This window comes from Corythoichthys intestinalis, chromosome 15 (assembly GCF_030265065.1).
Source record: "Corythoichthys intestinalis isolate RoL2023-P3 chromosome 15, ASM3026506v1, whole genome shotgun sequence".
In the NCBI taxonomy this organism is placed as follows: domain Eukaryota; kingdom Metazoa; phylum Chordata; class Actinopteri; order Syngnathiformes; family Syngnathidae; genus Corythoichthys; species Corythoichthys intestinalis.
In genome coordinates this window covers 17,926,270-18,070,448 of record NC_080409.1, presented here as the reverse complement: position 1 = coordinate 18,070,448, position 144,179 = coordinate 17,926,270, and the positions used below count along the sequence as shown (strand labels likewise).

The window sequence follows — 144,179 nt, the reverse complement described above, 5'->3', positions numbered from 1 at the left end:
TTCTACATCCGACAAAATGCTCAAAATACGACGATTTTTGACAGCGTTTTGCCAGAAGTCGGACGCATGGCTGATTTCTCGTGAGAGAAATCAACACTGGATCCAAAAAGGGTTAGTGCAGGTGGAGAAAAAAAGAAGAGGTGATACTTACCATTGAAATGAAGATGTAAATGATAACAAATTATAAGTATGCTGTGTACATCCGTGAACTGGGTCGACAATAGGGCCCTAAAATGTCGATCTCGGCCGGCGGTCCTCCTCCGTTCGCCAGTCTTTATAAGAAAGAAAGAAATCGCCAGCTATCGTCAGTGTTGGAGCAGTTTTTGTGTTGAGGGACGTAATGTGGCAGTGCCGCCAATATGGGCCATGACGTCACCACTATGCGCGTATAAATCAATGACTTACTCAGCACAGGTGTGGAACGCTGGTGGATATAGTTTTCAACCGCATGCAAACGCACATGTATGTTATAGATGACCGCAGATTGCGAGTATATTGTTTTGTTTGTTTGAAAGTTTGAAGACACAAAGTTTGCATATTTGTTTGTTTTTTGACCACACAACATGTCTTTGGACTGAATGACCACGATTAGCTTGACTATACTCATTGACAATTTGACACCTTGGATTACCATCGGCCACGCCATTTTGTCTGATACTGCCGCCTGACATCGACACATGGTGAGTGTGCGTTGAAACATTCCTAAACCAGCGTATATTGAAAATTGTCAGAACAGTCAGGTTCCTAATCATTTATTCCATCAACTTGTGCAACACTGACACCAATATCAAAACAGAAAGTAAAACAGAACCGCGCTCTCTTGCTCACAGTCACGTCAGCCCCACTGTGCATTCAGGTACAGACAAAAAAGTCCGCCACATTAGAACCCGATTCTTTACATTGTTACAGGTATTATTATTATTATTATTAATTAAAATTAAATTATATTAAAATTATTATTATTATTTTTTTTATTCATAATTTATTTGTTTTGCTCTTTGTGATTGGTATTTGCAATAGTAACAGCAGTATTTATTAAGGATTTAGTATAGGTTTTTGGGCTGTGGAACAAATTCATGGATATATAATGTATTCTTATGGGAAAATCCTGCTCGACATACGGCCATTTTGACTTACAAACAAGGTCCTGGAACAAATTAACTTTGTATGTAGAGGTACCACTGCATTTCAGTTAAAATCTAAGAAAAACACACTGACAGCTCTCAACTATCCAGTTTGTCTATATGTGCATTAAATATTTTGAACATTTATGAATTCATGACTGTGTAATACAAATTACATCTGACAAATTAGGGGGCCTTTATGCGTTAACCAGTAGTTGTCCTAGCTGACCTGTGTTGCCCTGTATGTGTCTGTCATTAACAATCTTTGGGCTGTTTGTACCTGGAATTACAACCCCTTTACACTGTACTTGTGATGTACAATGGTAATAAAGAGCATTTCAGTTCCGTAAAATAACAAAATTGCAGATTGTTGTCAACGTTCAAATATTGCAAGGTTTTTTTGGTTTTTGTTTTACACTAGCCACGTTTACATGGAGCCAAATATTCCAATTACAATCGGTTTAGATGTTCAAACCGAATAAATGTGTTCCATATAAACACCTCATTCGGAATGAACAGGCCCAACTTTCATTCCGTTTCACAGGGGTGGAATATTCCTTTTCCCAAACCGATTAGAAGTAAAATTATATCATGTAAACAGGGAAGCGGAATGGTGTCTGGTTGCGTTCTTTCTGCACATGCTCCGTACTGACGTGGTGACGTCACTTGGTGACGTAAGTAACGTCACTTGCAACATGGTTTCCAAGCACAGTGCACCTAATTGGAGTCCGGCGGAAAGTTTGTATTTAATTCAAACTTTAAAAGAATTGAATATAATTGCTCGCTTAGACGGGCGTAAAACGAGGAACAGTGAACTATTTAAAAAAGTTCATGAGAGGTTACACGAAGCTGGAATAGACCGGAGCGTTGACCAGATTAGTAACCGGTGGAAAACGCTGAAAACCGGCTACTACAAGGCAAAAGAGCAAAACAGCAGAAGCGGATACGACCCCACAAACACAACAAGTGGGTAAAAGTTAAAACAGCAGCACTCTGACGACCGATCTCCATGTTTTGCAACGTGACGCTTTGTTTTGATTAATCTGCGCATGTCAGACGGCAGTTGTCAAACGTCCTTTCGGAATAAAGGCAGACACATGTAAACGCTGGATCGGAATAGATGAAGTGACATGTAAACAGCTGATCTGAAATTTCCATTCGGAATGATTTGAATCGGTATGAATAAAAGTCAGCATGTAAACGTGGCTATTAAAAGCCTATTAGAATAAAATGAATAATTGTTGAGCATATTTTTACTAGCCTCTGATTTCAAAACCAGGTATCATCCAATATGTTGGTCATAAACAAGCAGCAACTCTCTATCTTCCCCACGGTTCCAGATACAGAATCCAAGGCTGAGTTCGGTCCTCATATGTTATGAAATGGCGAGCCATTAAATATGGTTCCAAACACAGACATGGAAGTTTGTAGTATTTATTATTACAAAACGAGAAGTAAGGGAGCACACCAGTACACGTGGGAAAAAATACAAAACAAAAAATGGCAAGACCAGAGTCGGCAAGAGAACCAAGGGGAAGGCAACAATGGCCAGAAAAGGCTAAAACAAATAGCAAAATCCCACAAAAATACCAGCACAACAACCTGATAACCAAGAAAAGGCAAGAGATCTCGACATGACGCACACAGCGGTAAGCAAGCAAGTAATAGTCCGAAACTTAGGAACTGAGCGTTCCTAATGCGGCACAGGTGTGTTGCACGACCGGCTCATCTGGCTCAATCAGGTGCTAAATGAAGAAAAAGGAACTGTGAACGCACACAAACATGACATCATACAGCCAAAAAAAAAAAAAAAAAAAAATCAATCAAACAAAAATGTTAATGCTCTGATGCCCAAGCTTGGGTATTTTTTTGGGGTATTATTATTATTTTTATTAGTAGGTATTTTAGTTAATTTTCATTTTGATTGAAGATTGTATCTAGACTAAGGGTTAGATTTTCTCTCATTCCGCTCAGATTTCTTCACTCAAGACACTCCTTGAGTCATCATTTTGACACTACACAATACATTGTAAGTATGTATGTGTGCTCGTGCAGGTTAAATAAATCACTTTTAGAAGCTGTTGGTATTTTTACAGATCCAACAGCACTGGGGGTCTCCTTCCAGTTTCCAGATGTCAAGGGGATGGAAAGAGGTGGAATGTCAGGATACCTTGCCTGGTCCCTGACGATCAAGTCATACAACAATGCAGTTGTATGTCTTCTGCACCAAATGCAGACAGCTGTGTAGAGGCTATAATGTTGGACTCTCAGTGGGTCACCCCTCTAAATTCTGACTACAATATTTATTTTCCACATCCGTCAGCATAAATAGACAGTGAGGCCAACCAGTTGAGCCTTTCTGGATGACCTCTGGCATTCAGGGAGCCCTATTTGAGAGACCTTCAAAAGAACCTTATCCTACTTCTACATTGTTGAATGAACTTTTCAGGTGGGTCAAGTATTCCCTCCCCCTCAAAGCTCAATTACTACCTGCATCTGCACCTATTTAGACTCACAAATTGACACTTTATAGAGTAAAAGACAAATATTGCATCTCATATGATCATGATTTTGTCCAGTACAATTGTGAAAAAAACAGCAACTGTATATGGTTGAAACTAATGTAGTGTATAAAAATGCACATTTGTTGTCACTGACTGATATAAAATTAGATGAAACTCCTGGTTTTGGTCAATAGGATTTTAGAAATTGCAGTAAGAAATTAAAGCGTTTATGTGTTTTATTTTTATAAAGCGCATCTAAAGGTCTGGTTTCATTTGTAAGTATGCCGTGGTTAGTCCTTCAGCAGCAATAAAATAGCATGCAAGACGTGCCTTGGAACAGGATAATTTAAGGGGTCAGATCTAAAGTTCAAAGGGCATAAGTTCAAACAAGGGGTGAAGGCAATTAAGGGGGTGAAAGTGTCGAGTGTCAAAGGAAATTCTAAAATAAAGCAGCAGCTAAATGGCACTTTGTTGAACTGATTCGGACTCAAAGGGCAACCTCCGGTGTGGGAAAATGAGTGTTTTACCCCTATCGGCGATTGCCACTGAAACCTGGCTTCAAAACAGAGCAATTTACATTGACAATGCAAAAATGTGCGATTTCACCATCAAAACAAATCTAACCATAACCTGGAACAAACATTTCATTTGATCCATATGGCAACATAATTGCTTCATGATCATTGTACGTTGGGTGAATTATTATGCACCAAAATTTTTGTAATCTATGGTCACGCGCATTTTCGGACTCATTTTTGTCTATTCGGAACTTTTCTTGACGCCATATGCATGGCTCAGTCCTAATGTTGAATCAGTGTAGTAAATTTTAACCTATGCAAATACGTCTGCTATTCATCTGGCATACTAACAGTTCTTCTGAGTGTTGTAGCTGCTGTTTGATTACCTCTGGCTATCCTATAAATCCAACTATGGAGGTGTAGAATGTTAGAGTTCAGGTACCTTGATTACCACGTATGGGCTTTCTGGCTTGAATGGAAAACATGATGCCTGGCATTGTCCTGAAAAATGAGAAATTCGGGACAAATAGAGGCCGGTTAATTGGGTGAAACCATCATGAGTTTGTCCGGTGTTGTTTTCGTTAACGATGACGCTAACGAAAATTTTTCGTTGACGAACAATTTCTTTCATGACAATGACGTTATGATGACAAGCTAAAATTGTGTCTTGGGTGACTAAAATGTAATGAGACGAATGCCAGTTTTCGTCTGACAAGAACGATATTAAACTTCGCCATTGTTTCCGTCATAAGTTCACAATGTGTAACATTCTAGTTATCACGCATCGCAGCAGTGTTTGGTTGTGTCACTCATGTTACATGCTGCGTCGTCTGTCAATGTTCGTTCAAAATTGTTGGAAATGTTTTACTTATTCATTCATGGACTAAAACGTTTAAGTTTATGGATGAAAACATTATGAGTAATGTCTAGTAATAAAACTAGACATTTTGATATGACTAATGAGACTAATAAGTACCGTATTTTTCGGACTATAAATCGCAGTTTTTTTCATAGTTTTATTGGGGGTGCGACTTATACTCAGGAGCAACTTATGTGTGACATTATTAACACATTATGATATAATTTCACGTTATTTTGGTGTTTTGGAGTGACACTGAAGGTTTGGTAAACTTGTTAGCATGTTCTTTATGCTATAGTTATCTGAATAACTTAATAGCTATGGCCACGTTCGCATTCTGCCTTTGTCAATGTGTGCTCAATTGTATTATTGAGTTTTTTATATTGAAATGCATGCTTTTAGTTTGTGGCGCTTTCACGCCCACGTGGGGGCGCACTTGCACTTATTTATGTGAAGAAGAGCGCTCACACGCCAGAAGAAGACCGGCAGCTACGTAGCTCTGACTGCGTGGGCGAGTTAGCGAGAGAGAAACACGGCTGCGAACCTACGTTCATTATTTATGCTTGTAAAATATCTTTACAGAGGCAACGCCTGTGTGTATCATCTTTTCTATTGTTGTTTTGTGTTTTCCACCGGCGATTGGACACTTAGAGCCAGTTGTGTGGTTGTTTGAACGATGCGCTAATGCTAGTGAACGCATGCTAACCGTTTGTGTCATGTCACTGCTGTAAAAGCACCTAATTATCATTTATTTACGTCGATGCGAACCAGTTTGGTATCGAGGACGAAATTGATTCAGCAAATTATACGAACGTCCAGCATCGTCATTTGGGAGTTTATCCCGCTGAATAGCCAGGACCGAGCCGTAGCGTCTTGGTGAGGACAGTATATTCGCAATTCGTTGTTAATGTACAGTACACTGTACACTTATTCAGCATGTTGTTCTCTATTGTATTTTTATATTAAATTGCCTCTCAAGATGACATGTCTGTTCTATGTGTTGGATTTTATCAAGTAAATTTCCCCCAAAAATGTGACTTGTACTCCGGTGCGACTTGTATATGTTTTTTTTCTCTACGTTGGGCATTTTATGGCTGGTGCGACTTATACTCATGTGCGACTTGTAGTCCAAAAAATACGGTATTTATGTCCAGACGACTAACACGAAAATGAAAAGGGCTGCCAAATAGAACACTGGGTTTGTCCAGGTTTTTTTTACTACTTTTTTTACTACACTTAAGTCAGAATGGACATGTAAAATTGACATAAGCACGTGTGTAGTCTTAGAAATTAAAGTTGTTACTGTTCCATGATTTGAAAATGTCACACAGACAAACACACGCACACAGCTTGAGTCCAACTGCTTTCTTTGTTTGCCAGTTTGTTGTTTCGCGACATGAAAACATCGGTTCTTGCCACTGGTGACGACGGGCTGACAGGCAGATGTGCAAAGGAGTAGTGGGACTTCTTAACTTCTCCGAAGTGACGTTCGCAAACAGTGCACGCACCATTTGTGCAGCACATGCATCACATACTATTTAAGTCACGTTGGTTGAATTAAGCCAGTTGCTACCAAAGGAAGTGAAGGGGAAGGGGAGATATCATAGCCCACCAACGTGAATAAAGTGGAACCATGTTTTCCATTTTCTAGTTATCCCATCCCACATTTGCTGACAGCAGTACATGTTGTCTGCCAATATGGAACATTGATGCAGCGATCGCGTGACAGGTTGGAGGTCTGGTATAATGTTCCTCATGGTGCCTTTGTTTTCTTTCCTCTGTTGTGGTCAACATTAACTGTGTTAGCTTATCTTAAGGTGGAACGTGGTAATTCACGTGTGACAATTGTGGTAAGATGTAAATATTATATATTCTTTTTCAAATTATATTTTGAAAGGAGCCAGGCAGTGATTCATGTGTCCATCAGAGATCATATAACTTTCCACAAAAGAGTTGCTACTTAAAGATGTGGTGAAAAAAGTTGTGGCACTTTCATAGCTAATTAAAGTGTAACTTGCTTCCATTGAATGCAACAGAAGAGTATACAAAATCAGACATACTTGTATGATGGCAATATTCTGACAGTAATAGTCCACCACTTTTTCATGTGTTGTGCAGTGCAAAAGTCAGACTTTTTTGGGTTCAAAATCTTGTGCTGTTTGCAACTCCAAATGAGATGTTAACACGGACTGAAAATGAACACATTGATTTATCCAGAACCCTTCAAAAGTAATGGAACAGCATAGTGAAATAATTTCTTTTTGTTGTGTAGTGAAGACATTTGGGTTTCAGATCAAAAGATAAGAGACAAAAGTTCAGAGGTCCAGCAACGGGCTAACCACCGTATTTTCAGACTATAAGGCGCACCTGACTAAAAGCCGCCACCCACCCAATTTGAGACGAAAACGGCATTTGTTCATAGATTAGCCGCACTGGAGTATACTGTAAGCCACAGCTGTCCTCACTGTATTATGGGATATTTACACCAAAAGACATTAACCGGTAACACTTTACTTGACAGCGGCATCATAAGACTGCAATAAGACCAAATGAATCACCATAAAGCTTCTTGAAGCAATGAAGCTTTGCAGCCAATTGGTTCCAAGCTTCATTGCTTCATAAGCTTCATTTGGCAATCACTGCCCCCTTAGAGGAGACAGTCAACCTCTGCTGCCACCTGCTGTCAACACTGTTGTCGTGCAACATGCCTCCTAGAATGCATTGCAGCGCTACAGATGTAAATAACAATAAAAATTCATGTTCTTTGCAAATTTTTTCTTCTGTTACTGTTCCAGTTGTTTCATTATTTGCTAGTTATGGTATTTGGTAACACTTTATTTGACATTGGAGCCATATGACTGTCATAAGACCATCATAATTATGAAATGACACTGCCATTAGTTTTAATGAAGGCTTATGACGGATGTCATTTCATCTCATCCGTCAAATTACCTTTCTTTTGAATGGATGTAAAAGATCCTAGCTGGACTTAAATGGAGTTAGTGACATAATTTGTCGGATGACACTTATTATAACCCTCTTATGGCAGGCTTATGATGTTGCTGTCCAATAAAGTGTTAAATATAAACCCAAATAAATTAACAAATAAGCCTAACTGGACTATAAGTCGCAGGATTCAAAATGAGAGAAAAAAGTAGCGGTTTATAGTCTGAAAATTATGGTAGTTTTTATTTATCTAACTCATGATGGTAGCTGTATATTGAATTCTGAAGTGTACAAAACCATTTTGTCTGGCAATGTACAAAACAAACATTTAAACTAATCTAGACATATAATGACCCAAAAGACGGCAAAAGAAATAAAGGACTTCATCGGTAGGGACAGTGGAAGGTCACCACTTTTACCCAAAAAAAGCATGCATTTCACCTAAAAAAAAGAAGCGGAAACCCTCAGAAACAAACAACAAAGAGGCTGCAGTTCAGGCCTGGCAAGGCATTTTCAAATCAAGATTACAATAGTCTGGTGAAGTCTATTTGCCTGGCACACCGGGAGAACAGTCTGGGAGCCAGCTCCTCATTGACCTCTTGAGCCCGAACGAGCGTATCCGTGCAATCAGATTCGATTACTTGACGTGTTCTTAACAAGCAACGTCACTCTTGCGCGTTGGAAGTCGTATCCACAACAACACAGATTGCGAACAGGAGAGTGGAGAATATGTTCCAATTCACGGTAAATTCAGTTTTAAATGACCAAAAACACATCGACACAAGTCATTGACAACAGTCTGTCTCGCGTTAGCCATGTTGAATAAACTTCCCGTTCTCCTCGTATGTTTACTTTCTCGCGCTAGAGTTTCTTGTCGTTTTACCAACGTCACGTCCGCCGTCGCTGATTGGTCTACTCCGATGTCCGTTTGCTGTGGCTTGCTCCGCAATTTGATCCGCGGAACGGTCGCCAGACTCCAGAGTCTGGAGTTCCAGGCAAGAAGTCTATGGGTTGCAGTTATTAGAAAAAAGGGTTTATGCCACCAAATATTCAATGTTATTCTTTTTGAATTTTCTTGCAAGAGTACAGAAACTGCCTTCTTAACTACAAATTAAGTGTAAGGAATATGACTTTGAAAAAATACAAACTTCAAGAGACTCTTAGCATCAGAAAACAGAAATAGACAGTTTATATACAGAGAATGGCCACAAGCAATCACATATGAAAATCCTTTGTAGACATTTGAAACTGTCCTTGTTTGTAGTCATTTGTAAGTATGTATTATGTTTTTGCACATCATGGATTGAAAGAAGTGCAAATAATTCAAATTTGAAACAATTGAAATCATTTAAAAACAATTGTTCATTGCAGCATTAGTAAATTAACATAAATGACTCAAACAGCCATTTCTACTTAAAAACCATAACAGACGAAATGCAAAAACATGGTGGAACCTTAAAACTCTCTCCCCCACCCGGACATTTTTATTTTATTCATGTAGCAAATTCATGTGACTATATTCCATCCTACTGTGACCTGACTGTCTTATTGTTACACCAGACACCAGTATGGTCAAGTAACTTCAGAAATACCGGTAAATACTCCTCAAATAAAGCAGATTTGTCAAAATATATTTAAAATACAAAAATAGAGGAAACATTTAAAAGCAGTTCATTTGTTTCTTCTATCTTCAAATCAACTGGCTTACACCCATTTTTACACATGTCTATCAAGGATCTAAAAGACTTCCGTAGAGGAAACACCATTTCCTCAATTACTGCTCCTCCTCTTCACTCTTTGATTCACTTTGACGACAATTGAGATCCTTAGGCGGTCTGACATCAGCTACTCGAAGTGAGCCAGATTTGAATTTTGAGGGGAATTATTATATTGTGCTTATTGTACTTAACAAGCTGATGAATGTGTTCTCTTTAGTTTTTAACTCATGAAATTAGCTTTTTTTCATATTCCGATTAAAAAAAGTGCCAATAAAGCAATAATTAGATGACCGATAATTTTCCCCAATGTCATGCCCTGAAATATAGTCAAATGTCCAGAGATGGAGTGTCACTCGGCAGCAACAAAATACTGTATATTTGTTTCATTTTATCTGATAAGTCTGTAAGTATATGGGCCTAGTAACCACCTAGGTTAATTATCACTTAACTCATCGATTCGACACACGATCTTTTCGACATCCGACGTAAAATTTGACTTGCCATTGATTTTCCTTGTCAGAGAAATCAACACCATTCCCAAGAAGGTTAGTGCAGGTGGTGAAAGAAAAAGGAGACACTTACCCAGAGGGTTATCTCAGCGACGAGACCCAAAGGCGCAATGAAGGTGGGGGCCGGCTCTCGGCAGCCGGCCGCGGTGGAGAGCCAGCCCGAAAGCTGCCGGGGAAGAAGCTGGGTGGCTTCTAACCATTGGAGAGCCAGCCCGAAAGCCGTCAGGGAAGAAGCCCCAGCCCGTCCCGATAACAGCCAACCTGGGATGATGAAACCCTGTCCCCGTGAACAGCAGCGCTTTCAGGCAATTTATTTCAGAACTTACAACACGCCCACTGTCCACTCCAGTTGACAGCAATGGCGAAACATTAAAAGAAAAAGTAAAAATTTAACCGCGCTTTCATCTCTGTGCGGTGCGTCCAGGTGCAGCACACAAAACACGTCCACATTAGAACCCGATTCATTACATTATTACAGGAATCATTATTTTCATTATTTTATTATTCCAGTTTTTATTAATAATTTATTTGTTTTGTTATGTGTAAATACCTAGTAGTACTTATTAAGAATTTAGTGTAGATTTTTAGGTTGTAGAACAACCCCCTCTTTTTCAAGACTCAAGTTTAAAAAAAGACTTTTTGAACACCAAATTAATTTTTATACTGAAAATAACTACAGTACATCTGAAACAAATGATTATAACAATATATTTGAGAGAAAAAACATGTTATTTTGCCTCATTTAAATCTTAATAACTGAACATTTAAATATGAAACCTAAAGTGCAATCACATTCGTAAATGAATGGCTTCTGGCTTTTGAAATGTAAATAAACCAATCTATTGTGATAAAACAACAAAATTGCAATAACTGCATAAACCATCAAAGTGAAGTCTAACAGTAACTTTAGTCTTGAAACAAATCTGAATAAGGAAAAACATTGCAATAAACTAAAGCAAACTGGTTAAACTTGAGAGTAGCTGAGATCTATGATGACAGAACATCGCTTCAATGATATCTGGTGCCATCTAGTGTCGTGAATGGGTATAACGTCTAGACCGCGAATATAAGACGACCCCCACTTTTTCATTCTTAATTCAATGCAAAAAACACTGTCTTATATTCGGGCCAATATGGTAATTATAATGTATTCTTATGGGAAAATCCTGCTTGACATACGACCATTCAGACTTAGACAAATTAACTTCGTATATAGAGGTGTGACTTCAATGACAGCCAATGAGTTAATACCAAGACCAAATTGTGACAAGCAACATTACTGGCCTTAACAAGCCAGAGATGGCAGAAATCTGCCATCTTTTGGTGCAAAGTAGTAACTACATGAGGCACCATATTTACAGCTCTGGCTTGTTAAAGACTTAATATCAGCAACATATACACTAAAATCTTTCCTTTCGGAATTATTCTACTATCCTTCCTCTCAGCCACTAATTAAATGGTCGGTTTGCGTGCTTTTCACATCTGCTGTCCTCTTGCAGGAGGAAATCATTTATCTTTACCACTCAAACTATCATTTAAAAAGTGAAGAGATTTATTATTAGCTTTCTTGTCGGGCATCTGTGTTTACTCGTTGCCAGGTCCGCATAGATAAAAGGCACTTTGTAGCCTAACAAGGATGAATCAGGTTGGCGTTGACATGTTTGACTCCAGCGGCTGCAAACATGAAGCCGATTTGAAACAACTTTCAGGATAATTGATTACAACATCACAATTGAAAATGTGTTTAATCTGCTTGTTTAAATAGAATTCTCCCAGCTGGCTTTTACCTGTCTAAGTGTCCACATGTAACCAATTAGATCTAGGTCTCTCTACTAACCTTAGGAGACAAAGACCTGTAATGTTTTTTGTTTTGTTGTACTAACAGCATTCGGCTTTATTTGCAGTAAAACAAGACAGCTGCTAGAAAACAGAATTATCCCAGGGGTGCAATGACTGAAAAATAGACATGAGACAATGTGATCAAAAACAATGGGTGCTTATGGGGCCCTTTCACCACACAACTGAATTTATCATCATTTATTAGGAACTCTGGAGTTATATTTAGGGATAAGAACAAAACAAATGTGATTTCACCATTTAAGCAAATGCAGTTCAAAGTAATAGCAGCAGCTGGAGTGCCATTAAACTGAAGTAATTAGTGGAGTGGGCTAACAGGCTGCAATTGATGATACTGTTGATGTGTCACACCATTCCAAAGAAGAAATGAAGAAGCTAGAAGTATTTGGACCGGGCCAGAGATTTAATGATGGTCTGTGTGATTGAAGTGACTTTTACCATGTTTTATTTACCATATTTAACGAAGAAACAAAATGTGTGACAACAGTACGCAATTGAAATAGAAACGGTATTCCATTGAAGACATCTTCACATTCATTCATTCTTGGAAGCAAATAGTGCTGTCAATGTCTGCTCTTTGTAAAAGTCCAGTTCCTTAAGGGTGTATTCACACCAGGCAAGGCCATAGTTTTCTTTCTTTGGTCCACACCGAAATTCACTGGGTCCGGACTTTTTCGATTCAGTTCCTTTCCACATTGCAATTCGAGCAAACCTACTCATTTGTAAAAATTGCTCAATCATAGGACAAAACGGTCTGGGCTGGGGTAACACGGTGAAAAAAGGAAGCAAACAATCAACAAACAAACGTGCTCATAATGATTTGTTTCATCCAATTATAAGCATTTGCTGGAACTTTGGAGCATCAGGGGCCTTTGATTCATTTTACAAGGACAGCAGCCACTCCGTTCCTCATTGCTCCAGGTTAAACACCAACTCATATTAGCTGATCTACTGCTAACCACAGACTGTGATGCTAACAAAAAAAACATTTTCTTGCTACGGAAGTCTGTTGCTTGCAAAAAAGGTATCTGATTTAAGCTATGGTTCGGACCACGTTGTGGTTGCTTTCACACCTACAGCGAACCGCACCACAGTCTGCTTGGAATCAAACAGAGATCGCCTCTCCGGTGAGGTCTTGGACCGGCTGTTTGGTCCGCACCAGAGCTTACTGGTTTGTATTCACATCAGCTCAAAAGTTGTGCACCACAAACTTTTTTGGTTTGGGCCGTACCAAACAGGGCAGGTGTGAATACACCCTAAATGTACCAAAACTACCAAATGATTATCCTAAACAATTGTAAAACAAGTTAAATTGTCAACTTTGCTCTTATTTTTGTTCTGAATGTAAATATACTGGACTGTCTCAGGAAATTAGAATACACAATATTCTAATTTTTTGAGACAGTCCTGTGTATATATACAGGACTGTCTCAGGAAATTAGAATACACAATATTCTAATTTCCTCTCTATTGTGACAGTCCAGTATGTGCAGGCACTGCAAGGACTGATCTGTTTGAGTGACATTGAAAGACTTGTCACCTACAGTGGAGCAGATAAGTATTTAGTCAACCACTAATTGTGAAAGTACTCCCACTTGAAAATATTAGAGAGGCCTGTAATTGTCAACATGGGTAAACCTCAACCATGAGAGACAGAATGTGGAAAAAAACAGAAAATCACATTGTTTGATTTTAAAGAATTCATTTGCAAATCATGGTAGAAAATACGTATTTGGTCAATACCAAAAGTTCATCTCAATACTTTGTTATATACCCTTTGTTGGCAATATTGAGGGCCAAACGTTTTCTGTAACTCTTCACAAGCTTTTCACACACTGTTGCTGGGATTTTGGCCCATTCCTCCGTGCAGATCTCCTCTAGAGCAGTGATGTTTTGGGGCTGTCGTTGGGCAACACAGACTTTAAACTCCCACCACAGATTTACTATGGGGTTGAGATCTGGAGACTGGCTAGGCTACTCCAGGACCTTGAAATGCTTCTTATGAAGCCACTCCTTTGTTGCCCTGGCTGTGTGTTTGGGATCATTGTCATGCTGAAAGACCCAGCCATGCCTCATCTTCAATGCCCTTGCTGATGGAAGGAGATTTTCACTCAAAATTTCTCGATACATGGCCCCATTCATTCTTTCCTTTACACAGATCAGACCACAGTGGGTATGGTGTTCTTCGGATGCAATTCAGTATTCTTTCTCCTAAAACACGAGAACCTGTGTTTCTATCAAAAAGTTCTATTTTGGTTTCATCTGACCATAACACATTCTCCCAGTCCTCTTCTGGATCATCCAAATGCTCTTTAGTGAACCGCAGACTGGCCTGGACGTGTACTGGCTTCAGCAGGGGGACACGTCTGGCAGTGCAGGATTTGAGTCCCTGGCGGCGCATTGTGTTACTGATAGTAGCCTTTGTTATTGTGGTCCAGCTTTCTGTAGGTCATTCACTAGGTCCCCCCGTGTGGTTCTGGGATTTTTGCTCACCGTTCTTGTTATCAATTTGACTCCACTGGGTGAGATTTTGCCTGGAGCCCCAGATCGAAAGAGATTATCAGTGGCCTTGTATGTCTTCCATTTTCTAATAATTGCTCCCACAGTTGATTTCTTTACAGCAAGCGTTTTACCTTTTGCAGATTCAGTCTTCCCAGCCTGGTGCAGGTCTACAATTTTGTCTCTGGTGTCCTTCGACAGCTCTTTGGTCTTGGCCGTAGTGGAGTTTGGAGTGTGACTGACTGAGATTGTGGACAGGTGTCTTTTATACCGATATTGAGTTAAAACAGGTGTCATTAATACAGGTAATGAGTGGAGCCTTGTTAGACCTCGTTAGACCTCTTTGACAGCCAGAAATCTTGCTTGTTTGTAGGTGACCAAATGCTTATTTTACACTCTAATTTGGAAATAAATTCTTTAAAAATCAAACAATGTGATTTTCTGTTTTTTTTCCCACACTCTTTCTCTCTTGGTTGAGGTTTACCCATGTTGACAATTACAGGCCTCTCTAATATTTTCAAGTGGGAGAACTTGCACAATTAGTGGTTGACTAAATACTTATTTGCCCCACTGTACATCCCCAATAGAAAGGACTGGTAGTAAATAGATGTAAACCATTCTAAATCAATATTTTAAAAAATCCACTCAGACAGTTGAGGAGTTCACTCACTGCTTTCACTCGATTGACATTCGACAAACATTTCCCAATCATCCAAGCATTTACCTGACTAATAGCAACTATTACGTTTTGCCTTGGTAATATCTCACATCCACTAATTTAACTATGTCCCTAACCTTTTCGTTATATCATGCTGTCTCCAGGAAACGGTAGCTCAATCAATCCTGCTCAGTAAAGAGGAACAATTTTCTTGACAGGCCAAACCTCGTGGGCTAGACCCGGGGTGTTTAAGAAACAGGATCACCTTTCAATCACTCAAATTCAAGCTTACTAAATAATCAAATAACAACTTCCACCATGTCAATCTAAAGTTTCACTTATTTGTTGAGATTTCATATATGCAATGCTTGCAAAAAGTGATTGTATATTTACAGCACTAGTAAAGTAACCAACATGTCAGTGTTAGTCAGTTAACACACTAACTTAATAACTGTACTTAATGTTAATTTTAGTTGTATTAGATGCTGTAAATCAGGGGTCCCCAACCTTTTTTTTTTTATGGACCGGTGTTCTATCAAATTTTGCACCCTTATAAAATTTTGCTCCCAAAGCTTTTGAGGCGGTGAAAAAAGCCTTCTTTTATATTCAGTTGGACTGTCGATGTTATCCAACGGTGCTAAAAAAACGATTTACCTCATAAACATACATGTGCAACACGAAAATGGCGTAAATTAATGCTTAATGACACGGCGAAGTCGTTAAGTGAGAGAGCTGCGGCCAGTTGTTGTGTGCAGCTAACATGGCAAACGTAAGTTAATATTCCTTTCTTTAAAGAAAGTCTGTAGTGTGTACTTTGGCTTCGCTGTATTCGCGGTCATTTTTAACGTTCCGCGCGTGCCAAATTTGTCAGAACACTGGCAATGTGCGTCAGAAAAATACAGCAAATATAAAATAACATTTGTTTTTAGCCCTGTCGTGTTAAGTGCAGGGAAAATACAACTCAGCCGCTGAATCAGCGGGAGGCCTGAGCTTGTTTCGTTAAGAAGAGATGGTCCCGAGATGGAAGAGTGCGAAAAGCTTGCTTCACAAAGATACGATGTTGGAAATTGTAGCACAGTTTTCAGTGCTCTCCTAGCGATGTCAGGATATTCCGAAATGACTTTAATCCAGAACCTCGGTAAAGTTGTTGTCTCAAATGTATGTTTAAGGTCGCCGTCATTTGCGATCTCTACAAGCTGATATTCCTGTTGTACAGACATGCTCGAATCACTCGGTTTATTCACATACGGGTCACGAATCCACTCATTCGCAGTTCGTGGGTCCTTAGTGATTGGGAAGTAGCATAGATTTTGTTTTCTTCGAGGTTGTAGGCTCATCTTCTGGCTCGTCAGGTTCCCTTTTCCCCGTAAAAAATCTGTCCAAAGACGTCTGTTTTTCAGTCATTCTAGTGTGGGGGCTAATTATGTGATGCGCCAGCCCTACGTCATACGTTATTATCGAGGCCAAGCGCACATAGATATACAAAACAAGATGTACAGCTAACAGCCCAATCAATGCATTTCTATGGCGACCTCCTATCCTGTAGTTGTATATCTAGAGTAGACAGGGATATTGGTGTGTTAAGCGGCACAGGCCAAAGTCAATCGGCCAGAATGCAGTCGTTAATAAATTATTTATTATTTCTGCGCGGCCCGGAACCAATTGCGCCACGGACCGGTCGTTGGGGACCCCTGCTGTAAATGTAGTTGTAAAAGGTGTGTACTTGTAAAAGAAGTGTTATCAGTATGACTATGTTGAGCTGCACGAATATTAAAATAACTATGCCTGCATAATATGCAATGCATTATGGTATCTTTAGTTTTACTCTATATAAAAATTCCACAGGTAAGAGTAGACATGTGCCGATTACCGGTTTCAAAGTATACCATGGCATAGACATAATCATTATTGACGGGTCAGCTCGGCCATGCACTGCGCAACTCCTTCAAGCAGGGAGCCGCCCACATCATGAGAAACTATTCACGCAGAATCATATTTTGAGACGATTCGACTATATACAACGATTTGGCAAAGCGCAGATGACAAGAAATTAGTGTTTTAATCCGCCATCCAGCCACGCCTACCATTATAGGGCTCTAGCGTCCCCAACAGGTGGATGATGTCAGCGGGAAAATGGTTTCATCTGATTTAGTATGCAGCCCATTGAGGGGGAATTATTCATAACTAGGAAAATGCGACGAAAAGGGCCGCAAAATGTCATTGTTTTAGTCTCTCTAATATTTTTAAATGATATTCTTTTTATGAAAGTATTTTTCCCAATTGCTAAATAAATGGTATGGTCATGACAAATAACAATCTTGTGCTAAATGGAATATGAAATTATAAAAATGCATTTATTCAGTATGACATGGCAAAATTACTCCATAATGGTGAAAACTGTCGACTTCACCTTGACTGTCGCACCTCCCGAACGCTATATTATGCCGTCGTAGTTAGTCGGGCTTTTGACATTACATTTTCCGAAGCCGGGGGGCGCGGAAAACAAACCAAGAGGCGTGACAGCTATCCGACATGCTAACCTGAACCAAGTGACGTCTCAGTCTTATTTTTGCTTTCAAAGCGGAAAATGACACAAAACTAGCCCTGATCATGTTACACTGCCGCAGGATTGTTGACTGTGTTCGCCAATCAGCAACCCGCCCGGCGGACAGTAAGTTACAGCTCTTTTCCCTGCTGCTACGGACAGGAGAGCTCGCCGGGGAAGCAGCTGGAGAGTATCGCCGGACAAATCGGCCAACGTCGGAGGAACGCGTAGCTGCCACATGGTCACCACAAATATAATGAAAAATAATGCTTTGCTACACGGCGACGACATGAACAAAGAGCGGCGTGCAGTTGTCGTGCAGCTAACATGACAGACAGAGTGTGTCTTGGGAGATTTTTTCTACCTGCCCATCCATGATGAAACGTAAGTAATTAGTCCTTTATTTAAAGAGCGTTTGTAGTGTTTACTTTGCAATTGCTGTACTCGCAGCCATTTTTAACACAAAGTTGCAATTTCTGGTGGGGTTGAAAATTTGATAAACACAAGGCACACGAAGAGGGCAATAAACCGAGTATAGTGCTCTCCCGGCGGGGGGATGTGCGACAAGCCGCCAGTGTCGTCGGCCGAGTCGACAAGCAGTATGTCAGCCACAAAATGCAAGCCACATATGTATTAAAATGATCCCAGTATTTAACATAATACAAAACACAATGTTTACTCATTTCCTTGTGAGTCCAATGGTCCCAAAGTAGTAGGGCTTGTTTTGGCCAATATCCACCGGTGAATGGGAACCTTTTGCAACCCCAAAAAGGCTCACACGCCTCTCTCTGGTGCAGCAAAATTTTTCTGCAGCCGTTTGGCTGGCATGATGCGAAATATAATCAGCTGAATCCTTAGTCCTTCTCATACAACAGTACGGCTGGACAGTGAAGATGACTCCTTCTACCGTACACGTCTCAGCGTCCTCTTTCTCAACTCGAGACTGAAGCCGGAAGTCACTCATTTTCATGGCGCAGGATTAAAAAAACGAAATAAATATAGCGATTGCTTCCACACACATCCAAGCGGTCTATTTCATTCAGGAGCATAAAATACCGCGGAAAATATTAAAAAAACATGCTTTTTGCTGTCATAGGCACTTAAAGGATAGTAAACACTGTAATGAACGTTTCCCACCAGCTACGAGACTTAGCTCCAGCGTGTTTAGTGTATCTAGCTGTGGTAAAACATGTTTTTTGTCTTTAGCAACTGTCTGTGTTGAGAAAGAGTGTGTGTGTGTGTGCAATGTAAACATGATACGAGTCATACACACGTGCTTTTTATGGAAAATAATTCAACTATTTTTGCTGTAATATTAATAATGTTGGGCTGTGGCTGTGGGTTTACGCTAACCTAAAGAACAGCATTTATTTTAATTTTATTTAGAGTATTTAAATTATTATTATTTTTGAATCTTTATTAATTTTTTTATTTTAACTTAATATTATACTGATGTTCCAATTTGCTATTATGTTTTGAAAAGTAAAAATCCTGTTCAATGGAAAAAAGTTGTTTATTTTTTAACCCAGATATCTCAAAGTAACACATTTTAGAGCTGTAATTGCAATACCGTCATACCGTGAAACCGTGATATTTTTGCTTAAGGTTATCATACCGTCAGAATTTCAGACCGGCACATGCCTAGTTAAGAACACACATTTGGCCATTGGGCTGCAACAATAACAACAAAATTGTATTGTATTTTGTAACTGAGGGACTGCATGCCACATGACATCTGGTCTTTTGCCCTCCATCATCATCTGCAATGGTTCCTGACTAAAACAGCACACCATAAATGGTGCAAATATTCTCTTCAAGAAAAAAAAATCCTTCTGCTCTACCACAACAGAGAGCTTTTGGAAGGCCACAGATGCCTTTTTAGTGTACAGATTTGCAAGCATTGATGTCTCCCATATAGAAGTGAGTAAATATACATTTAGAGCGATTGGGCTTTTCCTTCGGCTTTCATTACAGAGTTTGAGAAATAGCTGGTTAAACAGATTGCATAAATACTAGTTTTTGGTATACTCTTATTCAAAGATGATTGACGATTTACTGATAGATAATTACTGGCAAGGCAAAATAAAACTTTCACATCCGTCTTCTGGTAAAAACGTGTGATTGTTTAATTATACTGTAATTTAGTTTTTTGTTTTAGTTTTTTCCAGAGCTTAATTAAACCAGATTGCCTCCTTTTTAGCTTCTAAAGAACACATTTAAAACACATGGAAACATTGTGAAGAAAATCCGGTAGTGTTCAATCATTAAGCAACTCATCTGCTGCCATTCAAGTTCAAACGCATGTGTTCTGTATCTTGATGGCATGTTGGTTAGGCCTTTGGCATGCTCCTCCTAAAACGAACTACTAATTAAGAGCTTTTAGAGCTTTTAAAACCGATCGACCCTCTATTTGAGGGGTTTATCCAGGCTTTAAGAACAATGCGCAAAGGTATGTGGGGAATTCTGTGTAAAACGATTGCATCCTAAAACTAATGGTTAGAGTCGTTTTTTGTTTGTTTGTTTGTTTTTGGTTTGGGGTAATTTTGCTTTTAAAAGTTTTCCCTGATAATTATCATTTAAAGAATCATGTGTTCATGTTCATGCTAAAAGCAAGGGTATATGTAAGCCAGGCTAAAGTGTGTTTGTATGGGAGCCAGAGAGCACCCAACGCAACAGATGTGAGCTTCATGTGGCCTGGGGTTTGCATCTATAAAATTGAAGATGTTTTGCTCTTTAACCCCCAGAGATATAAGGTTTGGGGATTTAAAGCACATACTGTATTGTAAACCAGTCACTTGTTGTAAACGTTTTGCCTTCAAGGTGATCAAAAATGTTTTAGTCAAGTCAGTCCGGTGAAAAAGTCAACTTTGAATGTCACTTCAAAAGTTGTCAGTTATTTACTGGGAAAAGTCCTCAACCAACCATTTATCTATATATATTAACATATTTAATGATTTTTGTTTGGTTCTTTCAAGTTAGTGCCGTTGTGTGTCTTGTCATTGTGATTGACCATGGATTTCACCTGTCCTTGCCTGTTGCATGATTATAAATGTTAGCGTCCATGCTATGTGTGTTCCCATGCCCCCGTCCTGCTTTTTAGTTAATTAAGTAAATTAGTTTGTTAGTCTGGCTTTTGGATTACTTTTGTATTTTTGGAACAACTGCCTTTTGTTGTTACTTTATTTTGGTCACTTTAATGAAACATTTTTGAACCGACGCTTATCTACTTTGCCTCCCGTTTCTGTGCATTTGGGTCCTTCCTTCGTTCTCGCCTGCCAGTTTCCCCCGTTCCCTGATGCAATAAATCCTTACTTCAAGCTTAAGACGAAGAAATTTGATATTATTTATTCACTTAAATACAAGTGTCATAGGCACTTGTTCATATACTCATCATACGTAATTAAGACATTCTCATGACACAGACATAAGAATTATTCAAATGAAGTGTAAACAAATGTCCAATATAATACTTACCCATATAAAAAGAAAATGAAAACAATACAGTATATAACCCATATAAAGTGAAAGGTACTGTATTCATTTACAATAACATTAATCTTACATTGGTTTGAACCAAAAGGCAAAAGAACCCAAAATCTTTTCCATTTTCTTTTTTAGTTTCAGTCCTATTTATTGCTTTATTTGGTCTTTTTTTTTTTTTTTTTTTTTTTAAAGCAACTAAAAAATTGCGGCAGTACAATAATGGTAATAATCATTAACAATACCCCCCGATACCCAAACAAAACGTGGATACAGTTCGAGATCCGTCAAATTGAGCTCATTTGACTTATGTTGAGTCTAGGATAACAACATGCATGACAAAGTTCTTACTTCCAGGTTTTAGATGCTAAAACACTGTGTCTAATCCCAAACCAAAAAGCTGATTACCTTGACCTGCTTTCATTAAGTTATAAAGGAACTAGGGCTGTCAAAATTATCGCGTTAACGCGCGGTAATTAATTTTTTAAATTAATCACGTTAAAATATTTGACGCAATTAACGCACATGTCCCGCTCAGACAGTATTCTGCCTTTTGGTAAGTTTTTCAGCAAGGCTTTATGTGCTGTAACAGCGAACTCTTGTGGTCGCTTTGAGACATGGTTTATTTTTTTCTTGCCAGTTTAATATGGCTGCACGACGTCTTGGGCTGACACCTACGTTGTAATGTTGTGCTTATATGATCCTTGGACAAGATTTGTCCGTAAGTATGGTTGTTTTAAAGAATGTACATATTATGTTAGTAAGCGAAATGTTCTATTTTTTGTATGAGACGCTTTTTGTTTATGTTTAGTGACCCTGTATAGCGTGCTAAGCTAATGTTGTTGCTAATGCAATGCTTGTGTACTTTTTTTTTTTTTTGTAGTTTTATGACGGTCTAAAGAGGACAATGGTTTGAGGCTATTTTATTAATAAATCAGATGAAAAAGGAAGAAGTCTGATTATTAAGGCGTCGTTCACTAGCTGTCTAGCTTTGGAAAAAGTAGACGCTTTGGAGTGAGGGCAGCATAGACAGATTTAAATGACAGTAGAGTGAAATGCCCACTACAGTCCTTATGTACCGTATGTTGAATGTACAGTGGGGAGAACAAGTATTTGATACACTGCCAATGGGTTTTCCCATTGGCAGTGTATCAAATACTTGTCCCCCCCCCCCCATTGGCAGTGTATCAAATACTTGTTCTCCCCACTGTATATATCCATCTTGTGTCTTATCTTTCCATTCCAAAAATTTATTTTACAGAATACATATATATAATTTACAGAAAAATATGGCATATTTTATAGATGGTTTGAATTGCGATTAATTACGATTAATTACATTTTAAGCTGTAATTAACTCGATTAAAAATTTTAATCGTTTGACAGCCCTAAAAGGAACATATAAAACCCAGACATTTTTATTTAAATAAAAATCATTTTGCAATCATGGTTGTTAAATTAACACCTACAATTAACATTCACATCTTGCATGTCTATATGTAAACCCACAAACATTTATGTTTAAGAGATGTGGTTCAGTTAGACTAAGTACTTTTTTTTTTGTTGAGCCCAGTAAACTCAAGTGTTCTACTTCCTTTTATGAGTCTCGATGACATAATGACCTCAACGGTGGGAAGACCAAAATCACACTCAAATGTTTACAAGCCCAGCATTTCCAGGAATTCTATGCCAATGTACGGAATAACTGACTACACTGTTGAAGTATTTAAAATAGTTTTCTGACTTTTTTTTTTTTTAATCTGTGGCTTGAATCTGATAAGAAGCATCTGCTTCTTTTTGTCAGTGGTACAGATAGACAGTGACACCTACTGGTTTTCTGATAACCCCAAGCATCAACCCTACTCAAGAATGTGAATGTTGATTAGGTAAAACTCACATCTCTACTGTTTTAATTTCTGTTCAAGTCTGCAACCTTTAAATTGAGGAGGAGCACTCCTTTGAGTACAAAGAACAACTAATAAACACGTTTACTTAAACATCTCTCAAAATATTTTTTGTTGCACATACTGTATATCCATTCACACCTTGATTGGCAACCCCCCTCCTCCCCTCCGCTTATGAATATATTCTGAGCATCTTCTATTCCCTCTGGAGGAATATGTCCTATCTTGATTTCTGTGCGCTTATCGTATATGGCCGTCATGTTGAGGGAATATTCAGCCTACAACTTTCAAGAAGTCAATTTGACCCATGACCTTTTGAAAGGTTTACAAAAGCAAACAATAACAAATAAAAAGCCCAGTAAATTATGCATGACTCGCTGTGGAACACTGACATGCCTCTTTGGACAAAGCCAGATGGAGGTACTATTGTTTCGTCTGGATCCAATACACATATTTCGACTGTTTATGGGTTATTATTAGCTGAATGAATGTCTTAAGAAAGAGGCGTTTCACGATACCTCTACAATATCCGTCTGTTTTCTATTTCAAACCACATTAAACCTATCTGCCCTGCATTTTGCTGGCAACCAGTATAGACCCTACCCACCGACGTCACAAAATCACGTGATCGCTGTATTGTTCCACCCCATTGTCCGTCATTTTGTGTCTGTATTATCAATGGTCTCAATTGATCGAGCAATTTATAATGCATTTCATTGAAGACCCGGTGCTTTCGGATGCCGTAAACTCACTGGATGCGTTGCATAAAAGGCGTTATGTGGAAAAGCTTCAGTTTATCCATTCGCCAGATCCATATTTGATGCCTAAATCGATGTTTTTCGACCCGCTGTCTTCGCCGTCTTTGCCTGACATCTGTTAGCTACCCTGATATTTACAACTATCTTGTCCACACAAAATCAGCCTATTCTCACGAAAGTTTGAAAAACTTTAAGAGCTTGGAGGCTTATAAATACTTCGTTGCTGGTTGGGTGAAACAGGTCTTCGTCCACGAAAATTCGGCAGGAATCTATCTTGTGCTTGAAAAGGTGAGTTACGAAATTTTCAATTCAAAATCTTTTGTTCTTGCTAACATCCACTGTCGTCTAATGTATTTCATGTCATTTGTCAATGGAGCTAGGGCTTTTAATGTTTATATGGTTTAGCGATAGCACTCTCACTACATACATACGTGTATGTTGTCGGCGATTAGCCTAGCAATGATCTTAATTGTGGTTGTCAGCCCAAAACCCTCTAAAAATATATTAAATGCATCTTACCAGATATAAAATGACTACTACGTAATCTGTGGTAATCGTTTGGAGCACAGTTTTCAGCCCATCTCGCTCTCCTCACCGGGTCTCTCGGAATCCGGTAGAACTTCAAGTCTCTCCGTCTATCTTCTCTGTTATTGCAACTGACCGCCACACACGCCTTCACCATTTTGATTATTAATGTTAATGAGCAGAAAAACATGCCGTAAATAGGAGGAATGTACGTAGCCGTAACAGGTAAACACGATGTGTTGACGGACAATTGGGCGGCACCAGTCAGGAGGGCGGAGTTGTGATGTCACGTGGGTAGGGTCTATAGACCCTACTCACGTGACGTCACAGCCACGCCCCCACGCCATGTTGTCCGTCTACTCGTCATGTTAATGCGCTTCGTAAATTCCTCCTATTATGGCGTGTTTTTCTGCTCGTTAACATTAATAATCAAAATGGTGAAGTCGTGTGTGGCGGTTTGTTGCAAAAACAGAGAGACTTGAAGTTTTACCGTATTCCGAGAGACCCGGAGAGGAGAGCGAGATGGACTGCTGCAATTCGACGAGAAAACTGGGCTCCAAATGACTACCACAGATTATGTAGTAGTCATTTTATATCTGGTAAGATGCATTTAATATATATTTAGAGGGTTTTGGGCTGACAACCACAATTAAGATCATTGCTAGGCTAATCGCCGACAACATACACTCAGACGTTGTGAATGAACTACCTGAAAATACAATTAATTTACAATTTCACCATTGAGGTCAAAAGCCAAAAAAGTGGAGTAGTGCTTTCGCACTTCATATTTATTACATATTATATATGTATGTAGTGAGAGTGCTATCGCTAAACCATATAAACTTTAAAAGCCCTAGCTCCATTGACAAATGACATGAAATACATTAGACTTGACAGTGGATGTTAGCAAGAACAAAAGATTTTGAATTGAAAATTTCGTAACTCACCTTCCCGAGCACAAGATAGATTTCTGCCGAATTTTCGTGGACGAGGACCAGTTTCACCCAACCAGCAACGAAGTATTTATAAGCCTCCAAGCTCTTAGTTTTTCAAACTTTCGTGAGAATAGGCTGATTTTGTGTGAACAAGATAGTTGTAAATATCAGGGTAGCAGATGCCAGGCAAAGACGGCGAAGACAGCGGATCGAAAAAGATTGATTTAGGCATCAAATATGGATCTGGTGAATGGATAAACTGAAGCTTTTCCACATAACGCCTTTTATGCAACGCATCCAATGAGTTTACAGCGTCAGATAACACTGGGGCTTCCATGAATTGCTCTATAACTTGCACGACTAATTGAAAACAATGAGAATAGGTCTAAAAAATATGGACAATATGGCGGCCGACGTAGGTGAGTAGGGTCTATAGGTCGTAGCCCACCTCCACCCCATAGATAGCTGGGAAAGACTCCAGCATCCCTGCGGACTTCATGATAGGCAGTACAGAAGAAGAATGAATGAAAGAATTAATTAATTAATTGATTAATTAAGCCTATGTGTAAAAGCCTTAGGTAGTCTTTAAAAGAAAACAAAAACAAAAAAACACTTGCTCTCCTTGCACTCAACATCTGCACGTCTCAGTAAAAATACCTCTGAGCAATTCCTCTGTCTGGCTTGACCAAACGTTTTGGTGAGTTTATTGACATCCTGCCTGGGGAGAGAAGAAAGGCCTCAGCGGCCTCAGTCTCTGGAGGCAAATACTGACTGCCTCCGGTCACCGCTTAGTGGTAATCCCCCGCAGCTGAAGCATGGTGTGCGTACATTCTCACTAAATGACGCTGATAGTGACGACATCGTACACTGACCTCAGTGGAAGATTCTCACCGGGCAAATTCATCAAATTATGGTGGATAAAAAGAAGGATGGACTTGCTGACTGGAGAAAATGACCTGGAATATTAGCTACTACAATCATTGATAAACAATTCAATGAGAGTAAAAATCATCACATTTAACAATAAAGTCCAAATACAAACACATACACACATAATGGAGGTCAGCCTCATACCATAAATACTGATTTGCTATTTGTGCTGACAGAACCAAATTACTTTTAAATGGAATTATATCGCTATTACTCGTACATTTCCAGAAAAAACATATCATTGTCCAAAGAAAGGAAAAATCCATTTTTATCAAAAGATCCATTGAGTGTTTGTTGAGTGGTAAATTGAGTGCACTTAAATTGCAACTTATCTGCACTAAATGGTGGTCAGAGTGGTTCACATTCACTTATTTGAGGCTATCTATTGAAGCAAAGAGTAATAATTCTGAAGAAAAAAAATATAAAAGAATAATACATGCATATTTTTGTAAGCATTTCACAGTATGAATAGACTTTTAATTGAGATTTCTTTGAAAATTCCTCAAACCATATTCCCTGGTTACTTTGTAACCATAGACAACGTTTGAATGTACCATGGAAAGCTGTCCAAGATGATGGTCCAAAACTAGAGATGTCCTGATCGGATCACAGATGATCGGAATTGGGTGAAAGGGATCGGGTTTTTAATTAAAAACATATATTTATGTTCTTTTGTTTCATGCTTGTACAGCCTCTCACCCTCCCCCTGCTGCTTTTCTTTTTTAACAGTGCATCTGGTGTTTGGTACTTAAAATTAACAATGATTGACAGGTTTCTAGCTTTGATCTGGCGAGGGAAGGCTCCGTCGCTCTATGATCAAAGGCACAGATGCGTTAATCATCGTTTAGTCAATCTTAGTTGTTGAGAGGCTGTTCTCGGCAGCGTGAGTGAATTTGAGTGGACTCATTCAATTTAGGATTTAATAAAGACAAACATTTTTCTCTTTTATTCTTGTTTTAAGGTTCCAGCTATGTGTTTGTTTCCATGGTAACCGCTCACAGGTACTTCCTGTTCTGGGCTAGTCACACGCGCGTTTTGGGACTGAAAGGCGTGTGCTAGGCCACCAGCGCGGGTGCACATTCGAGCCGAGTGCTTCCACCTGTTGAGATGTGCGAGCGAATGTTGATCTGTGTACGTCCATGAATGAACGTGAGTATTTTTCCTTCTTTTTGGAGGGTTCCAGTTATAGGTTGGACCAACTACATGTGCGGCCGTTTTGTAGCTTTGCCGTTGCAATGACATTTTTCTTATTCTTATGTTGAGGAGGCAAAGGGAGAAAAACTGACAAAAAGTAACTGATATATTACTTCTAATAAACCTTAACCTTAATCAGTAAAGTACATAGATTACTTTTTGAGGCGTAATCAGTAATTAAATTACTTTTTCATGTAATCTGTGACAACACTGTTAATAAGTGATCAATTACAAATATGTTATGCACTTCCCTACTTTGTGGTGAGAGGGGTTTCAGTCACAACAGTCCAAATAAAAATTCAGCAGATGTGAAGGTCAGCATCACATTGACCTATTCATGTCAGAAGTAGGTCACTTCAAGATATAGGCAAACGTGCGACAGTTCATATTGGAAGTGACCCGCTGGAGATTTAGGCTACCAATAACTTTACAGGAGCTATTTCATGAGGCTCATGAGGATGATTTAATGTAGGCAGAGCAAAGCAAAATGAGGTCATGCTTTTAAATAATGATTACAGGCAACACTATTTCCTGCTGGATGCTGATTATTTCTACAACTGCATACATGTGTTTCACACTAATGTTCTTTTCACCAAGCTTCCTTCGGAAGGACTCCGTTTCATTGCCAGACAGAAGACCTAGACGGTTTGAAGTGAGAAGACAAAGCTTTCCGAAAACCCTGAACGGCCTGATTTCAGGATGTGTGTTTGGGCATATTTGAGCACTCACAGCATGCATACTTTCTCCCTAAGTGTCGATAAAACAGCCTAGCAGCCATGCAGATGAACTACCACAATAAACGTAAGAGAGGCCAGGAAGTGCTGAGTCGACAGTCTGATGTATTGTTTTTAGTGGAGAAATATGATGAGTGAAGAGATTTGTCGTGCAAGACCATGATTTCAGGGCCTGCTTTTAATGAGTGGAAAATGAAGGCTTGGGAGCTGAATTTGCATGGAGGACTTGGAAAGTAATCATGAATCGCAGTAGGCAGTGGAAAAGAGAGGTGCGGCATGCTCTGTAGCTGGCAGTAACTCAAAAGATGCCAGAATTATTTCTCTCGACACAAGGTTTTGACACGTGCATAAAGGAGATGCATGATTTCACTTGCATGGTTGAATTCAAAACTTTCATTTGTGCTTTGGTTGCAAACTTGCATCAGCCCCTTTGCTGTCTGAACCTTCCATTTCAAAGGTGTCGTTAAGTGTGTGTTGTTTGAGTATGATGTCACTCTTTAAGCAGGCTCATTATGTCAGAAGCAAAAATTGTTAATTGGGGAGACCGCGTTGAGTGATGTCATAACTTCTTTTCCTGCTACTGACAAAAAAGACCCCAAAAACCTATGGGCTGTTAATATCATTATCACATTAACGTTGGTTGACCACATTTGGCGATAAGCAGGAGCTGTAACCAACAGCAAATTAGATCCAATACCAAGCTGAGTCTCTTCTCAAAGCAGGACTTTCTCATTCACAGTACTTACGGGCACTGAGTGCCCCCAAATCACTTGTAATTGAATGACATCCATATCTGATTAAAATTTTTTTTTTTTTTTACTAAGAATGATTCCAGTGAGGTCAAGCTAAAATTGATAAGGTGCATGGAAGAGAACTAACTGGGTGTGACTTAACAGGGCGATGGCAGATTTTTTTTAAAGCAAACAGTTAAAAAAAAAAAAAAAAAAAAAAAAGATAGAATCCATTGCGTCAGTTCTTGCGCAGTCCATTTATCCAGAAGAACATTATTTTGTGACTGACTAGATGAAGGGCTTAGCTCACATTATCTGCTCAGGTTCATCCCAAATATGATTGATGGGTCATGTTCTTTCACACCCCATTATTCATGCAAGCAAGCCTACAGTATATGGACTTTGTACAGTTCACTAGGGTACACTCACGCTGCAACAGAAAATGGCTTTCCTCAAACGATCATACAATGTACAAACTTGGAAGCACAAATTTAACTAGGCCTGCAAGCAGGACTGAACGGGCCCTCGCAATCTAGCGCAACTCGGACGTCACGCAACTCGGACTGTGTGCAGGTCAGGGTGGTGGCAGATCCTCCTCTCTAATCATCTCATTAGAACCTAACATGCTCGAAAGTCGCCTATTTACATTCCCACACCCAAGAGATAAAAACCCCTATTGGAGAGAGTACTACAAAAAAGGAGCCACTACTGAGCTGTGCAGCCAAGCCCTTATTCAAAACCAAAATTAATCTTCTAACTTGGCCATTTCGACCAAGTGTGCCAACTATTGTGGCTCTATAAGCTCCCTGAGTCTCTGAAAAAAAATATTTCCTTTAAATGGCGAACAAAGGGTCGTCACGGCAACAGACAGAGACACGTGGACATGGGCCGTAAAAAAGTATTTTAATAGGTCTTGAAACTACAATGACCAACATGAAAAGAACTGGACATGTTTTGGAAAAACGAGTGACTTTCTATCGCCACTAGTTGGCGCTGTAGGGTTGATGCAAATGACCGCTACAAGGCCCTTCAGGGTATGACTCTCAACAAGCACGGGAAGTTTGGCGCAGATATCTTGTATATCTGCCGAGTTATGACTGTTCAAAGTTTTTGGAGAGAAAAATTGTTGACAGTCATTTTCACTTTCCTGTTTGGACCCCTCCGCTTCAACGAAACTTCAATATTTTTCATCAGGCACCTGAAGACAGGTCTTAAGGTTTCCCTTATGCAAGTTTGAGGTAGATTGATTTTTTCCCTTTAGAGGAGGAGTGTGTCCCGTAAAAAAGGGCATTTCCTGTTCCCACTAGGAGGCGCCAGGCACAAATGGTAAATTTTCAATCCAGTCCTGCTCAGGCTGGTATACCTCACACACATGCCAGATTTAAAATAGATTGAACGTTGTATGAGGGAGTTATCAGTCATTTTCCGAATTCGGTGTTTTGGCGAAAAAATGGAAGAATTTGGCGCCCCGCCCAGGTCAGGCCCGTGAATGAAAACACACCATTTTTATAACTTAAGATTTCATATGCCTCATGAACAGTCTCACCAATTTTGAGAATGATCAAACTAATTCCCTAGGTGCCAAGGTGTAAAATGTGCACACTGTAAATCGATAAAAAGTTCACATTCAATCCAAAATACCTGATTTCCTGTAGGATTTGGAATGTGTGTGCAAGAGACTTTTTGGAGCAGTTTTGCACAAAGTTTTGACTCTCCAAATTTCATCACTCTATGTTAGAAAAACCTAAATGGAGAGGCCTTTTTGAAAATTTCAAGGGGGCGCCACTGAGCCATTTTGTTAAATTGTTTCGTAACGTTGCAAGATTATCGAACGTTATCCAAAGCCGCATGTATGTGCAAATTTTGGTGAGTTTTTATGCATATTCAAGCCTCCAAATGTAAACTCTTACTGTGAACCCATGAAAATTTCACATTCGATCCAAAATACCCGATTTCCTGTTGGATTTGGAATATGGGTGCAAGAGACTTTTTGGAGCAGTTTTGCATAAGGTATCTACTCCCCAAATTTCCTTGCTCTATGTTGAAAAAACCCAATAGGAAAGGCCTTTTTTAAAACTTCTTTCTGTCGCCACTAGTTGGCACTGTAGAGTTGATGCAAATGACCCCTACAAGAACCTTCAGGGTATGACTCTCAACAAACACGGAAAGTTTGGCGCACATATGTTGCATATCTGCCGAGTTATGACTGTTCAAAATTTTTGGCGAGACAAATTGTTGACGGTCATTTTCACTTCCAGTTTGGACCTCTCCGCTTCAACGAAACCTCAATATTTTTCATCAGGGACCTGAACACATGTCTTGAGGCTCCCCTGAAACAGGTTTGAGGTCAATAGATTTTTTTCCCTTGGAGGAGGAGCCTGTCTCGTAAAGAAGGCCATTTCCTGTTCCCACTAGGGGGCGCCAAGCCTAATGGGTAATATTTCAATGCAGTCGTGTTCAGGCTGGGATATCTCATATACTTGCTAGAAATGAAAAAGATTGAACGTTGTATCACGGATTTTTTAATCATTTTCTGAATTTGGTGTTTTGCCCAAAAATGGCCGACTTTGGGACCACGCCCAGGTCAGACCCTTGGATAAAAACTCACCATTTTGAAAACTTAAGATCTCATATGTCTCCTGAATAGTCTGACCAATTTTGAAGACGATCCAACTATTTTCTTCAGCGACAAGGTCTCAAATGTAAATCGATAAAATTTCACATTTGATCCAAAATTTCCGGCTTCCTGTTGGGTTTGGAATATGGGTGCAAGAGACTTTTTGGAGCAGTTTTGCACAATGTATCGACTCACCAAATTTCATTGTTCTACGTTGAAAAAACCTAATAGGAAAGGCCTTTTTGAAAATTTCAAGGGGGCGCCACTGAGCCATTTTGTTAAATTTTTTTGTAGATTATCAAAATTTACGCAAAGTTGCATGTATGTGCAAATTTTGGTGAGTTTTCGTGCATGTTCAGGCCTTCAAATGTAAACTCCAACTGTGAACCGATAAAAATTTCACATTTGATCCAAAATATCCGATTTCCTGTTGGATTTGGAATATGGGTGCAAGAGGCTTTTTTGAACAGTTAGGCATAAGGTATCTACTCCCCAAATTTCATTGCTCTACGTTGAAAACCTGAGAGGAGAGGCCTTTTTGAAAATTTTAAGGGTCAAGGGGGCGCCACTGAGCCATTTTTTGACATTTTTTCAAAACGACACAAGATTATCGAATTTTACGCAAAGCCGCACGTATGTGCAAATTTTGGTGACTTTTCGTGCATGTTCAGGCCTCCAAATTGGCCATTTTCATTTGCCCTGAAAAAAGAATAATAATAATAATAATAATAATAATAATAATAATAATAATAATAATCCTTTGCAAAACAATAGGGCCTTCGCACGCTCAGTGCTCGGGCCCTAATAACTGTATACCTATAAAGATGTGTTTAAAATTATTCAAATCCAAAATGCATTATAGTGTAAAAAGTAGTATGTTGTTTATTTTATCTTTATCTTATTCATATTCAGATTAAATTAAACTTGTAAAATCAACAATTGCCTTTGTATATATTACACTTCAGTCTTTATTTGATCTGTTTTTTAATGAGATTAAAAAATGAAAGTCAGATTGGTTACAGATATACATACAGTATATATAGATTTGGCTGGCATTGAGTCTTGGGTCAGCTGTCTTGTGGTAACCTGTCAATAAATCTGAATGTTGAAACCACGGGTTTGACCAGATCATAAATTAACATATTAAAAATATAAATCAATTATGAATCTAAATGAATAATATTTGAACGTAGGTTGGAAATGGAATAACGCATGAAACTGACATGCTCCTTATTTTTCCTTAACCACTTACTTATGGTGGCAGTGCAGTGTATTACCGCATTAGGTGCAAAAGTAAAATGCTTCAGCATTATTTATTAGTCCACCCACCCATGTTTCCATCCAGCAGATTTTTTTTTAGGCCACATCGCATCCTGTTTTTGTTCTGTTGCTTAGTTGTTTCTGTTTCGTTTGGCTTCTCCAATATGGCCCCAAATCACGGGTGTTGTACTAGAGGAAAAAGTGGACCTGACAACCCAGACCCCTCCCCCCACACCACCCCCACCTTTTTTTTTTTTTTTTATGTTTTCAGATGTTTTTCCATTTCAAATGAATTTGGAAAGCTAATTAATTGGTGTCATCTTTTCTTCAAATATATTGATAACCTAAACTTGAATAAATTATGTAACAGTCCTGCAACATATTAGAAATTATGGGGAAGTTGGGAATCATTAAGGTGCAAAACAGTTTAGTCCGCTGTCAGCGACCACCAGAGGTGGGTAGTATGTGTTACATTTACTCCGTTACATTTACTTGAGCAACTTTTTGAGAAAAATATACTTCTAAGAGTAGTTTTACTAAGCCATACATTTTACTTTTAATTGAGCAGATTTGTGAAAAACCAACGCTACTCTTACGCCTGGCTGCACTATTCGTCACATTTTTTCTCTTTATTCTAAATATTAGACTTTAATTCTTTTTTTTTTTTTTTTTTTGTCAGAGACGCCAACAGTGGCTCAACTAGTTTCACCAATGAGACGTCGCAACAGTAATCAGATGACTCCATTATACCAATCTTGCTTGCAATCAAGCTCTATGATCACGCCAGCCTGTTCAATCATGTCGCATCTTTAAGCACCGTAGAAGATTAAGTATTTGACATTGCTGTCAACATGACTCAAAAGCGCCGATTTTAATCTATCTCTCAGTTTTTATTTGGCACAGATTGACCACGGAAAACCGGAGATATTATCCTTTTAGATCCATAATAGGGAATATGTTTTCTCTGCTAGAGGGCACTCATGCTCTTTGGATAAATGATACTTATTTTCTGTAGATTTTTTTTCAATCGCCGGAATTCGATGTTTTGTTTTGGGTTTTTTTTGTGTGTGTTTCTTTGGCTTAATGTGATTATGTAATATATTATAGTACTGTATAATAATAACAGTGTATATAGGTAACTTCATGCTGAGAAAAAAAAAGCACTGTTTAAAAAAAATCTAACATCTTAAGCAGTTACTCACTGTGTTACTCATTACTTGAGTATTCCTTTCACCAAATACTTTATTACTTGTACTTGAGTATATTTTTTTGAATAAAAACTTTTACTTTTATTTGAGCAGTATTATTTTGAAGTAATGCTACGCTTGAGTAAAAGTTTTGGCTACTTTACCCACCTCTGGCGACCACTGACAAGCACTAGCATGGATTGACATTGACTGACATTGGGAGATTTTAGTGCTATGTCCCAGCCCAAAACCACACAACTATATATATTTTTTCTCATTCAACTCAGTGGATTGCGATCACTGGGAATAATACTGACGTTTTACAGTCTATAAAAATGTTAAAATTTCCTGTTAAAGTCAATAATATGATCAAAATATGGTACTTAAATATATGGCCCGATTTAATCCATCATAACTTTAGATTCCAATTATTTAATTACATCCATTATTATGCAAACACAGACTATAAAATGTTTAAATACTTCCAAATTTTTGGAGGCAGGTCTGCACCACAATAAAGAACGAAGAGAATCCCTTGTATTCAACCAAGAAATTAAGCTATACATGCCGAGGTCTACAGCAGGTATCGCAATTAAGTGACAAATAAATCTCCTACATGCTGACAAGGATAGCAGAGATTTAGGACAAAAGGAAATCCGGTGCATGTGCATCTGTTTGGTAGCTCAACTCAGAGGATGTGTGAGTGTGTGCCTTTTGTATCTATCAGCCAAGAACTTCCAATATTCTCATGGGACGACTCAAGATGGATTTAGCACAGTCACGTTAGATCGATATTATTTTTATAGTGTGATAAAAGCACATCAGTAGTTTGTGCTGCACATTTATTTTTATTTGAGGGGGGTGTTTGAACAGTTATATAACACAAAACTTGCCCCTCGGCTTATAGCAGTAGATCATGTCATAGGGGCATTAATATCCCCTGTTCTTGTTGTGAGACCTTCCTCAGTCCTCTGGGTCTGCTGCTCTGCTGCCTTTAATAGTGCTTGAGAGCTCAGTGGTTCAGCCAACCGACAGACTCATATGTTTTCCACAATAAAAATTATGTATGTATGCCCCTCATGAGCCGTGAATACCCTTTCTTCTATTGTGCAAAGTATATAGAGGGATCATATTGAGTCAAGCTGCCCCCTGCAAGTCTGTAAAAGCAAATACAGTAGAGGAAGATTAAAATCTTTTAATATCTTACACATATAGATTTGGAAGAATAAAAAAAAAAAACACATTCCATCTGCAGAGTGCATTTGATTAATGAAATACATTAGTTTGGAACTAGCAGGGATTAAATATTTCACAATACACAGATACAATTTCAAATGAGTAACGGTTTTAAATTGTTCAAACTGATTATCATTATTATTAGTTCATTTTTAGCAAATAATCTGCCGATGTGAATTTGATATGTGCAACACAATCCAAAAAAGCAAGAACAGTGGCAAAGAAAGAGTGGGAACGTGGAGGAATGCTCAAAAAACACCTGTTTGGAATGGTCTACAGGTAACCAAGGGGATTGTAAACAGGTGGGTGTTTTCCCAAAAGTCTCAGTTATCCACAAGAAAGTAAGGTTTCTTGGCGTGGGGGGAAAAACATAACAAAAAGTAAAAGCACTTAAAGGACGTTTATGAATCAACAAGAATTTCACCCGTCTACAATACCAATACAAGAACAGCGGTACTTCTACATATGAAGTTAATTCGTTCCAGGACCTTGTTTGTAAGTCGAAATGGTCGTATGCCGAGCAGGATTTTCCCATAAAAATACATTATAACTCCATTAATTTGTTCCACAGCCCAAAAACCTACACTAAATCCTTAAGAAATACTGCTGGTACTATTACTAATAGCAATTACACATAGCAAAAGAAATAACTTATAGAGTGCCTTGCAAAAGTATTCGGCCCCCTTGAATCTTGCAACCTTTAGCCACATTTCAGGCTTCAAACATAAAGATATGAAATTTAATTTTTTTTGTCAAGAATCAACAACAAGTGGGACACAATCGTGAAGTGGAACAACATTTATTGGATAATTTCAACTTTTTTAACAAATAAAAAACTGAAAAGTGGGGCGTGCAATATTATTCGGCCCCTTTACTTTCAGTGCAGCAAACTCACTCCAGAAGTTCAGTGAGGATCTCTGAATGATCCAATGTTGTCCTAAATGACCGATGATGATAAATAGAATCCACCTGTGTGTAATCAAGTCTCCGTATAAATCCACCTGCTCTGTGATAGTCTCAGGGTTCTGTTCAAAGTGCAGAGAGCATTATGAAAACCAAGGAACACACCAGGCAGGTCCGAGATACTGTTGTGGAGAAGTTTAAAGCCGGATTTGGATACAAAAAGATTTCACAGGCTTTAAACATCTCAAGGAGCACTGTGCAAGCCATCATATTGAAATGGAAGGAGCAACAGACCACTGCAAATCTACCAAGACCCGGCCGTCCTTCCAAACTTTCTTCTCAAACAAGGAGAAAACTGATCAGAGATGCAGCCAAGAGGCCCATGATCACTCTGGATGAACTGCAGAGATCTACAGCTGAGGTGGGAGAGTCTGTCCATAGGACAACAATCAGTCGTACACTGCACAAATCTGGCCTTTATGGAAGAGTGGCAAGAAGAAAGCCATTTCTCAAAGATATCCATAAAAAGTCTCGTTTAAAGTTTGCCACAAGCCACCTGGGAGACACATCAAACATGTGGAAGAAGGTGCTCTGGTCAGATGAAACCAAAATTGACCTTTTTGGCCACAATGCAAAACGATAAGTTTGGCGTAAAAGCAGCACAGCTCATCACCCTGAACACACCATCCCCACTGTCAAACATGGTGGTGGCAGCATCATGGTTTGGGCCTGCTTTTCTTCAGCAGGGACAGGGAAGATGGTTAAAATTGACGGGAAGATGGATGCAGCCAAATACAGGAACATTCTGGAAGAAAACCTGTTGGTATCTGCACAAGACCTGAGACTGGGACGAAGATTTATCTTCCAACAGGACAATGATCCAAAACATAAAGCCAAATCTACAATGGAATGGTTCAAAAATAAATGTATCCAGGTGTTAAAATGGCCAAGTCAAAGTCCAGACCTGAATCCAATCGAGAATCTGTGGAAAGAGCTGAAGACTGCTGTTCACAAACACTCTCCATCCAACCTCACTGAGCTCGAGCTGTTTTGCAAGGAAGAATGGGCAAGAATGTCAGTCTCTCGATGTGCAAAACTGATAAAAACATACCCCAAGCGACTTGCAGCTGTAATTGGAGCAAAAGGTGGCGCTACAAAGTATTAACGCAAGGGGGCCGAATAATATTGCACGCCCCACTTTTCAGTTTTTTATTTGTTAAAAAAGTTGAAATTATCCAATAAATTTTGTTCCACTTCACGATTGTGTCCCACTTGTTGTTGATTCTTGACAAAAAATTAAAATTTTATATCTTTATGTTTGAAGCCTGAAATGTGGCGAAAGGTTGCAAGGTTCAAGGGGGCCGAATACTTTTGCAAGGCACTGTATATGCAAAATGATTAATAATAATAACGATAATAATAGTACCTGTAATAATGTAAGAAATCTCTATACTCTTTTTTTCAAATACTTCAAGTTCAAATATTTTCAAAAACAAAGCTGCTACCGACCTTAAACCAAAACAGGCACCTACCTTAGCCATATATGAGTCTCCATGAGCAGTGGTATCAAAAAATTCAAAGTTGTTCCCTTATAAAATCCTGATTAATTATTTTTATATGAGTATAATAAAACTTAAAATGGCTATAAAATTCTCAGATTTTACACTAGATACACAGAAATCACCAAATGCAGAGATAATCACCTATATGTTCAGGATCAATAGCAATATTTAACATATAATATAAGTTTTTGCCCAAAATAGCAATTTATATTTATTTACAACAGCTAATAAATCACTCAATTTTCTTATCAGAAACTTAATACTTGAGGAAAACATGCAGAATCAATTATAAGTAATTTATGAATAGATTATTAATAAATTCTATATGCAATTACAACTTATTATAGAATAGTATAGCCCTTTATTGTCATTATACAGTTGTATAGTTAGTTATATAGTTGTAGTGAATGAGGCTAGTGACCGCCTCACGTAAACAGAGCTTTTCTGGTGAAAATTCCTGTGAATAAATGCTTAAAACCCCCAAATTCTTCATATACAGTGGGGAGAACAAGTATTTGATACACTGCCAATGGGTTTTCCCATTGGCAGTGTATCAAATACTTGTTCTCCCCACTGTATATGGACTTCAAACAGTCTCGATTCAGTGATTGAAAGCAAAGAAACCGTGCAGTTAGCATTTATTTTACGTAAAGATGTCGAAGTACAATGCTACTCTGTTAGTGAATGAGGCTAGCGGCCGCCTGACGTAAACAGAGCTTTTCTGGTGAAAATTCTTGTGAATTAATGTTTAAATCCCCAAGTTCTTCATAGGTATTGACGTAAAACAGTCTCGATTCTTGGTTAAAAGCAAAGAAATCATGCAGTTAGCGTTTATTTTACGTAAATATGGCGAACTATGATGCCAGTGCAGTAGCGGCTGATTTCTCCCATAGATTTTTTTCACAGCGTTTAAAAATGCATGCTCGGTACGAAAAATATAATTACCTGGAATCCTCAAACAAATCACTCCTGAGAAAATCCTTTCTGTTTGTATGCGGTACAGCTTTTGTACTTCTTCAAAAATCCAAGCTTAAATCCAGCTTGGACATGAGCATGTACTGGGTTCAGCTCAGCCCCTATAGTAAGGCGTGACGCAAAAAGAATGACGAAGTGTCAGGTCAATAGAGTTTTGAAGTCTATGGTGCAACATTCTGTGATTGTAACAGGGTGTGTTAGTAGTACTCATGGTAAGAGTAACTTGCACATCTTTTAAAACACCCTTAATGCAGATGAGCTCATACAGGTTTTGAGTACATATAATGGAATCTGCTTATTTCATCAAGACAATGATTATAACAGCGTTCACAATTTGAGTTACAGACTCCCAGCAATACAGACCTTTCTACAATTGAAAATGTTTGGCGCATTACAAAGCGCAGAATATGACCACAGAACTCTATAGCAACTAAAGTTGTGCAGTACATCAAGGAAGAAAGGGAAATAACTATGTACAAAGTTTCAAAATTAGTGTTTTCATTTCCCAAATGCTCATTGTCATGATAATACTGATATGAACATTTTGGCCACAATAATAAAGTTTTTCATGTGTAGCCACGAGTATTGAGGATGGCACAAATATCTTGTTCTTGTCGTTAGTTCAAAGCATTCCCGTTTACCGCTTGAGGATGGGCAAGCTGGCAGTTTGACAAGACACAAATTATTAATGAAGCGCACCATTGCCGCCCCCAACACTGCTTCCTCTTTAACATCCTCCATGACCGTCTCAAAGGCATGTGATTCTTGAGGTCGGAAGCTAAGGGGCCAAATGGTTTTAAATCAAAAAACCGCAAATCACAGTCAGTCAAACCATCACTTGTATACACGTGCAGCCACACATGCATAACACTGTACACCCTAACCAGAGCCTTGCGGCTTAGTGTATGGATCAAGATAGGGGACGAGAGAGTACAAGAAATATTTCAAGGGGGTGAGGTGATCTAATTAAGCTATTACAAGCTTTGGGGCCCTTACTTTCCATTACTTCATCTGGTGTTCACCACGAAGGCCTCTCTGCGAAAGAGGCTGAGACGGGAAGATTTTGGTTTCTGATAATGATACAGAAAAAGGCCACTGTCTTCCCCCATGCCAAAAGCATTGAAGAAAAGGCAAAAAAAAAACTAATTTTAAGATACTCCCATTTGCTTGGTAGTCTCTCATAGTCTCTCAGGCGAGTCCTGGGTCGTCCTCGGGGCCTCCCGCCGGTGGGACATGCCCGGAACACCTCTTCGGGGAGGCGTCCAGGAGGCATCCGAAAAAGATGCCCGAGCCACCTCAGCTGGCTCCTCTCAAGGCGAAAGTATAGTGGCTCAACGCCGAATTCCTCCCGGATGACCGAGCTTCTCACCCTATCTCTAAGGGAGAGCCCAGACACCCTGCGGAGGAAACTCATTTCGACCCATTGTATCAGGGATCTTGTTCTTTCGGTCACGACCCACAGCTCGTGACCATAGGAGAGGGTAGGATCGTAAATTGACTGGTAAATCGAGAGCTTTGCCTTTCTTCACCACTACAGACCGGTGCAGCGTCTGCAGTGATGCGGACACTGCACCGAACCGCCTGTCGATCTTCCGCTCCCTACCCTCACTCGTGAACAAAACCCCAAGATAATTGAACTCCTCCACTTGAGGCAGGATCTCATCCCCGACCCGGAGAGGGCACTCCACCCTTTTCCGACTGAGGACCATGGTTTCGGATTTGGAGGTGCTGATCTTCATTCAAACCGCTTCACACTCAGCTCCGAACCGCTCCAGTGAGAGTTGGAGGTCACGGCTTGATGAAGCCAACAGCACCACATCATCTGGAAAAAGCAGACATTCAATGCTGAGGTCACCAAACCGGGCTCCCTCAACGCTTCGGCTGTGCCTAGAAATTCTGTCCATAAAAATTATGAACAGAATTGGTGACAAAGGGCAGCCTTGGCGGAGTTCAACCCTCACTGGGAACGAATTCGACTCAAACTCTGACACCGGTCGTACAGGGACCGAACAGGCTGAACCAATCCACATAAACGTTAGTATAAGTTAATACAGATTTGTTTTGTATTGCTCATTATGAATGCCATGTCCCCATCAAAAAGTGTTCATGCATGTTATGCCATATCGTCCCTACCAATGTTGAGACCAAACCTACACCGTTGATCACATGACTCAATTATAGCAATCAGATTCAAGCTTGCTGTTCTATGATCACGCCGGCCTTTTCAATTATGTGGTGTCTTTTAAAAACACCGGAAAAAAATAAGTATTTGACATAGAGCGCCGCTATCAACATGACTCGAAGGCATGGATTTTAACCTCTCTCCCAGGATTAATTTGGCACCGATTGACCACGGAAAACCGGAAATATAATTTTACTTTCATAATAGCATAATTCCACTGGAAGGCACTCTTGCTCTTTGAGTAAAAGATGCTTTATTTCTGTAGATTTTTTTTTCTAGCTGGAATTCAATGATTTTTGTTTTTATTTCTTTAACTTAATGTGGTTAAGTAATAGGTAATAGTGCAGTATCATAATAACAGTTCATATAAATGATTTTGTGCTGAGAAAAAAAATACTATTCTTCAAAAACAAAAAAAATCAAACATTGTAAGCAGATACTCACAATGTTACTCATTATTGGAGTATTCTTTCACCAAATACGTTTTTACTTGAGTACAATTTTTTGGATGACTACTTTTACTTTTACTTGAGTAATACTATTTTGAAGTAGCACTACTCTTACTGGTGTAAAAAATGTTAGTTTCTCTACCCACCTCTGCTTGGCATTTAGTTGTGAGGGGCCAGCCTTGCTGCGGCTCCGAGCCACTGAAGGCAAGCTTGCCTGTCTCTGCGCAATCACCAATAGGCAGACTACCTAATTGGCACCGAATTGAAACCTATTACTATGAAGCATGTTTGAAGTGTTCAAGATCAATGTGTCAATGCACGAGTAGCTCATCACAGCTCATTCATGTCAGGCCAGGCAGCCGGTTCCACATTAAAGATGTCTGGTGAAATCGTGGAGAGCCAAAGGCGCTCATCAAAAGAGGCAATGACTCGTAAGCCATACGTTTGCGACCCCTGCCCTAGGTCAACTCGGTAAGATTCCAACACCTCCAAGAGCCAAGATGAGTTCTGTAGAAATGGAATGAACAAATGGTATTTTCCCCAGAAGCAAAAATCCATCCAACTGCATTATGTAAGCCTGGACAGCACCACTACCTCTTTCAGCTAATTCTGTACCTGATCACCACAGTGCAGGCTGCAGCTTGCATGGCATTCAGCTGAACTCCACTTCATTTCATGCCAGACAGTTTAAAAAGGAAGATCATGTCTGCCAATTTTCAATTCTGCTTGATGTTTTTGACATATGGAGGTTCGCTCCCCTAGTGTGGCAGCAAAGGCTGTAAAATCTATTTAGGTCAGAGCTATAACGTTTCAACCGTTGTTCCTTGTCTCAGCAGTTTAAGGGGTTCAGTGTCTTGGCTCCATTTCTGTCTGATTTAAAAAAAAAATTTTTTTTTTACCTATTGTATGGTACATGGCTTAGCTGACAAAAGGAGGACACCTCTAAAAATGCATTTAGGAAAATGAAAACAGCTGAAGGAGTTGGTTCTTTTTAAATTCACAGACTTCCATGTTTTTTATACAATACACATTTAATGCAAGTGTTAAATATGTGAGAGTGGCACACCGTGGTGGAAAATGTTTAAAACTTGTTTTGGCATAAGAATAGCAGAAGTAAATCACAAATCTGACATGACCATATGCTGCCTTTATGTTATTGTATTTCAACAAATAATCTAAATCTAAAAAGTTGCAGTTTACAATGACTTTCGATTACTACAATTTGCTCAAAGTATTCCTTCTATCATTTGATCATTGTGCTCAAACAGTGGCCTGTAATAATTACTAAACAGACATTTTTTTTCCAAGGCATAAGATATTTGACTCATGCGGTGAATCAAAAGTGTCTGCTGGGAACTACGAGACTGGACACATTTCCAGGTACACGGACAGTTACACAATCACACTACTGGAGAATATCCACAGCAGCAGCGGACCAAGTTTCCTCATGTGGACTTCAGATGTCTGAAGCTCACATTCAGGAAAAGAACATTCCATCATAATTCAGCGGGCTGTCATACAGGGAGCGAGAACAACCTGGCGAGCACGAGAGAACGTGTCTCGTAATCACCACAAAGTTACGATGCTATTATTACGTAGGTTAGGAGATGCAGGGCAGCTATGGTATTTTGTTTTTGTCAACGGTTGGGCCGCATTACAGGGTGACATGACACTGACAAATTCCAACACACCGATGCGTTGACGTCAAAACACAGGAAAGTAAATCTGGTGTTGCTCACAATTGAAACCCAATGTGTTGTAAACTTTTAGCAGCCTACTTCATATTTAAATATATGAAGTATATGCACATCATGTGGGGGTTCTCCAAAACAACAAGGACCATGGGGTTTTGATGATCAACCGCAAGAAAACAGATGCAGTGAAGTGTTAAAGTAACAGTGTTGTTAATAACGGTGTTACAATATAATGGCGTTACTAACGGCATTATTTTTTTCAGTAGTGAGTAATCTAATTAATTACTTTTCTCATCTTGGCAACGCCATTACCGTTACTGGGGATGGAAAGGCGTGGGTTACTATGCGTTACTATATTGGTTGAATGACGCGAGAAAAGTCTGAGGGAGACGCATCCCACCCATACATCAAGTATCAAAAACTACACGAACAATGCAAAAATAGATTTTTTATTTTTTTTTTTGCTCGATATTATTTTCTGTGCTAAGAATCTATTATTGCTTGCTTGACGGGAGAAAAGTCTGAGGGAGACGGACTCATGGAGACGACAGAGCAGCAGCAGGAGCGGGGAGGAGGCAAAAAAGTTGTCATGCTGAGCAAACGCGATGCTAGGTGGCTCTCATAATACCTGACTGTAGCTGATAGCCTACAAACTACGACCACATGATATGGTAGATATGTTAGACATGGTAGATATCATATATATAGACCTAGATGCGAAATGACAGACACGGCTGCGTTAGCAACATGCACAGTATAGGAACTAGATGCGTGAGTAAACAGCCGCCATCTTAAAGCAGTAGACTTCTTAGGAAGTGTTACGGATGGAGAGTAATTTATCCTTTTGTTCAGGTATGTATGTTTTCCCTTTCACTTTATACTGGTTTATGTTGGTTTTCACCTGTATTTTTCCTTTGCAGTAGTTTCCACCTGTGTGATCACAGAAGGCCTCCACAGCTGGAACCACTTCCTCATTAGTTAATCATCCAATCATCTGTTTGTCCTGCCACTATATAAGTTGAATTGTTTGCTTGGTTCAGGAGAGGCGGTGGCAGCTCTCAATTTGGTTGTCTTGGTTTGTTGAAGCCTGTTATATTTTGACTGTGATTTTGTTTGTGCAGTTTGCTTTCTGCAACTTGTTTATTAATGATCTCTTTTGTCTTTTTTCCTTTAGGCTGCCGCAAATCACAGAGGTAGGGACTTTAGTTAGACACCTGCAGTTATACATCGTGTCTCCCACCTCACGTAGGTACTAACTCTCTGTATTGGTCCATTAGATAGAGCGGCAACACCACCCGTGTATTTTGTGGTACACTAGGTGCCTGGCACAGTAGTGATTTAGTTTGGGGGTTGTTTTGGGTTTTAGATTTAGTTGGGGTTTTTTGGTGTTTTTATTTGGTGTTTGCTGCATCGTGCAGGGGGTTGGGTAAATGTGTGCTCTGTGTCCATTGCCTTTTTTTCTGTTAAATAAACTTTTTATTTGCAATTTTGATTTGTCACTGCCTCCTCCTTGCACACCTGCCGTCTTATGTTACGCTCGCGGCCCCTGACCACCAGGTGTACTCGTAATAGGAAGGCTCTGTTGTAGAGAACCTTCCTAGCGAACCTCTGCAACTTTTTATCCAAAATACTCCTAAATCGGCAAAATCTTGACTTGAATCTATCTTTAAATGATGAAACTGTTTTAAAACATACTAATAAAAGTAGACAGAAGGGAACTAATGCAATAATGGGAGCAATTTTAACAACTTTTAACGGTTGATTTAGGGTAAAGAATTGGGCTAGGGCCAATTGTCCCCAAAACCTTTTAAACTTCACATAGTGTGACCTACGTTTTTTTTGTTGTTGTTGTTTTTTTTTTTTTTTGAGAAAAAAAGAATATTAAAATTATCAAGTTACTTTGCCAACTAACTAATTACTCTTACATTCAGGTGGCTGAGTTACTAAAACAATTACTTTTTGGGAGAAGTAATTTGTAACTGTAATTACTTTTATAAAGTAAGATTAACAACACTGGTGACAGTACTCTTGCTTGACTGCAACTCTCAGAGTCAACTTTTTTGCGATACTTTTCTCTTATAGAACTAAAAGTCTGGCCCATGGTGCTAGCCCAGTCATATTAGACCACTTGTAAATGGTTCATGACTGTCCTCACAAAATATGGTAAATCTTTTTCCCTTTACGATTAAAAACAAAATGAAACTGCCACAATACTGTGACAAAAATGGACCCACACATCAAGTATGAAAAACTACACGAACAATGCATCAGATTTTTTTTTTTTTTTTTTTTTTGCTCAATATTATTTTCTGTACTAAGATACTATTATTGCTTGCTCAAAATCTTTAACTGCTTGCTCAATATGTTTTTCTGGGCTCAAAATCCATTACTGCTCACTCAGAATAGTTGCAGCAATATAACGCCATAGACGACCGGCTTTCACGTGCTTATTAAATCGATTTTGTAATCTTTGAACTAAGGTATCAACCTAATGGAAGAGTACAAAGTCAATGCATGACAACCTGTATTCTTTACACAAAAAAATTGACATCATATTTTAAGAGATGTGTATAGATTGAAAAGTAATTTCAACAAATAATAAACACAAATTTATAACAGAAAACTAATTTAATGTAGATTATTTTTTTTAGGTTGCATACATCCGGATCCACAGCATGCTGCTGCTTCTGCTGCGGACAGCTGCTGGTGCCTGCTGATGGTTACTGCTAGCTGTGGGCACTAAGCCCATTTTTAAATACCAAAAAATAAACATAAAAAGCCTTTTATGTCATTTTTTGACGGCTGACCATTGCCATCGATTTTTTTCTGCCACTCTTGGTCCTTGGGGAAACCATGCTGCACAACCAACCACCACAGGCCACTGATCTATAAAATGTTAGGTATGAACAATAAACCATGACACCAGTTTCACCAATTGTTAAATAAAAAATATGATTTTCTTTATCAAAGGTTAATAAGTTGTGATGGTTATACATAAACCATGTTGAAGAAAATAATGACATTTTGTTCCTGTCTTGTAATCATTAGGGCCCGAGCACTAAGCGTGCGAAGGCCGTATTGTTTTGCAAAGGATTATTTTTTTATTTATTTATTTATTTTTTTTTCAGGACAAATGAAAACGGCCAATTTGGAGGCCTGAACATGCACGAAAAGTCACCAAAATTTGCACATACGTGCGGAAAATTGTAAATTTCGATAATTTTGCAACGTTGCAAAAAAATGTAACAAAATGGCTCAGTGGCGCCCCCTTGAAATTTTAAAATTGGCCTATGACATTAGGGTCTGTCAGCGTAGAGCGATGAAATTTGGGGAGTCTATACCTTGTCCAAAACCGCTTCAAAAAAGCATTCACACCCATATTCCAAACCCAACAGGAAATTGGTTATTTTGGATCGAATATGAAATTTTTATCGATTTACAGGGTGCACATTTGAGACCTTTTCGCCGAGGGAGTTAGTTGGATCATCTTCAAAATTGGGGAGACTGTTCAGGAGACATATGAGATCTTAAGTTTCTAAAATGGTGCGTTTTCATTCACGGGTCTGACCTGGGCGTGGTGCCAAAGTCGGCCATTTTTTCGACAAAACACCGTATTCAGTAAATGACTAATAATTCCTTGACACAACTTTCAATCTTTTTCATATCTGCCATGTATGTGCGGTATCCCACCCTTAATACGAGTGCATTGAAATATTACCCATTAGGCCTAGCGCCCCCTAGTGAGAACAGGAAATGCCTTTTTTTACGAGACAGGTGCCCCCTCCAAGGGAAAAAAATCTGTTGACCTCAAACCTGCATCAGGGGAGCCTTAAGACCTGTGTTCAGGTGTCTGATGAAAAATATTGAGGTTTCGTTGAAGCGGAGGGGTCCAAACAGGAAAGTGAAAATGACCGTCAACAATTTGCCTCGCAAAAAACTTTGAACAGTCATAACTCAGCAGATATACAACATATCTGCGCCAAACTTCCTGTGCTTGTTGAGAGTCATACCCTGAAGGGTCTTGTAAGGGTCATTTGCATCAACTCTACAGTGCCAACTAGTGGCGACAGAAAGGAGTTTTAAAAAAGGCCTTTCCTATTGGGTTTTTTCAACGTAGAGCAATGAAATTTGGGCAATCCATACCTTATGCAAAACTGCTCCAAAAAGTCTCTTGCACCCATTTTCCAAATCCAGCAGAAAATCGGGTATTTTGGATCGAATATGAAATTTTTAGCCATTTGTAGTACAGTTTACATTTGGAGGCCTGAACAGGCACGAAAACTCACCAAATTTTGCACATACATGCGGCTTTGCGGGGATTTTGATAATCTTGCGACGTTACAAAAAAATGGAACAAAATGGCTCAGTGGCGCCCCCTTGAATTTTTCAAAAAGGCGTTTCCTATTAGGTTTTTTTAACATAGAGCAATGAAATTTGGGCAGTCAATACCTTGTGCAAAACTGCTCCAAAAAGTCTCTTGAACCCATATTCCAAAACCAACAGGAAATCGGGTATTTTGGATCGAATGTGAAAATTTTATCAATTGACAGGGTGCACATTTGAGACCTTGTCACAGAAGGAGTTGGTTGGATCATCTTCAAAATTGGTGAGACTATTCAGGAGACATAGGAGATCTAAAATTTTCAAAATGGTGCGTTTTCATTCATGGGTTTGACCTGGGCGTGGTGCCAAAGTCGGCCATTTTATCGGCAAAATGACAAATTCAGTAAATGACTAATAGCTCCTTGACACAACTTTCAATCTTTTTCATATCTGGCATGTATGTACGGGATCCCACCCTTAACACGAGTGCATTGAACTATTACCCATTAGGCCTAGCGCCCCCTAGTGGGAACAGGAAATGCCTTTTTTTACGAAACAGGCTCCTCCTCCAAGGAAAACAAATCTATTCATCTGAAACCTTCATCGGGGGAGCCATAAGACATGTGTTCAGGTGCCTGATGAAAAATACTGAGGTTTGGTTGAAGCAGAAGGGTCCAACAGGAGAAGTGAACATGACTGAAGCCATTTCGTCTCATCACAAGTTTTGAACAGTCATAACTTGGAAGATCTAGAACATATCATATCTCATATCTCGTGCTTGTTGAGTCATACTCTAAAGGGTACTGTAGGGGTCATTTGCATCAACCCTACAGCGCCAACTAGTGGCAATAGAAAGTCACTCGTTTTTCCAATACATGTCCAGTTCTTTTCAGGTTGGTCATTGTAGTTTCAAGACCTTTTGAAATACCTATTTACGGACCATGTCCACATGTCTCTGTCTGTTGCCGTGACTACCCTTTGTTCGCCATTAAAAGTAAAGAGGCGGCATTCGAGCATGTTAGGTTCTAATGAGATGATTAGAGAGGAGGATCTGCCACCACCCTGACCTGCACACTGTCCAAGTTGCGTGACGTCCGACTTGCGCTAGATTGCGAGGGCCCGTTCAGTCCTGCTTGCAGGCCTAGTTTTATTTGTGTTGCTTGGGTCCAAACTAAATGAAAAATGTATCTAAGAGGTACAGGTTTGGTTTTGCTAAAATTAGAGGCTATATTGAAAATTTTGTTAAGTTATGCAGGAAATATTTGTTAAATGTCTTTTCTTTGTGTTTCAGGTCAAACTAAGTCTATACAATAAGAAGGAAAATGTACACACACATATATATAAGCACTAGAAAGTACAACAGTAAGGAAAACTTTTTGGGAAACAAGTGTTATATTTTATGAGTCAATGCGATGAAACAAACTAGGAACTACCACTTAGAACTTGGGAACAAAATATGTTAGATTACATGGTGTTATCTTTAATATATTACCACAGGTAGGGGAATCAAAGAAATCTAGACAATTTCTGGAAAAACAGTATTCTACTTGTGAAAAAGGAAAACCTAAATCATCTTGCATTTCAATGTAACAGTCGATTTCCCGTGCTAATGTTGACACAAACATGAAACTTTCACTCCACAACATGGGAAAGTTCCTTTCTGCATAACATTTTACGTAGTTTTCAGTTGTCACCTTAACACTCCAAATGTAAAACTAGCATTTACATTTATGTCATAATGCAATGACATAATCAAACAAGTACTTAGATACGTGACTTTATCCATTTTCACATACAGTGGGGACAACAAGTATTTGATACACTGCCGATTTTGCTGGTTTTCCCACTTGCAAGCCATGTAGAGGTCTGTAATTTATATCATAAGTTCTCTTCAACTGTGAGGGACGGAATCTAATACAAAAAAACCGAAAATCACGTTGAATGATTTTTAAATAATAAATTTGCATTTAATTGCATGAAATAAGTATTTGATACATCACAAAAATCAAACTTAATATTTGGTACAGAAACCTTTGTTTGCTATTACAGATACCAAACGTTTCCTGTAGTCCTTGACAAGGTTTGCACACACTGCAGCAGGGATTTTGGCCCACTCCTCCATGCAGATCTTCTGTGAGGTACGGAATCTAATACAAAAATCCAGAAAATCACATTGTATAATTTTTAAATAATACATTTGTATTTAACTGCATGAAATAAGTATTTGATACATTACCAACTAGTAAATATTTCGGCTCTTAGTTCTTTTTAAGAACCCCTCCTGTTCTCCACTCATTACTGGAAGTAACTGCACCTGTTTGAACTTGTTACCTGTATAAAAGACACCTGTTCACATGCTCAAACAAACAAACTCCAACCTCTCCACAATGGCCAAGACCAAAGAGCTGTGTAAGGACATCAGGGATAAAATAACAGACCTGCACAAGGCTGGGATGGGCTACAGGAAAATAAGCAAGCAGTTTGGTGAGAAGGTAACAACTGTTGGAGCAATTATTAGAAAATGGAAGAAGTTCAAGTTGACAGTCAATCTGCCTCGTTCTGGGGCTCCATGCAAGATCTCACCTCGTGGGGCATCACTGACCATGAGGAAGGTGAGGGATCAGCCCAGAACTACACGGCAGGACCTGGTCAATGACCTGAAGAGAGCTGGAACCACAGTCTTGAAGAAAACCATCGGAAACACATTACGCCGTCATGGATTAAAATCCTACAGTGCACGCAAGGTCCCACTGCTGAAGCCAGTGCATGTCCAGACACGTCTGAAGTTTGCAACTGACCATCTGGATTATCCAGAGGAGCAATGGGAGAAGGTCATGTGGTCGGATGAGACCAAAATTGAACTTTTTGGTCTAAACTCGGCTCGTCGTGTTTGGATGAAAAAGAAGGATGAGTACAACCCCAAGAACACCATCCCAACCATGAAACATGGAGGAGGAAACATCATTTTTTGGGGCTGCTTCTCAAGGGTACAGGACGACTGCACCGTATTGAGGGGAGGATGGATGGGGCTATGTAATGCCAGATCTTGGCTGACAACCTCCTTCCTTCAGTGAGAGCCCTGAAGATGGGTCGTGGCTGGGTCTTCCAGCATGACAACGACCCAAAGCACACAGCCAAGGCAACTAAAGAGTGGCTCCGTAAGAAGTATCTTAAGGTCCTGGAGTGGCCTAGCCAGTCACCAGATCTAAACCCGAAAGAAAATCTATGGAGGGAGCTTAAAGTCCGTGTTGCCCGACAACAGCCCCGAAACCTGAAGGCTCTGGAGAAGATCTGCATGGAGGAGTGGGCCAAAATCCCTGCTGCAGTGTGTGCAAACCTTGTCAAGGACTACAGGAAACGTTTGGTATCTGTAATAGCAAACAAAGGTTTCTGTACCAAATATTAAGTTCGATTTTAGTGATGTATCAAATACTTATTTCATGCAATTAAATGCAAATTTATTATTTAAAAATCATACACCGTGATTTTCTGTTTTTTTTTTGTATTAGATTCCATCCCTCACAGCTGAAGAGAACTTATGTTACAAATTATACACCTCTACATGCTTTGCAAGTGGGAAAACCAGCAAAATCGGCAGTGTATCAAATACTTGTTCTCCCCACTGTAAATGTCGCAATCACCGCTGTCAGTTCCATTGAAAACCATTACAGCGCTGCTCGCGCTTGGAACTACTTGCGCCCTACATGAACCACATGACTACCCGCGGCGAGATCAGAGAGTGTCGCAACTCTCTTTCTCCATGGGTCTGGGTTAGGTTAGGTATATGGAATGATTCAAATGTGTGTGGCTGTTGTTATATTCTGGTTATACCCCCATTATAAAATTTAATGCAGCGTTTCAGTAGTGTTTGGAACAGATTAGAGCATTTACATAGCATTTACTTCACTTTTACATAATGAAGCAGACTTCCTGAGAAAAAGAACTCTGGTCCATTTTAAACGGACCAAACAGTGCTAGTGTGAAAGCACTCTTACTTAGATGAAGAATGCTGTGATTTTCAACAATTCATTAGGCCAATAAGAAGAACTGAAATCTTAAAATTGCCATGTTGCTTTAGAATATATATGCCTTGTGTAATGGCAAAATGTTAATTGTTATCCCAGTAAGCTTAAATGTAAAGGCTGTCGATGTGACTGTCAGGATTGTTGAATGTTATGCATATTTTTACTGTATAGTTGCTGGAACCTAATAGTAGTGTTAATATCCGATAATTGTTAAATATGGAGGGGTATTGAGAAAACAGGGCAACAAGTCTTGTTTCACTCACCTGTGTGTCTTCATAGGTTTGGTTTTCACGTCAGTATTTGCCCAAGTCTCTGTTAAACTGTTAGTTTGCTGTTTCTTTGAGTTACTTAGCCATGTTAGACTGCTGTGTGTTTTCCTGTTTTTCCGGCGTGTATATCTCTTTTGACAAGAAAGCCAATACTTTTTTTTTTTTTAGATTATGTGCCTAATTTTCCCTACTATGCCACAACACCGAATTTTAGGGCTCCCCCAACTGTCAAATCCCACTTTTACCCATTAATACATCATAAGGCACAACTGTTGATATAAACTCAGGACATGCCATATACAGTAGCAATATATGAGCTCAAAGAGGTTTGGTTTTGATTATATCGGGCAAAGCTTGGTTCTCTGACAGCAATTTGTGTTGTCCTTACAGACATTCTGTTAGACATATCTGTCAGCTCAAGGATTTACAGTTTAGCTCAAAGGTAGACTGGGTGTGTTTCCTACAGGTGGTGGTGTGTCAGCAACCTCCAAATGGGGTGGAGTACTTGTTCATTCAAAGTGCGTGTACTCACAAATCACGTTGTGCTGCCAGGTTTCACAAACATAGCCTTCTTTACAAAGCAGCAACAGGGTTTCAAAGCACATAATGGTTCCAAATCAGACATGAACTTTTGTGACCCAAGTGACATGAATTCCAAACGACCTCTGAGGAACAGCACTGTAAAAAGCAGAGGATACTAGATTATATTATAGAAGTTAAAGGTTAGTGGCTACATTACCATAGTTTAGCTCTGGTTTGTTTTTTGTTTTTTTTCTATCATGAAAACATTTTTTGACATAAAGGCATTTAGCACATGAAGAAGGACTCAAAAGAAGAACAAAAAAATTGTTATTGTTCCTCCAGATATCTCTTGTTATACCATTGTGACTAGTAGCTAAAGGGAAGAATGCCTCTGAGTTTTATACAATTTGCACTCCTGTCAAGCTCCTTAACCTATGACAGAAAATATTTATACAAGGTCAAGTCCACTGAAGACACAGGACAGATGGGACAGCAGATGCCAGATGAAGAAGAGTGCGCCTGTGCAATATTATATCACTATTTTTAACTGAAGATGCAATAAAATTCCCTTCAAAGGGCATGAAAGACACTGGATTTTAGATGTGCCCTTTTAAGTTTTAATCATGGTCTTAATTTTGCAATGTCAGCATTACAAAAGCAGATGGTAATGAAAACAAAGTCCATTGGAGAGTGTAAAAAAGACTACTATGCAATAGTAAACCAGAGGCCAAAATTTTCCTGAGATAAGAGCCAAAACACTCGATGTCCCGTTGGCAAAGGCATGTTTTTATTTCCCTTGGCTTACACCCACGCATCAAAAGCTATGACATGATGAGTAATGCAGACGTTCAAATACGCCATGAAAGAAAATAACCCATGATGACATTTTTAAAAGGGTATTTGTGTTTCCTATCACTATATTTGAAGATGTTCAATGGAAAAACAGCACTTAAATTCTTATATATCAGCAGAATCATATATCATATTGTAGTTGTAATTTAAATCATTTTCCTTCGTCCATCTATACCTTCTGTATACTGTAGATTGATTACTTCTTCATCACAAAAAAAAAAAAAAAACTTAAAAGAACAGACAATGCTCAGTAGAAATGACCTTCACTCACAAATTTCGTAGACCTCTGACAATAAAGAAAATAATGGGTGCATCTTCGCCAGAGGTAATAAGGTTTTGTTTTGTTTTTGTTTTTTTTTTAACTCCGTGGCTGCCTTTGACGCCGTTAGACGTCCAATCCATTTGAAGTGGATCGGTTGGAAGCAATTGAGCGAATGTAGGGCTAACTATTATAGGCCAATATCAAATCTGACATTCCTGGGGAAAATTATCGAGAGGGTTGTTTTTGAACAGATCAGTTTTTATGATGCAAAACATTCTTTTTAACTTATTTCAGTCTGGATTTCAGCCTCAACACAGTACCGAGACCGTGCTTATCAAAGTCCTAAACGATGTTCGTCGAAATAATGATGCAGGCAAATCATCTGTTCAGCTACTGTTGGATCTCAGTGCTCCATCCGACACTGTTGATCACAACATATTACTCATCAGATTGGAACAGAGGGTAGGGCTCACTGACACTGTTCTTCAGTGGTTCACATCTTATTTACATGAGAGGGATTTCTTTGTGTCAATCGGAAACCATCAGTCAGAACGATCCAAATTCACGTGTGGGGTCCCTCAAGGGTCCATTCAGGGACCACTTTTATTTAACATCTATATACTTCCCCTAGCTCAGATCATGGAACAGTATGACATCTCCTATCACACCTATGCAGATGACACACAACCCTACATTTCTGTCTCCACGCATGATTAAAGTCCCTTGGTCTCAAATCAATTATTGGATGTGCCAGAATTTTCTCCAGCTAAATGTGGAGAAGAGAGAAGTGATCATTTTTGGGCCAAAAAACGAAAGGTCAAAGATAAACACGCACCTGGGCACAATGTCACTTAGACCTACAAATCAAGTCAAAAATCTTGCCGTAATTATTGACGCAGACCTAAAATTTGATAGCCATCTAAAGTCTGTCACTAAATCTGCCTACAACCAACTAAAAAATATAGCCAGAATTAAGGGGCTTCTCACTAAACAAGACATGGAAAAATGTATGCATGCATTCATTTTCAGTAGATTGGACTATTGCATTGGTATATTTACAGGTCTTGATAAAAAATTTTAAAAAATCAGTCAGGAAGCTGCAGATAGTACAGAATGCTGAGTCCTTACAAATACAAGGAAACAGGACCACATTACATCGGCTTTGAAATCCTTATACTGGCTTCCAGTGAGTTAAAGGATAGACTATAAAATATTACTGCTCGTCTACAAAACACTTAATGGCCTTGGACCAAAATACATGCTTGATTTGTTGGATCCCTATGAAGCATCTAGACCCCTAAGGTCGTTTGGAACCGGTCTCCTGTATGTTCCAAGAACAAGAACCAAGCAGGGTGAGGCAGCATTTAGTTATTATGCTCCTCACCTCTGGAACAAGTTACCTAAAGGTCTGAGGTGTGTGTGCTCAAACTGTTAGCTCCTTTAAAGAGCTTGTGACACAAAAAAGCATGTTTATTTCATAATAAACGTGGTATTTTATGCTCCTGAATGAAATGGACCACTTGGATCTGTTAAGAAGCGATCGATATATTTATTCAATTTTTTGAATCCCGCGCTACGAAAATGACAGACTTCCGGCTTCGGTCTTGCATTGAGGAAGAGTGCTCTATGATGTGTACGGGAGAAGGAGTCCTTTTCACCATACAGTCGTACTGTTGTATGAGAAGGACTAAGGATTTAGCTGATTTTGCAGATTAATTCGTTTATTTTTCGCATCACGCCAGCCAAACGGCTGCAGAAAAATCTTGCTGTACGAGGGAGAGGCTTCAAAAGGTTCTCATTCACCGGTGGATATCGGCCAAAACAAGCCCTACTACTGTGGGACCATGGGACTTACGAGGAAGTGAGTAAACATTGTGTTTTGTATTATGTCAAATAGTAGGATCATTTTAATATGTAGGTGGCTTGCATTTTGCTTGTCCGCTCGGCCGACGACCGCGGCTTGTCTTACATCCCCCCGCCGGGAGAGCACTATATTCGGCTTATTGCCCTCTTCATGTGCCCGGTGTTCTGTCAAATTTTCCAACCGATCAGAAATTGAAACTTTGTGTTAAAAATAGCCGCGAATACAGCGATTACAAAGTAAACTCTACAAACTTGCTTTAAATAAAGGACTACTTACGTTTGATCATGGATGGGCATGTAAAAAGCTCTTCTCATACACATATTGTCATGTTAGCTGCATAAAAACTGCAGCCGCACTCCTATGAGTCTCTCACAGTTTACAACTTCGCCGTGTAGTAAAGCATTATTTTGCCATATTCGTGTTAACCATTTGGCAGCTACATGCTCCTCCGACGTCGGCCGGTTCGTCCGGCGGTCATTGTCCAGCTGCTTCCCCGCAAACGAGCCCTCTGCCCTCAGCAGGGGAATTACGATCTGTAATTTATTCACCGCCGGGTGGGTTGCCGATCGGCAAAGACAATCGACAACCCAGTCGTCATGCGAAATGATCCGGGCTAGTTATGTGTGATTTTCCGCTTCGAAGACTTTGAAACATCACTCGGTTCGGGTTAGCATGTCGGCTAGCTGTCACGCCTCTTGGTTTGTTTACATTCTCTGAAGCCGGGGAAGGGAAATGACATAAGTCCAACTTAAGTGGCATTAAATATCGTTCGGGAGGTGCGACAGTAAAGGTGAAGTAGACAGTTTTGACCATTATGGAGTAATTTTGCCATGTCGTCTTGAATAAATGAATTTTTATTATTTCATATTCCATTAAGCTAAAGACTGTTATTTGTCATGACCATGGCATTTATTTAGCTATTGGGGAAAAATACTTGGATAAAAAGAATATCCTGTAAAAATGTTGGAGTAGAAAGACTAAAACAATGACATTTTGCGGCTCGACGTCGCGTTTTCCTCGTTCTGAATAATTCCCCCTCAATGGGCTGAATATTAAAACCGATAAGCTCATTCTCCCGCTGACATCGTCCACCTATTGGGGACGCTAGAGCCCTATAAAGGTAGGCATGGCTAACCGGCAGATTAAGAGACTAAATTCTCGTCATCAGCGCTTTGCGAAATTGTTGTATTTTGTCGAATTGTCTCAAAATATGATTCTAATTCACATAATAATGCTATTTAAGCCTTTTTTTTCTCCTGTCGTACGCACTTTAAATCAGGGCTAAAAACGTTTTTGTATAACACAGCATATCCATAACTATCTATATATTTAAAATTTCAAGCTAATTGCTTTTTTTTCATTTTATGTATAATTCTATTTCCTGTTCCAATTGTCTTTGTAACATTCTTTTGATTTAATGTGATTTTTATTCATCATTTTATCTCTGCTCGTGGGTCTTCATGTGATTGCCTTGTGTTAAATTGTGCTATAAAAATAAATTTGCCTTGCTTAACAGCAGTTGGAAACTAGATCTGGGAAAAGTACAACATCGGCACATTATTTCTTAGTACTCCCCGATACAGATCACGTCGTTTTAGTGCCATATCGGTACACTAAACACGAATTTGTGGTTTAAGTAAACTATGTGACTGCACATAATTCTGTGCAGAACGTGTAGTTATTATGCTTTAAACTCCATCTCAACTGTGACTCAGCCATTAATTGTTCACTATCCTCTAGCCATACGTCAGTGGAAAAACAGAGCAGGCGAATTTATTTGTCTTTCTCCTTCATTCATCAAACCTGTGATCCCTGCTACTGCATAACCTCTCATGTCACATGCATTTAGGCAAGGAAACATGGATCTTTGCGTTTCCGCTGTTGAGAGCAATCATAGCGACTGCTAACACAACTCCAGACATCTGAAACAGTGTTTGAGCCCTAATCAGTATTGCAGGAACTTTCACTCTTTGTGCGGTTGAGACACATAATAATCCCCACGTCAGTCAGACGCTGGCTTGTTCAAACACAAGTGTTTCACAAGTCTCTCCTTGCAGTCTTTTGTACACACAAGTAATCTTACTGCGATTTTCGCTTTCCTTTTTTCCCTCTGGCTGGTTTGTTCTTATGTCCACATACAGTACAAACACCCTCACACATACAGGAGCACAGGCTCAAACCCACTTCCACCTGTTTCTGATTAGTGTAATTGGCCTGTGAGGTTGAGGGAAATGTATGACAGCTGAATCTGGGGCGAAAAACCTGACCTTTGCGAAAAATGAGTGGAAAATGAGGCAAGGGCCCGGTTTGCTCCCGCTGTGCATGTGCAAAACACCAGTTTAGTCTAGCCTGACTCCATATGAAGTCATTCACTCTCTCACACACTGACATATTTAGCAAGTATGGCTCACCTAAGCCATTTTGAGGAGTTTGAGGCAGGCAGGTCAAAGGGATAGCAGAGCCAGTGAGTCAACGAGCCATCCGGAGCCAGACAGAACCAGTCAATCACACTCCGAGAGCCTGTGTTGTTGGAGTCATCTCCCCACTGAATGTGCTTACAACATAATGAAAACAGCTTCATTTCTGCTGGGGTGAACATCAATAGCTTGGAAAGACAAATACACAAGGAAACTGTGGAAGTAGTGGTGAAATGTGTGAAGAGGAGAGCTGAGAGTATGAAGGCCTCATCCACAGCCATATTTTACTGCGGAATGTGGACACTTTGATGCGCTCATAGCATGCTTTATAGGAGGATTCCAAACTGTCTTTCGGCTGTAGTCTTTCTGGGCTTAGCCACAGAAATGCTTCATTAAAGGCAGGAAGCCATCACAGTTAGCGTTAGTGAGACTTGTGCAATGAAAGTTAATGACAGTAAACTCCTAATGTCTTTTTTTCCCCCGCAACACTCTTACTTGTTAATGGCCAACAAGTTTGGGGGAGCTATTAGTGCAGAAATTATGTCACTTTTGGGGATCTACAAAAAATAGGATTATGTGCCAAAACAAATACAGTATTCGGATTTTGACTGGTTATTCCACTCTTCTGCATGGCATTGAAGTCACTGTTCATAAAATCATTGGGTGGTCTACTTGTAAGGCCTTATGGAGAACACCATTAATTGATCACTTGCTCTTCTATTCATATCTACAGGGGCGAAACTCAAGGGCGATAGGGGTTGCCCGGTTTGTGGGCGTAAATTGGAGGGTTGGGCGAGGGTAGGGTCAAACAGAAAGGTAAGATGATGCGTGGAGCTGTAATGTCGCGTTTTAAGTGTTCAAACTTAGCTGGTTGTCTGGAGGGGCCCGCAAAAAAATTCCACTTGCACACACACAAATGCACGCACCCACACACACAGACCGGACAATCGTCTAGAGGGGCTCACGAATAATTTTCTACTAGCACCCTCCCATCGGATGATCCACTCTGGGGGCGGTCGTTCATGCTCGTCGCAATTTGGCCCAGTTCACATTTGTTCCGCCACTGCATATCTTGCTGCCAATCAAGTGACCCCAAGTTTATAAGTAGTAAATTTAATATTCTTGTATCTATTTACTCATCCGATTTTATTGTGGAAGATGTGTCTTAATGGGAATTTGTGAATGTGCTTGTGAGCCCTTTCGAGGTAGAATTTCTGTCACTATTGGGGATAGACAATAAAGTATTGTATTCTAATTCCATTCTAATATTTCGTGATTAAGTACTAAATTTCAATACAACACAAGCCTTAACGTTATGTTAGATGTATGTAAGATTGTAGGTTCAATCCATCCTTTATTTCTCGTCTGCAACTTGTTCAAAATGCTGCTGCTCGATTTTTAACCGGTACACCCAGACATGAACATATTATCCCCATGCTATCATCGCTCCACTGGCTTCCAGTGCATTTTAGAATTGATTTAAAACTTTAAATGTTTGTTTTTAATCCTATTAATGGCCAGGTTCCTTATTTATCGGAGATTTTAACCCTCGTTTACTCTGGCAGGGCTCTTCATTCTACTGGCCAGTTTCTTATGCATGTTCCAAGGTCGAGACTTAAACAGCGGGGTGACCGATCCTTTGCAGTTGCTGCCCCCAGGTTGTGAAATAACCTGCCCCCTGAAATCCACACCATTACAAATCTAGGCCTTTTTTAAATCACCAACTTTTTTAGACTAGCTTTTTCTCCAAACTAGGGTAGCCTGCTTTTATTTCTAAAGGGTTTCATGTTTTCGGATTTTATATTTTTTATTGTTTTATATGCTGTTTGGACTTTTATCGCGGTGCGTTGTTTTTGTTTTTTCTTAATGTCATTGTATCGTACTTTCCTGCCTTTTATTTAACATGACCTGCAGTGGGGAGAACAAGTATTTGATAGACTGCCGATTTTGCTGGTTTTCCCACTTGCAAAGCATGTAGAGGTCTGTAATTTGTATCATAAATTCTCTTCAACTGTGAGGGATGGAATCTAATACAAAAAAACAGAAAATCACGTTGTATGATTTTTAAATAATACATTTGCATTTAATTGCATGAAATAACTATTTGATACATCACAAAAATCTAACTTAATATTTGGTACAGAAACCTTTGTTTGCTATTACAGATACCAAACGTTTCCTGTAGTCCTTGACAAGGTTTGCACACACTCCAGCAGGGATTTTGGCCCACTCCTCCATGCAGATCTTCTCCAGAGCCTTCAGGTTTCGGGGCTGCTGCCGGGCAACACGGACTTTCAGCTCCCTCCATCGATTTTCTTTCGGGTTCAGATCTGGTGACTGGCTAGGCCACTCCAGGACCTTAAGATACTTCTTACGGAGCCACTCTTTAGTTGCCTTGGCTGTGTGCTTTAGGTCGTTGTCATGCTGGAAGATCCAGCCACGACCCATCTTCAGGGCTCTCACTGAAGGAAGGAGGTTGTCAGCCAAGATCTGGCGATACATAGCCCCATCCATCCTCCCCTCAATACGGTGCAGTCGTCCTGTACCCTTGGCAGAGAAGCAGCCCCAAGAAATGATGTTTCCTCCTCCATGTTTCACGGTTGGGATGGTGTTCTTGGGGTTGTACTCATCCTTCTTTTTCATCCAAACACGACGAGCCGAGTTTAGACCAAAAAGTTCAATTTTGGTCTCATCCGACCACACGACCTTCTCCCATTGCTCCTCTGGATCATCCAGATGGTCAGTGGCAAACTTCAGACGTGCCTGGACATGCACTGGCTTCAGCAGCGGGACCTTGCGTGCGCTGTAGGATTTTAATCCATGACGGCCTAATGTGTTTCCGATGGTTTTCTTCGAGACTGTGGTTCCAGCTTTCTTCAGGTCATTGACCAGGTCCTGCCGTGTAGTTCTGGGCTGATCCCTCACCTTCCTCATGATCAGTGATGCCCCACGAGGTGAGATCTTGCATGGAGCCCCAGAATGAGGCAGATTGACCATCAATTTGAACTTCTTCCATTTTCTAATAATCGCTCCAACAGTTGTTACCTTCTCACCCAGCTGCTTGCTTTTTTTCCTGTAGCCCATCCCAGCCTTGTGCAGGTCTATTATTTTATCACTGATGTCCTTACACAGTTCTTTGGTCTTGGCCATTGTGGAGAGGTTGGAGTTTGTTTGTTTGAGCATGTGAACAGGTGTCTTTTATACAGGTAACAAGTTCAAACAGGTACAGCTACTTCCGGTAATGAGTGGAGAACAGGAGGGGTTCTTAAAAAAGAACTAAGAGCCGAAATATTTACTAGTTAGTAATGTATCAAATACTTATTTTATGCAGTTAAATACAAATTTATAATTTAAAAATTATACAATATGATTTTTTGGATTTTTGTATTAGATTCCGTCCCTCACAGTTGAAGAGAACTTATGATACAAATTACAGACCTCTACATGGCTTGCAAGTGGGAAAACCAGCAAAATCAACAGTATATCAAATACTTGTTCTCCCCACTGTATGTCTGTCATTGTCGTAAAGCACTTTGAGGACCTTTCGGGTTTTTGTGAAGGGCTATAGAAATCAATTTGATTAATTGATTGACAATAAAATATTTATAAACCTGGAAATGTTTCCATCACAATGATAACTCTGCAATAAAAGCATATGGGATAAAGTCTAATCCCATTCTTGTGGTTTCTGATATAAAATCCCAACGCCTCCAAAAGATGTTTAAACATTTCCATGAATCAAGAGTTTTCGTCATACAATTCCCTCTCTTCCCTCTATCATCAGTATGGAAGAATAGTGAGCCTGAACAGGATTTATACAAATCAAGGTTTCACAGTTTTTTTTTCAAATTTTTAGTGTGCACACTCCATGCTCAAATCATGTTGTGATCTAGTCCAGAGCTAAGAAAGGGATGGTTTAAATCATTTTTATTGGAAGACGAATACTGTAGATTCTCTTTCTATTCACATGCACCTGTTTGAGTTTATTTCTAGCCACAACATTTGTGCGGAACACTCTGGGAGCCAAAAAAGCTTTTGTACAAGAGGTGGACTCTTGTTTACAACATTTGTCTTTGAACTATTTTTTCCATCTGATCTGTTACAAAATCCAGGGTTATTTGGTCCATGTACAATCAAAGCAATCTGCCCTTTGTTACTGGTTCTGTTAATTGTCTTTTATGGACAAAATATCCAGGCGCAGCCAAGGCATAAATGTTGTCCAGCTTGGATCACATCTTTGGGGGGGGGGGCGCTATTTATTACTGTAAACGGTAGATTTTGAATTTGGTCACGGTGTGACATCACACCGCACCTTTTTCTGCAAGTACCTGCCCTCTTCATTATTTCTTTTTGCCCACAAATATCGGGAGCACTGATAATTAAGAAAATTTCATCTGGAGATTGTGCCGCATTACCATACAATTTAAAAATAATGTTGTAAATCAATCTATACACGTGCATTTGCTGTGGTTAAATGCAATGCTTTTGTCAAATGACAAGTTGCTGTCTTTAAAAATAATAAAACATTCTACTTGTTTGATTTAAAAAAGACAAAGAAAAAAAGAAAGAAAAAAAAGAATCAGCAGGTCCTTAAAGTGCCTACGACAGGATAAAAAAAAAAACTTAAATAGCATTATTAAATAAATAATGCCATGATAATAATAAAACATTCTACTTGTTTGATCTAAAAAAGACAAATAAAAAAAGAAAGAAAAAGAATCAGCAGGTCCTTAAAAGTGCCTACGACAGGATAAACAGGATAAAAAAAATCTTAAATAGCATTATTATGTGAATTAAAATCATATTTTCAGAAGATTCGACTATATACAACAATTTGGCAAAGCGCAGATGACGAGAAATTAGTCTTTTAATCTGCCGTTTAGCAACGCCTACTATTATAGGGCTCTGGTGTCCCCAAAAGGATGCAGGTTCATGGTTTCAACTGATTTTGAATTCAGCCCATTGAGGGGGAATTATTCAGACCAGGAAAATGCGAGGAAGAGAGCCGCAAAAAGTCATTGTTTCAGTCTCTCACCTCCAATATTTTTACAGGTTATTGTTTTTGTCAAAGTATTTTTCCCCAATTCCAAAATAGATGGTATGGTCATGACAAATACCAGTCCTGTGCTAAATGGAATATGAAATATCAAAAATGCTTTTATTCAGTATGACATGGCAAAATTACTCCATAATGTTCAAAACTGTCCACTTCTTCTTGCACCTCCCAAACTACCGTATTGACCCGAATATAAGACGGCCCTGATTATAAGACGACCCCCTCTTTTTCAAGACTCAAGTTTGGAAAAAATACTTTTTGAACACCAAATTAATTTTCATACTGGAAGTAATTACAGTACATCTGAAACAAATAATTATAACAATATATTTGAGAGAAAAAGCATGTTATTTTGCCTCATTAAAATATGAATATCTAAACATTTAAATATGTAAATTAAGTACAATCACATTCGTAAATGAATGGCTTCTGGTTTTTGAAATGTAAATAAACCAATCTATTGTGATAAAACAAAATTTCAATAACTGCATTAACCATCAAAGTGAGGTCTAATTACCTGTAGTCTTGAAACAAATCTGAATAAGGAAAAACATTGCGATAAAATAATGCAAACTGGTTAAACTTGAGAGTAGCAGAGATCTGTCATGACAGAACATTACTCCTCAAGTTCAGCATTCGCTTCAAAGATATCTGGCGCCATCTAGCGTCGTGAATGGGTATAATGTCTATACCGCGAATATAAGACGACCCCCACTTTTTCAGTCTTATTTCAATGCAAAAAAACACTGTCTTATATCCGGGCCAATACGGTATATTTTATACCGGAGTTAGTCCGGCTTTTTTCATTTCCCTGCCCCGGCTTCGGAGAGCGTAAACAAACCAGGAGGCGTGACAGCTACCTGACATGCTAACCTGAACTGAATGATGTTTCAAAGTCTTATTCTCGGCTTTCGAAGCAAAAAATTACACAAAACTAGCTTGAACCATGGCACACGGTGGCGGGGTTGTTGATTGTCTTCCCTGATCAGCAACCTGCCCGGCGGCGAGCAAGTAACAGATCAGCTGGAGAGTACTGCCAGACAAACCTGCCGACGTCGGAGGAGCACGTAACTGCAACATGGTCAGCACAAATATGGTGTAAAATGATGCTTTACTACATGGTGAAGAAGTAAACAGTGAGAGAGTGGCGTGCAGTTGTTGTGCAACTAACATGGCAGGATGTGTCTGAGGAGAACTTTTCTACATGTCTGTCCATGATCAAACGTAAGTAAATAGTCCTTTTTTTTAAAAGAAAGTTTATAGTGTTTACTTTGTAATCCCTGTATTCGTGGCCATTTTTTACACAAAGTTGCAATTTCTGATGAGGTTGAAAATTTGACAGAACACTGGGCACACAAAGAGGGCAATAAGCAGAGTATGCGATAAGCCGCCGGTCATCAGCCAAGTGGCATTCTCAGTGGACAATCAGCCACAAAATGCAAGCCACCTCCATATTAAAACGTGTGCCATGATCCCAGTATTTCGCAAAATACAATGTTTATTCACTTCCTCGTTAGTCCAGTGGTCCCACAGCGGTAGGGCTTCTTTGGCCAATATCCACGGTCAATGGGAACCTTTTGAAACCCAAAAACACTCACACGTCCCTCCCTGGTGTAACAACAATTTTCTGCAGCACATTTGGCTGGTGTGAAGCGAAAAATAAATAAATTAATCCGTAAAATCAGCTCAATCCACAACCCATTTGCATACTATAAAGCAATGCTGTATTGTGAAATGCTGACCCGGGTGACGTCACATTTGCATGCCTCCTCAAAACAGGAAATTATTCATTTTCATGGCGCGGGATTCAAAAAATTGAAGAAATAAAACGATCGCTTCCACTCACATCCAAGCAGTCCATTTCATTCAGGAGCATAAAATACCGCTTGAAATATGAAATTAACAAGCTTTCTGGTGTCATAGCACTATCTAGGTAACTTTTCAACCTTTAACAGATATTTTCATAACATTTGTGATAATATGTCCCATACCAACCAGTTGAATGACACCTCTTTTATATCTTGGGGAGTCAGTATCGCCTTCACTGGCACTAATTAACTTTGAGGAGGTTGGCTGGAACCCTGCCACACAAAAAATAACTACAAATGTGCTGACTGCTTTACAGCATACGTCACTTCCCCCTTTCCCATTTCTGCAAAGATGGCAAAGCAACAAAAGAGACAAAAAGTTTTGTCTAGGGAGGAAAAAAAGGCAGGCTACCAAGATATACAGAATATACAATGAAGAAAACAAGTATTTCAACACCCAGCTATTTTGCAGGTTCTCCTGCTTTGAAATCATGTAGAAGTCTCAAATGTTCATTGTAGGTGCATGTCCACTGTGAGAGAAATAATCTAAAGAGAAAAATCCAGAAATCACAATGCATGATTTTTTTTAAACAATTTATTTGTGCGATACAGCTGCAAATAAGTACTTGAACGCCTGTATAACAGCTAGAATTCTGACCCTGAAAGACCTGTTACTTTGCCTATTAAAAGTCCACCTCCACTCCATGTATTATCCTGAATCAGATGCACTTGTTTGAGGTTGATAGCAGCATAAAAACACCTGTCCACCCCTTATAATCAGTAAGACTCAAACTTGTAACATGATCAAGGCCAAAGAGCTGTCCAAGACACCAGAGACAAAACTGTTCACCCCCACAAGTCTGGAAAGGGCTACGGAGCAATTGCCAAGCAGCTTGGTGAAAAAAGGTCAACTGTTCAAAAATGGAAGAAGCAATAAATGACGGTCAATCTCGGTCGGAGAGGAGCCCTATGTAAGATATCACATTGTGGGGTCTTAGTGATTCTAAGAAAGGTGAGGAATCAGCCCAGAACTACACAACAGGATTTGGTCAATGACCGGAAAAGAGCTGGGACCACCGTTTCCAAGGTTACTGTTGGTAAAAAAACTAAGATGTCATGGTTTGAAATCATACGTGGCACGGAACGTTCCCCTGCTTAAACCAGCACATGTCAAGGCCTGTCTTAAGTTTGCCTATGACCATTTGGATGATGCAGGGGAGTCATGGGAGCAAGTTTTGTGGTCAGATGCGAGTAAAATAGAACTTTTGGTCATAAGTCCACTAACCGTGTTGGGAGGAGGAAGAATGATAAGTACTATCCCAAGAACACCATCCCTACTGTGAAGCATGAGGGTGGTAGCATCATGCTTTTGGGGGTGGGGGGGTTCTGCGCATGGGACAGGACGAGTGCACTGTATTAAAGAGAGGATGACTGGGGCCCTGAATTGTGAGATTCTGGGGAACAACCTCCTTCCTTCAGTCACAGCATTGAAGATAGGCAAATATTTGTTGATCCAGTGAACAGTAGTCAAGCAAGCACATTAAGCTAACAGTACAACACAACGAAAATCCTCTACTCAAATGTGATAACATGCCTCAACATGGATTAAATGATACCAGACGTTGGGATCCTCCCCATAACTTTGAGTGAGCAAGCAAACTTGTCAAATTAATTAATAACAGTCATTTTATGATCTAGTATTTTTCCCCACAGATCCCTAAAAGAGTACATGTCCAGAATGAATAGACACTATGTTTGAAAGAATTTCTTTACTTAAACATCTGCTATGTATACCTGTATATCTGCTTCCTAAGATAGAGAATTGATTCCACTGACTGATTCCAGCAAGGAATCGGCAGGATTATGTCTCAGCTGGAGACTACTCATGCACTAGAGCAGACAGAAATACTGACACACCAGAATGACTCACAGGGGCCTGTGATCCACCTGTGCTCCCTCCCTTGATTAGCACAAAGTGTGGCCTGCCCTCAAGGAAGATGATAGAAGATCGTTAAGTCGTTTTTGTTCCTTTGGAGTTTCCTCTTTTGGCAATGGATTTGTCTGCCTATGGGCAGGACAGACAAGGCAGGCCTGAGCGGGGTCAAAAGGGGGTTGTGAAAATACACTCTCACATTGGGTGGGATACAAGCTCAAACAGATTTTCCTATGACTTGCCCCTGGTGAGTCGGATTTTGCCAAACAAATGCATCATCCTGCTCCCCGCGGCAAACTTGGGGAGCCGTTTGGGTCGTGTCGCCAGGGAGTTTTGAGCCTTTGTCATTTGATTCGTCTTTGTTCTTGTCATTGGGTTTTCATATGATATGCTTGTTTGTTGAAGGTAATAGATTTCTACTGATATAAACGGATATGAATGAAGGCATCAAACTTGCCAGAAACTCCAAACCACATTAGCCTTCCCAGAATGCCTCTAGTTATACATTCATAACCTCGATCGCGATAATTAATCGTTAGACAACCAGAATGTATCACATTGGTGACACAAATGTATATCATAATTCCCTTTTTGGTCGGGTTATTTGTCTCTTTCGTTATGCAAGGAATCCCAGTGTGTAAATCAATCCTGCAAAATCCGTTGTCTATCCATTGCTGACGTGAACAAACACTTTATTTTGCAATCTGTCACTAGGAGCCCAACGGCAATATTGTATGTTTATCTCATTAGAAGAGGAAACAACTAGAAATAAATTCCTCTCCTTCAATTGCCATGAGGACAGACTATGTTCCGATTTTACTGCTCTTCAGCCACGCTAATGGGAATTAAATGTCCTCATGCTCAACAGCCCTGAGATTTGATTTACTGACATAAAACCTATGTCGAATCCAGAAACTTTGCTACTGAAAGATGTTTTATGATTATCAATCGTCTATGTCACACGCAATCGTTATCCTAACTTAAAAACTACTTGGTGTATCAACTACACTGCAAATTCATAGCGTCTTAATCAGATTATTTTTCTTAAATCTAGTTGAATAATTTCTCCATTTTGTTTTGAGTGTTAAAGATAATGAGAAAAAAATAGTAATATTCTTAAGTCCATACATCTAAAATTTGGTAATATTTCACCTAAATAAAGAAAAAAATTGCTTTCAAATGATGTTTTGAACAATATCTATTCTTGAATTAAGAACAATTTTGACAAACAAGCTTTTATTTTTAAAAAAAAATTAAATACACTAATTTGTTGATTAAAATAAGTCTGTTAAGCTTATTTTCAGCTAGCTATTTTTCTTATTTCAATAAATACCACAGAGGTCTGTGCTCACAATAAAGTGGTGTTGAAACATAAGGACAATGACAGGTACTCTTTTTGTATGTTTTTGACTTGACGCCGAACTGCAGTCATTTTAGATTCCACTTGTACTTATTTTAGTTGCAGGTAATTTGTAGAGACAAGTTTCCGATGTACTTCCGCTTTACTTCCTTATGTCTGCAAGCAACTTCTGTTTCAGAATTTCTCCATCAGAAACAACAGTAGAGCTGGAGTAACATTTATCATCAAAATCCCTAAAAAAAGACAATTTGGAAATACCGCATCCATCTGCCGTCATCACGACAGGGAAGGACAACATATTCATGAAGGCAGATGGGGAACCAAGCTCGTGCCACCACAAAGACCGGGTGTTTTTGTAGCAATGTTGCTGCTTTAATATGGAAGGTATGTTCTTCCCATCCCTGCATTTTCATGTGCCCGGTGTAGGTTCACTATCCTCTTCCCCTCGCTATCCACTCGCTCTCGCTATATGATTGGCCGAAGGAACGAAATGCTCTCCCGTGATTGGCCGAAGAGTCGAAATGCTCTCCCGTGAAATGCCTGTTTAAAAATGTTCCCGTTGTTACTTCTTGCGTTCGCTTAAAAGTGCTAATTTAAAAAGGAAAATCGATGGATGATACTACATACAGAGCGTATTATTAACAAATGCTAAAGTTGTATATTCATACAGCGAGAATAAGGAACGTCACTGACAAGCGCAGGCCCCCGCGAGTGGATAGTAAGGGGACTAGGATAGTGCGCCTACACCGGTACTCAAAAAATACTAAAGCTAAACTCTTGTGCATTAAACGACTTGTTGCCTTTAATATTGTTAGTACGATAATGATTGTAATTATAATGATCTTTAATATTATTTACTACATCTACTGTGGCTGCAACACATACTATCTGCTGCTAGCCTGTTGCTAATCAGTACGTGTAGAATGGCACAATTATGTCAACGCATAAATACAAGTGTTACAAGTTTTTTGTTTGTTTGTTTACAGGTGGAAAACGTTGTTAGGCAAGGTAAGACCACTCGATGTGCCTCACAACAACACTTACTGTACGTTGATGGACATATATCGAGACTACGTCATTCTACTCTGGGGCCGGAGGCTGTGGCTCGCCTCGCGTCGGAACATCAGCTCGATCCTGAGATCCAACTATGTCAGATGTGCTTTAATGCTTTTGCACCCTAACAGTATTTACAATAGTTGATGCAATTATGTGTGTTTAAAACTAGGTGTTATGATTATGTTTTCTCTATTCACTTATGCTTTAGTGTTTACACAATGAAAAGAGTAAAGTTTCTGTTTTCAGTAAACGTCACCATAATGTTTCATTCTGGTTTCTGTTCTCAGTAAATGATACAATCTCGATAAAACAAAACTTACGCATGTGCAATGAATGCTCTCCAACTTCTTAATAAAAGGCTGCGCTCCTCAGGGGGAGGTTAGATAAGCTTGTTGTGAGCCACTCGCTCCGCATCAACCTTTCTCCTGACGGCCGTCAGCGTAGACATCTTATCTCTGTCTCCGTTCTGATTCTCTCTCCGCCCTCCCTCAGGTCCTTTATTATTTTCTTAGTACAATAGTAAGTTTAGACCCAACAAACTACAAGCTTTTTAACTGCAACAACTTTTAGAAACGCCATTGCAGCTGGAATTACTGAAGACAGTGGGAGAAAGCCCGTCTGGAGGCCGTAATGTCGGGTGAATGTTTGGCGAGGCTCCGGAGCTTTGCTGTCTGATATCACATTCTCGTATGGTATTCTTCCAATAATTTTATAAATTTTGGTTTATTGACCTGTTTTGCGCATGCACCAATCGTTTTAAATAAAACAAGAAATGGACTCATGTCCGAATGTTTTATTGCGATCAAAATCTGAAATAAAAAGAAAGACATACTCTTTTTGTTTAAAAGTACATACCCTGTGGTATTTCCTTGTACCAACAAAATCCGTGTCAGCCCTTCTGCATTTGGCAAATGTCATATAATTTGTAAATTCACCTCATTTTGGTCACTCAAGTGGCCAGCGTATCAATCAATACCTCACGTCAACACAGGCTGACAGGTTGTTATAATTTTGTCTACGAATGATAAACGAAGTGATAAGAACAATCATACCATCTCATCTACGTCATTTTTGGTGATTCCATGGGTTCCTCTGGTTTGATTTTGCTGTTTTAACTTTGTCAACACAGTGCTTACTTCAACCGCAATTCATGCTGTTCTTTCTAAACCGGAAATTCGGAGCATACATCTTCCAAGATGGCGCCGCCCATATTTCGCTCAGGAAACTTGTCTATACACTTTTTTACATAGTTTTTATAGTTTGTTTATATGTTGGTGCAGCTGCAATGCCTGAATTTCCCAATATGAAGGATTTATAAAAGATTATCTTCAATTCAGTAAATTTCATTTGAAGCACTGGCAGATAATTTCACTTATTTATAGTAAATTTACACTGAAAACAAGGGAATTTAATTAGTTTTAAGGAGGTGTGTTTTTGAAGTGTACACTCACCTGAAGCTAACTGCATTGTCATTGCTCCTTAGAATAACCAGTGTCTGTTTACGTTCAATTGGTTTTAGGCTACCCGCAAATGCTAAGGGCGGTGCAATTAAATTGAGTTATTATAATGAATCAACTACTAACTCTTAAAAAAAAAGGGGGCGGGGCCTATCACAGATTGAAATGTTACCCTTTCAGGGACATTGGTCACAAAAGTGGACATCAATTCAAAAGTTATCGTTAGCTTAACTCATTCTCTGGCAAATTTAAATATTAAATGTTATATGATTTAAAATGTTATTGTATTGTTATAAATTGAGTTGAATGCAATGTTATTAGGTTAATAAAATAGTTAAAACAATGCTGTAGGATTTGTTTTGTTACTTTAGGTAAATAGCCAATGGCGGGGCATCATGAAAAAATATAACTCACTTAGCGCCACATTGGGTCGAGCAGTGCCATAGTAAATGCATGACATCATGCCTATAGTGATTAATGGACTGTTTTTAGAACATGACCCACAAACAAGGCTTGGTTTATTTGACTTGACCCTAGTGTGTATATTGTTATCACAATCGTTCACATTCACAGGGCAGCACACATGAATGATAAAATATGTGAACCCGCCACAATATTAGACATACTTCTGTACTATGATAATGCAATAAAAGAAATGAATGAAAACACATTCTAAATTTCCTGAATTAAATATAAAGCAGTGTTGAGAGATTGACACACTCCCCCCCAAAAAAACGTTTTGGTTACAGATACCAGTCAGATGAACAACGAGGATGTTTTTTTATATTTGCAGTGAAAAACGGAAATATTCAAAGCAAACAAACAGACAAAAGAAATACTTTTAATTATTGTTTTATACTGGTGAAAAATAAATCCTTCATGTTGAACACAAAATTTAATATCGGATCACACAGTGGCATAAAGAGAGATGACTAGGACACAGTAGAGGTGGTGAGACTCGTGATTGTAAATGAAACATATTGATTTATTATTATTATCTATTCCACAGCAAGACTCCCATCCTCTGGATCCCAAACCCAAAAATACATATATGGTTTATTGCAGCCTAAAATGTTACTACATTAGGAAACAAACACAGACCACCCAGGTAGAATGAGATGCTCAATTTTAAGTCTTTCTAATTGTGGTTGTAGGTCATCTGTAGTGACACAACTACTATATATTTTGATTACCTTGTTAAGCCATGCATTTTATTCTTTTTTTAATCAAACAAAATATTCTCCATTACTTACATAACATAATATGTGGGAATGCATTCACATGCATTCACACATAATTCAAAAACACAGCCAGCGCTGAAGAATCTCTATTATGATGTTAAGGCTGCCATCTAGTGTTTTCAGAATGAATAACTTTTTCTTTTCTTTTCTTTTTTTTTTTTTAACTAACTCTGGCACTTACACAGTCTGTAGGGGAAATCAAAGAACAGCTCAACAGCAACATTTAAACTGGAATATGTGTTAGTTGGCCCAACACAAATAACAAAAGGTGTATGTACTGTACCAGAGGTGGGTAGAGGAGCCCAAAAAAATACTCAAGTAAGAGTGGCGTTAAGTCAACTTAATATAACTCAAGTAAAAGTAAAAAAGTATCCAGTGAAAAGGATACTCAAGTAATGAGTAACATTGTGACTAACTGCTTTTTTTTTTTTTTTTTTTTAAACAATGTTTTTTTTTTTTTCTCTCAGCACAAACTTACTGCTGGATAATAACCCATTACAGAAATACACTTATCCATATGAACTGCTGGATAATAACCCATTAATAACCTGGAGCGAGGAAAAAAAAAGACAGAACGGAGTTGCCCTCTAGTGGAGAAAATAGTTCCTAGTTTGAATAGTGAGTACTTCCTTCATTGTTACTATTATGAAATTAAAAGGCTCATATCTCTGGTTTTCCGTTCCAGAGAGAGGCTTAATTCTGCACTTTCCATTCATGTTGAGGGCATAGCTCTATGTCAAATACTTCCTTTTTTACGGTGCTTCAAAGACGCCACGTGATTGAACAGGCTGGCGTTATAGAACGGCAAGCTTACGTCAGATTGGTGTAATGGGATATTGTTGCGACGTCTGATTGGTGAAATTGGTAGAGCTACTCTTGGCATCGCTGACCAAAATAATATTAATATTAATACGTAGATGTAAAGAGGAAAAATGTAAGGACTGTTTTGTAGCCCAGAGTAAGAGTAACGTTTTTTTTTTTCTTTACAAATCTACTCAAGTAAAAGTATACTTTTAGAAGTATATTTTTTTCAAAAAGTTACTCAAATAAATGTAATGGAGTACATGTAAAGCATTACTACCCACTTCTGTACTGTACTTATTTCATACTATTTTTGTGTGAAAAGGCATTATGCACCAATTTTACTTCAAAATATGTCAGTTTGAAAAGAACAAAAACATAGATGGGCTACAATATTTTTTTTTCTTTAAACTAAACTACAAACCCAACTCCAGTGAACTACAGTACGTTCTGTTAAACATGAATTAAAAATAGAATACAAGGCTTTTCAAATCATGTTCAACCTTTATTTAATTCAATGCACTACCGAGACAAGATATTACATTTTCGAACTAACATTTTTTTAATAGCAAATAATCATCAACTACTGTAAGAATTTTATGGTACCAACATGTTCCACTGACATATTTACCACTTTCTTACCTCACCTTTTCTTTTGTACACTGTACGTGACGTGGCATATGGATAAAGTGGAGCAACTAATTGTGAGGGACAGTTCAAAATTTCGAAATTGGTGGCTTGGCAAAGTTATTTTATTTCCTGATAGAGACATCAAGCAAGCACGAGGAGAAGCAAATCCAAATGGGAAGATCAGAGCCAAGATTCAAAGCGGACAGGCTAACCACTGTTACCCATAACCAAACATATTACTCAAATTAAATAACCAGAAAGAAAAATGATTCCAAGCAATAGGCACCAAGAGTTGTAGGTTGTACTACGCATTGAGTGGTTGAGTGATGAGGGCACACTGATGGGAATTCCAAGTTTACACAGATGACAGTCTTTCCCACACAAGTCACAAGTGTCCATGTGACGTTGAACATCAGAATGATACAATGTCGCTGCTCTTCTTGCTATGAGACAATGGGACATAATCATTAATTTATTATCCGGAGGACAGCATGAGTATGCATGTCAGGCTTATCTGGAATGTTGAGAGCAATGATATGTTTTTATACACAATCTGGTTTGTCATGATAATTGTTGTTTGCATTTTATAACAGTCAAATTTAAACACAAGGTACTTACTAGGTTCATAGTAGTCATACACTTGTACTAGTGCATCCTGAATGTGAGCCACCTTAAAAACTCTGATCAAAGGAAGTTGGATGCAAACCTCAGACTTGTTGAGCTGGGAAAACATGAAATAATCCGATAATATCGGCCGATAAATGCCTTTTTCAGGGTCTCTGCAGGTTTCAACAAGCCAAATTTAAGACTTTTAAAGACTATTTTAAGACCATAATGAATACAATTTAAGAACCTATTTCACATCAATACTGGGAAAAAGTACAAAAGATTTGAAGGAAAATTGGAGGCCCAGAATTACTGATAAAGTATACGAATTTATCCACAGCTTAACCTAACTGAAAACACCAAGAATTTCTCTGTTGTGAATCAAGACTTGGCCACTTACCCATGGATGCAAGGACTGCAATTCGTTTTGTTTAAAGTTTTCGCTGCTGTTATGCTAACTAAGCTGTCAACAACAACAGCTTGTGGTGTTCGATAAATTCTGGCCAGCAGCATAGGTAGTTCCGCTTTGTAGTTACGTTATAGCTTCCTCAAAAATTGAAACATTCATAAGCGACACTGACATTTACGCATGTTCTGAATAAAAGTAAAGTCAATAGATTTTTATGAGGTTTCACGGTCGTATTTTATACCTTTTGTGAGATTTTAGGATAATTTTAGACAAATTCTTATTGTTGGATTTAAGAGTTTTTAAGACCCCGCAGATACCCTAACTTTAAAATGACATCGGATAATAATGACATTGGTTTTTCATGCTCGGTTTTGGGGCAATATTGGTGACATTTCATGAGAAACCTCAAAAAGGCAACATCAAACCTGTTCCTTATTAGGGTTCAGGAAATCAAGGCAGATTGATTTCAGTGTACAATATAATTATTGTACTTATTTTATTTGAAAAGTCATAGCCAATTGGTAGTCATATGTCAAACTTTTACCTCATTCACTGTATTGAAGTGGTGTGCCTTTGTTGTTATTTTGAGCCAGAAGAACTGTGTGAGCCATATGGGCAGTGCCTAATTGGCACTTTGTACTAGCACTCCATCCAAAAAACTGATGTTTGCACTATTTTGATTTCAACAATAAATATAATGGTGCAATACTGACACTTTTTCCATAACTTCAGTTGAAGTTGTTCTTTAATTTTTCACACAATGTTTATATGGAAATCCTCGTTTTTACAGTTTTTACATTTATCATTTTTAAAGCATTCAGTGGGGCATCGCAATACAATTAGCCATAAAATGTTAAGTCCACGACCGCATATATTGGTATGTTTGATATTGGTATCAGATTTTTGGAGTAGGACAATATTGGGGTATCGATTATGGGTTAAAAAGTCATTATCGGACCACTCTACATGAATCGAGAAAATTTAAAAGTAATAAGTTTTGTGTTTTAAGATCAACTATGGTGTGGGCCACCATCTATTGTGCTTAAATTATAACTAAGTGATATACCATTGCAGGCCACAATAATACACCAGATATTTTAAACCTTGTGCAATATCAAAAATTGCTCCCAGTCTGAATCATACAATTCATAAGAAAACAAAACATTGAGAAATCCATCCAAGCTTATCTCGACTAAAACAGCATATTCATCTTTTGGATATCTTTAGAAGTGCGGCCACTGGGTACGTTAAAAGAAAGAAAAAAAAAATCTTGAAAATCTCTCTTTAAAAAACGGGCATTGTGTGCTTGTTTAACAAAGCATATTATCAGTTTTTAATTCTCTAAATAAGTGTTACATGAAGCCTTGCGGATACAATTTGGGAGAACTGTCATCCTAAATTAATACTACGGGTGTAACGGTACATGTATTTGTATTGAATCGATTCGGTACGTGGTGCTCGGTTCGGAACGGAGGCGTACCAAACGAGTTTCTAACGTTATTTAACCCTTACTTTTCGAGGCTGTGAGTCGATCAGGTTACAGTTTCTTTATGTAGATTATATTTACTCCGTCTTCTCTACTATAATGAGGACCAACATGGTAGGACAGTATAACCCAGAAACGTCAACAGCGCGACAACATGGCCGCCACGAGAACGCAGTGAAACGCGGGCGTTAAAGTCAGTCAGCCAATGCACACCAGTCGCAGTGCGGCCGCGTGTTAGACGCGTCCCAGAAGCGGCTCAACACGACACACGCGAAAAGAACGGCAGAGTTTATTATTTTATGCGAGACGCGACCCTCCTGCGTCAATACTACTACCGGTAGCTAGGATCGGGCAGAACGGAAGTCACTCGTGTAAAAATACGGTGGATCCGGTCGATTTTCAAACTAATATGCAATCGTACCCCACTTTTTGAGTCCATCAGATCTCTTGAGTGGTAGATCGGGGCACAGTTGACTTCTCGTTGTTGATTTACTGCTGTCTTCTCTGCTATAATAACAACCAACACGGCCCCGTGTTGAATACAAAGCCCTCCTCCCACAACAAAACAAGTAGGAACTAATATTCACATAGGAACTAAAGTTACTGTATTTTTCAGACTATAAGTCACAGTTTTTTCCATAGTTTGGCTGGGGGTGCGACTTATACTCAGGAGCGACTTATGTGTGAAATTATTAACACATTATGATATTGTTATTATGTTATTTTGGTGTTTTGGAGTGACACTGAAGGTTTGGTAAACTTGTTAGCATGTTCTTTATGCTATAGTTATCTGAATAACTTAATAGCTATGGCCACGTTCGTGTTCTGCTTTTGGCAATGTGTGTTCAATTGTATTATTAACTTTTTTATATTGAAATGCATGCTTTTAGTTTGTGGCGCTTTCACGCCCACGTGGGGGCGCACTTGCACTTGCTTACGTGAAGAAGAGCGCTCACACGCCAGAAGAAGACCGACAGCTACGTAGCTCTGACTGAGTGGGCGAGTTAGCGAGAGAGAAACACAGCTGTGAACCTACGTTCATTGTTTATGTTTGTAAAATATCTCTACAGAGGCAACGCCTGTGTGTATCATCTTTTCTTGTATCATCTTTTCTGTTGTTGTTGTGTGTTTTCCACCCGCGATCGGACACTTAGAGCCAGTTGTGTGGTTGTTTGAATGATGCACTCATGCTAGCGAACGCATGCTTTTTTTTTCCTCTTCGTTGGGCATTTCATGGCTGGTGCGACTTATACTCAAGTGCGACTTGTAGTCCGCAAAATACGGTATACAACATAAAATATACAATATAAATGAATACTACATCTCATTTGTAAAATATAAACACATAATAAAATAAATAATAGCCCATTTAAATAAAATAAATGAATGGAATGAGCTAAAACACCCGTAATTAAATAATAAGAATAATATACAGATACTGCTTACACAATTAAATTTATTAATTTTTGTGTGGTGCTTTAACTTGAGAAAATCCACCAATAAATGAGGCATTTCATTTGTAAAATACATGTTAAAATCTTTGTCATTGGGCTTGCTTTTCTCTTTAGCACAGGACTTCTTTTTTCTTCTTTCTTTCAGAAAGAAAGCTGACCAATACGCAGGGTCTGAAAGGCAAATTGTTGTTGGAATATCTTTAAATACCCGCTACTTTTTGAGCAGAATTATAGCTTTGTATAGGCTAATGTTCCTATTGTTGAAAGCACAGAGGTGTGTAATAAACAACTAGCACATTTATATTTTGAATTTTGTTTTCTTACTGTACCGAAAATGAACCGAACCGTGACCTCAAAAGAGATTTTTGTGTACCGCTACACCCCTAATTAATACAGTACTTTCTCTAAATGAATGATTAAATACTTACAGAATCCAGGTAGAGAATAACTTTCTGAGGCAGTGTCTCCACCTTTCCTATTAATTGTTTTGGGGTAACAGCTCCAGGGGAGAGAGCAAAGCCACTGAGCAGACCTACATCCAGCACAACCATTCCTGTTTGAGCAATGTCTTGATTGGTCTTTAATCTGGTGAGGAAACAATGAAAAAAAGAAATCGAACAGTTCATTAGAATTATAATGAGATAGAAAAACATGACCGCAGAGGACAAATATTTGAGAAATTATAACCAGACAAAAACATTTTTCCTTATTATCCCTGAGGCTAGCCCCTTCAGCATTTCTACTGGATGCCATTCTTAATCAATAAGAATCTGACAAGGGACAACAATTACCAAATGTTAATAATAATTATAAAAATTTTTTTAAAAATTAAGAAAAAGTTTATTATTTTGTCTCATTTTGTTGCTAATGTCCTTCAAAATCAAAAGAAGAAAATAAGAGTCTTAAGATTGTTAACTCATACCTGTCAACCCGAGGCCGTTGGTAATCTTACAAATAGTGACATATGCCCTCACAAATTGGTGACTAATCTTACGTTTTATATAGCGTGCAATATGAAACAAAAATAAAACTCAATTTTTAAAATAATATGAATTTATTGATAATATTGTCACATATAACCTGGTGCAATCAAAGAACAATCAATATCTTCAGCTACATCATGATTACTAAAATTTAACAGTGACTTTTGTTATAATTCTATGTAGCACTTTTGGCAATTTGTATCATGTCTTTTGATGGCTGCGCTTCATGGCACTTCAGCACGCAATTCAGCTTGACTTGAAGGTAGTTCGTTAGTGTGTCCAATTATAAATTAAAAAGGTCAATTGATAAAATTAACTTACCGATGCAATCTTTGAGTCAGGAACATTTCTTTTGCTAATTCTGAGAAGTGATCAGCAATAGTTGCAGGCAAATTGTTTTCGGCAACAAATTGGCATAGCTTTTCATTCTGCAGACTGCATCTTTATGACCAGTGTTGCTAATCTTACTTTAAAAAAAAGTAATTAATTACAGTTACAAATTCTTTCTCCCCACATGTAATTGCGTTAGTAACTCAGTTACCTGAATGTAAGAGTAATTAGTTACTTGGCAAAGTAACTGGTGTTACCTTTCATGTTTTTTTTTTCTTCATTTAAAAACAAAACAAAAAAAAACATAGTAACCTTTGCTATGTTGGGAATTCATTTAATGTTGTGAATCAACCGTTAAAGTTGTTAAAATTGCTCCCATTTTTGCATCAGTTCCCTTCTGTCTACTTTCGACATGTGAAAGTTTTAAAACTGTTTCATCATTTAAAGATAAATTCAAGTCAAATTTTGCCGATTTAGGAGTCTTTCAGATAAAAAGTTACTTAGGTTTGCTAGGAAGGTTCACTACAACAAAGCGTTTCTGAGAAGTCTACTGCTTTAAGATGGCGGATGTTTACCAACGCCAGCAGGTGTATCATTTCGCATCTAGTTCATATACATGTGATATCTAGCGTAGCATCGTGTGGGCGTAGTTTGTAGGCTGTCGGCTCCAGTCAGGTATTATTGGAGCCACCTAGCCTAGCATCGCGTTTGCAATGGCGTCACAACTCCCTCTTTATCACTCCCGCTCTTCTCTCTCCGTCTCTTGACTTTTCTCGCATCATTCAACCAACATAACGCATAGTAATGCACATTGTCTCAGTGCCAAAACAGTGACAAAATCCGAACGGAGAAAAAAAAAAACGTAATGCATGAAAAACGCACAGATTTTGAATGTACGGCGTACACATTTAAAAATCAGTGCTCACTTGTACAAATTACGCCTAAGCCGTACAACTTGACAGGTATGGTTAGCTTAAATTGTAACTATTATGAAGTGACAAGAACCTTATTCAGATAATTTGGCTATATTGTCATTATAATTCTGATGTAAATGATTGATTTGCATACAAATTCTGGTACCCACTACTGACCAGGTCTCTTGCCACGATAGTTCACATTTCCCCTGCTTCCAATTGTAATTTCGTAAATTATATTAACAACAAATTCCCTTCAAATCAGTGCTATATTAATTTCTTCAAATGTATTTTAAACAAATTATGGGTTGTTTGTTTACTCTCAACTCAAGTATGCTGTCTGTGTTTGACTTTTTTTCCTGCCAAATTCAAGGTCTATTCCAGTTCAAATAAAAGCAGCTTACCTGACACACACTGATAACAACAAGTGATTTTTGTCTTTCCCGTCTGTCACATTCACATTTAATTCAAAAGCCTCCTGGTCTCTGGCATGCAAAAAGTGATTCTTTGAAAAGGCTGTGCTCTCCATGTTGTAAAAGACATTAATCTGGAAAGATTCATTTAAAACACACTGTTAGTTTTTATTATGATGAAACACTTTTTGTGTTCTTCGTGATACAGGTGCCAAATATTATAGAAGACACAAATGCACCACTAAACTACAGTATATAACATGTAGGAAAATTTACTGCGTCGTAATCACAGATGTTAATTCCAGCGTAATGAATTACAGACAGGAAAACAGGTGGAAGAGGTCTGAGATGGAAGAGTATTGCTTCTAAATTGGACAGGATGAAAAGATTAACCTATAACCAATGTCTTTTGAGTGGAATCATGTGGAGACACTAATGCAAACAAAACTCGAAACTACGCTATGTCTTCCAGATGTTAATCGACGGGAAGCCATCATGCTACATTTGCATTTAGCTGTTTTTTTGTTTTGGTATTAACAATGTAATACATTGTCTCATGCGCAGCTGCAGCTTTCACTTGACACAGGTCATGCTTTTGCAATTAACTGCTAATTAATGTAGAGTTCAATATATTGGTAACATTCCAACAATCAAAGTGATGATTGCAAGCTGACATAAGAGGACCACAAAAAAAATATATATATACATGATTGACCTGGAATATGGCAAATCCTCTTCCTTCCATGTATATTTCTAGTTGTACATCTTTGTCAGCATTGATCTAAAAAGGAACATACTCATCGTTACATAAAATTATTGAATTCATTAACATACAATATCTGTTCTTTACCTTTTGCTGCTGGTAGGTCAAATAGGTGGTGGAATTGATGGGAAACATAAATGAAGCATGTGGAGTAGATACAAAGAGACGGAGATCGATGGAGCTGGAGCCACTAAATGCAGCATAATAAGCCAGAGCCTGAAGGGCAACTATTGTGTCCTGAGAAGAAAAAGAATCAAGTTGGATCCACTCTAAGACATTCTGACAGCACTGCACAGCACCTTCCGCCACAGACTTTTCCACCCGTGCTATTGGAAGTGCAGATTGTGCTCATCAAAGTTTACCTGTGTTGTCCTGTAGCCACCCAAGAAGTTTCTTTGCTTGCTTAACCACTTTAGATATGGGATGCCCTCCACATAGCTTCCACGCCGAATATGTGCCAGCATCACATAGGAGGCCATTTCTATCTGAGATGAGTGTGGCCACCCCTTATGCAAGTTCAGCCCAGCAGAGGACGCCCACATCATAGTTTCTGTTAGCACAATAAAAATTAACCGGATCTCATGATTGTGAAATGTGTGAATTTTCTAAACAATTCAACTGAAGGTTATCTGTCAAAATAATTGTTTACATATCTGGTTGAATACTCCAGGGAATAAAATTTGTGTAATTGTTTGTTTTGACTGGCATTCATTTATAATAAATAGAAATATGATTCTGTGCATTCTCAAGTATCAAAGTCTTATGTAAACCACCTTGGTAGTCAGCTCTCCTGCTAAGTTAAGCCAGCACTGTGCTAGCCATTGAACTGTTGGCCAGAGCCAACGCGTACGCTGCCAAACACAGAGTGTAGTTACTGAGTGCGTCACTGGTTACTTTCCTCTCCAGGTACGTTTTGGTAAGGGACACACTGTTATAGTGCTTGTCCTATCAAAAAGAATAAGACAAAGGTGTCAAGTTAAGAGTTCATCCATAAGTGCACATTTAGTGTGAAATGGAATTGAATTACCACAAAGGTGTTGTTCTCCAGTAAGGCAATCATCACAAAAGCAGTGAGGGCTACAGGCTCATTGTTTAGTCCTTCTTGTATTTGTGTGTGCATCAAATTTCCCACCTCAAAGAACTGTCCCTGGGGACCCTGGGTGCCCATGAGCCAGGTTCTGGCCATTTCTATAACTGTTACATCAATCTGTATGTAGAGTTGGGCCTGAAGGAAGCACCTCAAGACAAAAGCTGTGAGCCTACAACAAATACAAATACTCAGTCCGTCTGACAACCATTTTTGTGTAAATACTAGGGCTGTGAAACGATTAAAATGTTTAATCGAGTTTATCACAGCTTAAAAATTAATTAATCTTAATTAATCACAATTCAAACCATCTATAAAATATGCCATATCTTTCTGTAAATTATTGTTGGCCCAAGACACAAGACGGATATATACAGTGCCTTGCAAAAGTATTCGGCCCCCTTGAACCTTGCAACCTTTCGCCACATTTCAGGCTTCAAACATAAAGATATAAAATTTTAATTTTTTGTCAAGAATCAACAACAAGTGGGACACAATCGTGAAGTGGAACAAAATTTATTGGATAATTTTAACTTTTTTAACGAATAAAAAACTGAAAAGTGGGGCGTGCAATATTATTCGGTCCCCTTGCGTTAATACTTTGTAGCGCCACCTTTTGCTCCAATTACAGCTGCAAGTCGCTTGGGGTGTGTTTCTATCAGTTTTGCACATCGAGACACTAACATTCTTGCCCATTCTTCCTTGCAAAACAGCTCGAGCTCAGTGAGGTTGGATGGAGAGTGTTTGTGAACAGCAGTCTTCAGCTCTTTCCACAGATTCTCCATTGGATTCAGGTCTGGACTTTGACTTGGCCATTCTAACACCTGGATACGTTTATTTTTGAACCATTCCATTGTAGATTTGGCTTTATGTTTTGGATCATTGTCCTGTTGGAAGATAAATCTCCGTCCCAGTCTCAGGTCTTGTGCAGATACAACAGGTTTTCTTCCAGAATGTTCCTGTATTTGGCTGCATCCATCTTCCCGTCAATTTTAACCATCTTCCCTGTCCCTGCTGAAGAAAAGCAGGCCCAAACCATGATGCTGCCACCACCATGTTTGACAGTGGGGATGGTGTGTTCAGGGTGATGAGCTGTGTTGCTTTTTCACCAAACATATCGTTTTGCATTGTGGCCAAAAAGTTCCATTTTGGTTTCATCTGACCAGAGCACCTTCTTCCACATGTTTGGTGTTTCTCCCAGGTGGCTTGTGGCAAACGAGACTTTTTATGGATATCTTTGAGAAATGGCTTTCTTCTTGCCACTCTTCCATAAAGGCCAGATTTGTGCAGTGTACGACTGATTGTTGTCCTATGGACAGACTCTCCCACCTCAGCTGTAGATCTCTGCAGTTCATCCAGAGTGATCATGGGCCTCTTGGCTGCATCTCTGATCAGTCTTCTCCTTGTTTGAGAAGAAAGTTTGGAAGGACGGCCGGGTCTTGGTAGATTTGCAGTGGTCTGATGCTCCTTCCATTTCAATATGATGGCTTGCACAGTGCTCCTTGAGATGTTTAAAGCTTGGGAAATCTTTTTGTATCCAAATCCGGCTTTAAACTTCTCCACAACAGTATCTCGGACCTGCCTGGTGTGTTCCTTGGTTTTCATAATGCTCTCTGCACTTTAAACAGAACCCTGAGACTATCACAGAGCAGGTGCATTTATACGGGGACTTGATTACACACATTTGGATTCTATTTATCATCATCGGTCATTTAGGACAACATTGGATCATTCAGAGATCCTCACTGAACTTCTGGAGTGAGTTTGCTGCACTGAAAGTAAAGGGGCCGAATAATATTGCACGCCCCACTTTTCAGTTTTTTATTAAAAAGTTTAAATTATCCAATAAATGTTCCACTTCACGATTGTGTCCCACTTGTTGTTGATTCTTGACAAAAAAATTACATTTCATATCTTTATGTTTGAAGCCTGAAATGTGGCGAAAGGTTGCAAGATTTAAGGGGGCCGAATACTTTTGCAAGGCACTGTACATTCTACATACTGTACATAAGTACTGTATTTGTTTATTATAACAATAAATCAACAAGATGGCATTAACATTATTAACATTCTGTTGAAGCGATCCATGGATAGAAAGACTTGTAGTTCTTAAAAGATAAATGTTAGTACAAGTTATAGAAATTTTATATTAAAACCCCCTCTTAATGTTTTCGTTTTAATAAAGTTTGTAAAATTTTCTATCAAAAAATAAACTAGTAGCTCGCCATTGTTGATGTCAATAATTACACAATGCTCATGGTGCTGAAACCCATAAAATGAGTCGCACCCAAGCGCCTGCAGAGGGCGACTAAACACCAAAAAACACAAGTAACAAGTGGAAATGACATTGTGCTCTCATTTTAATCATTTGAGCGGGGCATGTGCGCTAAATGCATCAAATATTTTAACGTGATTAATCAAAAAAAATAATTACTGCCTGTTAACGCGATAATTTTGACAGCCCTAGTAAATACATGAATGAAGAGTAATAATTTCATCACAAAAAAAGTTTTCAGCGGGTATCACATTCAACTTGAATGGAATGGAATCATAGGCAGAGTTTGACTTTTAGGGCAGGGGGGGCACAACATGTTGATGACCCCGAAACGCAGTGTCAGCAATAAAATTAACTTACAAGAATATTTATAATAACAAGTTGACAATGAAAGTCTTTTGTTTCCCCTCATTCTTGAGTGGAATTCTGAATCAGTCTGCTTAGGCAATACTTTTCGCCAAGATCGTCATCCATTGAATATGGTACGCCCGCTGGTGTCGTGCCAATGTAGTTACCCCTGTCAAAAATTGTATCCCCTGGGCGGAGCCATACGGAGGTAGATTTGTGTCTTTATTATTCAATCAAAAAAAAGTTGCTTCTATAAAAAAAAGTTGCTTCAATCAAAATATATATTTTCAATTAAAAAAAAATCACTTCAATAAAAAAAAAAAAAAGGTGTTTGAATGAAAAAATAAATTTGAAACTCAAACAAATGCACGTGAAAGCTAATTTTCTTTGATTGATTTTTTTTATTTTTGATTGAAGTCATGTTGATTTGTGTTTGGGCCACATTTTGGCTAGGACATTTTTGTCTTTATTATTCAATCAAAAAATAAGTTGCTTAAAAATATATATATTTTCAAAAAGAAAAAGCACTTCAATCAAAAAAAGTAAAATTTCAATCATAAAACGTTTTTGAATGCGAAAAAATATTTGAGATTGAATAAATTGCATTTGAACACTTGATTTTTCAAGTTTTCTTTGACTGAAGCAATCCTTTTTGTGTTTGGACCATATTATGGGTAGGACATTTGTGTCTAAATCAATCCCAAAAAAAGTTGCTCCAATCAGAAAAATATATATATTCTCAATCAAAGAAAAAAATCATTCGAAAAATAAAATTGCCCTCCCCTATTTTTGTTGTTGTTGAAAATTATATGCAAAGCAAATAACCGCCTAAGGTGCTAGCCACATGATTTGTTCGAAAAATATTTTTGACCCATTATAAAAATATATCATTTTTGTTGCAGTTTTATTGCTTTACAACTTTTATATACGTTATATAGGAAAATCTATTTCATGCAATGACACTTTTCAGCCATCAGGGGGGGGCATGAACGGAATGAAGTGAAATACTGTACCTTAATTATCATTATACACAGGTACAATGAAATGCAAAGTGGGATAGTCAGTGCAAAAGAAAAGAAGCAAGATATAAAATCTAATCGGAATCTATTTTTAAAAATAATAATAAATAAATAAATAAATAAATAAATAAATAAAGGATATAACAACATATCTAAATATATACAACGTAAGCAATGTAAAAAGAACAGGAGACAAACAGGTCGTATTGCCGTATTGCACATTGTGTGATGAATTGTGAATTGCTCATTATTTGTATTGAACACAAAGTACTACCAGTACACATATTGCACATTTGCATGATGAATAGTATATTGCATACGCTGAGTTGAGGAGAGTTATGACTTTGGCGAAAAGCTGTTTTGACTCTTTTTTTTCCCTTATTCACTTGTAGAGCCACCCCAACAGCAGAAGGTTGAACAGGGCAAAGCCAGGGTATGAACTGTCTTGGTTGATTGAAGTGGTTCTGCTGAGGCAGCGGGTGTTGTAGATTTGGATGTTATAAAAATGAATTTGATGGGGGTTAGTTTTGCATATAAATTATTAAAGTATCTCAATGATGGGTAAAGGAGACTAGCTACTATAAATCCTGTGTACCCCAGTGGCATATTACAATGACCTACCATGTGCTACCAGCAGGGTCTCGAGCACCAAAAGCACTAAAGGATCCATCATCTCGCTGGTAGGACAGCTGTCTCTGATACCCTGAATAAGAGCAATATTTAGTTATATAACTTACAGTATTATGGCAAGATTGTTAAAATGTGACTTCATACATTAGCTCCGCCATAAATAAAGATTTACCCTCTCCATTAAAAAACAAAAATCCTTAAAATGTTACCAGTTTTTATGAGAAAATATATTTTGAAATGAAAATAATATTGTTCCACCTTTTCACTCCACTCATTATGACATACCTTCAAGCATATAGCCCAAAGCTCTGTTTCTGAGCTCTCTATTTTCCTGTTTGGTCCTGTCGAGATACTGAAGCACATAAATATTTGGAGCAAAGTGGATCATATTCTGCTCCCCGCATCCAAGGGGCAATTGAACCAGTGAATCCAAGTGCTGGATGGACAAGGCCAATACATCACCTGTGTAGAGCAACTCAATGGTAAGGGAAACTTTAACTAGTAATAATATTTTCATTATACTGCTGCCCCCAGAAAGTGAAATATGGAGTAATAAACTGCAGAGATTTGTGAGTAAATTTAAATAGGAACACAATGTACTTATTTTAAATGCTGGTATATCCATTAGCCAAACCTTTTAGCCATACTTTAGCAGTACCAGCTATCAATTCAACAAATACTGAAGTGATTAATAATAATCATAATAAACGAAACCTGCATTGGCAAAATTGAAAAAGTTAAACAGCAATAGTGATGCAACTTTGTGTATATTCCACACACTCATTAAATCATTTGCAGGGGCATACCCACTAATACCACATTGGCTCTCTGACTGTCCTGCACCACATGTGGTGGTAAAGAGATGGAGATGGACTTGGAGTAGTTGTGGGTCAGTGGTTGTAGTTCCAGGAAGAATGTCTTTGAGAAGGACTGTTCAATTCCTTCAGGCTTCAGAAAAAAAGTAGAATTCATAAAGGACTGACATAGAATTGTTAACATAACTATACTAGTAATCATACCTGTCAAGTTGTACGGTTTCGGCGTAATGTGTACAAGTTGGCACTGATTTTTAAATGTGTACGCCGTACATTCAAAATCTGTGCTTTTTTTTGTGCATTACGTTTTTTTTTCTCCGTTCGGATTTTGTCATCATTTCGGCAACGAGACAATGTGCATTACTATGCGTTGCTACGTTGGTTGAATGTCGCGAGAAAAGTCAAGAGACGGAGAGAGAAGAGCGGGAGTGGGAAAGAGGGATTTGTGACGCCGTTTCAAACGTGATGCTAGGCTAGGTTAGGTTGCTCCAATAATACCTGACTGGAGCCGACAGCCTACAAACTACGCCCACATGATGCTACGCTAGATATCATATGTATATGAACTAGATGCGAAATGATACACCTGCCGGCGTTGGTAAACAGCCACCATCTTAAAGCAGTAGACCTCTCCGAAAGGATCTGTTGTAGTGAATCTTCTTAGCGAACCTAAGTAACTTTTTATCTAAAATATTCCTAAATCGGCAAAATTTGACTTGAATCTATCTTTAAATGAAGAAACAGTTTTAAAACTTTCGGGAATTAATGCAAAAACAGGAGCAATTTTAACAACTTTAACGGTTGATTCCCAACATTAAATGAATTCCCAACATAGCTAAGGTAACAAGGTTTTGGTTTTTTTTGAAGAAAAAAAACATCAAGAACTAACACCAGTTACTTTGCCAAGTAACAAATTACTCTTACATTCAGGTACCTGAGTTACTAACTCAATTACTTTTTGGGAGAAATTATTTGTAACTGTAATTAATTACTTTTTTAAAAGTAAGATTAACAACACTGGTCATAAAGATGCAGTCTGCAGAATGAAAAGCTATGCTGTGACGAAAGCGAAGATTTTATCCTGCCAATTTGTTGACGAAAACAATTTGCCTGCAAGTATTGCTGATCACTTCTCAGAATTAGCAAAAGAAATGTTCCCTGACTTAAAGATTGCATCGGTAAGTTCATTTTATCAATTGACCTTTTAATTTATAATTGGACACACATGGCGTGTTGAAGTGCCATGAAGTGTAGCCATCAAAAGACATGATAAAAATTGCCAAAAGTGCTACATACAATTATAACAAAAGTCACTGTTAAATTTTAGTAATCATGATGTAGCTGAAGATATCGATTGCTCTTTGATTGCACCAGGTTATATGTGACAATATTACCAATAAATTCATATTATTTTGAAAATTGAGTTTAATTTTGTTTCATATTGCACGCTATATAAAACGTAAGATTAGTCACCAATTTGTAAGGGCATACGTCACTATTTGTAAGATTGCTAACGGCCTCGGGTTGACAGGTATGCTAGTATATGCACTTTATACAATATTAATTTGTATCACTAGCTCTAGATATTAAGATATACTGTATAATTTTATGTACTGATAAATAATACTGCTTTCTGTTCAACCTCTATTAGAATTCTTTCCAAAAATCTGACTGCTTGTTCATGTACAACTCAAGATGTTTCGACAGCATGTCACCAATTCGTACCTTCACCAGCACGTTCCAAACGAGGCTGTCTGAAGAGTCTGCAGATACGGCAGCTATAGATATTTGCATCTCCCCGAGTGCCACAGGCCGGATGGGGAATACTGCTGTGGCTGAGGAATACACCTCTACGGTGAGAGTTTGAGCATTTACCTTAGATATGCCATCACATGTTTCCAAAACAAACTCAAAGGCTTCATTTTTCGATAACAACAAGATCACCTGTTGGGGATTAAAAAAATATTTTAAAAAGACCAATGACAGAAATATAATGTGACCTTCTATGAGAAGTTTCTTCACTTCATACCTCTATGTCCCTTGCTAAGTGGTTGATAATGTTCACTTCCAGTAAAAGCTCCTCTCCTCTGATGCAGTATAATGGAACATTAAGAGACAAGGAGAAATCTTTGGACACCATCAGCTGTTAATCAAAAGGAAATACAAAACATTTTAGTCATTATTGAGAATAATACATTTTGGACTCTGAAATTCTTGCTTATGGGCATTAAAACTTGCACATTGATAATGAATTTTTCAATTCAATTTAATTTTATCTGAAGTTGGGCATTGTTCGGTCTCTGCACTTAACCAATTTCTACATTTAATTAATGCAACACAAGGTAACTTTTCAACCTTTATAAAATATTTGCATAACATTTGTGATGATATGTCGACTACTAACTAATTGACTGACACCACTTTTATATCTTGAAGGTGTCTGTATCGCTTTCACCGGCACTAATTAACTTTGAGGAGGGTGGCAGGACACACACAAAAAAAATTACAAATGTGCTGACTGCTTAACGGAATACGTCACTTCTCCCTTTCCCCATTCATTATAAAGACAGAAGTCGATGCAAATGCTTTCGCACAAATTCTGCATAGATGGCAGAGCAACAAAAGAGAAAAAGTTTTTGAGGCTAACAGGATATACAGAATAAACATTGGCCCGGCTTTCGATCCCTGGCGTGACGCCACACAAAGCCACACAGTTGCTAACCGTCATATGCTATTGATTAGCCACAACTGGATTCATTACCTTATTACTATTCATCATTCACACAGCAGCTGGATACAAAAATGTTGTTTAATCCATCTGCAGGCGACCGGGAGATTTTACGACACTATACAGGTGTGCGCTGGTCCTCATGGGAAACGCAGCGCTGGTTTTCATGGGAAACGCTGTCTTCCTTAAGCCAAAACACTACCGCTTTTGTTCACCGGCGTCGCTAAAATCGTCCAAAACTGAAAGGTTACAGTGCGTTGCTTTGAATCGCTACGTCATTATGTATTGCAAATGTTGATTTACACTGGCCAACACCCTCCCCCACCCCATTTTTTGTTGCAGGAGTTTTTTTGTCAGCTGATTCGATACATTAATATTTTTGGTCGCTGATTTCAGATCAGCCAAGAGTTTTTGTCAACTGATTCAATACATTTTTGGTGATTTGTTGATTTCAAATCAGCCAACACCATTTTGAAGTTTGCTTTACTTTTCATACAATCAGCATTTTTGAAATTCATATATTAGTTGGTTGTTGTTTTTTTTTTTTTTTACTGTTTCTTTATATCTTCACTCAATAAGTTTAAATTTGAAGTCCTATGTACAGTCATATAAATACTTCTGAATCATTGTCACCATGAACTTGTCAGATTTGGATTTCAAGATATAACATCATTTACAACATTTGAGTGTTTAATAAAAGGTTTGAAAAATTGTTGAATCTACCACCTTGTAGTTTTAACCTCAGTATGGATTTTGTTTTCAGTGATGAGGTTCATCATGTTAGTATTTTCACCAATGATCCCGAAATGTAGAAACCTGATCTCAAATCTGCCACTTACACATTACAATAAAAGTTTTTATATTATCTCATTCGGAATCTGCTAACTTCTACCATTGCTTATTGAAGTTTTTGTTCATTCATTGTTTTTAATTATTTGTGAATCTCCACTGCTACGCAACAGAGACATACATGTTAATTTATACCTTATTTGGCACTGGAGTGAATCCAAAACCAAAGTCGTCTGACATTATCAATGCGGCAGCTACCAGAGACGTAACACCATCTGGAACTGTTATTGCCCCACTTGTCCACTTATTATTTCTATAAAGGAAACAAAAGGGTAATGTGCTGAACCCTTTTATGTGCATGCAATCTCTAAACTCCAAACAGCTCACCTGAAAGTAACATCAAACCACATTTGATCCACACCCCTTTTGTGCCAGTATGTCCAGTATTTCTCCACTAGTAGGACATTGCCGGCTGAAAATGTAAATGAAGACAACAAGAGTGAGTAGATAGCAATCAATTTTTTGGGTGTTATCATGAACATACATTTTTCTGACCCATCCACCAAGTGTTCATCCACATGCAGTCTAGCATTAGACAGCATTTGAACATTAGATCCCTGTGGTAGAAAGCACAAGAATGTCAGTCAGCGGTAACAAAAGTTCTAATACTTTGTCGGCAGTGCGTGTGCTTGAACATGACTATGTCAACCAAGGAGGTACAGAGGCGAACAGGTGATATAAGAAAGCTAGTCAGGCATCTTTTAAAAAGTCACTTCCCCCACCCCAATATAATACAATACAATACAATTTGTGAGGTCAGACAATGCTCAAGTTCCCATAGTGAGTTGTACTGTACTTTAGTTTTCTTCCACGTGCATTTGTCAACAGGCCCCAAGTTATAAACCATGCAGGCATACTAGGGTTACCTATTCATAGAAATAATGCCTCAAAGAAGGTAGGTCGGTTTCATCCAGACAAACCTGTTTACATCTCAAAATTACTTTATATATTGCTCAACTATGTCATGGGAAACGTACTAAAGAGAAGTGGAAAATACATGATACAGGGAAAAAATACAATTTCATATTTTATTTTTTGCTCTTTAATAATATTGTTAGGACGAGTATCAGCATGGTGATACAGTGGGGCAAATAAGTATTTAGTCAACCACCAATTGTGCAAGTTCTCCAACTTGAAAAGATTAAAGAGGCCTGTAGTTGTCAACATGGGTAAACCTCAACCATGAGAGACAAAATGTGGAGAAAAAACAGAAAATCACATTGTTTGATTTTTAAAGAATTTATTTCCAAATAAGAGTGGAATATAAGTATTTGGTCACCTAAAAACAAGCAAGATTTCTGGCTGTCAAAGAGGTCTAACTTCTTCAAAAGAGGTCTAACGAGGCTCCGCTCATTACCTGTATTAATGGCACCTGTTTTATCTCATTATCGGTATAAAAGACACCTGTCCACAACCTCAGTCAGTCACACTCCAAACTCCACTATGGCCAAGACCAAAGAACTGTCGAAGGACACCAGAGACAAAATTGTAGACCTGCACCAGGCTGGGGAGACTGAATCTGCAATAGGTAAAATGCTTGGTGTAAAGAAATCAACTGTGGGAGCAATTATTAGAAAATGGAGGACATACAAGACCACTGATAATCTCCCTTGATCTGGGCTCCATGCAAGATCTCACCCCATGGCATCAAAATGATAACAAGAACAGTGAGCAAAAATCCCAGAACCACACTGGGGGGACCTAGTGAATGACATACAGAGAGCTGGGACCACAGTAACAAAGGCTACTATCAGTAACACAATGCGCCGCCAGGGACTCAAATCCTGCCCTGCCAGACGTGTCCCCCTGCTGAGGAAAGTACACGTGCAGGCCCGTCTGTGGTTCGCTAGAGAGCATTTGAATGATCCAGAATAGGACTGGGAGAATGTGTTATGGTCAGATGAAACCAAAATAGAACTTTTGGGTAGAAATACAGGTTCTCGTGTTTGGAGGAGAAAGAATACTGAATTGCATCCGAAGAACACCATACCCACTGTGAAGCATGGGGGTGGAAAAATCATGCTTTGGGGCTGTTTTTTTGCAAAGGGACCAGGACGACTGATCTGTGTAAAGGAAAGAATGAATGGGGCCATGTATCGAGAGATTTTGAGTGAAAATCTCCTTCCATCAGCAAGGGCATTGAAGATGAGATGTAGCTGGGTCTTTCAGCATGACAATGATCCCAAACACACAGCCAGGGCAACAAAGGAGTGGCTTCGTAAGAAACATTTCAAGGTCCTGGGGTGGCCTAGCCAGTTTCCAGATCTCAACCCCATAGAAAATCTGTGGAGGGAGTTGAAAGTCCGTGTTGCCCAACGACAGCACCAAAACATCACTGTTCTAGAGGAGATCTGTATGGAGGAATGGGCCAAAATACCAGCTACAGTGTGTGAAAAGCTTGTGAAGAGTTACAGAAAATGTTTGGCCTCCGTTATTGCCAACAAAGGGTACATAACAAAGTATTGAGATGAACTTTTGGTATTGACCAAATACTTATTTTCCACTATGATTTGCAAATAAATTCTTTAAAAATCAAACAATGTGATTTTATGTTTTTTTTTTTTTTTCCACATTCTGTCTTTCATGGTTGAGGTTTACCCATGTTGACAATTACAGGCTTTTCTAATATTTTCACGTGGGAGAACTTGCACAATTAGTGGTTGACTAAATACTTATTTGCCCCACTGTATAATGGTTAGCGTATTCAGCGTTTCAAAAAATCTTCAGCGCTAGACTTTATATGAGTTTACATGTTTTCACGCTGCCTGTGTTGGTTACTCTGGCTTCCGTCCACATTCATAAAACATCGATGTTTGTTTGTTAATCGAGGGTCATTTTAAATGGTTGTCTGTTCATATAAAGTGAGGAGCAGAAGTATTTGCACCCCTTGTGATTTTGCTAGTTCACCCTACTTAGAAAATAGGTAGAGGTCTGAAATTTCAATCATAGATGCATTCATTTCCACTTATAGAGACATAATCTAAGAAGAAGAAAGAAAAAAAAACATCCGGAACTCACATTGTATGATTTTTCAATAATTTATTTGTAATTTACTGGAGTTTTTAAGTATTTTACCCCTGAGAACATCAGTGCTAATATTTAGTGCAGAAGCCTTTGTTTGCAATTACAGAGGTCAGATGCTTTCTGTAGTTCTTCACCAGGTTTCACATATGGAAACAGGGATTTTGGCCCATTCCTCCTCACAAATCTTCTCTAGATTTGTCAGGTTTCAGAGCGGTCGTTGGGAAACACGAAGTTTCAGCTCCATCCAAAGACTTTCTATTGTATTGAGGTTTGGAACTGGGGTAAAGGTGAACTTTTTTTTAAGGTGTACTGACAACTCTTTGAGTATCATATTTATTGCTGATTCTCAGGGGTAAAAATAATTATGAACCCCAGTAAATTACAAATAAATGATTGAAAAATCATAAAACGTGAGTTCCGGATTTTTTTTTTTTTTTTTTTAGATTATGTCTCTACGAGTGGAAATACATCTATGATTGAAATTTCAGATCTATACCTACTGTATTTTCTAAGTTGGTGAACTTGCAAAATCACAAGGGTTGCAAATACTTCTGCTCCTCACTGTATTATTGAATTGTGAGCAGTCCAGGGATAAACCCTAGGACGCCATTGACCCTCATAACCACAGGATAAACGCCAGAATTCTCCCCATAAACTTATCAAATTATTAAAGGTGTGAAGGTGTGTGAATGGTTGTTTGTGCCGGTGGTTACACAGCCTATGATTTAGAGTAAACTATTACCAAAAATAACAGTACAACTATTGTTAATAATAATAATACATTTTAATAATACATCTTATTTAAAGGTGTCTTTCTGGCACTCAAGGTCGCCATACAATCATTTAAAAATATTAAAAGTGAGAAAATGAAAGTATATAACGTATAAGGAAATTTAAAAAACTAAAAGAGGTATAGGGGCAGTTAAGAAGAACAGAACTAAGTGATTATTGTGTATAGGCTAGTCTAAACAGGTGAGTTTTGAGTTTTGTTTGAAAAAGGGGGAGGGAATCTGTGTTCCTGAGATCGGGTGGGAGTGAATTCCAAAGTCGGGGAGCCGAGCGGCTGAACGCTCGGCTCCGCATGGTGCTAAGGCGAGCGGGGGGGACAGGCAGTTGTATGGAGGAGGAAGATCTAAGGGTACAGGAGGGAGTAGTAACATTAATGAGATCGGACAGGTATGGAGGGGAGAGGTTATGGATAGCCTTGAATGTGAGGAGGAGAACTTTGAACTGTATTCGAAAGTGGACCGGGAGCCAGTGAAGCTGTTGGAGGACTGGAGTGATGTGGTGGATGGACGGGGTACGGGTCATGATGCGGGCAGCTGAATTCTGGACCAGTTGGAGTTTATGGAGAGTTTTATGAGGGAGGCCGAAGAGGAGGGAGTTGCAGTAGTCCAGACGGGAAGTGACAAGGCTGTGAACCAGGATTGCAGCAGAATGAGGTGTGAGGGAAGGGCGGAGGCGATTAATGGTGCGTAGGTGAAAGTGGGCAATCCGGGTAATGTTATTGATGTGCGATTGAAAGGAAAGTGTGTTGTCGAGGATTACTCCTAGGCTCTTGACTTGGGGGAAGGGTGAAACAGTGGAGTTGTCAGTGGCAATGGATATGTTATGGTTTTTCGAGATGGTGAATTTAGATCCAACGAGGAGCACCTCAGTTTTATTACTGTTAAGTTTAAGGAAATTGTTGGTAAACCAGATTTTTATTTGAGTGATACAGTCAGTCAGAGATAAGGGCGGGATAGAGGAGGAGGGTTCAGAAGTGAGGTAAGGTGGGTGTCGTCGGCATAGCAGTGAAAGTGGATGTTGAATTTACGAAAAATATTGCCAAGGGGAAGTAGGTATATGATGAAGAGTAGGGGCCCCAGGACAGAGCCCTGAGGCACACCGGAGGTAACAGGGGAGGGTGTGGATTTAAGACTTTTACTGAAGTAATTGACCTATACTTTATGGCCTCTGTTAAGTCACATTCAACAGAATAATGTTGCAAAAAAATGTACATACATAAATAAATAAATAAATAAATTAGGGCTGTCAAAATTATCGCGTTAATGGGCGGTAATTAATTTTTTAATCAATCACGTTAAAATATTTGATGCAATTAACGCACATGCCCCACTCAAACAGATTAAAATGACAGCACAGTAACATGTCCACTTGTTACTTGTGTTTTTTGTCTCCCTTTGCTGGCGCTTTGGTGCGACTGAATTTATGGGTTTAAGCACAATGAGCATTGTGTAATTATTGACATCAACAATGGCGAGCTACTAGTTTATTTTTTGATTGAAAATTTTACAACTTTTATTAAAATGAAAACATTAAGAGGGGTTTTAATATAACATTTCTATAACTTCTACTAACATTTATCTTTTAAGAACTACAAGTCTTTCTATCCATGGATCGCTTTAACAGAATGTTAATAATGTTAATGCCATCTTGTTGATTTATTGTCTTAATAAACAAATACAGTACTTATGTACAGTATGTTGAATGTATATATCCATCTTGTGTCTTATCTTTCCATTTCAACAATAATTTACAGAAAAATATGGCATATTTTATAGATCGTTTGAATTACGATTAATTAATTTTTAAGCTGTGATTAATTCGATTAAAAATTTTAATCATTTGACAGCCCTAAAATAAATAAATAAAAACACTGTACCTGCTCTGATTTTAAATCCCAGTCAGAATGTAGTTCCTCATCATGCATTCCAATCACCAAAATTTCAGCGTGGGAATTTGGATTAAGAGCTGTCACAGTGAGTGTTACATTCTCCCCTGGTTGGGCTTTTTCACTGCTCCAGTTCAGATAAACCTGTGACAAAAGACCCACAGTGCTTGTCACACACACCACCACATTAGACCAACATAATCGAGCAAAACAAGCAGTCCTTACGTATCGTTGCTGATCAATGGTTATCCATGCAGTGTCACTAATGACCTCTCCATCAGCAAGAATGGAATAGACTGTGATGCAGGCCTCAGGTGACCAGGACAATGTTGGCACAAGAGAAAAACTAGAAGATGTTTTTGATCCTGCTGTCACCACTCGACCTCTTGAGCTCACCTGGAATTAGACAAAACTGTGGCAACAATGTGATTTTTTTTTTCTTAAAAAAAAAAAAAAAATCTTTTACACATGCATTCTTCAAAAGAAACAATACTTAAATAAGACAGATGTATAAAATTGTTAAAATATGTACTAGTATATACTGTACATATGAAACATACCACATAATGGAGTTTGGTTAGTTGAATTGTACTTTCCATCTGTATTTGATATGGTAATCCAATCTGGAAGTTAAATGTATGGAATCCATGAAAAAAATAATTAAATTTGCATATCAGTTTATAAAACAAAGCCTAACTTTAGTATTACCATTGCTGTTGAACTTGAGAAAATCTGAAGATATGAGCCACTTGGAGATGAATAGTTGCTGTATAGCTTCAACGTCTCTGCAGTTGAATGGAAGCGTGCCTGTATAAAATTCATAACTAATTATAACAAATGCCAAAATTGTTTTGCATAGTTAAATTTTAGGCCCTTTGCACATCGAACCCTGTTCTTGTAGGAATAAAACTATACTTACCTGAACAATAAGCATCTTCACTTCTTTTTGTAATTTAAACTAAATTTTAGGCCCTTTGCACATCGAACCCAAATGCCTGTTCTTGTAGGAATAAAACTATACTTACCTGAACAATAAGCATCTTCACTTCTTTTTGTAATTTAAACTTAATGCGGACATTCCCATCCTCCGGCACTGGAAGAGTCATATTGGTAGTTTTGGCCTCCGTAATAGAAGACCTTTGAATAACATTAACCACAACGGAGTGCATTCGATCTGCTGGCCTCAAATGCTTTTCGTCATATCTGGTGATGCTAAGCTGTGACATGTAAGAGGAGAGGGTTATGTATCTTACATATACTGTATCTGGCTGAAAATATGGTTGAACATGTTTCTCACGTTTGTAAAGAAGTTTAAAGATGGCTTCAGTGACTGTGGGAAATCAATGAATCTGAGCTGGAATGTGTTCTGAACTAGGTGGACCTCAACTGTCCTGCTGACTTCAATCCCTTATGTGATCGCACATCAAGCCATATTAATCAACATGAATACCGTACATAATTTACACTGTATCAGTTTTGTGTGAGGCAGAAACAACCGACCTGTGGGCTTGTCCGTAATGCACACTTTAATGTGTATGACTTGATCATCATCATCCATTCCTGGTGCTTGGTTTCCTTGAATTTGAACATTGCTGAAGAAGAACTGAGCTGACCCATATATCTGTAGGAAACGATAAAGAAAAAAATGTCTAATTCAATACATGCACAAATTAGTCCTTTACAAATACATGAACAGCGGCAACTTGAAAGGCGCCTTGTGCAGGACCTGTTGATGCCTCCTATCGTCCTCCTTGTTTCATTACCAATGGCCGTATTACCGTTTTTTTTTTTTCAAAGTTTGGTCGGGGTAGCGAATCATACTCTGGAGTGACTTATGTGTGAAATTATGAACAAATTATTACATCATTTCACATGTTATTTTCACACTGGCCTGCAAGAGGTCGTTCAAGGTCTGTTTCAACATTGTTGGTAACTTATAAAAACAACTGAGAAGTGTTGAACAAAATGGCACGGAAAAGAAAATCTTATTTAGTGATTTGGAGTGATACAGATTGTTTGGTAAACTTGTTATCATGGTCTTTATGCTATAGTTATTTGAATAACTCTAAATAGCTACTGTATGTTACGTTAACATACTGGGCAAGTTCTCAGTTCATTGTTTATGCGTCATGTCATGTTTTCATACCATACTCTTATTCAACCTGTTGTTCGCTATTCTATTTTTATTTTAAATTGCCTTTAGAGAAAACATGTCTGTTTTTGGTGTTGAATTTTATCCAATAAATTTCCACAAAAAATGCGACTTATACTCCAGTGCGACTGATACAGATATATTTCCCTCTGCATTGTGCATTTTTTTGGGCTGATGCGACTTATATTCCAAAAAAAAAACGTAGTTGGCAGAATCACACTTTCCCTTTTTGCCATATCTTACAAATAAATAAAATGAACACCTCCTGACAGGATTATAAAAAAAAGTACCTATCTGTAAGTGCAGGTACAGTATATACACAAAATTCAAGTAAGGAGTGCTATTTTAGTTCTTATTCATTTTAAATAAAGCATCACCTCTTTGGTTTGCGCCAAGTCCACCCCAGCAGATGGCCGAGTGAGTGAGATGGAGAGGGTTCCCTGAACAGGTTGTCCGTTCGGGTAACTATATGAGAGGGAAAAGTATTCCTTGTTTGTTTTATATGTTAGTACAAGACATTATTGATATACATGATGTCACTGGACCCACATGGCTCTTACGGATCCAGTGATATTTTCTTTAACGAGGACTCTTAACGGCGTCTTGACCATCACATCAAATTGAGAAGTCTCTGCAAAAGCAGGAAGTGTAAAAGTAGGAAAGAAGGCAAATATTGCAGTACAATAACTCTGTTATTTACATATATTAAGCTATAATCTGCATCTTTGTTTCGCTCCCTCAGATATTCTGTGTTAATGATTTCCTCCTTAAAGTCACTGTAACACAACGCTCAAGAAAATGCTGATTCAATAAAATTGACCAAAAAGCAATATTGCCGATTTTAAATTATGTAAAAACTTTATAACCTCAATAATATTTAGTTTCAAATATGTTTTTCAACAGGAATACAGTCATATTGATTTGTTACCTTGATGCTCCACAGTGAATGCTTTCTTATCAGTCACACCCTGTAAGGTAAAATAACAAAGAGTGTTTAAACATTCACAACAAGCATTTTTAAAACTTTGGTAACTTACATGCGTTGTCATAGTGACTGTCCACACGCCTAAAGGTGGAGTCTGGGATAAGGTGAATTCTTGAAACACAAACCCTTGATTCACTGTGGACTGCCACCTTTCCACCACATCTTCAGTGGAATCCTTCAACCGACAACAGAGCACCAGTGACACTCCATTTACACAAGTTTGGAAAAATAAATAAAAGAAAAACTGAGGGTTTTTGTTCACAAAACAATCACCTCTACTGAGATATTCACTCTGCCTTTGTACGGGAGATTATCCAATTGAACACAAGCAGCTCTGACAGTGTCCCCTGGGTGGTAACGTGATTGGTCAGTTTGAATATAGCAGGAGACATTCCTGGAGTCAAAATTGATGGTAGTGATGTCGGAGAATACAATCTTTTCCTCGTGGTAGCCCGTCAACGTCAAATTCAAGTGGGAACTTTTAGTAATGAAGGTGGGAAGCTATTGCAGTCAAAAGAAATAGGCAACCAATAATTTTGGGTGATTTCAATATAGATATACAGATTAAGAGGAATAAAATACTCACTGCTGGCAGAGTAAGCAGTTTAGTTACATCTGAAAAACACAGAGATTCTTAGGCTCTCTTTACCTCATGTGTCAAACGATTTCATGATTTAGAAAAAACGAGAGAAATATGTTTTCTTTCACAACTAAAGGGAAATTTAAATAAATGTTTTTTTTTTAAAGTCCTGAAAAAAAAAAGACCTACAAATTCACATTCAAATATATTCAAAATTTAATCTATTGATACACAAATCAGTAGGATATTTGATATACAGTTGTGGTCAAAAGTTTACATACACTTGTGAAGAACTTAATGTCATGGCTCTCTTGAGTTTCCAGTTATTTCTACAACTCTGATTTTTCTCCGATAGAGTGATTGGAACAGATACTTCTTTGTCACAAAAAACATTCATGAGGTTTGGTTCTTTTATGACTTTATTATGGGTTAACAGAAAAAGTGATCAAATCTGCTGGGTCAAAAATATACATACATGGATCTGAAAAAGTGAATCATTGACTTGAACAAGTCAGGAAAGTCACTTGGAGTCATTTCAAAGCAGCTGCAGGTCCCAAGAGCAACAGTGCAAACAATTGTTTGTAAGTATAAAGTGCATGGCACTGTTTTGTCACTGCCACGATCAGGAACAAAACGCAAGCTATCACCTGCTGCTGAGAGAAAATTGGTCAGGAGGGTGAAGATTCAACCGAGAATCACCAAAAAGCAGATCTGCCAAGAATTAGAAGCTGCTGGAACACAGGTGTCGGTATCCACGGTCAAGCGTGTTTTGCATCTCCATGGACTGAGACGCTGCCGTGCAAGAAGGAAGCCCTTGCTCCAAAAGGAACCTTAAGGCTCGACTGAAGTTTGCTGCTGATCACATGGACAAAGATAAGACCTTCTGGAGGAAAGTTCTGTGGTCAGACAAAACAAAAATCGAGTTGTTTGGCCACAATGCCCAGCAATATGTTTGGAGGAGAAAAGGTGAGGCCTTTAACCCCACGTACACCATGCCTACTGTCAAGCACGGTGGTGGTAGTATTATGCTGTGGGGCAGTTTTGCTGCCAGTGGAACTGGTGCTTTACAGAGAGTAAATGAGATAATGAAGAAGGAGGATTACCTTCAAATTCTTCAAGATAACCTAACGTCATCAGCCCGAAGATTGGGTCTTGAGGGCAGTTGGGTGTTCCAACAGGACAATGACCCCAAACACACATCAAAAGTGGTAATGGAATGGCTAAATCAGGCTAGAATTAAGGTTTTCGAATGGCCTTCCCAAAGCCCTGACTTAAACCCCATTGAGAACTTGTGGACAATGCTGAAGAAACAAGTCCATGTCAGAAAGCCATCAAATTTAACTGAACTGCACCAATTCTGTCAAGAGGAGTGGTCAAAGATTCAACCAGAAGCTTGCCAGAAGCTTGTGGATGGCTACCATAAGCGCCTAATTGAAGTGAAAATGGCCAAGGGACATGTTACCAAATATTAGCGCTGCTGCATGTATATTTTTGACCCAGCAGATTTGATCATTTTTTTCCGTTCACCCATAATAAAGTCATAAAAGAACCAAACTTCATGAATGTTTTTTGTGACAAAGAAGTATCTGTTCCAATCACTCTATCAGAGAAAAAACTTGTAGAAATAACTGGAAACTCAAGAGAGCCATGGCATTATGTTCTTCACAAGTGTATGTAAACTTTTGACCAAAACTGTATTTCATAAATTGTTGATGTCATCTTGCTTAGTGTTATATACCATTGCAATCCACCATCACACAAATCCATCATTACACAGCAAGTTTCAAATTTTTAAAGTTAGATTAAAATAAGGAATATAAAGGATTTAAAAAGTATTAATGTTGGTTAACTGAATCCAGTGTTTTAAAAACCTTTACTGTTAATGTGATGTATCCTTCACCTCCTTGGAAGTCCTCTACTTGTGTAACTTTAGTGGTCTGATATGAAACCTCAGCCTTGATCCTCACAGGGAGCTCAGAAAAGACAGTTACAGCAACCAGAGAGGGCATCCCAGCAGGCAGCACCTTAGGTCCCGTCAGCACAAATAATGTTCTGACACATACAGTTAAGCACAGACAACGTTACTAGCACAAGAAAATAAATGTATCAACTGTGTTTGCAATGCAATGCTATGAATTGAACATTATTTTTATGTTACTTACGTGTTAGTGGCACCGGTTGGAGTGAAACAAACTCCCAAACAAACGAGGGCCCAAATAACATTCATATTTCCATTGCCTGCTACCATACAGATCACAGATCACTATGTTTGACTCCCAAAAGTGAATGCCACCAACAAGCTCAACTGACCTTAGCCTGCACAAGACAAAAGAACACCTCCTGTTCCCTAGGGACACTCTCTTCCAGTATTGCACACAAGTACCCTATGAACATATCATATAGTCTGTCACACAATGGAACTGTGCTCATGTCTTTTCCCACAGGGGCTCTTCTCACCTCTCTGTTTGGTCATTCTGATTGGTAGTAAGAAGATGGGGAAGAAATTGAGTACAAATCTACATGATACACTTTACCAGGAAGGAAGGTGGTCTGATGAAACCAAGAAAATTTGGTACAAATTGTTTTACCTGTGCCTAACGCAATTGGGAGTTACATTTCATAAAGGAACACATTGGGATCAATCAGAGGAACTATGGGCATGCAAGTACCTTCCATTTAACTGAGTTTGAACATAACTGGCTAATTTTGAAGCCAACCACATGACTAGGTATTAAACAATATGCATTTTCACTTAGTTTTAAGAGTTTCTTACCATAAAAATCTGGTAATAGAGAGGGTGAATACTTTAATCCAGTGTATATCACTACAGTGCCTTACATTTCAACTCCACTTTGATACAATATGTTAATTTCAGCATTTGTCAAAATTCACAATTTGATTTTTTAAAATTACAAACGAAATGTAACAATAAATCCAGCACAATACTCTGTTTGGTTTTAGAGAAAGCAGAGAAAATGTTAATTATTATGTACATAATAGGTGAGTTGTGAATTTACTGTTGTACCAATCAAAGGGATTTTTTGGGAGGTGATCTAAAACTATATTGAACGGGATTTGGATATAGTCGCTAAAGACAAGCACGGAGAGTAGCTGTAATGACATAGTCCTACCGCTAAGGGGTAGTAGAGACCATACTAAGTCCTCATCAAACAGGGCTATTCAAACCTAGAAATCGGAATTAGTTTTATGTAATACAGTATAATTTAAACACTTACAGTATATACATTAAAATGACATAAACGGGTATGTCCAATACACGAGCTGAAATTGTACTTTTACAAAATAATTGTCTCAGTATGATGCACTTCAACAGTACCGTGAACTAAAACCACAATAATAAATAGGCTAGTTGCTGTGCAGTATACCGAGTTTTTTTTTTTAACAACCCTTGTGTTGAACAGCATTGGTTGGTATAACCAGGGCTGTCAACAGACTTGCAGGGGCCCGGGGACACGAGACCATTAGAGGACCCCCCACCCCACTCCTGCCACCGGCTTGTCACAAAAACATTGTGTACTTTTAACGCTTTGCAAGCAATGGCAGTGTAAATTTTCAAATTATTTAATTTGGGATGGACAGTCAAATTTAACAGACCGTGATGTGATGTGACACAATATAAACAAACAATTTATTAATCTATTGTCCCATGTAGGCTACAAAACAATACAACTGAGAGCGCTATGCCTGCCTGCTAAGGAACACAACAGTATAACTAAACATCCTGTGCCTGCCCCCTCCACATCCCTTGGGTTATCAAGCACTCAAACGGTGATGCGCCTAGATTTTTTGACAGCAAAGTAATTTATAACATGTGTGAAATCCAGTTTTTGAGCAAGCTCACGCTCAGTGGAGAGCATGGTGTTACTGGCAACCCCAAAGGGCTGCTGTCCCCTACAATATGACGAGCTTTACCAATTTGGCGCAGACGAAGAGGTGGGCGAGCGTAAAGGGGTGAGATAGGAGTCGTTGAGAGTTGTTGCGCGGTGTTTCTGCGTTTTAATGCACATCGCCACCTTTGTGAAGGAAGACCCGGACGAACCGACGACAAACGTGCCGTTCACCCGTCCACTCCACACTACGGTGCAGAGTTGAGAGCACCGCAACTTACCATAAAGTGCAGTTTGGTAACAATGGCTAGGTTGTTAAGCCTGCCATTTTATATGGTGGAGCGTAAGTATGGTTATGGCGTTATACTTGTATAGTGCTTTTCCACCTTAAGGTGCTCAAAGCGCTTTACACTACATCATCATCTACTAGTTGTTTATTATTTTCATATTACTGAAGGCTCGTTCTCCTCCAGCTACAGTTATTGGCAAAGACAAGAAAATGCGTAGCACGTGAGTGCGCCTGAGCGGGGTCAAACCATTTTCTGCTAAAACAGGTGGTGGTGGTGGGGGGGGGGGGGGGTGTTTGTGTAAAAAAAAGGACAAAGTAATATTTATTGATGTTAAAGTTTTTAAGTATATACTAGTCCTTAAAAAATTGCACATTGTGATAAAGTTCATTATTTTCTGTAATGTACTGATCAGCATTACTTTCATATATTTTAGATTCATTACACACAACTGAAGTAGTTCAAGCCTTTTATTGTTTTAATATTGATGATTTTGGCAAAACCAAAAAGTCAAGAAAACCTAAAAATCTCTATCTCAAAAAAAAAGCATATTTCATCCGACCAATACAAAAAAGTGTTTTTTAATACAAAGAAAAGTCAACTTTCAATCAATTATTTCAGGTATGCACTCAATACTTGGTCGGGAATCCTTTTGCAGAAATGACTGCTTCATTGCGGCGTGGCATGGAGGCAATCAGCCTGTGGCACTGCTGAGGTGTTATGGAGGCCCAGGATGCTTGGATAGCGGCCTTAAACTCATCCACAGTGTTGGGTGTGGTGTCTCTCACCTTCCTCTTCACAATATCCCCCAGATTCTCTCTGGGGTTCAGGTCAGGAGAGTTGGCAGGCCAATTGAGCACAGTAATGCAATAGTCAGTAAACCATTTACCAGTGGTTTTGGCACTTTGAGCAGGTGCCAGGTCGTGCTGAAAAATGAAATCTTCATCTCCATAAAGCTTTTCAGCAGATGGAAGCATGAAGTGCTCCAAAATCTCCTGATAGCTAGCTGCATTGACCCTGCTCTTGATAAAATACAGTAGACCAACACCAGCAGCTGACATGGCACCCCAGACCATCACTGACTGTGGGTAGTTGACACTGGACTTCAGGCATTTTGGCATTTCCTTCTCCCCAGTCTTCCTCCACACTCTGGCACCTTGATTTCCGAATGACATGGAAAATTTGCTTTCATCTGAAAAAAGTACTTTGGACCACTGAGCAACAGTCCAGTGCTGCTTCTCTGTAGCCCAGGTCAGGCGCTTCTGCCGCTGTTTCAGGTTCAAAAGTGGCTTGACCTGGGGAATGCGGCACCTGTAGCCCATTTCCAGCACGCGCCTGTGCATGGTGGCTCTGGATGTTTCTAATCCAGACTCAGTCCAAGGTCTGGAATTGGCCCTTCTTCACAATCTTTCTCAGGGTGCGGTCACCTCTTCTGGTTGTGCAGCGTTTCCTGCCACACTTTTTCCTTCCCGCAGATTTCCCACTGAGGTGCCTTGATACAGCACTCTGGGAACAGCCTATTCGCTCAGAAATTTCTTTCTGTGTCTTAGCCTCCTGCTTGAGGGTGTCAATGATGGCCTTCTGGACAGCAGTCAGGTCGGCAGTCTTGCCCATGATGGCGGTTTGAGTAATGAACCAGGCTGGGAGTTTTTAAAAGCCTCAGGAATCTTTCGCAGGGGGTTTGAGTTAATTTGTTTATTCAGATGATTAGGTTAGTAGCTTCTTTAGAGTATTTTTTCATGATATGCCATTTTTTTGGGATAGGGATTTTTTTTTTTCTTGACTTTTTTGCCAAAATCATCAATATTAAAACAAGAAAAGGCTTGAACTACTTCAGTTGTGTGTAATGAATATAAAATATTTTAAAGTCTAATGTTTATCAGTACATTACAGAAAATAATGAACTTTATCACAATATGCTAATTTTTTGAGAAGGACTAGTATATCGAGTAGAACATAATATTTAATACGACAATGATTTAAATAAAAAAGAAATATGTGAATGTATAGTAAAATAAATAAAGGGTCATTCAGGGGCCCCTATGGTCCTGAGGCCTGGGACAACATACCCGTTTGTGCACCCCCGTCGACGGGCTTGGGTATAGCGCCACCTCATGTTGTTGCTAAGTGGGTGTCAGCTGCAGCTGCTTCCCTCCTTAAATTTCTCTCCAGAAGGGTTGGCTACCCTCGTTTTTATTTTTCATAAATGTTTTTTTTTTGCATCCTCTGCCATCACTTTGAAGTGGCGCAAATGCTGATGAGTATTTACTATTAACGAACAGTACCTCCTCTTCCTCGGTCTTTGGCTCGTCGAGTGCAAACCAAAAAAAAAAAAAGATAAACCACAGTGAGTCTTGAATATTGACTTTATATAAACATTTTATTCCTTTGGTATTAACACTAGTTACATATTAACATGTTCCAAGGAAGGATAGTCAAATATTTGGTATGTACATATTATCACAAGTACAAAGTTCACTTACAACAAGTAAGAAAGGCATTTGGTGCGTCAGTATTAGTGTGGTGGATGTGCAAGCATGTGGCCCTCTCTAATACACATCCCTGATTATTAAACACTGTCAAACTTTCAATGGAGCCACTTTAATATTGTGATCATTACCGTCCAGCCCTGGACACTTCAACATTGGATAGTTCACTGCTCCTGCAACCAAATAAGTCCATGGATGACCAAAGAACCAGTCAATATTTACAATAGATTTTAACACAAAGTGCTGGCTTAAGTGCATGACAGGCAATTGCTTAGGTATAAAAAAAGAAGGGGGTCGTGGGGGTGTTCAGCTAATTTTTACATCCAATGTTACATCATAAATCATACAGGCAGAAAATTGCATGCACATAACTTCTGAATAAATGTTTGGCAAAAGCATCATGTAATACAGTGCTTTTTGTGTGAGTTGAGTACCAGTGTGGCGACGTTTGCAGCAAGGGAAATAAGAAAACTGTAACAGAACATTAATGGTACTTCCTGAATGAAATGTATTTATTTATTAGTATAAATCAACATTTAAAAGTTTTAGCTGATAGGAATTACAATTCCAAAGCGCAGTAGTGAAACATTTTTCTTTAAAAAATGTTTTGACAACACGATCAATTGAATCAGAAGAATCATCATTTTAAATAATTGTGGTAAATTCTACCAAAACGTGTGTGTTTTAACAATTATTCAGTATTATAAATAAATTGAGAAAATGTATGTCAAATTATGGACAGGAGTTTTTGTCTTATTTATAAACACATTTTGGTCTATAGTCACTTTCTTGAGTCATTCAGAACTATAATTGAGTGGTACCTTTACATATGAATTTAATTCGCTCCAGGAACTAGTTTGTAACTCGAAATGGTCGCATGTTGAGCGGGCTTTTCCTGTAAGAATACAGTACATTATAATTCAATATTCGTTCCACAACCCAAAAACCTATGCTAAATCCTTAATAAATATCGCAGGTACAATTACAAATATCAATTACTCATGGCAAAACAAATAAATTATAAATAAAAATCGGAATAATAACATAATAATAATGTAATGAATCAGGTTCTACTGTGGGGGTTGTGTTTTACATGCTGTTCCTGAACGCACCGTGTAACTGACGAGAGAGTGAGCCATGCGGTAGATTGGGAAGTTTTTACTTTCTTTTTTCATGATGTTGTTGGTTGTGTTACGCAAGTTCTGAAATAAACGATTAAAAACCTGACAAAGCTGGTGACTTTTTTGCCGATGTTACAATAAGAATAATAAATTGGAAATAAAAAAGCGTTTTTAATTGTAACCTCAACTTACAAAGACTGACGAACAGAGGTCGGAGAAGATGACCGGGTGGAGTAGAGGAGGATACATCTGCTTGAAGACCGTCGAGGTCATAGACATGTTCCAGCCGTCAAGCCAGTTCACTGATGCGCATACCACGCTCATATTTTTCTATCATTTCCTTCTTGATTTCATTGGTAAACGTCACCTTTTTCTTTTTTTCATTACTTGCACTAACCGTCTTGGGAGCCATGTCTATCTCTCTCACAAGAAAATCGGCCGTGCTGCCGTCTTGTGGGAAAACAATGAAATTGCCACGCTGTCGTAAATCGTCGTATTTCTAGAATGTTGCATTATGTCGAGACAAATGACGAGTCAAATTTTACGTCAGAAGTCGAAAGGATCATTATGTCAATGCGTTCGTATGTTGAAGTACCACTGACTTTCAACTCAACAAAAACAAATGCACTTGGCGTCAAAGTGTTTAACATTTCTGTCTCTTTAAAGAATATGGGTACAAAAAGGTTATTCATTTTTTAAAAAGTTTTCTTAGCTTAGAATTTAATAGTATGTATAGCTTTAACATTTTTTTCCAGTGTTACTTGGAGAAACAATTACATTCAGTATTTATAGGGCAAACACTATACAGTATGTCATGATACTGCAGAGCAATACCAGTCATAACAGTCTCTGCAGATACACCTCTTATTATCTTATCTTTTAAGTTCAAAGGGATCAAGGTTGTAAACATTTATCAAACCAAGTACCAAACACTTACTAAGCCAGCAACTTGCTATTGTTAAAGTTTTCCCTTGCATTACAATTTGAAGAGACAGGATTGACTTTTGATACCTCCATCAGTCACATCTCAAAGTGACGATACATGCTCTCCACATAGCTCAGGACCCTTTGCCAGTCAGGACCACCTGCACGCAGCATGTCCTCAACAGTCTGTTAAACATATACATTAGTGAAATTTATAATTAGTCTTCAAGAAGTGACAGTATGTGTTTGTCATACTGAAGTGACTCAAATATAGACATAACAAGCCTTTACCAGGCGGTGACTACGAGTCTATTCGGGTCTGTGTCTTACCAAAGATGGTGCAATCCCAACAGTTTCGCCTGTTTTGAAGGCTAGACTGAGATTTTCGCTCTGCAACGAAATACAGTGGAAAAACTATGACCAGCGGAGCGTGAAATGAATTCATTCCATCTGTTTAACATCTATGATTAGTTAGGGAATTAGATTGATTCACTGATTCAATTAATCTGATTGAAGTATAGAAAGTATCATTTCATTTGTCCCAACAAAGTGATGAATGTTTTAGTTGGTTAAGCAGCACAACAGACTTTTTTTTTCTTTGGATATTTTTGATGATAGGACTTCTGAAATACTTGAGAATAGGGCTGGTAGTATAGAAGCTACTTTCCCCAAATGAGCCAGTTTTCGTTGATTTATCTTTGAATGCACATTAAAACGAACAGACGAATAATGACAGGGACAAATGACAGGCAAATATATTCTTTTGGCTATATATAGGAACTTCTAATTTCCTTTTTACTCACTCATAGTGTTTTCGAATTTTACAACATCACGCAGAAAGGTTTTTATATTAGTTTAGTTTCATTGCAGTATGATACCTGCACGTGCACTGTACATCTAGGTTCAGGGAGGGTTACATTACATTCAGCAGAATTAATTATAAATAATACCCCATTTCCCCCATGCCCTGAATGGTACTTATACATCGTTCAAAAAAGTGGCCTATTGAAGTATTAACAACAGCATTCAAAAGAACCAATTTTACCTTGTTGTCTGGACTAAGACTGCTATAAGGAATATGCGAGGGGAGGTAGGTATGGTAAACAGCACAAAATGCAAGGCCATCCACCCAGCTGCTGCTAAAATTGGTAATGTCAATATTCTAGAGGAAAAGAAAAATGGGAGAGAGTACCCAAGTTAATTCAAATGGACATAGTGTAAAATGAGAGTGCCATAGATAAACCCATCATGCTCTTGAAATATAGTATAGTATTTAATCGCGTATGAAGGTTTACTTTGTAGCCTTGGGTTTGGCTTTGACACCAACGTAGTAGCGAATTTCTCTTTGAGCCTCCATGGCGCCGTAGGAGCAAGTTGAATCCATCATGGGACCTGAGCAAGACAACAACTTTAGACCGACTACTTCCATCTTTTTTTCCATGTCTTATTGTGATGTAAAAATAGGATGGGATACAAAGTTTTCGGCTTGAAAGAAATGAGTGTTTGCTGCATATGTAATCCATTGACCTGGTTGGTGCCACATCAGAGAGAGTTGAATTGTACTTGTTTAGAGTTTCCTCCCGTTTTCCTGCATAAAAAAGTAATTCTCAAAGGTATGCCACACAGGGTTTTTTAATTACTATGATGAAGAACACCTACAAAATATATTCTAAATGTACACACCTTTATCGGTGTTTGATCTGCTCTCTTGTTGGTCCAGACTTCTTCGTCCTCTAAGTTGTGCCAAATTCTTTAAAACAATTAAAAATAAAATATGCATTGAAATTATTTCCAAGGATATTCTTGGTTCAAAAAAGATGTGAACACAATCTCACCTTCTTTGTTGATTCAGGTGTTGTGGAAGTGGTTGACTGGAAAGTTCCATTTTGTATTGTGAGGGAGTCAGAGTACTCTGGTAATCTGGATAGGCTTCTGTAGTATTATGACATATTAGGAGAGTTATTTGATCAGAGAATTATTTTTTAAAATTTTGCTAAAAAAGCCATTCCAGCCGTGCATTGTCCCATGTAAATAATTCTCTGCCTTTTTGGCACTCTCACAAATAGTGTGAAAGGCCGAGATAAAATGGCAATGACAGAAATTAACTGAGGACCAAAATAATGTTTAATATTATAAATATTCCCCGATAAATGCAAATAGACAACGAGTAAGATAAATATAACACAAAAAGAAGGGGAAATTTGTGATTGGTGGATCTTTTGGTTGTAACATTGCTTCTTGCCAATAAAACTTTTACGGCATTCAAAAGCCTGTAAATTACTCTTGTCAATGGTGCCACATTTGTAAGGATCATGCAATTTTGGGATTTGCACCCAAGTTAAATATGTGGGTTGTTTTCATGATCTTCTCTGCAAATGCTTAAATCTTGTTTTGCTGTTTTTGTTGAGTCTTTTCCTGAGCTTCTGATACTGTGAGCATTAACTCTTCTAGGTCAGTAGGTGTCTGCTCCAAGAACGAGCATGCCACATTTAACAGGATGAATCAGAAACTTATGTTCAGAGTGGGGTCTAAACACTGCTTATGATCGCACACATGCAGGGTCATAGCACAAAGTAGAAGCAGAAAATGCTATGATGCTGCACAGGCAAAGAAACATTTTGGTGATGGAACAAAGGGAGGAAAAAGTTTTGCGGCATTTCCCTCACTGGAAACGAAGATGCTAGTTATCACTGTGGACAATATCAAGGGGATATCTTGGCACCAGTCGCAATCCTGGATCGACACTGTCTGTGACCAAACTCCATTATGCCCTGGCTTTGTTCATAATAAGCTATTATTATATCCTGTAATCATAGCAGGGCATGATCTGGTGGAGTTTAGACTCCCTGTGAGTATAGTTCCATTAAAACCAGGTTCTTGTTTACAATGTGCTGGTACACCTGCATTGTGTCCCAATGTTTGGAACACTCAGATAATAGTTATTGATTCCCTCAATTTCTCCTCAATGTTATTTCGCTATAACAAGTAGGTTTAACCAAACACCCTCTCAGTTTTCTGTTCATACATAGGCTGCACTAGACTATAAACTGTAGGTTTCCACACTGATAAAAACTGAATATTTACACTAAAAGACATGTAGCTCATCAGTCTGCAAAAAGTCATAATTAACCGTACTGGACCAAATACCGCAAATTTCAAAATGGGGGATAAAAGTATTGGCTTGCAGTCAGAAAAATACAGTATATGTTTGTGATTGTCTGGATCAAAGTATGCACACTGCAATTTTCAGTTTTTGGTGCACTGTGGGATTTCACGAGCATTTGAGATTACCACCGATATCTACACAATTCACATCTTCCACTTCCAGCATACAGTAAATATGGCAACTGCAGAAAAAACAGGGGTAAAGGCAGTGCATAGGAAAAGAGTAAATGCATGTTTATTTTTGCTGATGCATTTATATAGGAATATACACTCACCGGCCACTTTATTAGGTACACCTGTCCAACTGCTCGTTAACACTTAATTTCTAATCAGCCAATCACTTGGCGGCAACTCAGTGCATTTAGACATGCAGACATGGTTTAAGACAATCTCCTGCAGTTCAAACTGAGCATCAGTATGGGGAAGAAAGGTGATTTGAGTGACTTTGAACGTGGCATGGTTGTTGGTGCCAGAAGGGCTGGTCTGAGTATTTCAGAAACTGCTAATCTACTGGGATTTTCACACACAACCATCTCTAGGGTTTACAGAGAATGGTCCGAAAAAGTAAAAATATCCAGTGAGCGGCAGTTCTGTGGGCGGAAGTGCCTTGTTCATGCCAGAGGTCAGAGGAGAATGGCCAGACTGGTTCGAGCTGATAGAAAGGCAACCGTGACTCAAATAACCACCCGTTACAACCAAGGTAGGCAGAAGCGCATCTCTGAACGCACAGTATGTCAAACTTTGAGGCAGATGGGCTACAGCAGCAGAAGACCACGCCGGGTGCCACTCCTTTCAGCTAAGAACAGGAAACTGAGGCTACAATTTGCACAAGCTCATCGAAATTGGACAATAGAAGATTGGAAAAACGTTGCCTGGTCTGATGAGTCTCGATTTCTGCTGCGACATTCGGATGGTAGGGTCAGAATTTGGCGTCAACAACATGAAAGCATGGATCCATCCTGCCTTGTATCAACGGTTCATGCTGCTTTAATACTGTGCTTGTATTTGATCTGCATAGTTAATATTATGGCCAATGTGTTTAAATAACTATAAACTGTTTTTCTCACCTTGACCTCTCAGTGTTTGTTCTTCGTGCTTCACCCGATCGTACCTCTTCCCTGCTCCTTTCTTCGTTGGTTACATTTCTCAGGTATCGTTTAGTGACAGCCACACAGTCCTCTCTTACAACACTTTTCACAGTGTCATTCACGCTTCCAACTAGCCGGTAAAGTCCCCTCTCCCTGCCCCTCTGATTCTCCTCTTTGCTGTCAGAGTTCTTCAGAGGGTCTGTCTTTTCTCCTTCTTTGGCATTAGTTTTGTCTGTAGTCTGACTCGGTGTAGCCAGCCTCTGCCTGCTCTCCTCAAGCTCCCCTCTCAAAGAGACAAGCTGCATGTCAGCCTCCTTCTGTCTTTGCAGGGCTGCAGATAATTCCCTCTTTACATCTTTATGAGCCATCCGGAGAGCAGTCAACTCCTCTTCAGCTTCTGCTCTTAAACGGTCAGCCACTGACACCGCCACCTGAAGATCAGCCTGGAACTGCAGCCATTCTGTTCGCTCGCTCTGAAAGAACAAACAGAGGCTTTCAGAACATGTTTTAAATTTTTGTGTGGTTGTTAGGAACAGAATTTTAAATTTACTTAACAGATTTCTTGTAGTTAAAAAAATGTATGTTAGCATATAAATTGTATGTTAGCATATAAATTAGCAAAAAATGTACTTTTCTCATTAGAAAAAAAAAGATTAACCATAACCAAGCATTTTCAATTTCACAACTGACTGACAGTTCTCAGGTTCTCGATTTGTATCAAAGTTCTGGACAACTTCTTACCACAAACTGTTTATTAGTTTTCTTTCTTTAACAACCAGTATTACTCAACACAACTTCTAAAAAAGGGAGGAAACTACCACTAACTTGGCATTATTGTTTGGCCAACTATGTGGGCGTGTTTAGTGAATATTAATGTGAATTCAATGATATACTGCATGTGGCAAGCAAAGAGGGAGGCGTATCTCTCTGACATATGAAACCAGATATGCAAAAAAATATGCAGAAGAAACCACAAAATAAAAATGAAAAACGAAAAAAAAAAACAAAGGAGGAAAGGCAAGAAAACAAGACGTGCCAATAATGATTATACTCTATCAAAATAGGGGTTTTCCTCTTTTAGAGGTGTTACCCATTTGAACAACAGCAGGGTTTGATAATGATCATGTTGAAATAGTTTCCGTGTTATGATGTTTGATAAAACTTTGAGCGCTATCCCTCAGGCAGTCACACACAAAAAGCCCCTCTTCATATCATGGACGGACTGGGTGGTGACGAAAAGAAGATCAGTCACCTCACCAGTATGAAAGTAGTGGTGAAATGAAGAAAAAAAAGAAGAGGGGTAGACATTTAATGAAGCAGCAGACAGACTGGAAAGCAATATCAGCCAGGTGGTTCTTAAGTTCGGTGAAGGAGCAGAGGTTAGTTATTAGATGAACAACGGATGGAAATGTGGAGGAGGAAGTAATAACTGAGCCAAGTTGACGCTCCCTAGTCTGACCAGTGACTCAAGACCACAGCTGGACCCCATTATACTGTACGCACACATATCACATTTCCTCCCCCACACTCACATTCCTTATTGGTTTACTTCACCACCAAACTGCATGATCAACTTATCGGACTTTTCAGTTTTGTGCAATGTGGCACCCTGTTGAAGAAACATGCCAAACAGATCCAACCCCAGTTTTATATTAAGTACCACACATGCCGAAAAAAAAAAAGAAAGGCTCCGAGTGTCTAGTCTTGGTGTCTTTGTTATCTAACATGAGCACTCCAACTAGAGCAAGTCTGTTTAAGGAAACAGGAAGGGGTGCTCCTCAGTTCACACTGAGATAAGGGTGTGGATTGTCAGGATGAATACACAGACACAAACATAGTCCCGGAAGAGCTGACCTGTGGCCTACAGCAAGACCAGATGTTGTACACATGCGCACATAAAGTACACACACGTGCACAAACACCTAGTTAAACATCAGAATTGCTGGTGATTCTAGAAGAGAATTGTTCTATCTGTATACTGTCTTCTCTACTCACCCCATCTTTTTCTTTTGACACATAGTTGGAGAAAGATCTAAACTAAAAGTACTTTTCTCTATGCTTTCTTCAGTCAGCAATGTGGAACCAAAAATGATTGACTGCCTACAAACGAACCATATTCCATGCACCTGAATGGAAACCTGGATGTGAAATAAGCTGCATTGAGTGCACATGGACATCAAAGTGAAAGGGGGCCTAAATCAATACCACACCGTATAATTCAGCAGAGTGTTCACATTCAAATCATTACTGTTTCCTCACAGTCTAGACAAACCCAATACTTTTTATTTCCACACAACCATTTTAACCTCAAAATAAACTTCAGCTCGAAGGCTAAGATAGCAGAGGACCAAGAGAGAATTCTTGAGAATTTGTAGTAGCGGTCACCTGGTACAGATTCCAAAGTTGTGTTTTAGAAACAAATATGACTACACAGGCAGAAATTGAGCATTTTCGTTTGTCTTGTACAATTGAGGTCTGATGGTGCATCAGATTATCTACTTAAGGTCTCTGTCAGCTATTAAATAATGTGTTTTATTAACATGTTGTATATATACTGTAAGAAAGACATAAATCCAGTGAGTTCATACCTACACTATATAGACAAGTATAAGGAAGCGGAAGTGCCAATAGAAAAGAAAATTGCAGCTATATAGCTTTTTGCAGCTATAACAACCTCCACCATATACAACATTTTGGAATGTGTGAATGTTTTTTTTAACAATTATCCAGAAAGGAATAGTGTGAGGCTAGTTGTAGATAATTTGTCAGCTCTGTTCTAGTTCATCACAAAAATGTTGGATGAGTTTTTCCTGCAAAGAGGAAAACGACAAGGCAATTAGAACTGTGCATTAGACGAGAATGGGAACTAATTCCACTTACAGTGCTTCAACATTTGGTATCTTACGTTCCCAAACGCTTAATTGGGTGCCAATAAAAGGGAACATGATGCAACACATTAGTAAGGACCCCAGTTCTTTTTGAATGAATGTGTTGTTTATTCATTCATTTTCCATGCCGCTTTTCCTCACCAGGGTCGCAGAGGTGCTGGAGCCTATCCCAGCTAACTACGGGCAGTAGGCAGGGTACACCCTGAACTGGTTGCCAGCCAATCGCAGGGCAATATATTGTGCTGTCTGCATCAAATTCGAAATGGGTGAATAGTTGCAAAAGGGTGCAAGAATTTTGGATAGCATTTCTTGCCATAGTTATTGTATTGTTTTAAAGTGCCTATCACAGCAAAAAGCATGTTTATTTCATATTTCACACAGTATTTTATGCCCCTGAATGAAATGGACCGCTTAGATGCGTGTGGAAGCGATCGTTTTATTTATTCAATTTATTGAATCCCGCACCATGTAAATGAGTGACTTCTGGCTCCAGTCTCGGGTTGAGGACAAATGTGAATGTGACGTCACCCGGGTCAGCATCTGACAATACAGCATTGCTTTATAGCATGAAGATGGACTGCGGATTCAGCTGATTTTGCTGATGATTTCGTTTATTTTTCGCATCACGCCAGCCAAATGTGCTGCAGGGTTTTGTTGCTGCACCGACGAGAGGCGTGTAGGCCTTTTTGGGTATCAAAACGTTCCGTTCACCCCGAGATTGGCCAAAACAAGTACGACAACTGTGGGACCATTGGAATTATGAGGAAGTGAGTAAACATCGTGTTTTGTATAATGTCAAATACTGGGATCATGGCACACGCTTTAATGCGGATATGGCTTGCATTTTGTGGCTGACAATGCTCTTTGTCCACCGAGATTGCCACTCGGCCGAGGACTGGCGGCTTGTTACACACCCCTCTCTGTCCTCTTCGCGTGCCCGCCGGGAAAGCACTTTGCTTGTGCGGTTCTCCATATCATCCAGACTTCCAGCCCCCTGTCCTCTTCGTGTGCCTGGCAAAAGACCACTATCCTCGGGTTTGGCTCGAGCAGCCATGCGTTCTTCCGATGTCGGCCGGTTTCTCCAGCTGCTTCCCTGGCAAACGAGCTCTCCTGCCCGCAGCAGGGGACGAGCAGTACTTGCTCGCTGCCGGCGGGTTTGCCGATCCATGAAGACAATCGACAACCCCACCACCGTGTGAGATGATCCGGGCTAGTTTTGTGTGATTTTTCGCTTTGAAAGGCGAGAATAACACTTGGAAACGCTGCTCGGTTCAGGTTAGCATGTCGGCTAGCTGTCACGCCTCCTGCTTTGTTTACGCTCTCCGAAGCCAGGGCAGGGATATGACAAAAGCCCGACTAACTCCATTGGCATAAAATATCGTTCGGGATGTGCAATAAGTCGACAGTTTTGACCATTATGAAGTAATTCTGCCATGTCGTACTGAATAAATGCATTTTTAATATTTCATATTCCCTTTAACACAAGACTAGTATTTGTTATCACCATACCATCTATTTAGCAATTGGGGGAAAAATACATAGATAAAAAGAACATCTTGTAAAAATATTGAAGTAGACAGATTGAAATAACGACATTTTGCTGTTTTCTTCGTAGCATTTTCCTCGTTCTGAATAATTCCCCCTCAATAGGCTGAATTCTAAATCAAGATGAAATCGTGACCCTGCCGACGTCATCCTCCAGCTGGGGACACTAGAGCGCTATAATGACAGTCAGGGGCTAAACGGTAGATTAAAAGACTAATTTGTCCTCATCTGCGCTTTGCCAAATTGTTGTATTTAGTTGAATCGTCTTAAAATATGATTGTAATTCACATAATATTTCTATTTTTAAAAATTTTCATGCTGTCGCAGGCACTTTAAGGGTGGATCTGTTTCAGACAGTGCACCAAACCTGGCCTTCCTAATGCTCAATTTAACTCAAGATTATTTATATAGTATAGCGTTCTCGCAATTTTTGCACCCATGGCAAAGCGCTTTACAGAACATGTAACACAAGACAAAAACAATACAACCATCAGCCAACCAAATAAATGTTCCTGTACATTCCAGCATTTTCTTTGAAGTTTTACTGCTAGCATTCATCACAATGACAACCAGTGGGTTGCATCTCGCTGGTGCATTCCTGCCAGTGTTTGACTGTCTCTTCTTCCCACTCTCCCGCCAACACCATCACCACCTGCATGCACGTGCACACACTTAAAACTAGCTACCATAGAGATCCCATTAAAGTATATGATCATTCATAATTTCATCCCCAAACCACATAATTGAATTTGGAAATAAATGTAGCAGTGAGGCACATTACCCCAAACATAAATACAGTATTTCACGACACTGAAAATTTGACTGAAGTTAACACTAAATTAATGTTTTCATTTGCAGACCGCTAACACGGTTAACTTTGATATTTTGCTACTCTGGCTGTGCTTTTTTGCATCTATGACAATATAACTATAGCTATCAAAGTGGTTCTTTCAACCTAGAATTTGGAAAGTCCAGATGATCACGTCATTGCCCCAGTCTTATAATTGTGAGGCAGAAGTTCAGAAAAGCTCACGCTATGAAATATTCTCTGAAAAAAAAAGGCAGCCAACAATAGATTTGCCTGAATGTTAAATTTCCCACTTGAAATATGGGCAGACGTTCCAGAAACTTATCTTTAACAAACACTAGAAATCAATTTTCCCAAGACAACAAAAAATATTTTTGTGGGTGGACACATAGAAGTGTTAGAAGGAGAATACATAAACTTAATCGGTAAGGGTGTAGAATAGGGAAAGAGAAAGGGTCGCTATAGAAAAAAATGCATGGATGAATTGAAGAAAATACAGGGGCACAATAGGGGGGAGAACTTTGTTCACAAAGTAGAACTCGTCCATACACTCCAGTGCTTTTCTGCTTGTGTTTGTGGGTCCTCTCTCTCACGTGTGCAGAAGACATGAAAACAAATGGCCAGTGTGATCAAGCGCATCAGCCCTCACCCCTCTTGCTCAACACACTGAACAAAACAAAACCAGTTTTGTCTCTGGAACAGCCGATTGTGAACCCGCACACTGCTACCCCCACCCCCTCTCCTTCCACCAACTCACCACAAAAAGGCTCCCAGGGCAGCGGAGCAGACTGAGTGGGTTCATAAAGTCAGGCTTTGAAACTTCACTTGGCCAAGCATGGACCAATGTAAACACATTCTTGGATTGCTTCAATCTCTAAAACACGGCTACTTCTCAATGCCTTGTCTCCCTGTGGCCTATGCTGGTCCATGCAGGGGATTACATTTGCAGGCCTCTTCGGTACGTGGGAAAGTGAAAAAGAGTGGAAGGAGACATAAAAAAAAGTCGAAATTTCAAAGGAGACAATTATGCGGGTATGATGAAAATATAAACATGCAGAGCGCATCGTATATAGCTGGAGTGGCAAACCGTTCCTCGAGAGCCGTAGTGGGTCCTGGTTTTGTTACAACCGATTCAGCACAGACACTTGAACCAATGAGGTTTCTGCGGAAACAAGAAGCACCTGACTGCAATCAACTGATTGCACTTGTTAGAAGAACTGCAATGTCCTCATAATGGGTTTGGGGGGGAAAAAACACTGCGGCCCTTTGTGGAATAGTTTGCCCACCCCTGATACAGGATGTAGTATAGGAGGAAGGGCCTATTTTGGTTTATATTCCATATGTTGTAACCTGGAAGACTTTGAGCTTCAGATGCTATCTTAAGGAGGAGGAGTCAGAATTGGAAACAGGAAATCACTGTAGATTACATCATCTTCAAAGCGGCAACATCTAAACAATCCGAGCACTGGTTCTGGATATCACTTCCCGATGCAATAAAATTGTAAAACATGTCAATTTGAGGTCTATTTAACTCAAAGTGCAGAAGAAACATTTCATAAATTCAGAAAAATTCAGAAGCTCATTTTTCCCTTTCGTGAGCCAGATCCAGGTAATTAAAACTTATTATCTGTGCCCTGCCAGTGATCAAAAACACCACTGGCATAATTCTGGCTACCGAGAGAGAGGCTGCTAACAATGCAATTAGGTTTACACTCCATGCCCAGCATGATGAGGCTTCACAAATCAAAAAGAGGAAGGCCGAGGACAAGGGGGCATCACAAGCCTTATAGCGGAACAACAGGACTCCAATAATACATCAAGAAGATGGCCCAAAGGAACGACCTGCTCGGTGAACGCAAATGCCTCAGGCAACAGGAGTCTGTTAAGAAGAGGCCAGATCGATTGCCAAGGAAAGACAAGCCACTGCATGTTATATAGTTTATGTAGCACCGACAAATTATTGAAGTCAAGAACACATACCGATGGCTGGGAAAAGCTGAACTCAAAGACATTGACACTAATCATGGTAGCACATAGACAGGCTCTAACCACAAGATCGATATAGGCCGATGTCAACAACATCAAACAGGACCCCAGTTATCGTTCAATAGAGGGCAAAACTTGCTAAAATCCTGTGCAAGATTGTTAAGCTCCTTTTCTATACTGCCTACACATACAGTATGTACTCTCATCAGCTACTCACGTCATGAAGCTCTGGTCATGGAAATCGACAGATTAGTTTTTAATAACTAATTTGTCGATTTCTACTGTCTTTTTCTCCTCGTTGGTAAGTCAGTGGAGAGCTACAGCTTCAGGGATGGAGTCTTTGTTTCCACTCACATAGAAGTCTAACAGAGCAACAAAATGTTGCAGCATCAGTAGTAAACAAAATAAACGATAATTCATTTTTCACAACAAGCTTCAGTAAAATATCCAAAATTACCATGCGGTGTGAAATGTATCTACGTCTGTCCTATGATTGCCTGCTGAGCAGGCAAGAATGTACCCCGCTTGCTGCGCAAGATCAGTTTGTATAGGTTTTGAGCTGAACACCTATGTCGGGGGTCGGCAACCCGTGTTTTGAGAGCCGCATGCGGCTCTTTAGCGCTGCCCTAGTGGCTCCCTGGAGCATTTTCAAAAATGTTTGAAAATGGACAAAGATGGTTGAGGGAAAAATATTTTTTGTTTTGATATGGTTTCTGTAGGACAAAAATGACACATTCTTACGATTTTCCTATGCTATAAAAATGCAAAGAATGAATATGAAATTTCAACATTTCTGTCAACAAAGATTTGCATCATAGCCTGCGACACATGCTTCTATCAGCAGAGCAGGATGCCAGGCAGATGACTATTGTAAACAAGCCACAACACCTGTTGGCAGCCGAGTACCCAGTTGGGAGTGAGAGAAAAAGTTTGATTTCATTATTTCGGAAGAACTTAGGCTTGGTTCAGACCGCATGTCTTGATGCATGAATCCGATTTTTTCGTGTTTTTCCGACTCGAGTGAGCCATTAACTTTACGGTCTGAGTGGAACAAGTCGTATAGAGGTGGACCGTTTCAAATCCAATCTCGGTCACTTTCGTATGTGGTTTAAATCCGATCTGGGCCACATTTTTCCAGAATGTTGTGGGCTGTCTGAACTGTAAAGTCTCCCGAATTGGAATACATGCAGCAATTACTACGTCAGCAAAGAGCGAGAGAAACTGGGCGCTACTGTCCAGTGCAGCTGTGCGTTAGCGCCTAGCTTGCCTTCAACACGCCTTTTGGGGAAGGGGTCGGGCTTGATAACAGTCATGAAAAAATAAAATGAGTTGAGGATAAGCCTGAGAATGCTCGGTTTTCTTTCTGCTCTATATGAGCAATATTTCAAGATTGCTTACATGCCCGACAGTTGGGGCAAACTGTCCGTATGTGTGTGTGTCATGCACGTATAGTGTGTGCATGCTATCGATATCCATATAATCTTTGAATATAAGACTAAACGGGGATCATTTATGTCTGTTATTTGTGTCCTCTTTTTGGAAATCAAAATATGATCACCTTTGAATGACGTTGAGCAAGCATGTGTGGTCATTTGTTTTGATGCTTCTGCGCAGACTTCAAAAACAAAACCGAGATATTAAGAAAATCAAACATGCCCAGATAACGGGCATGTTATGCACATTCCATTTTGGTTTTTTTTAAACCTCAAAATAAAGACAACATCAAAAGTTGGATTTCTTTATTGCATTTCTATAATTTCATAAAAGCAATGAAAAAATTCATTAATATTGTAATTAAGTTAAACTTGAGCATCATACAACAGAGTAGGCACGTGGTGCGTTGGATGCACTGCAGGGAAAATAAACATTAAATTATGAAGGCTCATTATGTATTTTTAGCTGACTCAGTCATTTTGATAGTAGGCTAATATAGCTAATACAGATACATACAGTTGTGGTCAAAAGTTTACATACACTTGTGAAGAACATATTGTCATGGCTCTCTTGAGTTTCCAGCTATTTCTACGATCTCCGATAGAGTGATTGGAACACATACTTCTTTGTCACAAAAAACATTCATGAAGTTTGGTTCTTTTATGACTTTATTATGGGTTAACAGAAAAAGTGATCAAATCTGCTGGGTCAAAAATATACATACATGGATCTGAAAAAGCGAATCATTGACTTGAACAAGTCAGGAAAGTCACTTGGAGCCATTTCAAAGCAGCTGCAGGTCCCAATAGCAACAGTGCAAACAATTGTTTGAAAGTATAAAGTGCATGGCACTGTTTTGTCACTGCCACGATCAGGAAGAAAACGCAAGCTATCACCTGCTGCTGAGAGAAAATGGGCAGGAGGGTGAAGATTCAACTGAGAATCACCAAAAAGCAGATCTGCCAAGAATTAGAAGCTGCTGGAACACAGGTGTCAAGTGTCCACAGTCAAGCGTGTTTTGCATCTCCATGGACTGAGAGGCTGCCGTGCAAGAAGGAAGCCCTTGCTCCAGAAGCGGCACCTTAAGGCTCGACTGAAGTTTGCTGCTGATCACATGGACAAAGATAAGACCTTCTGGAGGAAAGTTCTGTGGTCAGACGAAACAAAAATCGAGCTGCTTGGCCACAATGCCCAGCAATATGTTTGGAGGAGAAAAGGTGAGGCCTTTAACCCCAAGTACACAATGCCTACCGTCAAGCACGGTGGTGGTAGAATCATGCTGTGGGGCTGTTTTGCTGCAAATGGAACTGGTGCTTTACGGACAGTAAATGGGATAATGAAGAAGGACGATTACCTTCAAATTTTTCAAGATAACCTAACGTCATCAGCCCGAAGATTGGGTCTTGGGCGCAGTTGGGTGTTCCAACAGGACAATAACCCCAAACACACATCAAAAGTGGTAATGGAATGGCTAAATCAGGCTAGAATTAAGGTTTTCGAATGGCCTTCCCAAAGTCCTGACTTAAACCCCATTGAGAACTTGTGGACAATGCTGAAGAAACAAGTCCATGTCAGAAAGCCATCAAATTTAACTGAACTGAACCAATTCTGTCAAGAGGAGTGGTCAAAGATTCAACCAGAAGCTTGCCAGAAGCTTGTGGATGGCTACCAAAAGCGCCTAATTGAAGTGAAAATGGCCAAGGGACATGTTACCAAATATTAGCGCTGCTGTATGTATATTTTCGGCCTAGCAGATTTGATCACTTTTTTCTGTACACCCATAATAAAGTCATAAAAGAACCAAACTTCATGAATGTTTTTGTGACAAAGATCTGTTCCAATCACTCTATCAGAGAAAAATCAAGAGTTGTAGAAATAACTGGAAACTCAAGAGAGCCATGACATTACGTTCTTCACAAGTGTATGTAAACTTTTGACCACAACTGTACATACAGCATGTGTTGCTTTCATTATTAGGCTTACTTAAGGGGCTCCAGACATATTTGTCTTATTGGTCCAATATGGCTCTTTCAACATTTTGGGTTGCCGACCTCTGACCTATGTAGTCCCTGATTAGTAGAAACACTACAGAAAGCCGTTTGATGCATAATAGAAAAATCTTACCTGCATTGCATTCTTCATATTCTTCACTTCTGCTTGGAAATGTTTCAGCGTTTCTAAGGGAGGAGAAATGTCAATAAATATGATGCCCAAAATAAAGCCCAGAGAAACATCTTTCTTATTTTGATTGAAGTTAATAATGAACCAGTTATGAAACGAGACATTTTAATAGCCACACAAATATTTTGCAGGTCTCACCTACGACATCTGTGGGCCCATCCTGACTGGCAGAGGTCCCTAATGTTGTCCAACACTCATCTAACAGTCGCTCAAGTTCTTCTGACTGGACATTTCGGGCCTCTGGAGTTGGGGACAAAGACTGACTAAGACCGCTGTCCCTTTCATTCCATTTCGGCCGAGAAGAGCTATGGACAGGCGGCGAGGAGATACACGTAGAGGGTGGGCTCTTTGAAGGGCTGAAAGGCACACACTTCTTCTGTGCAACAGCAGTCGGAGGTGTAGAAGTAGGAGTCCCATTTCTACCCAAAGTATTATGTTCGTTCTCTGCTAATCTACCTTCTTGTTTGGTACACACTGGACTGACAACTGAGACAGTTATGGAGCTATTTGAGTTGAGCCGTGGAAGAGGAGGCCTCCACTCAGGTGGAGGAATGGCAGAACTTGGCTGTGATTGCTTAACATTGGTGGAAGCAACCACCGAGACAGGAGGTGAAGATGAAATTGCACTGGGAGATTTTAATGATCTGGAGGGGAGGAGCTGGGTGGTGCCAGGTACAAATCCAGGGTCGTGTTTTTGCGGGGAAGCAGGAGGAGTGTGGAAACTATCCAAGTGGTTCCCTGGAGGAAACAACGACATCCAGTTCCATGTCAAAAGTCTTTTCATACTAGGAGTAAAACACAGTATTAGTGTTGACTTTGCAGGGACATCGGGTCCATTTGTTGCTAAATGATGTTTTAGTCACAATATAAAATTGTTATGAAACTACAAAACCAGCCTTTAAGTAAGCAGCACTATATTAGATAGAACTTTATTACATCATTATGTTTTTATGATATCATAGAGGAATGCTGGGACAGAAAAACTTTAATGGTCACTCCCATGGCATGCTGTCACCAAGAAAAAAGACATTCTGTGAGCACACATTTCTTTAAAAATTCTTCCACGGGGAGAACAAACTTCCATAACATTGCAGCAATTTCAACTAACAGAGACATTATTGATGCATTTTAAGACTTACATGTTTGAAATCTTTGAGTCGTGTCATTACATTGAATGTTGATGACAACATGCCACAAATCACAAAAAAATATAGAGACAAGCAATGAGTACCAAATCTGTTTGTCCTTCTGTCATTTCATTATTTAGATAAAAACTTTACGGCTTGTTAAAAAAAATGAAAGGCTTTCTTTTAATTTATGTGCAACCAGTGAGTATGCACCAACTCATTGGGAAAGAATGGGAGGATTGTTTAATAACTTTCTCAAGCCCCCTTCCCTTTATTTCTTCATTCCAGAGCTTAATGTGCTCGTCCATCCATGCACATGGGTGGCAGATTGACTGAATGAAGAGTGTGTGCGCGCGCGCGGGTGGATGGGTGTAATTAGGTTTGTGTGTGAGTGAGCGTGGATGTCAGATAGCATTAAGCCTTTATGATTAATCAGCTGCCCTTGTGCGGAGATGGGGAATTCTGCCGATTCATCACAGCTGGCCCAAATGGATCACATGGGGACACGAGGAGAATGACCGCTCGCTGAGCAACACACAAGACAGCTGCCAAGATTCCTGCCTCCACATGCAATGCCGTTCCACTTGCTTCACCTTTTGTAAACTTCCAGATTGTCCACTCACACGTCCTATTCTGTAACTTTTGCATCACTTCTAACATGTACTCAAAACTTGTAGTGTGTATGTGTGTGTCGGTAACGTACCAGTGAGTCCATGGCTGTCTTTACTGGAAAAGCTTCCCATCCTGCAGTCAGTTTGGCCACAGAAGTGTCCTACTGGTGCTTGTTGCTCTCCTGCCCAGACCAGATCAAAGTGGCAGTGGGGGTGACCGGCACATACAGCACATCCAGTCCAGATGATAGATGAGGTCGTGCCACTATGGCACTTTATCAACATGAAAAAAAAACAAGAACTTCAAACCTATTTTTTTTTAAAAATCTATATTGTTTTTCAAGAGAACTACATGCAGAAAAATAGAATGAGGTTGAGGGTTGGGGAATCAGATTGTTTTTATGAAGCATGCTACAAATCAACTGAAATTTTTATAGGTTAGAGGTCAATTTATGATGGGCAGTTTAACATATTTAAGGAAAAACAAATATCAGCAATTAAAATTAGTGGTGTATCTAAATCTTAAATTAAAAAAAAAAAAAAAAAAAAGTTTGACAAGCTTTCAGTATCAATGTCTTAACGTGCCATCTTCCATTTTGTTCGATTTCTATGTAAAATAAATCTCAACAGCATCAGCTTTTTAACTTCAGCTTCTAAACATTTGAAAAGGGATGTGTAATTTCTGTAAGAAACTGCACCAACTGCCAAAATTAAAGCAAGTTCAGAAACAAAAAATTAAGCGCCACAATTTTTTAACCATTCGGATAACTCCTTATCTTTATGACAAACGTGTTGTAAAGTAACCGCTTTATCGACTGGCACCATAGAATTAGCTATACAGACTGGGGGGGAAAAAAGTCACAAACCATTTACTGCGGACGAACAAATCCAAAAGTCCGTCTGTTGGTAGTAAGATCAACTTTCCCCCTCTTTCGTCCTCCTGCTCTCCCCCAGGCACTTTGCTGAGCCTCTTAAGAGTTACTGCATTGGCTTAAAAGACACTTTAATTCTTGCGACGTTTTTGGGAATCATCTTAAAATGAAGACGACACCTCCTAAAGTAAGTCAACGAGTTTGGAGCACGCAACTCCCAGTACTACACTCAAGTGTGCTTGTCGGGAATTCCACTTTGGGACTGTCCACCAGAGGGCGCAGTCAAGCTACCTTTGGTTTAAAAATTATAATAAAAATAAATTATTAATAACAAGCGGTCCAGAATATGAATGGATGGATGAATCATAATAATAAATAATTAATGTTCTTTAAGTCGTCTTCTTATTGGCTGACGTCCCTGACGCCTTTAAGCTGAACTCATGTCACATATTAATTTGTACAGCTGTTCCCAATATGAAGAAATCCATTAAATACAGTGGGGAGAACAAGTATTTGATACACTGCCAGTGTATCAAATACTTGTTCTCCCCACTGTAGATGTGGAAAACAGGCACGTGCAAAGGGGGGCGGAGGGTGCTTGAGCACCTGCCCCTTTGCCTCTACGTGCCCAAAGTGCCCCTTTTGACTGGGCTTTTTTTTCTGCGTATCTGTGTGGTGGCCGACTGTGCAGGCACGCCACCGAGTACTTTACTTGAACACCGAAAACACCTTTTATAAAAAATGTATACATATATTTTTTTAAAGCCTTTGTGACCTGGGTGTGTGGTAAGGAGTCTGAGGACATCTGGTGGTTGAAAACAAACAGCGTTACCCTATTAACCCTTTAAGGTCTGGGCCTATTTTGTCTTATTTTGCATGCCTTTGAAGTTGCCTTTATATTTCAAAGAAAGAATTGTTTACGATGGCCTGGTTTGGTCCCTTTTTTTGTGACACCTTGAACTTCATGTCCAAACTGTTGTTTCCTTCACTGACCAATTATAAATCATCATTTTGGGCCCAAAAAGACCAAAAATTCCAAAATCGTTTTGTCAAAATTTTTAATATTGATGTCCAATTGACAACCAAACATGCGTAACGAACCGTTTTGAAACTTTGCAATATTTATTCAACATGTTAGGATGAACATTCAACCAAAAAAACTTAGAATAAATAGTCTTATATTTGACAATTCAACATAAACAACAGGTATAGCCATAGGCGTTTTTTGCCTTTATACATGCTCTAGTCAAAACAGGTTATATACAGCAGACCAAACAGTGAAGAACAGTGAAAAAATATACCATCTAACACAAAAAGTGTTTAGAGGCCATCTCTATATGAGTTTAGGTATTGCGGCCCATCACCTGATGAAAACTATGTACACACAATCAAGCTTCTTGAACACACATTTATATACACAAATTGAGAAGACTGATTGTGGGAAAAATATATATATATATAACATTGGGAAAAAAAGTGTTTTCAAAAATATTTACAATAAATAAGTTAAATTTTTTTCAGGCATGCCACTCCGAAAAGCAGTTTCGTCCTGGAATTAGACACAGGGCTACATCACACAGCCCACACTTCCACGGGGTGTCGGTCCTCTTTCCACCCTTCCATTTTCATTTCACTTTACTTTCATTGTCACTATAAATGTACATGAAAAAAAAGTCAGTATTTATGAAAATAATAAAGTATAAAATAAAAATATATACAGAAATAAATAATAATGGAAATCTATATGTATGACAATAGAAAGAATACCATAGCTGAATATGTGCTACATCTCTAACCTTCATATAGAAAGAAGACCACAAATTATACTTTGATCCGATATGCACATTTTATTATTATATACACAAACACACACTTATATTGCATCAAAATTAACTTTGTCTTGCAATATCAAAAGAAACTTTCAAAAGAAACTTTTTCAGCAGCATAATAAAAAAAAAAAAAAAAAAAAAGTGGGTTGGCTTACCTCTGCTCGTCGATGGCGTCACCCACGTGTTCAAATCCGTCACTATCTTCACTCGAGGACTCTTCCGAAGAAGACAATGATGACGAATTTGGACCATCCTCTTCCTCACGTTGATCAAAAAGCACAATTGCTTGCGCTAAATTTAGTTATCCGTTCATTCTCAAAGTCACACAAAGTCGCTCGCTCGCTCGATTCAAACGGCCGTCGGTCGCCACCTCGCTGCTTCAGAACACTCCTCCCTCTCGTTCGGTGGAACCTCGCACGGCAGTTATATTTATTAAAAAAAAAAAAAAAACGCATGTTGTGCTTCCACTGTGACTTCGAAAGGGTTCGTTTGATTTGTGTTTTTTTCATGGAGCTTCCGTTTTGAAAAAGGACAAGAAATGATGGAAATATAGACATAAACAAATGATCCATGCAGCGTTTTAATGTTTTTTTGAGAGGACAATAAAACTATAAAACTTAAATGACAATATCTCACGTTTTAGTTGGTCGATTGACTTCAAATAACAACGAGAGTAAACCGCAACTTCCGCACTTTAAAACGAGACCAACCAACGGCATGTGGGTGACGTAATTAAAACGCGAGGGCGCTTCAAAGACGACGTGCGCTGAGGACGCGCCGGCGCGTCCTTCGACTCTCAAGGGTTAAACCATCTTCGAGCAAATACTGTAGTGAAAATTCTTACATCAGGTTCATTGTGGGGATTTTAAAAAAATAATAATATGTTATTTTCTCTTATATAGTTTTCTACTTTAATAATGAATTACCCCCCTCTCCAAGACAATTTCGACCTCAGTTTCGACCATATTTGTCCGTTCTCTTCATATCGTTATCAAGAAAGGTACACATCTTTAAGTTCACTAATAATAAAATAATAGTTTTGAAAAAAAAAATGCTGATTGTGGCTCAGTGAACATCTAATTTGGTTTGTTCTCAGATGAACAACAAGTTGAGTAAGGAAGTTTTGATATAGAGGCTGAAGGAGGCAAAAACTGACTGAGTCACAGCCAGAACGTGTTGATCACAGTGTTGATTTCTATTCACTGTTAAAGTCTGTCACAGTCACAGCGAATTATACTGTAAAGCTGGTTAAAACTTGAAGTTATTTTGTTGTAAGGTGTATTACATTTTTGTTCATGTGCCCCTTTTGACCCATGAGCACCTGCCCCACCATTGGTCTCTGCACGGCCGTGGTGGGAAACATACTTAAAATCTGACTGTTAGTTAGGCACATCAGTCTCAGAGTTTTAAGGTTGTGTGTTTGAATCCAGGCTGTGATAGGTTTGGATGCTCTTCAGGCTTGCATTTTTTTTGTCCGGGTACTGCAACCACATCCCACATTCCAAAAAACATGCTCCTCTGGTCAATTTAAGACTTGGAATTGTCTGCTGGTGTGAATGTCAATGGTTTCATGTCTATAGTACTTCATGTGCCCGCCCTGCAATTGGCAATTGGCTGGCGACCAGTTCAGGGTGTGCCTACTCTCACCTGAAGGCAGCGGGGATGGGCTCCATCATCAGACTCAACCTCATGAGAATAAATGGAATGAATATTTGTTGGATATGTCTTTGGTAGGTTGTTCCCATACTTGGCGTGGAGAATTATTCAAACAAAATTATTATTATTATACCGTAATTTTTGGACTATAAGGCAAAAGAGTCCTGCGGTTTATAATCCAGTGCGGTTTATTTGTTGATTTATTTGGGTTAACAGGTAACACTTTCTTTGACAATGGCATCATAAGACTTTCATAAGACCATCCTAATCATGACATGACACTGTCACGGGCATGAATGACTGCTTGTGACAGATGTCATTAAGTGTCATCTGGCAAATTTTGTCACCAACTTCATTTATGTCCAGCTCGGATCTTTTAAATCCATTAAAAAGTGCAAAAATTTGCCGGATGACACTAAATGAAATCTCATGAGCATTCATTAATAATTAATGATGACAATGTCATGTCACAATTATGACTGTCTTATGACGCCGCTGTCAAATAAAGTGTTACCGGTTAATATTCTTTTCATTCATTCATTTTCCGAGCCGCTTATCCTCATGAGGGTCACGGGGTGTTTGAGCCAATTCCAGATAACTATTGGCAGTAAGCGGGGGACACCCTGAATCAGTTGCCAGCCAGACGCAGGGCACAAGGAGACGAACAACCATTCGCGCACACACTCATACCTACAGACAATTTAGAGTGTTCCATCAGCCTGCTACTCTGCCTTCGTGCTGTAGGGTTAATATCTTTTAGTATGAATATCTCATCATAGAGTGAGGACGGCTGCGGCTTCTAATCAGGTGCGGTTTATCCATGAACAAATGCTGATTTTGTGTCAAATTTGGTGGGTGGTGGTCTTTTTTCAGGTCCACCTTATAGTACAAAAATTACAGTAATTATTGTTAATTCCTGCAATTTTAAAATAAACTTTTTAGTGACCAATTTGCTATGGCTGACATTTTAACCTTCAATATCTTGCCATACTTACTTCACGTACTGCCCGTAACGCAAGGCAATTTGCTCTGTCTCCATCTTGCCACTAGACGGTACACTAGTTAATTAATTCATTCTGTACTGTATTCAGTAGGCCTGCACAATATATCGTGATTCGTTTGAACATCGCCGTCGCACTGTACACATGCGCAATAGTCCCATCACAGGACCTCTGTTTTGCTTCGTAAAAGCTGCAAGTCTGCATTAACATGGCCTCCTGGATCCCTTCTATATACAGCAATCTTTTATATGAATACAATGTGGTCATGGTGAGTCAACCATAGTCTTCCCAAACAGAGCTATTCAAGTCCTCTTGTGAAAATTCTTTAAGTTTTAATACCGCAATATATCACAAAACCCCCAAAAAGTCCCAATGTCAGTTTTTTTTTCCAGTATCGCTCAGCCCTAGTATTTACACTGACTAAGAAATCCAGTATCCTAGAAGTCAGTGGAGCTGCATGGCTACGGGGCTTCAGAAACTTAGTGATTACCAGAGGTAACCATAGCTGAGTTAATTGTCCATTTTGTAGAGACTATCATTTGCATAAGATACAGTATATGGCATGACCCGCTTTACCTTAACTTATGTGTATGTCACGCTGTTAAATTGGCATGTGTGTTGGTATCACATACCACTCTCCACCCAGGGCTTGCCATCACCTTCCTCTATTACCGAATTTCTTCCCTGTAAATTACTTTGTAAAATTATTTTGTCTGCGATCCTTGTGAGGATAAGCAGTTCAGAAGATACACAGAGTTGACCATTTTACTTTAAGTTATCCAGTGTCCATTGTTTGTTAAAAATTTAGCAAACGTTTGTAAGTAATTACATCAGTCAAAAACAAAAATGTAACCTATAACCAGTGTAAGCAATAGCATAGAGTTTGTATATTTATGCATTCTTTATTTTGCCTGTATTGCTTTCTTTACATAGCACATGGTTACTAACAGAGCAACACTCATCTAAAGGAAGCATTTGTAACCTTTTTGAACATGAATTTGACAATGCAACAGATTAAATATGGGCAAAACAATATTCCCTCTTTCAGTGCATTTTTGGCAGTAATCCCTCACAGAGAAGCAGCAAGTCATACATTAGATGAACTGTCACCTTCTCTACCCTAACTCTAATGATGGAGATCAATGACTTCTGTTATAGCTCCATGCCCAATGTGTAACATTAAAATGATTGTCCTTTTAAATTAACCCCAAACATGTCAAGACCAAGCTAGAAAGATTCTTCAGTCAGAAATTCAGCCAATAAAGAAAAATCTTCCCAATATCTTGCACGCTACCTTTGGTCTACAAGTTATGCTCTTTTCACCTTATTGTCATTTCTAACAGTTTGACAGTTACATCAAGTGCTCTCCCTAAGTAAGGCACAGCACACATTCTCAACCACACTCAATGCCTCGCCAATTTCATCCACCCCCCTTCACAACTGCTTATTTTGCACATGGAAGACCAGTAAGCCTTCTGGATTTCCACACCCTTGAATGGGGGAGAAACAAATGGTGGGCACTGCAGGGAGAAAGGTACAGTTTGGGGGCACGAGGACTGTCCATTTTAGATTGGTAAGTAGAGAAGCACTCTAAACCAGATTAGTTTAAGATGTGGTTTTCCACCTTCAGGGTTAATCTCTACAGAGAATGAAGGTCTAAGAAGCTGTTATCTATCTTGCGTGCCGCCATCACTTAATCTGGAGTAAACAACAGTACGTTGCTTCTTCCTGATGTTCTTCATCATCCAGACAAAGGTTTGTGACTATGAAGGACTACTGCCATGCTTTTTTAAAAATTTTATAACATTCAAAACAGTCGGAAGGATTCTAAATCAAACATATACCATCTGCATTCAGTGGCTCTACAAGGAAAGATATGAGTACAGTATATTTATCCTGATCAGTGCTCACAAAGTAATTTACTATTGCACTTAGAGAAAACAATCAATTGCATGAACTAAAGGGCTCCATAGAACTAGTGTCACATCCAACATCATGCCAACACAGATTGAATCATTCAGATACCTCCACTAGCATGTCTTCAGAGAGCACATGGGCCTCATTGACACAATGGGCCAGCATAGCTACAATCTTTAACACGCAACAGTGTAGTTTCTGAGAGTCAACCTACGTTGGCCAATCTTTACTCAACCAGTGTGTTTGTTCTAAACAAACTTCTGGCCCACAAAGGAGGGAGGTGGGATCCCCTGGCAAGCTCCAGCCCTGTGGGTAACATCCAGGAAAGGGGCCCTGAAGGCAGATCCCCCTGCCATGCTGGCATCAGTGTACGAGCCAACACTCTGCAGCACACGACTGGAAGGCCGGTGGTACAAAGCCAACTGCCTGGAGCTGTACCCGCACATCCCGATCCCCACGGCCCCTAGAAGCATAGCAATCCCAGGCATGGTCTTCTCGGGTGGACGCACCACACACACATTGTGGTAGGCTTGGGTCTGAGAGAACAAAAGAAAAAAAACAGCATGAACTTGGACGGATTACAAGTTAACTGCTAGCTTCAATAGTAAAACACCAAGTGGAGAAATTGCACATCATGTCCATGGAAATGTAGCGATATTCTTTATTCGGGGCTCAGTGAGTCCAACTTGCATCTTTTTACCAAACTATTTTCCATTGTATGAGCCTCACAACAGTCTTCTTCTCATTTGAGTGCCATCAGTTTGCCCATTAAAATATAACCCACGATCTCTTTTACTATTTGTCTTTGGAAAAACCACCAAACTTGTCTAATATGAAACACGGGCAATTTCCTGTGCATTCCTTTCACGTAAAGAAAGCAGAGCAAAAAGCTAATCTTTTCCAAAAGAGTTGTGTCACAGGCAGTTAAAAAGCCATGCCTGAAACTCAGTCACCCAATTCTCATTTCCATTTACTACTCAATGGGTTGTCACTGGCTTACATTTTTTCATTGTTTGTGTCACTGAAAAGGTAATTATGTGACGTGAGCTAAAACTGCATCCTATAATTAGGGAGAATGTTGCAAGGAATGACTGTGTGTGCGTGTGAGTGTATCTCTTCAGTACAATATCTGTGCATTTCATCGCATTGCACACACTGCGCATCATAATTGTCACCAGGCAGACAAATGGCAACCTGATGGCTGTGTAAAGCTTAGTGAAATACAGTTGATGTATACTTAGCCTCAGGCTAAGCGGTGTATGTACCTATAAAAATCACTACCCTGAAAGCAGTGCTTACATCAGTCTTATAGAACTAGTCTTCCAAGGACCAATATAGATTAAAACAGCACTATACGCTACTGTATTAATATGTAGGAGGGAGAGGGTAGTCCTTTTGTTAACATGCATCTAAATCAAAATAAACTTTTAACACACCAAATACTTACAGGTAAATTAACACAACCGCACACCGTATTCAAACACACCAAATATGCTTTACCTTTCAATTTTGTGCTCATGTACTTGTGTAAAAGCAAATCAGCAGTAACTCTTCTACCCACAAGAATAAAAGGCAAAAAACAAAAGTTACAATTAAATCTCACCTTCAGTAACCTGATGTAGCCTGGGGTCAATCTTGGGAGTCTGAAAATCATTTTGCCAGTCTTGTTGATGACTCGGGTCTTTGCAGACCCCTTCCTGGACTCCCAGGAGGGGAAACCGGGTGACAAAGGTTCTACCCAGCTGATTTCAGTCACCTCAGCCTGTGCTCAGATATCTGGTCAAAAGCAGACTCGCCTGCACTGATAATGCTTCCTTATATAACGGGCTTCGGCAGTTGGCGTTTCTAATGGGATTACAATACAGTACTTGGCATGCGGGGACAAAGTAAACAGAAGCAAGACTGATCCTTCTGCAGGGATACAGTAGGTGCAACTTAAAAAATAGGGACATTTTGACAACATTTTCCTAAACTCAGTCATTGTGAGCGTTGTCTTTTGGAGTGCGTGTGTGCACTACAACTGACTGGCGACTAGTTGAGGGTGTAGTCCATAGGCCGAGTTTGACTTTTGGGGCAGGGGTGGCACAACATGTTGATGACCCCGAAACGCAGTGTCAGCAATAAAATTAACTTACAAAAATATTTATAATAATAAATTGACAATGAGCGTTTCAATTAGTTGCTTCAATTAAAAAAAAAAGTTGTTGCAATCAAAAAAATGCGAAATTAAATTTGAAACTCAAAATAATGCATGTTAAAGCAATTTAAAAAAAAAATTTTTTTTTCGATTGAACCAACTTTTTTGATTGAAGTAATGTTAATTTGTGTTTGGGCCACATTTTGGCTAGGATGTTTTTGTCTTTATTATTCAATCAAAAAATACTTTGCTTCGAAAAAATATATTTTCAGGGCCATAGTATCAGTGGGACATTTGTGTATAAATCATTCAATCCCCATAAAAAGTTGCTTCAGTCAAAAAATATTTTCAATCAAAGAAAAAAAATAATTTAATAAATAATATTGCCCTCCCCTAATTTATATGCAAAGCAAATGACCATCTAAGGTGCTAGTCACATGATCTATTCGAAAATTAATTTTGGCCCATTATAAAAATTTATTTTGTTGTTCATTTCATTCATTTTTGTTGTAGTTTTATTGTTTTACAACTTTCATATACATATAGGCGAGTTATTTTCATGCAATGACACTTTTAGGCCACCAGGGGGCCTGGTCCCCCCTTAAAATCCGCTTATGGTGTAGTCCACCTTTCACCCGAAGTCACATGGAATAAGCTCCAGCACCCTGCGAGGCTGGGACCCTGACAAGGATAAGCGGTGTTGAAAATGTGTGAATGTCGAAATGTATTCAAAGTTTATTACGCTAACTGACCTATTATTTTACACTATTGTACACTTAGACTTTTGACAGTTATGTACTTACTGTATATTCTTATTTAGTTTAGTGACCCATGAGAGACAACATAAGAACCAATGTAGCAACACAACTGTGTCAGGGTGTACCTCACAATTCATTATTAAATTAAGCTATGTGTGATAAAAATGGGTTTGTAGTAAATGTATCTGTGTCTATCACCACCATCAAACATGAGTATTAGATTCAATTTCGGCAATAAATTTAACTGTACATTAAAAAGAGGTCTGTCGGATGCCCCGAGCCAGCGAGCAATTGCTGCTGACGCCAGCTGTTGGTGAATGAGCTGTGTGTATATATATATATATATATATATATATACACACTCACCGGCCACTTTATTAGGTACACCTGTCAAACTGCTCGTTAACATTTAATTTCTAATCAGCCAATCACATGGCGGCAACTCAGTGCATTTAGGCATGTAGACATGGTTTAAGACAATCTCCTGCAGTTCAAGCCGAGCATCAGTATGGGGAAGAAAGGTGATTTGAGTGACTTTAAACGTGGCATGGTTGTTGGTGCCAGAAGGGCTGGTCTGAGTATTTCAGAAACTGCTGATATACTGGGATTTTCAGGCACAACCATCTCTAGGGTTTACAGAGAATGGTCCGAAAAAGAAGAAATATCCAGTGAGCGGCAGTTCTGTGGGCGGAAATGCCTTGTTGATGCCAGAGGTCAGAGGAGAATGGCCAGACTGGTTCGAGCTGATAGAAAGGCAACCGTGACTCAAATAACCACCCGTTACAACCAAGGTAGGCAGAAGAGCATCTCTGAACGCACAGTATATCGAACTTTGAAGCAGATGGGCTACAGCAGCAGAAGACCACGCCGGGTGCCACTCCTTACAGCTAAGAACAGGAAACTGAGGCTACAATTTGCACAAGCTCATCGAAATTGGACAATAGAAGATTGGGAAAACGTTGCCTGGTCTGATGAGTCTCGATTTCTGCTGTGACATTCGGATGGTAGGGTCAGAATTTGGCATCAACAACATGAAAGCACGAATCCATCCTGCCTTGTATCAACGGTTCAGGCTGGTGGTGGTGGTGTAATGGTGTGGGGAATGTTTTCTTGGCACTCTTTGGGCCCCTTGGTACCAATTGAGCATCGTTGGAATGCCAAAGCCCACCTGAGTATTGTTGCTGACCATGTCCGTCCCTTTATGACCACAATGTACCCAACTTCTTATGGCTACTTTCAGCAGGATAATGTGCCACGTCATGAAGCTGGAATCATCTCAGACTGGTTTCTCGAACATGACAATGAGTTCACTGTACTCAAATGGCCTCCTGTCACCAGATCTCAATCCAATAGAGCATCTTTGGGATGTGGTGGAACGGGAGATTTGCATCATGGATGTGCAGCCGACAAATCTGCACCGTGTGATGCCATCATGTCAATATGGGCCAAACTCTTCCAGCACCTTGTTGAATCTATGCTACGAAGAATTGAGGCAGTTCCGAAAGCAAAAGGGGGTCCAACCCGTTACTAGCATGGTGTACCTAATAAAGTGGCCGGTGAGTGTGTATATATATATATATACATATATATATATATATATACATACATATATAGCCCATATGTGCTGTACACCCATCGTCATAGGTTTTGACATTTCTCATTTGACTGAATAGTGACGTGCCTCAAAACATTTGACCGCGGGTGTATGTACTATATAATGTGTGACACAAGGTAGGATAAGAACTTGAACAATGAGAAAACAGTTGAGTTGTAAGGCAGCTGAAATTGTACCTGACAATATGTTGCTTACCATTCAATAATTGTAATATATCAGCTTGTTTTAAAATAAACAGCGTGTAGGAAATTATATTATATATTTTATTATAATTTATTACATTATTATAATTATACAGCAGCAATTTTCTTATTGAAAACATTGAGGGCAATTTTTTTTTTTTTTTTTTTTTAAAGAAATTATGTTTTTTGACAAATACATTTTTATGCCATAAGAGGTTGTGTTTTCACCAATTGGAAAAGTTAAGCCAGGTATCAATATAAATGAAAAATGTTTGGCACATTGATTGAAATGTAAAATATGACAGTAGGATGCGTGTTAAATGACTAATAAAATGACTACCTGGAAATTAATCATAAAAGTTATACATATACTCTATATTTATATAATTATATTCATATTCATTATCAACCTACAACTATTTATTTTTTCAAAATAATCATATTTGACATCGTCTTTAGAGTTGTTGTGAAAAATGTCAGAGGATGAAGGTAAAGGCTGCTTCTCAAGCTTTCAATCATCCTTGCTCCATAACCCAACATCTTGCATGCAGCTCCTGATGGTGGGCAATTAATGATGACTTTGTTGTGTTTCTGACACCTTTCATCGAATGATGATGCAAATTGTGGTCACCTTCTAAGATTTTTCATAATGTTTTTTTTTGTTTTTTTACCCATTTCAGCCTTTTATTTTTGACAGCTCTTTCACAAGGTTTATGAACATTAACATGTGATGAAGAACTATTTATGAATGGTTAACTGTGAGCAATATAGACACCAGCCATTCTTTGAGCAAAATTTTTTGAAATAGTGAAACAAGCAAAATAATGTACATTTTACAACATTTGTTATTGTGATTAAACACACTCCTGACTTGTCTGTTAACACAAATCCCAAATAAAACATTCAGATCTCTACACTGTGGAGTCAAACTCTTTCAGCTCTGAAAAGAACAACAACACTTACTCAACATGACACAATGTCACTTCCCAGCCATGATAATTCCCTGTCCTTTTCATGAACTCCTCCCTGGTTAAATGAACCAGAATAGAATACAGCTAGCGTCGGGCTTCCCAGGGGGCAATGGTGCTCAACGCCCAATATGCATCCAGCATGCTGTGATTCTAAATCAAGTACAAAGTTGGATAAAAGCAACAAGTGTTTTGGAACAAGTTGCTAAAGCAGCACCCACTCAATTCACTCACTGCCTTGACAGCAGTAGATGTCAAATCCATTTTATTTAAAGTAAACATATTAATTATTTAGCACCAAGGGTAATACTCCAATATATGCGACAGTAGTGACAGAAGATCAGGGTTTGAAACGCACACATTATTTCAAATTGCAACAGTGGTTTTTGCAGAAGATTGGCATGTTTGAGAAGCTATTTGCTTAGTTGGATAGTGTAAAATGTCATGAGAGCAAACAAAACATGACTCCCTGCAGTGCTGACATTTGCTTTGCTGGTAATTGGGGGTAAGATAAGACGGACAAGTGTTACCAATTTCCATTCATTTGAACAACAGAGCAAAAACAACAGTGAGGTAAATAACAGATCGATACAACTACAGTTTCTTAATTGGAATGAACAAAGTGCTTTGTTTTATGCTTTTATGAAGCAAAAGTATTCCACAACACACTAAACAAAAAAACATGTTTAAATCACATCATACAGAGAGATTAGACAAAAAATGAAGTATGAAGCTAACAATAAATAAGTAATGTAGCGTTAATCCTTCCATATCTTGCTGTATTATTAAGGCTCTGAGTTGAGTCTCATTGCTTCACTTCATGGGAAAAATGTCTGTTATCCAATATTGGAACAATCCTGCAACTGCAGTGGCTTCTTCTGAAACAAAACAAGAGTGTGGTACTTGAATAGAATAAATTAAAACTTGAAGACGCTATCTAATACTTGCATGGTGACAAAGCAAACAAAGTGTCAGCAAGAATTATATTTAGGGGTGTATAATATGAACCTTGGGGGAAGACCAGTCAAGTACTCGTACTTAATCAGAGGAACTACAGGGCGGTGAAAAATACAGAATGCTTAAGTGAAAAGCTGCTTTGGGCTTGCAATCAGAGCACTTCTTTCCAGACACATTCATTATTGAACTAGGTAAAAATGGTATCTTCAGAATATAAAAACTAGGGCTGCAACTAATGATTATTTTTATAATTGATTAATCGGACGATTAATTAAACAATTAATCAGATCATTGCAATTTTTTTCAATTGCCTTCACAAGTTAACTTGAAGTTGTTTTAGGCATGTTGTAATTAACAATGAAGACAAAATAGATGACTATTTCCTTCAAAAATATTTTATTACGGCTTCCTATGGTGCAGCACGTCACATGAGGCCAAACACTGCTAAATGCGTGCTAATATAATAAGAAAATATCACACATTGTGAATTTATGACAGAAACTCTGGCGGATTTTCATCTCGTTCTCGTGTCGTGTGACGACAACTGGCATACATCTCGTAATGTTGAAAAAAAAACTGAAAAAAAAAAATCGAATAAAGACGATTCAGACTGTTATTAAAGTTTTTTGTTTTTTTTTCAATCAGTTGTTCATAAATACCATCTAAATCCAGTTTCAATGTACACTCTCTTGTCTCACAGTTCACAGTTTGAATGGGAGTTTGTGTTGAAAGGAGACTCTAAGCTGTTATATCAGTGGGTTTACGTGTTGTTTCTTTATTAAAAAAAATATATATATGGCGAAGCTTTGAATCTTCTTGTACTCTGTACAATTACAATAAAAGTTTTCTATTCTTTTCAATTCTAAAAATCAGATTTTAAACCTAGGCCCGTAATGAGCCATGATCATGAATTTTAAATGTTTAATCAAATAGCAACTGTACTGTACGTTTGGCGAAATATATGGTTTATCTAGGTCTTATGTTGTATCTCCAGCTTAATGGGGCTGAAACAACTGTTTTTTTCAGCACTGCCATGGTGACAATCATGCTATCAGGGCTCCATTGACTATAGCTTTTTACGGTGATTGTGCATGCCCATAACTCTAGGTGAATCTACTCAGTGTTGATTTAACTAATTGAGATGACCGACTTTAGACCCAGGTGACCAGTGTTTCCTATTTTAGGGTCAGAGTTGACTGATGAATCTGGCTTTTGATGATCCACATTTTTGGAACACCCTCCAGGTGTATTCGGAAACAAAGTGCATATTAGTGATTATGGCACGGCTGACAAGAAAGCACTTTCCCCGACTAGCCCACAATGTGTTTGATGAGCATCCAACAAAAATTACATCTTATCAAGAATTTTCTTGGGGCTATGCGGGTTGGACTACTAAACTCATCAGTGCCGTTAAATATAGTATGCATGATGATTTAAGTGCTGAAAACATTTGCAGGGCCACACAACAATGTAATACTGAATTGATTAGCTGTATTGTTGCACTCTTTCTCTCCACTCAGTTGTGCATATTTTTTTGGACTATGGCTAAAACCAAGACCCGAGTACGTACATGGGTTGTTTGACATGTACAGACTGAGAGCTGTGTCTTTCCACCTGTGGCTGTCCTACACAATTGTGTGATACCTAGCAATAACAACTTCAAATTCAGATATTTTATTGTCATTGACACCAACTCTAACAAGATGACAACAGATGCAACGAAATTCTGTTCGATGAGTGAGCATCGGGCCGCTGCAGACTTTGTTCCGCGCCGCCACTTCTCTCTCTTCTTCAAAGAGAGACTTGCCCAGTTTCTCCCACTACTGATAAATAAATGTTTCTCAAAGTTTTTTATGTTGTGTACTATTTTTGACACAGTTATTTCACTTTTTCACAATTTTGGAGCCTCGTTTTATATACTTGACAATTTGATTGTATCACCTTACAGAACCTGCGTCTGCTTACCATTTAGTTTTTGTTTTTTTTTTCTAACTGAAGGTAAAGTAAACGTGTGGCAATAAATGAAAGGGTGAGCTAGACCTGGCCTGGCCCGTTGGACTTGAATTTGACAACTGTATACAGCTGTTACAAAGCAATCACTAACCTGCAGCCATTAGGGTGTTGCTTCTGAGTTCTTGCAGTGCCTTTTCCAGTCTGTCTGTGTCTTTGCCTTGGATACATAACTGGAGAGTATGAAGATGCTTCAAAAGAGAGGATGGCCTGCTTCCACTGGTGATGCTGCTCACAAGATTCTCCAGCATAGCAGACAGATGAGGGAGCTTTTCTGTATGCACTAAAGCTGAAGATCCATAGGACACCACATTATGCCAATTCAAGCTTAAATGAACCAAAATGTGAATGCTTTGACATTTAAAACTAGCATTCTGAAGTGACATAAAATGTATGAGCCACAATGCGCAGTACTCACCATCTGATTTATAAACTTCCATTGTTGTCCTGAGGAATTCTGCCAACTGAGCAGCTCTCATCCCATCTTCCTCCCCACTGGTTTCTTTTTGGTATGTGAACTCCAGGGCAGAAGCCCGAGGCATCAAACCCAATGAGAGCATCTTTTCTTTGTGACGTTTCTTTTTCAGTTTCCTTTTCTTGTTCCGACTAATGTGCACTCCATCCATCAGCGTCTCATTCTGAACAATAGTGGACTCTATTGTTGGAGCTTTTTCATCTTTCTGTCCTTGGAGGTTCAGTCTCTTTTTCCTCCTTTTTCTTCTTCTTTTCTGTTCATTTATTTCGACATCATGGTCCAGCTCCTCTTCGCACTGCTGTATGCCATGTTCTGCAGGTCATGAGAACATTTTTAATTGTGCAGGGAGGAAAAAACAGCACGCATTAAAAAAAAAAAAACAGAAGTAAAAGGCATCCTACTCATTTCAACTCAAAGCACAAAATGTAGGCTTACAAAATAGGTTATTTTGACCACTGTAATCAAACAATTGTAAAAACAAGCAAACCTACTCTGTTTGATAAAATATTTAAAGAACAGTAATCATTTCTTAATATGAATGACTTTTCTAATAAAAATCATTTCATCTCACACAGTCATTCTGATTAAACTTTATTGACTGCCTGTGAATCTAATTTTACAGGTGGTACCAATGCAGTTAGGGGCTTGTGAAAATGTAAAATGACTTTACAGATGCTCTTGTGCAAATTAATCTCTGTTCACCGAGGTGAAATATTAGGATGGGTTTAATCTCACTCTGGATGATAAATACAAAGAGCTTTGCAATGTATGTGAGACTTCCTACAATTTGAGCAAAGACACAGGCAAGAAAAACATAGCCACTATGTGAAAAATATATTTGTGAAATTCAAAACCTTTTAACCATTAAAAAGAAAAAGAAAAGCACACCAGGAGGAATATGGCTTTCTTTGTTTATGACCCATCCAATCAGAAGACCATATGTGCTGCATTTAAGGGACAACAAAATGTTCACGGTCCGTTTCTGTTTTTATAGAGTGAAATAAAACTGAATGGAGTTCAACAAGCAGCTGAAAATCACAAGTTCACAATAATACAATGTAAAATGTCTTACCAGATGGACTGTCACCACAATTTATACCGTCGAGTTGGTTTGGTGTGACATATGTCACTGAATGTGCATCGTAGTCTTCAGGAGGAGGTAGAACGGTGTACATTCGCTTACTTTGAATGATTGTTCTTGGTGACAGTGCTGCATTTAAAAAAAGGTTGTTAAAGACAATGCAACAGTGCAAACAAAACACACACATAGAAAAAACTGGAAATAAAATTGTTCTCACAGTGAGGAATATCCTGATGGGGAGGTTTTCTTTTCACATGTTTTTTATTTACTAATGTATCCACTAGCATGCATGGTGAAGAGGCTTCTTTTTCCAATTTAGTGGCTTCAGGGTAAAGCTTTTGGAGTACCTTGGACTGGAATACTATATAAAACAGACACAAAGTGTAAAATACTGTAAATTTTTAATCACATACACTAAGCAGTAGATTCACACTTCAAAATAACTCAATAAATTAAAGAAAACGTTTGTGAGATAATAAGTACACCGAGAAAAAAAAAGTTGTGCTATTATATATAGGCCTGTAAGTGTAAAATGATGGGTCAGGAGGAAAGATGGGTCTCAGACAGCTACTCAGTAACATAGTAAACATTCTGGGATAAATCCAAGTAATACATTTTCAAAGGTCCACTTTTACCATGGAAAACGAATACAAACATTCATGCTTATTTCGTTGTTGAGTTTAAGTTGTTCATGTCAACAGTCAAGAGAACTAGTCGAGTTCAAGTAGGAGGGACTTTTTGTCACATAACCAGTATTTTTCTGACCCTTTTGTACATGGACAGTGTTGGTACAATCAATCGCAATTTGCCATTTACTGTCAATACCATTACAGACAGCATAGTTGTGGCGATATGCATAAGACAGTGGCACAAGTGATTATGTTGTCTACAGCTAAAAGCTCGAAACATGGCAAGCTAGCTGGCTAGCAACGTTAGGTACCACAGAAACAAATTCGTAGTGCGTAGCAGACACATGTGTGACATACCTTCTTTCCTATGTGTCATGTCAGCTGGAGGAACTGGAAACCAAGACGTTAAAGTGCCAATAAGAACACTAGCTAACTTAGCTAGCCGTCATTAGCGTTAGCTTTCCACATTACTCTGACCCATTCAAAGACTAAATAAATTATATTCAAGCAACTAAAACATTAGACTATTTCGCCAAAAGAGATAGGCGACGCGTGTTTCTTACTCTCCAGCAACTAGTTTCACGACTACAATGATTCAGGACTAACAGTGGCAACAACCAATGTTTCTGTCTGGTCGAGCTCCATTCAAAATATTAGCACTTGGAGCCCAGCCCAGCCGATGTCGATGGAACTTTTTTTTTTTTTTTTTTTTTTAAATAAATCATGGATCAGTGCAACTTTACAACACACGTGCCAGGCACGAGTACATATTTTAATTAAAGTAATAACTATTAACTGTAAAAAATAATAATAATGATAATGACAATTCATAAATAAATAAATAACTGAAAAAACTAATGACGTTCGGAGAAGCCACCGACTTTACCAAAACCAACAAAGCAATACTGCATTATGCACAACAGCCCCACCAGTGTTTGAATACTGCAATTACATTAGTCGAGCCAGCTGCGAGCACCATGAAAGTCTGGCTGAGAGAGACTGAGTGAGGAGAGGGAAAATCAGAAAAAAGGTATTGTGCACCCTGTGATCGGCATCAAACACAGCATGCTGAGTTGGGTTTGATGTAGATTCCAGACTTGGCTTGAGATTTCAACTTGTGAACAGAAGGAGGATCCACCTAGAAAGCCACCATTTAAGAAGGTAAACCTGAATTGTAATCTTTTTGTGCATTGTACC

At 38.9% G+C, this 144,179-nt stretch overlaps 5 protein-coding genes across 7 annotated transcripts; all 5 read right to left on the bottom strand.

Annotated features, from left to right (window-relative positions):
- Positions 1-71,984: 71,984 nt before the first annotated feature.
- On the bottom strand, positions 71,985-80,991 carry LOC130930569 (CD109 antigen-like). The gene is made up of 7 exons (XM_057858523.1): positions 80,590-80,991; positions 80,315-80,464; positions 80,180-80,245; positions 79,456-79,598; positions 77,253-77,409; positions 73,488-73,590; positions 71,985-73,312 (listed from the first exon to the last, which is right to left on the bottom strand). Exons 1-7 carry the CDS (start codon positions 80,770-80,772, stop codon positions 73,110-73,112), a joined length of 1,005 nt encoding a protein of 334 aa, XP_057714506.1. The 5' UTR covers positions 80,773-80,991; the 3' UTR covers positions 71,985-73,109.
- On the bottom strand, positions 80,673-103,699 carry LOC130930568 (CD109 antigen-like). Its single transcript, XM_057858521.1, has 24 exons — positions 101,294-103,699; positions 99,087-99,428; positions 98,866-98,988; positions 98,757-98,796; positions 98,378-98,459; positions 98,206-98,293; positions 97,177-97,297; positions 96,974-97,083; positions 96,702-96,893; positions 96,385-96,483; positions 96,237-96,299; positions 95,902-96,072; positions 95,668-95,820; positions 90,463-90,535; positions 90,306-90,390; positions 90,114-90,231; positions 88,431-88,544; positions 88,127-88,345; positions 86,393-86,534; positions 85,872-86,048; positions 85,578-85,659; positions 81,255-81,486; positions 81,001-81,172; positions 80,673-80,777 (listed from the first exon to the last, which is right to left on the bottom strand). The coding sequence occupies exons 3-23, from the start codon at positions 98,875-98,877 to the stop codon at positions 81,026-81,028; spliced, it is 2,520 nt and encodes an 839-aa protein (XP_057714504.1). The 5' UTR covers positions 98,878-98,988; positions 99,087-99,428; positions 101,294-103,699; the 3' UTR covers positions 80,673-80,777; positions 81,001-81,025.
- Positions 103,700-105,494: 1,795 nt separating this feature from the next.
- On the bottom strand, positions 105,495-126,020 carry si:ch211-195o20.7 (cytospin-A). Of its 2 annotated transcripts, none has more exons than XM_057860474.1 (13): positions 125,762-126,020; positions 124,988-125,077; positions 123,296-123,895; positions 123,101-123,153; positions 112,295-112,788; positions 109,898-109,994; positions 109,746-109,812; positions 109,590-109,650; positions 109,358-109,454; positions 109,108-109,224; positions 108,393-108,452; positions 108,150-108,248; positions 105,495-106,190 (listed from the first exon to the last, which is right to left on the bottom strand). In XM_057860474.1, exons 2-12 carry the CDS (start codon positions 125,025-125,027, stop codon positions 108,159-108,161), a joined length of 1,776 nt encoding a protein of 591 aa, XP_057716457.1. In that variant the 5' UTR covers positions 125,028-125,077; positions 125,762-126,020; the 3' UTR covers positions 105,495-106,190; positions 108,150-108,158. The 2 variants fall into 2 exon arrangements, with proteins under 2 accessions (XP_057716457.1, XP_057716456.1); XM_057860473.1 differs by having other exon boundaries at positions 105,496-106,190; positions 124,988-125,168.
- Positions 126,021-131,135: 5,115 nt separating this feature from the next.
- On the bottom strand, positions 131,136-133,982 carry zgc:193593 (uncharacterized protein LOC564090 homolog). The gene is made up of 2 exons (XM_057859857.1): positions 133,774-133,982; positions 131,136-132,706 (listed from the first exon to the last, which is right to left on the bottom strand). Exons 1-2 carry the CDS (start codon positions 133,822-133,824, stop codon positions 132,419-132,421), a joined length of 339 nt encoding a protein of 112 aa, XP_057715840.1. The 5' UTR covers positions 133,825-133,982; the 3' UTR covers positions 131,136-132,418.
- A 2,790-nt stretch (positions 133,983-136,772) lies between these two features.
- LOC130931120 (glutamate-rich protein 1) lies at positions 136,773-143,841 on the bottom strand. Of its 2 annotated transcripts, none has more exons than XM_057859633.1 (6): positions 143,340-143,841; positions 142,571-142,714; positions 142,345-142,482; positions 141,216-141,584; positions 140,892-141,086; positions 136,773-138,705 (listed from the first exon to the last, which is right to left on the bottom strand). In XM_057859633.1, exons 1-6 carry the CDS (start codon positions 143,356-143,358, stop codon positions 138,644-138,646), a joined length of 927 nt encoding a protein of 308 aa, XP_057715616.1. In that variant the 5' UTR covers positions 143,359-143,841; the 3' UTR covers positions 136,773-138,643. The 2 variants fall into 2 exon arrangements, with proteins under 2 accessions (XP_057715616.1, XP_057715615.1); XM_057859632.1 differs by having other exon boundaries at positions 136,784-138,708; positions 143,340-143,838.
- Between the last annotated feature and the right edge of the window lie 338 nt (positions 143,842-144,179).

Excerpts from the sequence above, each read along its gene's own strand:
- zgc:193593 (XM_057859857.1), bottom strand. The coding sequence starts at position 133,824 with ATGATTTTCAGACTCCCAAGATTGACCCCAGGCTACATCAGGTTACTG. Across the intron at positions 132,707-133,773 it reads GCTACATCAGGTTACTGAAG|ACCCAAGCCTACCACAATGT; the intron begins GTGAGATTTAAT and ends TTGTTCTCTCAG.
- si:ch211-195o20.7 (XM_057860473.1), bottom strand. Across the intron at positions 123,896-124,987 it reads AGACAGCCATGGACTCACTG|GGAACCACTTGGATAGTTTC; the intron begins GTACGTTACCGA and ends TGTTTCCTCCAG. Across the intron at positions 109,455-109,589 it reads TCTGATGTGGCACCAACCAG|GTCCCATGATGGATTCAACT; the intron begins GTCAATGGATTA and ends TGTCTTGCTCAG.
- LOC130930568 (XM_057858521.1), bottom strand. Across the intron at positions 96,894-96,973 it reads CTTTAAACTTCTTTACAAAC|CTTAGCATCACCAGATATGA; the intron begins GTGAGAAACATG and ends TACATGTCACAG. Across the intron at positions 96,484-96,701 it reads TGAAGATGCTTATTGTTCAG|GCACGCTTCCATTCAACTGC; the intron begins GTAAGTATAGTT and ends AATTTTATACAG.
- LOC130931120 (XM_057859632.1), bottom strand. Across the intron at positions 141,585-142,344 it reads TTGTGGTGACAGTCCATCTG|AACATGGCATACAGCAGTGC; the intron begins GTAAGACATTTT and ends CATGACCTGCAG. Across the intron at positions 138,709-140,891 it reads CAACACCCTAATGGCTGCAG|AAGAAGCCACTGCAGTTGCA; the intron begins GTTAGTGATTGC and ends GTTTTGTTTCAG.
- LOC130930569 (XM_057858523.1), bottom strand. The coding sequence starts at position 80,772 with ATGATGTGGGCGTCCTCTGCTGGGCTGAACTTGCATAAGGGGTGGCCA. Across the intron at positions 80,246-80,314 it reads TGACCTACCAGCAGCAAAAG|ATCAATGCTGACAAAGATGT; the intron begins GTAAAGAACAGA and ends GTTCCTTTTTAG. Across the intron at positions 79,599-80,179 it reads GAGGATTTGCCATATTCCAG|ATTAATGTCTTTTACAACAT; the intron begins GTCAATCATGTA and ends GAATCTTTCCAG.